Here is a 117,699-nt window from a genome sequence, read left to right as displayed (position 1 = left end):
GAAGTGCACAGAGCTAGTGGCACGTCAACAAAACAGCATCACACAAGCAGTGAGTGGAGACGTCCAACAAGGCCAAAAGATAACTGTAGATAGTGCTTGGTTCCTGGTTTTAAAAGTTACAGTCAATAGGTGATGCACTGAGCGATGATGTTGGTGCTTGCTTGCAAAAAAGTCTTGAGATTTTGGTGGCGTTTTTGCTTGAAAGTGCCGGTGACTCAGGCTGGCGTTAGGAAAGCATTTCCTCTGAAGTATCTTGAGGAAACTTGGCTTTCATCTGAGGAGTCATTTCAGATTCAATCACACTTGATCAACTTGGACGGTGTCCTGCGATATTTATAGAAAGTTAAACGTTATGCGGTTATAAAGCCTGGCCGCCGCCCAACAATATGCTTTCATTTCTGCCTCTGCACCAAAGCTCCCAGTTTGCCCTCAAATCACGCCCAGCTGGAAAATGTTGATTATCTGACAAAAAGACTTCTTGTTTTTCCAGCCATCCAGATAAATTGAGACCATTGTCATGGTCTGTTCTGGACCATCTCAGTCCTGTGCTGCATCATCTTCTTTCATTACCTATTTACTTCTCTACTTCTTCTTTTGTGCTGCTGAGAAGAGTACTCATCATCCTTTGGAGAGCTCCATTTCACACCGAGAGAGAGATAACTCCAATTGTCAACCATCAGATTCCTGAACTATGAACCTCTTCTTCCTCTTGTTACAACCCCTCTCCCCCTCCACTCATTGATGTCATTGAGTGTGACAGTAAAAGCTTTGGCTCCTGTGGTGGTGACTGTGGTGACACATTTACATCCACACAGAATTCCAGTTTCTTTAAGTCGAGATGCGTTTGCATGCAGAAGCAATAAGACTATTCCCATTCATATGTTAATCTTTACGTTTTTCAGATACTGGTAGAAAAATACAGTAAAGCCTGGGTGCCTGGTTGTATTTTCAGTTTCAGTTTATGCAAACATTTTGCCTCGGTTTGCATACACTTCCCTGTTAGCGTACAATATGGCACGCGTCTTGTGCACTGCATGACTCCAATTGTGTTCATAATGTATTTTTACCACAAAACGTCCCTGTTGGCAGCATGTTAGCATGGAAACCGCAACTGGAGGTCATTGCGCCCCAGCTATGACATCATCAACAGCTGACTATGTAGTTCTTTGCTAACTAACACAGTTACGCCACAAGTCTCTGCTTTTCTTGTTGATCACGGCTACAATATAAGCCACAGTGGAGCCAAAAAAAGGTGCAAGGGCCAGCATTTTGATAAAGAAGGTGAGAAACACTATTCAATTCAGGAAATAACTCATAGCAAAACACCAAGGTGGTGTCCTGTTGATCTCTGCTTGTCCCTTCTGCCTTTGTCAACAGTCATGTCTTCAGTTAAGACGTTAAGACATTAAATGTTCATCTCTCACTTTCATTCGTCATTCATATGCATTAATATGCATTTTGAATCTGGATGTAAAACAAAAATGAATTGGAAAACTATAACAAAGTGTTTTGTGTTAACATTTTGTTTGATTTGGACGTTCTAGAACAGATTAATGACGCTAACCGAGGTTCCACTGTATTCGTGTCTGTCGATACACTCTATAATATTAAAGTCTTTAAGGATATCTTTTAGGGGTGTCTTAGAATAGCCGACTATTCGGCAATTTGATTAGGAGGAGTCTGATTCAACTATCAATCTCGCTGTCTAATAATGTAAAAATAACATGTGATCAAGATTGCTGCTGAGTAGGGCTGTCTTCGACTAAGGATTTTAATAGTCAAATCTGATATGTTTGATTTTGTCCATAGTCGACCACTAGTCGTTTGTTATTTTTTAAGAGCACCGCAAATGACGATCCCTACAAATAAGCAGATCTCATTTGTGACTTTTTTCCACCTCAGGTAAAACACTTAGATGAACAAATAAACATGGTAGGTGTGCAGCAACACTACCTTTTATTTTTAGGCATAGAAAATGGATGGATGGATAGTGACACAGAGACCAGTTAGATACACAGTCCTCTGTTCTGTCAGTCCGAAGTGTGTGGTGGTCGGATAGCTCAATAGCATTGTCTGGTACTCCGCTGTTTCGTCATGTCTCAGTGAAAACGCCGCTTGCAGGCACTTCGGCCCGCCTGGGTGGGATGTGCACCGTTGGTACTGCAAAATCCAATATGCAGAACCTCTTGTCGAGTGTAAGATGTTAAACCAGACCCGATAGGAGCAAAATAATACCACAAAAACGTAGCATACACACAGTACAGAAGAGTGTGGCCTCGTGAGGAGCGATGCAAAGTGATGTCGTAGAAATTAAATTAGTAGACTGTAATATATTGTTATACATTTTTTCATTGTACTTTTCTTAAAAGTAATGTCAAAGTCATGTCTCGTCTCGTTTTCGGCGACCCGATCTCGTGCATTGTCTCATCCCGTGAACTAAGTGTCTCGTGACACCCCTTCTCAGCAGCAGCTGTGGGTGTGTGTGAGTCAGAATGGTACACTCTTCATCACATGACATTTTGATATGATTTGACTGCGAGATTGATAGTCTAATTAGACTCAGGCGAATCGAATCGTCGAATAGTCGACTATTCTACCCCTACTGCTGAGTAGGGATGGGTACTTTGACATTTGAACCTATACAGTACCGATACCTGGTACCTGGGAATCAATACCGGTACACAACGGTATGAATTTTCTGTACTTCTGTTTACCGTTTATGTGGTAATAAATGCTAATTTGCAAATTTGATTCGTTTTTTTTAAGATATTTATTTCTCGATATATAAACTTTAATAAATATATCAAAACAACATTCAGCTGTTTATATTGTAACATTGCAGTTGTTTCAGAAATGTCTTCAACATGAAACCCTGAACTGTGTTCAGATCTACTACTTCTGTTCCTTCCCTTTCTACTCTTGTCACCCCATTGGAGATTGCAGGAGGCCATTACTCAATATAACAGTCTGACTCATGGTGTCATCTTCCAAAGAATGCTTAAAATCATCACACAGCAACTTAACACTCAAAAGGTAGCTAGTAAACATACAAGACAAGTACCAATACAAGTTCAAAATGACAAACAACAGCTATTTTAACTTCTACCTATCGTGCATTACTCCCAGCAGAGCAGTTCATTGATGAATCGAAGGATTTATGACCGATTCTTTTTTTCTTTTCATTCTTTATTCTTGATTTATGGCTGCGACCAATGCAGCCGCCTCTCTCGAATATCAAACCAGATATCCCGTCGCATCAGTTTATCGTTCACAACCTTACTTCAGAGCATAAACTTTTACAAGTAATGTATTTGTTTTTGTTATAAATAGCTTATTTTGATAGAAAAACAACACAGTTTGTGCTAATAAAGAATTGAAAATGATGTGGGTGTTTAACAGAAGACTTATACTTACCACGCATTAATAAATGCAAAAGAGCTGAGAGGTGAGTGCTAGCTTTGAACGTTAAGAAGACTGTGGACATTGATGGATTTCTTGGCTCATAATGGCTACTAAAAAAATCATACAAAGTGTGGAAGTATTTTGATTCCAAAAATTGAAGTGCAACTTGCATCAGCATCTTCTGACATATCACACGACAACAACCAACATCATTGGATCATGATTGAATATCATTTAAAACAGGTAAGGCTGCTATGCCAACTTCATTTTATATCCCCTCAATCAATTTTAATGCAAGAAATTAGGCCGTAAATTGAATTTTGTCAAATTGTTGTTTTTCAAGTTGTGTTGTTCTTATTCTGTGTGCACTTTTTCTGATGTGTGTCGACATCGACCATGTTTTTTTTTTTTTTGTCTTGCTTTCTGTTTCAGTAAATAAATGAAGGTACTGTTATTGTACACCTACAATGTTTCTTTGTTTAGCTCAGTTTTTTAGCCTTTTTCTTTGAGGCGGAAAAAGTTGCAAATGAGATCTGTTTCATTTGTCGGGATCCCCATTAGCTCTGCTCTTAAAAAAATAAAAATAAAAACATTTGACTATTAGTTGACTGTGGACCAAATCAATCAAATCGAATTCTACTATGAAAACCCTCAGTCGAAGTACAGGCTTAATATCGATTAATTACATCAGTTTCCTCCTCACCCCATAAATGTAAACCTTCCCCACACTATGCCATTTATTTACATCTAAATAATTTTTTTAGTGTAACACTTGTTGCGTGTTTGGGTTGTGTCCAGTCTATTTGACTAAGCTCAACAAAAGTGCACGGTGACGTCAATGAGGGCTCATGTGACATCCAGCTGGCTCAGTGTCAAAGAAACGCTACATTTCCTGTGAAATACATCCTGATCAGATTGGCCGGAAAAATCTCATCAGCACCAAAGTGGTGAGTCAGAGTGAAGTCGTCAGCCCCGCCCATTGCACCGCCTACAGCACGCATAGTCATTAATTAGTGTGATCATGGAGCACGCAACATGATGTTGCAGATCTGTACGACATGCAAACATGACTTTTATTATTTGGTGGTAAAACTGCAGCGCTACATGAGCAAATGTAATTAAAGCAAGGAGGCAATGTGCTGAGTGAAGACTGCATTGAGGAGCATTAAACTGATGCAGCCCGTCCACTCTGCGCACCATCCTCACACGCAACCATTTCAAACAGATTTTTATGGCTCACTATTACATTCATTTGTGTTTGGGTTTTGTAAGTTCAGTATGTAATTATTAGGGTTCTAATAACAACATTAACCACAAACAGTGGGGAAAATAGTAAAAAGTATTGATCCCCTGCTGAAGTTAATCACCATACAAAGATATGGATAGTCCAGATTTTCTATGGTAGGTTTATTGTAACAGAGAGACAGAATTTCTAAATTTCTCCTGGAGATTAATAAAGTATTTATCTAATGCAGGGGCGGCCACCGGTAGATCGCCAAGGTAGTTTGGGTCGATCGCGTAAACGTCACTTTGTAGTTATCATATGACATCAGTCAGCTGACATTAAGCGCCCCTCCTGATTCGCGCTTGCTCCCCCGCGGCGTTTCATGCTACACACGAAGATGCAACTTTCATCTTTATTAATGTGATTATGGATGAACTAACTCTGCGGTGAGACGTCTACATCTATAACGAAAGTTATCTGTTTGCTTGTAGCGGCTAGTTACGTAGAAAAAAGTGTATTGTTTACTGGCTTTGCTTGGCGTCATGAACTCTCCTACAGAAATCAGTGTTTTCTACACGTTCGCTTCTTAAACTATTATTTCATGATGAAATTAAAAATGTGCCCATTGGTGAAACCTTTTCAATATGTTGCCTTGACTTCGGCTGCATTGTCTTTTGCATCATCATTTTGACTTGTACTTGCATGCTGAGAAAGTGCGTGCACTCCTGATATACATGTACAATGTACATAAATACATACTCATATTTTTTTAAATAAATATAGTAAATATATATACTTTCTATATTTATAGTAGTAGGTAGATCTTTGGTCATTTTAAAAGTAGCTTGCAGGCTAAAAAAGTGTGAGCACCCCTGGTCTACAGTAATGTGACTGAGGGAAATACGTACTGGATCCCCCATTTGATTACCAACCAGCAAGCTGTCTGTCCCCATAACATATGTTCCCATGAAGCACACAAATTGTCCTGTGCTTTCAACAAGAAGCTTGGTCAGAAACAGACCACAATTGGTGCAGTAGTTCATCAATAGAAAAAATACAAGATAGCAGTCAATCGCCCTCGCTCTGGAAGATGCAAGATTTCATCTGGTGGGGTATGGAAGATTATGAGAAAGGTGAGGGACCAGTCCAGAATTACCATTGAGGATTTGCTTAATGATGCCAGGGGAGTTGGGAGCACAGTCTGAACGTTTGACAATCAACACGTGAATGACTCAGACAAGGCTTTGGGAGAATGTGATGTGGTCACATGAAACCACAGTTGAGCTCTGTGGCATCAAGTGGACTGCACGTGTTTGGAGGCAGAGAAATGGTGACTATGAGCCCAACAACACCGTCCCTACTTTCAAACATAGAGGTAAAAATATTCTGTTTTTCTGCCCCAAATCCCTCCTGAGATGTGTGCAACGCTGGTGAGCAAGTACAAGAAACGGCTGACTTCTGTTTTTGCCAACAAGGGTTCCTCCACCAACTTCTAAGTCACATTTTGCTTTGGGATCAAATACAGTGGAGCCTCAGCGTACACCCCGGTTAGCATGTTTTTTGGTTGACGTCAAAAATGTACGCTAAAATTTTGCCTTTGTTTGAATATAATATGCCGTACTTTTTGTTGATGTTATTATTACACTGCATGAATCCAACTGTGTTCTTAATGTATTTTTATTACATCTACTACATGGAAACAGCAACCAGAGGTCATCTCTGCCGCCCGTCTATAATGACATCAGTGGTTGACACTGTAGTTTTTTGCTAACTAACACAGTCACACCACAAGTCTCAACAATTTTAATACATTGTTGATTAATAACTTTTGTAAAAAAAAAAAAAAAAAATGTATATGCATTTGGAATTGTTTTCTGCTTATAAAACTCTAATTTTAAAACTATAAAAACATTTTGTGTTAACATTTTTGGCTTTCTGGAAAAGATCAATTGCATTTACATTATTTCTTATGGGAAGAAATTGATTCAGTTAGAGTATGCTTCGGTTTGAGTCAGACATTCTGAAACGGATTAATGACACCCAACAACAAGGTTCCACTGTGTTGTTGTGTCTAAAAAGAAAAAAGCCTAGCGGGGGTTTGGGGGGCTATGCTATAGCTAAAAACTTTAGAAGTGTTGTTTCAGCGAGTGTTCAGACATGATCATCATCGTGATGGATGCTGGTACTTGGGCCGTACTCACTGGCATCAGAATCCATGAATATGATGGATAGATTAGCTCTAATCACTGCTAGCATCATCGACCAACAGCCTCTCTTCCTTCACAGCTCAGTGTATCATTCAGTCACTTTTCATACTCAGATTACCATTTTATTTATATATTACTTTTGATAGGAGTGGCTCACAGGTCGCCACAAACACATTACAACAAAAATACATGGTAATGATGTGGCGGTTGGGAGGAGTAAAAACCTTTCCTGACGTTTTTTTGAGAACTTGTCACAATGACGTTACTTCTTGTGGACATCCACGCAAAGCTCCTCCTTTTGTGCGTTAGAGACGGGCAAAGTGACCATCTATCTAGCCTATGATGTTATTAAGTGCTCTTCAATGTATTTTGCACCAAAAAGCTTCTTCAGCCATTTGCAGCTGAAACGCTGCATAAGCGCTTTCATCAACAGCGAGGAAACTGGCCTCTGTTGCTTAACAGGATCTCCCACTTCACCTCTTGGCCTCCTCTGGCTCCAGTGACACTCGGCAGCAACAGTAGTCGCTTTCCTAGTAGATGGCTTTTAGTGACCTTGGCGGCAGGTGACACTGGTAGCCTGATTGCAGAATTAGTCTGATATTGCACAAGTAGGCTTTTTAATTCCCCAATAAATTGAGTGCAAATGCTGAGAAATAATGTTACAAAGTTGAAAGGGCAGCATACAATAGCAATCCCCCAATATCTATGCCCCTAGTGGCTGTGAACGGCATATGGATGAGCAATCTATTGGGACTTTCAATGCCACCATACCGAGTGTTGTTTCTAAATTCCAACTCACTGCATGAGTAAATGGCAGAAAATGGTCCTCCCTGTCCAGGATTTGGACATTGTTGTCCTCAAAGGAATGTCTCTTCTTTTCGAGATGCAAATGGACTGCTGACTTGGGGCCCAAAGAAACCACTCTCTGCTGTTGTGCCATGCATTTGTATAAGGGTTGTTTGCGTCTCTACAATGTAAAGGTCAATGCACTCCTCACTACTACTACATTTCACAACAACATTGCTGTGTTTGGTTCTTGGGATTTTGTGTTTGGGGTGAATCAGCTTTTGTCTGAGGATGTGACTGGGCTTGAAGTGCATTGGTATGTCATGTCTGGAGAAAATCCTTCTGAGTTTCTTTGACAAACCAGCCACATAAGGGACCACCACATTCCGTCTCCTGTTTCCTCAGGTGTAGTGACCCTTCTTCTCTTGGTGGATTTGACAAAGGCCCAGTTCGAATTCCCACAGTTAGAAAATGTGCGTCTGTTCTTCCATTGTCGATGAAAAGGACCTTCTCTGCTCTGTTCTTGAGGGTTCTGATAACCCCTAGCTTGTGTTCTAGTGGTTGATGAGAGTCAAAGAGCAGGTACTGGTCTGTGTGGGTAGGTCTGTCAACCTCAATATTGATGCTTCCGTACTTCCATGCCCACACTTTGACATTCAAAAGCAGCTCTGATGTCTTCCCAAGTGAAACAGATGTTTCTGTCTACAGAGTTGGTGGGTTTAGTAAACAAATCTACTTTGCAAGTTTTGATCTTAACCCATGTGTCGTCACCGTACCTGAACCAGTGGCTGGGCTTGGTTCCTCTCAAGGATTGCAGTTTTCTTTCCACTTCTTCCATGGACATGTCGACCACAGTGGGGGAGATCAGTGAGTCCGTGGCATAGCCATGCTTTTGCTTATGGAAACATTTGTTAAATTGAAGTAAATGGTGCAAAGGTAAAGTTGCAGTAGCTCTCATAACTGGTTTGGGGTGAGGTTGGTTCTGTCCTGCAGGCTGGAGTCTTGTTTCAGTCGTTCCCTGACCACATCGATGGCCGCAGTGGTGGGGATGTGAACAGGGAGGTGATGTCGAATAAGCGGAACTCCCGGAACGCAAAGCGGCTGTCTGAGGCGCGGCCACAAGGTCGTCCTTAGGAGGCTGCATGACCCAAGGCAAACAGTCGACCTAGTTGCCGTCCGAGAGCGCAGCACGCAACGCTACCTTAAGCGATCAGTGAAAGCGCTCACACAAGCCGTTAGCCTGAGGGTGGTAGGCTGTTGTGAACCTGTGCCCCCAAAGATGTCGCCAATGCTGACTAGAGCTACGACACGAACTGGGGCCCCCTGACTGAGGTGATATTGGACAGCGTGCCAAAACGTGCGACCCAGGCCGACAGAAATGCACGGGCCACGTCCGCAGCGGCAGTGGCAGACAAGGGAACCACCTCTGGCCATCAGGTGGTCCAATCCACCATTGTGAGCAGGTGTGTAAACCTTTGCAACGGAGGCAGAGGACCCACCAGGTCCACAAGCACGTGGTCAAACCACCTGGCAGGGATCAGGAATGGCTCGAGGGGCGTCTTTATGTGCCAGTGGACCTTGGCACGCTGACATGCCACACACGCAGCCGCCCAATCCCTGGCGTCCCTCCTAAGGCCAGGCCAGACAAACTTGGCCCCAACCAGCTTGACCGACGCCTGAACCCCTCGGTGCGAGAGGAAGTGAATGGAGTCAAAAAAACGAACCACAGGCTGGGGGCGGCCAGTGGAAACGCTGCAGAGGAGAGCGGGACCACCGTCTTGCATCACCATATCCTCAAGCTTCACTCTGCTGTTTTTCTCAATACCCGTCAACACTAGCGGAAGCTGTAATTATAAGGTAGGTAGGGAGCTGTAGATAAAAAAAAGAGGCCCGTGACTGAAATTCCACGTTTGATACCCACGATGCAGGACAGGGACATCAGCTCATGTTTGAAGTGCTCTTGGTCAGTGCGCTGTGTCAGTGATGGTGCTTGCCGTGTTGAAATAGTACAGCAAAGTCAGGTTCATGTGAGAGTGAAAGAGTGAAGTGCATGAATGGTGTCATAAATCAGAAGACTGGTTGGGGTCTTTCCCCCTTCGGTTTCCCGCCAGCTCTGCTTTGGCAGCAAGCGGCAGCTCAGACAGTCCAGTGTGTCTGAGAGCCGTCGCACAGTGACTCAGGCTGCTCTCCATTTGAAAAATTAAACGGGGGTGGGGGGGCATTTGGCAGATTTAAATGAGGCCCCCAAGAAGAAACATGCTGATCTCAGCACAGCTCCTACAATCTCAATCACAAAGGAGGAGGTTGGCGAGCTGATGTAATGGTCCGCCGCCGCCTCAGTGCTGCCACCGCCTTGGCACAGCACCATGTGCACACACACACACGCACACACATGCACACACCCTGCCCAAAACTTCAGCTCACTCCCTCCTTCCACTCATACTTCACATCCTGTAGCATTAATAGAATCAAACATTTCTACTCACCATATTTTTATATTTATTCTTTACATCACATTAGACAAATCATAGTGCGCCTTGTTTAGGTCATTTCGATGTAATACTTAGATTTTCCCCGTCTGATAATTATCTGGACATTTAGACACAGCGTTGATCAGTGTTTGCTCTGCTACAGAGAGCTCTCTTTTTGTTTTGTTTTGTGTAGACTTATAGATAGATAGATAGATAGATAGATAGATAGATAGATAGATAGATAGATAGATAGATAGATAGATACTTTATTGATCTCCAAGAGAAATTCACGTTTCCAGCGGCTTTGCAAAAATGTCATAATGAACTTAATCACTTAAATCACAAAATAAAATAAAACAACCAAGGCAAGACATGACAGACAGGAAAAATAAGAAATAGAATAAGAATAGAAAACAATAAATAAACCAATGAATATGGGACACATCGTGTGAAGTTTGTAGCGCAATAATGCATAATGAATAATAATGATCATAATAATAATACAACATAATATTAATACATCATCATTTAATGCTGTAAGTCCAGTCTTGTGTATGTTTTCACAGCTCCCCCTCTGTTGTGTTGAAAAGCCGCATGGCGTGGGGAAGGAATGATCTGTTTAGTCTTTCAGTGGAGCAGGGCAGTGATAGTAATCTGCCACTGAATCTGCTCTTCTGTCGGGTGATGATGATGCAGTGCATTGGATGATGCATTATATAATTTCATTAAAGCTCAGTCCAGTACGATGTTTATTAATCACTCTTTTCAAAGGGTTATGAGTTAGTTTTGCAGTTGTTTTTGTAAACGCGGAGGTTACATGGGTGTGAAATAGTGATGTGTCGGTCGTGAACGAATCGTCTGTAAGAGCCGGCTCTTTTAAATGAATGACAGGAGCCGGCTCGCGTCGTTGGGTTCCATGGGATCCGATTAGTTTTTTCCTTGTCTTTTTTTTCTGTTAAAGGTGAATGTCATTGGTCAAGATGTGTGGCGGTGTCTCTCTGGTCACACTGAGCAGGGGGAGGGGCGGGGTTAAACCCACGCTGTGGTGCTCCTAGAGCCAATTAATTTGTGAGAAATTTGCATGAAGACATCTGACCTATTTTGACTTAATTTGTCTATTGAGAGTGGTCTGTTTTTGTATTTTATTTATAATATAGCACTATAATATCTTTTTGTAGCTGTTCATTGAGGTTTAAATAAATCAATTTCAATTATAAACATAACAACATAATAAAAATAATAAAACATATCATTTATTTTTTAAATTAGTAATTCATTTTACACAATACACATAATTTGGTAATAAATTAATTTAAAACAAAAAAAAAAAATCCGAGGAGCCATTTGGGAGCCGAAAGAGCCGGCTCTTTTTTTGAGCCGAGCCAAAAGAACTGGCTATCTAAAAAGAGACGAAATTTCCAACACTAGTGTCAAACTCGTGCAATGGAGGGCCGAGACTGAACTGTTTAGCACAGTAGCTTCTCCTAATCAAGTGCTGCCGCCTAGTGGTCATTTAAAATAAACGAATAATGAGTCATTGTAATGGCGTTACTTTAATATTATAATAATCGCTATGCTCTAATGATGCGACCTATGTTGTAACTGTAATATATAACGTTCCACTTCGTATATAAAAACAAATTTAATCTCCAACGACCTGACCACCTCATCAATCGCTGATTTCAATTCGGAGATCGACTCTTTTTCCTGTGACAGCACGGCTAGGCTAAGAAATCGAACGAAGAGGCTGGCAAAGGCAGAGGCAGGTGACGCTACCTGGAGTAAATATGGTGAGTTTCAATGAAATGGTTTTAAGTTATATATCTTAAACATTGTGTGTCGTGTTTATGCGTGTAATAAGTCCGTTTGCAGCTTGTTGTTTGATAGTTAAGCCTTAAGAATCTGACGGATAGCTTGGTCATCTGCGGCTAATGCTAGCAAGCCTAGCTCCGACTGCACTGTGAGTAAGCAAAACAGCCTGACTGAAAGCTAACGTTAGCTAGCAATGATGCTGGTTCAAAAGTGGACTGGAAGGCTTTCCATGTTTACATGAATACAGCATAAAACTTATATACACACACAGTGACCTAAGCGTGATTGTGCATCATAACTTGCGCAGACAGAGAAAAGTTGAAAATGAAAAAAATCTAGGCAGCTAGCAGGAGCTAGCATAAAATTGTCATTGTGGCTCACTTTGCTTTCGTTTTCACCGCAAAGCAGCTTTCTCTGTCAACTTATTTAATTTATTGAAATCTTTACATTTGATGGTAAACTTGACAACGATACTTAGCATTTTTCTGCTGTAAGTTAACGTTAACGAAACGAAATTGTATTAACTTTAAGTTTACTGAACGCAACTCGCTCTAAATTACATTTTTTGATACCAAAAAATACAATAACACCACCGCCCACTAGCATATGTTATCAATTGACTTAAAATAACAGACTGTACAATTAGAATTGTCTATTTTTGACCACAATTACGAATTCAACTGCATTCAATTGCAATTATAACAATAGTCGTAGAGGAAAAGGCTTCTTGAGACGTCATCTGTACTTCTGTGTAGAAGGTGTCGGACGTTTCGTAGACTTTCGTTCGGCACCAATAAAAAAAACTGGCGATGTGGATGTCTGTCACTCATCACTGTTGATATTCACGTACATGTCCTTTAGCACGTGCACACATTATGATAGGTTATACATTCAGTGATAGCTACCATTAGTAGCTAAACGTTCCAAATTGTTATCCTTAGCTGACAACAAACATAACTAGTGTGTGTGTGTTTTACGTCAAAGCAGGAAGAGGTGGAATATAATGCTTGCATATGTTGGAATGTTATTGTCCTCTTGGCGGCTGGGGAACCATGCTGCATACAATCCATGTAATGGGAATAAAACTTTAATTATTTAGAGTCTAAACCCAGAAGTGTAAACATCTTTTACAAATAATAACACTCATACTAGTTTAGAGTGCATCTCCAGTGTTACTCCAGCTTACTATTATCAATTATTTAGTCACTTTGGAACTCAAGCCTTTCTTCTAGAACAGTGTAGCGGTAGCGTCGTTTCTGTGAGCTACAGTTAGTGTGACTTGAGGATAATGGCGATGCAAGACAACTATGTAAGCCTCTCTGTAGCATCATTTGAATCATCTATTAGTCCAAGTGTGTCCAAATGTTTTGTTTTTATCTGCAGTTTCGCAATCAGTATGACAACGATGTGACCGTATGGAGCCCACAGGTGAGGCCGAAATGTTGATTTCAGTGGTGTCAGAGTGGGAACTGACGGGTAAAATGTCTCCATGTTCGCATTCAGGGTCGTATTCATCAAATAGAGTACGCCATGGAGGCTGTGAAACAAGGCTCTGCTACTGTTGGACTCAAATCCAGAACACAAGCAGTCCTTGTTGCGCTAAAGGTAAGATTACCTGCCCCTATATTTGCCTTGTTACTTGTTACTTGAAATTTGAACTTGCTACAATGTCCAAGTGAAAGTGACTAATTTAAGATAATCTCCTTGTCAGGGCATGTGCCTTATTACAACTTTTAATAAGGTTTATTCTCTTGTCATGCATTTTATTAGGCTGTTTATTAGGTATTTAATGTTTAGTGTAGGAGACAGGTTATAAGTTTGTGTTTTTAGGCTGCACAGGCATAGAGGGGTGTGTTCACGTGGGCACTGGTGGGTAAATGGAAGCCGCAAATGGCGTGTACTTGCTTGTGCCGGGAGAGAGGAAAGGCTGGGAAGCTGTCATTTTTGTTCACCCTTTTCTTACGCATTTTTCATTCGCATTGTCACATTTTCCTCACACTGCTGCACGCCATCTGCCATCATTCTCATATGCTAAGTATTTGTTTGCCATCTCGGTTCGATCTGATCACTATCGAAGCTACGTGTTATAATAAACCCACCACACCAGGGGAATTTGTTCAGCGTCTCTTTTAAGCGCGTCATCAAGCACTGAGGACCCATTCCAACCCTCTCAGCGGCAAAAATGTACAAGGAGGCCGCAATATTTAGTATACATGTGTGGTACAAAAATACTGTAAACACTGCGACGCCACGTCAGGGGTCTCCAACCACGGTACTGGTCCATGGATGAGACTGAACTGAGCTGCAGAAAACTTTCACTAACAATGATTTTAAAAAATATAATCGATACAAATTTTGGAAGGTACAATTTTGGAAATATGGGTGCATATTTTATTTGAAATATAATATATAAACATTTACTTACAAACATTTATTTTACACTGACGTCACATTGGGTCAAAGTTGGGTGCTTGCAATCACTACAGGCAGATGCGAAAATGGAACTAAATTAACACGCTTTCTCAATGGGAAGGCTGACAAAACGTCTGACTACTGGTGGTCCTCGCTTAAAATATGTCCAAACAGTTCAGATTTTATGACATGAAGTTTTTATGACATCTCTACCAGCAGTATGTTGCGTCAACAGTGACGTTTCCCCCACTTTGTCCCGTGAGCTGAGGTCTGGTCAGTTTTTGGTGTTGAAGAAAGTAATTCTGGCTAGTTGGTGGGGGACACGAAAGTAAAGCGTTTTGCTTCTTAAAACAATATGCATTCAAAAGAGTAATACATTTGCGACCGCTGCGAGAGAGCTAAAGTGAGAGCGCTGTGAAACACACACACACACACACACACACACACACACACACACGCACAATAGTGGACAGGTGGACAGCAAGGTTTTATGGCTTTATCTACATGCTGTGACCATGTACTAACAGGCCCATTCATGATAACAAGTAATACTTCAAAGTATTTTGCCGTATTTTGGTCATTGTAAGCATTACCGGAACTTCCTCCCTGGGCGCATTGATTTCACTTAGCAACCTAGACATGAACGCCTAGTTAACCTAGTGTTAACTTTTCCAAACTCAAAAACAAAAACACAGCAGCAGTGGCTGCAGTTCCAATGTGTACGTAACCTTTCGGTTGTGGCCTGAGGCATTGTGAATGCAGCGCTGACGCACTGCATGGGAGTGTGTGGTCAAGCTAGTCCCTAGCTGGCTAGTAGCTCGGAATGGAACTCGTTCATAACCCGAGTACCACCTGTACTGGGATGTGGTCGTGTTCTTTTCTACTCTGTGTGTGAGGAAGTCTATTGATTTTGTCCTAAAGCATGACAGAGAATTGAAAGATGTGGTGTAGTTTTTCTTCTTTTGTGTACCATCATCATATGTCCAGCTCATAGCCAAGCACTTGTCTCTGATCCCACTTGGAAGAGGCCAGGCAATGAAGGAGGTCTATACAGAGTCCGGCAGTCTGCTCTGTCTTGCTGCACTCACAAGCTGCGCTGTCTGCCAAGCCCCACTTCTTCATTGATGATTTGAAGCTGTGTATGCCAGTACGGGGACCATTCCTGCTTCCAGAAAGTCTCCAGCCATGCACTTGTAGACAGGTCTTCAGGGATGGAACCATGCAGGATGTGCCCGTCTTGTTTCTGGGCTTTCCTTGCCAGCATGAGGGTAGCAGCCCCTTGTAGGAGGATGGCTGGGGTAATTCCTGTTAGTACTGGCAGAACACTGGGGTGGGCTTCAGACAACCAGTTATGGTCTGGAGTGTGTTAATAACAGGATCAACCATATGTTGCGCAGTGAATTACAGACTGAGATCACATGATTGTGTTTGTATTTGCAGAGAGCTCAGTCAGAGCTGGCCGCCCACCAGAAGAAGATTCTCCATGTTGACAACCACATTGGCATCTCCATCGCTGGACTGACTGCAGACGCCAGGCTGCTATGGTGGCTGACATCACTCTGCTTCATTAACGACATACAGCCGTGTGTTCAAATAAATAACGAAAGCAGCTTGTCTCTTCCAGTAACTTCATGCGTCAGGAGTGTTTGGACTCCAGGTTCGTCTTTGACCGCCCCCTCCCCACATCACGACTCGTCCATCTCGTTGGCAGCAGTATCCTTACAAGTCAAAGTCGCACAACTGTTCCTCCAACTTTTTTCTCACGCTTTGAACCCTGAGGCTTACTGTGATGCAGCTCATTTGTGGTTGCGTTGTGGTCTTGTGACATCTCGTGTGCTTTGGAACATTCACCTTGTGCTTCATCATCATTAGTGATATGCGATGCCATTGATTTCTTTTTTCCATTTGATGCTCAGTAAAATTCAGGCTGGCATCAGCGATACCAATCTGATACCGATATTTGTGCAAATACACTTAACTACTTAGCTCCTAAAGTAAAGAATATAAGACATCAGAGTAATTTGTTTATTTTAAACAACTGCATAACATTGAGACAAGGTCTCGCTAATTAAGTTACTTACCATTGTGTTCCCGTTTATGATATACATTATCTCAAATGACTTTATCAGTATTTTTGATTTGAGGATCGATTTTATAGTCTACAGATCTAGTATCGGAGGTATCGGTATTTCAGTATCAATCCGCACATCATTACTCCTCATGGAAAACGTTGACAGGTGCTTGTAATGCGGCTTGCAGGTGAAGGCCATCGATTGATCTAGCGGCTTTTACTCTGGTCTGTCGATGGATCTTGGCAGTGTGGAGCGGTGTCGCGAGGTCTGCTGTCGCCTGCGGGTTTCAGCGGGGCTGGTCTGCTGCATGCACAGCACAGGCTCGGGCTGATTTGCCTCGGTGCAGGGTGACGTGGGTAGCGACAACGAAAGGACGAGCGAAACCGGCGGCCTGTGTGCTGAAGGAATTGTGGGGCTGTTCCGTTCCACTCTTCGAAGAGGATGACTTTAGTGATTTTAGTTCCCAGGAGGAGGACGGGGGCAGTGATGAATGACATTTCTGGTAGGCTGCTGTTTAACCAGCCGAGTTATACTCACTGCTAAGCACTGTTTGGAAAAACATTTATTTAATTTAAAGTAAGAAAAAAAAAATCTGTGTAACATATTTCTGTGTACTAAATACTCCATGTTACGATGCGGACACCTGTGGCTTCTAGATGGGTACAGCCTATATGTGTACAAATACTGGTGCGTTTTATGGTCCGGAAATTATAGTACTACTTTTTTTCTTGTACAATTACAACTTTTTTCCCTTAATAATAAACTGTACCAAATGTTTGTTACCAAAAAATACAGGTACACCCCTACATTCCATAAATCTGAGCACCATTAAGCCAGCATAACCTGAGTTCAGATATTCAAACGTATGTCAAGCGTATGTCATTACTGTAAGAATTCTTCTAGAGAGACGTTCAATGTATGAATACCTGCCTTTTACCAAAACAACATTAGCATTCATCCTTGACTGAATCCCTGAAACCCAAATCCCAACACAGAGGTATGGAAGGCGGCCCTATGGCGTTGGACTCCTCATTGCTGGCTATGATGTAAGATGATCTTGAAATAGTAGAATATGTTTATGTAGTAACACAGCCTTTCTGTGACTGACTGTCTTTATGTTGTCTCAGGACATGGGTCCTCACATCTTCCAGACGTGTCCATCAGCCAACTACTTTGACTGCAAAGCCATGTCCATTGGCGCTCGCTCGCAGTCTGCTCGCACGTACCTGGAGAGATGCATGGACAAGTTCCCTGACTGTGAGCTTCACTCCATCGAGCCAACAAACTACTGGTAGTTGTTTGATTTAACTGGCGAGTAACAGCGTCTTTGTGGTGGTCAGGTAATCTGAATGAGCTGGTCCAGCACGGCCTCAGAGCCCTCAGAGAGACCCTCCCCACGGAGCAGGACCTCACCACCAAGGTACTGGGTAGCACAACCCCCTATTGGACGTGACATGCACAGCTGCACTCACTGAATCTGATTTATGTTGTAGAATGTTTCCATCGGCATTGTGGGTAAGGACATGGAGTTCACTATTTATGACGACGACGATGTGGCCCCCTTCCTGGAAGGCCTGGAGGAGAGGCCGCAGAGGAGGGTGATTATCCAACTTGTATGAAAATAAACTGCAGAAGCTGAATTGCTGAAGTCTGTACTGACCAAGCTTTTTGTGTCAGGTGGCCGCGCCCGCTGATGATGACGCCCCTGCAGGTGCCCCCGATGAGCCCATGGAGCACTGACATGTCCCCCTCGTCAGTCCACCCCAACCTGCCAAACATTGCCGCACTTCCTGTTTCAGAGAGATGTCTTTATGACGTGCCATCTGATGAAGAATTGTTAGCATCAGTCAGTGCGATGTTTGCTTTTGTATGGCTCACATGTCAAACCCTTCAACAAATAAACTCCCTTTTTTCCAATTGTCTGACTTTGAAACATTAATGAGGACTTTGCATCTAGTTGAGGTATTTCTTTATTAAAGCTCATCAAACACAAGGAAGATATGCTGAAAGTTACAAAACGTGACTGACATTATTTTGCTTAAACTCATTCAAAGATAACGCCACTTAGTCCAGTTACAGGATACAATATTAGTACCTTCGTACATTGAGAAAGACACGAATCATTTAAAAAGTAAACTGTGATGTCTGGGTGGAAACATCCATTTTGGAGGCACAGCAGCATATCATGCACTGTCGTGATTTGATGCATAACTACACCATAATCACGGTTTACAGTCATGGTTGAGTTCAAGCACTTCCCCTTAATGTATGTTGTTTGGGAACTCTGTAGGAGCACAACTACCATACATACTTTATGACGGGTATTGAGCAACATACTGGAGGTGGGCCTGATTTTTATCATGTTTATGTACAGTATTTAAATAAAGTAACGCATTACAGCAGTTCATCAGCTCTATAAAAAATGAGAAGTAGCATATCTCAGGGGTAAGCAGACAAGACAAGCAACCCCCTGGGCCTGATTTTTTTTATACTTACGTGAATTAATATTTATTCCTGGACTTAAAAATATAAGACTCTTATTACGGATATTTATTTTAAATTACAAATTGCAGCAGGTAAATAGCTAAATGAAAACAAATACATCCATCCATCCATTTTCCACTTATCCGGGTCCGAGTCACGGGGGCAGCAGTCTCAGTAGGGAAGCCCGTCCCGGTCCCCGGCCACCTCCTCCAGCTCCACCGGGAGGACACCAAGGCGTTCCCAGGCCAGCTGTGAGACATAATCCCTCCAGCGTGTCCCCGGGGCCTTCTCCCGGCTGGGCATGCCCGTAACACCTCACCAGGGAGGCGTCCGAGAAGCATCCGGACTAGATGCCCGAGCCACAACTGGCTCCTCTCGATGTGAAGGAGCAGCGGCTCGACTGTGAGCCCCTCCCGGGTGGCTGAGTTCCTCACCCTATATTTTAGGGTGAGTCCAGCCACCCTAGGGAGGAAACTCATTTCTTGTATCCGCGAACTCGTTCTTTCGGTCACAACCCAAAGCAACAGACCAGGCGAAGGTGGGTGAGGGACGGAACATAGATCGATCAGTAAATTGAGAGCTTTGCCTTCCGGCTCAGCTATCTCTTCACGACGACGGGGTGGTGCAAAAAAAAGAAATAATTATTTTTCATACATTAATATAATTATGACACACAACATGATTCAAATAAACGCATGCTTAAGTGGTCACGCACTGGAGTGCCTGTAGTGTGTACGGAGGGGAGGTGAAGGAGGGGCACCTAATCAGAGACGTGCCTCTGTTCATGGTCATATCATTTACACATGTCCAAACAGCTGTTAAATACAGAAACTGCCAATTCGGAATATTCCCCCTCCCATCACTTTGCCCCCCCCTTTAGAGTGGCTCCCCTATGCACCACATCTAGTCCACACCCACTTTGTGCACCACTGGAACTCTGCACACCTCCACACCATACTGAAAAGTCCAATATGAATACATGTACCACTCCACCTGTAGCCCCGACTATTCCAGCATCACTCCTGTACTCCTGTTCACCTCAAGACCCCGCCTCCCTCCATTTATCTTGCTGCTGTTCACATTTTACACATTATTGGTCTAAATCATTCCAATATTCCCCAAAAAACCTGTGAGGACCAGCTCGAGAGTGGAATGGATCTTTTCAGCCACACTTTGCTGGCCATAGTGAAGGAACAAATGATGTGGCAATCAAAGACTCATTGACGTAACGATAAAACAAAACCATTAAGGATGATTTAAAAACCTTCTAAAAAGATGCCACACAAGTCAGTAGGGGACATCACGTGAAACTGACCCTGATGTCTTTTTCTTTGCTATCAGGACGAGTCCAAGTCATAAAATTCATGCAGCATGTTGTCGTGTTGGTGAGAAGAAAGAAGAGCGACATGAGCAACATGTGGACGTTCTTCTTCTCCACCAGGTCACTGAGATTCTTTCTTTCTTCTTCTCCTTTTGTTCCGCCGTCTGACTGCGATGCCGCACGCGTCCATCTCACCGGGTGGGATTAGGTGATCCACCTTCTCCAGCTCCATGGCTGAGGTCATCTTCAAGGAAACTTCCAGCTCCTGCAGGACGCCGAGCAGCTCCTTATTTGGGACGTCCAGTTGGATCTGACCTGCTTCCTCCTCCTCTTCCTTGCACTCATTCATGTTCTGCTTCTGTTCTAGGTGACGCTCCTGCTCCGTCTCCAAGTCCTCGTCACCTCCTGGACTCTGAACTGCTTGCCCTCCGCTTGGAGCAGCTTCTGCAACGTTGTCCACCTGGCTGCTCCTGTCATCAGCTTCAGCCTCGTCCTGTGAGCCACAGCTCTGAGGAGCGCGTTGACAGCAGCAGTGGGGACGCTCCCACATCACGTCAGGCCCATCTTCATCATCTGAGGTAGAACATCACACAGACACATGATACACATCATTAGGTACCACTACTCTAGGTACCACTTTGCTGACCTTCCCATCTCTTCTGGTTGGTCTTCTGGTGTGGAGCCACAGACTCCACCAGGTGACCCTCCTGCATCACTCGAGTGATTTCTGTCAGCTGCTGGAGGAGACTCTCCTCCTGGTCCACCGTCACCCCCTTACACTCCCTGTAGCACACACATCCACACGCACACAGTACTGTTACTGTAGGTGATCGTGCAGGTGTATCTAATGTTGTGTCCCATATCATTTGGATTTGTTGCTATTAATCCTTAAAAACACCTTTTGCTTGCTGTTTGCTTGAGCCAAACCTTTTTCACCGAGGCACGCATTAAAATGTAATGGTGCCTCGGGTGTAAGGGTGAAAAAACAGACTACATCTCAGCTTTGCGATACAGGTGCCAAAGACCTTCTTGAAATTGTTCCTTTTTTCGTCATTATTATTATTATTATTTACTAGTACAATTAATTAATATTATTATGACTATTATTATTAATCTTTACTATTACCCCCCGGGTCGCACTTTGGACACCCCTGCACTCCACACTGACTAGCTATAACACACCTGTCAGGACTGTGCTGGGCGTTGGAAACAATGTTCTCCATCACCAGCTCCGTTTCCCTCAACTTCTCCTGCAGCTGAGCCAGCTCAAAGTCCGCTGGAGGGTTTTTATAAGACAAGTTAGTTGAGCTGGTCAGAGGTCAGTTAGCAGGTCACGTGAACAAACGACACTCACTGATCTTTCTCTTCATGTTCTCCGAGCGCGCTGACGACATCCTGCTCTCCGACGGCTGACTGCTGCCCTTTGACGTGATCTGACAACATGGACAAACGCTTACCCTCAAGTCTAAACACAAATTAAACAATTACAGTATATTTAAAAGAATGTATGTAGTATATATAATATCCATCCATCCATCCTCTATACCGCTGATCCTCACTAGGGTCGCTGGAGCTGGAGCCTATCCCAGCTGACTTCGGGCGAGAGGCAGGGTACACCCTGGACTGGTTGCCAGCCAATGGAAGGGCACATGTAGACAATCATTCACCCTCACATTCATGCAAGGGCTGTCAATCGATTAAAATATTTAATTGTGATTAATCGTATTTTTGTCAATAGTTAACTCATATTAATTACATTTAATTGCAGCTAGAAATAAGTTTTCATATCTATAATAATGCATTTTTAAATGTAAAACATTTGTATTCAGACTATTCACATAATAATTACACTATTAACATAAAATTATTAACATAATAAAACTATATTGTAACTTAATGATATACAGTATGTATATATTTAAATATATAATAACATTTTAAAAAATTGGATATTGTATGTAAACAAAATGTTTATATTATATGTCCATACTCTGGGGCCACCCTGTACAACATAAACTCCGTGCAAACACGCTCCCTAGTGTCTGTGAGCAGTTTGCAAGGGTGTGTCACCTTGAAGAGGATGTAAAGGATATACAGTAAAATCCCAAAGCCGTAGACCGGAATGATCTGTCCCGCCAGGTTGGACTTTCCCGCAGGTCCCGCCCCTGGCCCTGCTCCTTTGGCCCTGGCTATGGCCTCCGTGTTGTGGGCCCTGGAGAGGCTCGAACCCGTGGCCCTCTGACCTCGGCCCTCTGGGGCCATCTGACGGTGCACCATGGGGGGGAAGTGACCTCCTGCAGATATGGGACAGACAGAAGACAGTCAACTAATCATTATGATAAGTTTAGTTTGACCAACTCATCAAGACCTGCTCCACATTGGCTTTTTCCCTGTCAGGGGTCACCACAGTGAGTGAATTGCATGGTTTTGGTGTAGTTTTTACACTGGAAGCCTTCCTGACGCAAACCTGACTGGGAATCAAACACATGCCCTCTGCCATGAAAGTCAGGAGGGCCGACGTCGACGTAACCGTGACCTTAAAAGTTGTGGATGAGCCACTAAATAGTAGCGGTTTATGGTATACTGATCACTTGGAGGTCTTTGGCGGCCCCCTCAGGGAGGAAAGTGTAACTACATGTAACCATCGGTGCAGTTCGTACTCGCTTTTAACCTGAACGAAACGAAACTAAATTAACACAAAAGGAAAGGACGCAAAGGAGCAGAGACATTTATAAGCGTCAGGACGCACCTTCCGGTCGTTGGTCGGCATCCTTCCTGCCGCGGGAGAGCAACATTTTAGGAAGCAGCAGGGCCACGCACAGCACGAGGCATGTGGCCAGCGTCACCTTTTGGAACGTGGACATCACCATGGCAACACGTAAAGAGGCAAGAAGGACAAACCAACACCTTCGGTCACCGAAGGGACAGACTGGGGCTGGTGGTGATGATGGTGATGTTCGCGTCTCAGACAATCGATTGGATTTCCTTGTTAAACCGGAAATGCGCTGTGGTCGCAATTACATGCCATGACCACCAGATGACGCCAAAACGCAGGTTTAGTTACTTCCTCGTTCTCCCTCAGACAACTTTTATCGTGTGACGTCTAAATATTTTTTTTAGGAACAAACCATTACATTGTGCATGCAATAACTAATGATTTCTTTGTTTTTTTTATTTAAACTAAATGTGTCAATATTTTCATAATATTGTCTATTTATGAAGGTGCTGATCCAAATGGGATTATTCTGCCTAGTGTCATTCCAAACTTTTATATTAAATTCCTATCAACTCAAATGAATAGTTTTCTTATCTAAAACATGACTTCGGTTTATTGATCTCATCATTTTTCTCCACAAATAGAGTATTTTAGATGATTTAATCTTCAAACTCAGAAATTTGTATATTCAGGTGGTCCTCAGGTTATGAACAAGTCCTGTTCCTAGACCATGATGGAAGTCAAGTTTTAAGGACTTAGTCTGAACTTTTGCCTAATTTAGCTCCTAAATCACACACACTGTGCACAGATTACACAGGAAGGGCATAAAAAATACAGTAATAAAATGATAAAATACCAGAATTTAAATGAAATTGTATTAAAATGAGGACAACTTTTATACCTGTGGTTGTCTTAATTGCAGGGTTTTCTACCTTCTTAAATTATTGTCCCTGGGTAGTCTAGTCTGGAAGGGTAACCTCTTCTTGTCCTTCCAGATCTCCTTATAACAGTGCACAGAATCCATGACCCCTCTAGCATTCATTAGCATTCAATAATCTTGACTTTGCTTCCCATTGCTTTAACATATGAGTCAAGACAACGTCGATGGCGGTGCAGGAGCAGGAAGCGAGTTGACCATCCGGAGCTAATTCGGCTAGCAGGCCGAGCTACCAGTAGTTTGGTAGCCGTCTCAGGAAACTGGGGAAGATAAACAACTATCGTACAGATAGTACAAATTGTGGTTTTATATCAAAACTGCCTTATGGCAGATGTTACAATCGGTTGATGGCGCAAAACGAGACTTACACGCAAGGGCTCCACACACCGGCAGCCCACTGCGGATGATGGATGTACCGGCCAGAAGAAAACGACAGAAACTTACCGACACAGGCCCAGAACTGGGCTTGCTGAGGTGGATTGGCTCAGGTAAGTGACCCTTTCTCCTTGGTACTCTCGTTTTGCTTGGAAGCTGCAGGAGTTGGTGAGGAAGCGCTCAATGGCGGCTGCCATCCGGTACTCACGACAGTGAAAGAGACACGTTTACTTCTTTATCATTAAAAGTGCTAAAAAAACACACATCCATATAAAACCTGCCGTGCTTAAATCCAATGCTTTATTTCCTAGTATCGATGCAATGGATTGATTACCTTTTAAACGATGTCAGATCGATATCTGTCATCCGGAATGGCAACTTGCTGAACACAGATCGATGTAATTGGATCATAGGAACATAAATTGATACATCAATGTAGTGAATGAATCGTTACACCCCTATCAGAGACGCACAACAGGTACATTGTTCTCACTCACACAAGCTTAACTCTCACTTCTACACGAATGTTCACTTTCCAGACAGGCGCAGCAGCTGCTGCATAGAGACTCTGTGTACTTTCAATCTGGGTTCTTGCTCGAGCTTCCTCATTGATGATTGATGAGGAGTCCAGCGCTGTAACCAAATATATTACTCTTATTTTTTTAATACCGTTTGAAAACCTTTTAATTTGTGTCATCATTGACTACGTCTCCGATGGCAATGCGGTCCCAAGACACGCGGTAAACAGGGGGCCACCTGTACAAAGTTTCAGTCTTTAGAAAGTAAAGCCAATAACAGTTTCTTTCACGTTATCCCTCGAGGGCAAAAACAACGAGAGCTTTTCTTTGGCGCCGATGAAGAAGAAAGAGTAGATTGTCCTCAACCTCATTTTGTTTCGTCACCCCTTCCCTAACAGATGGGCGGAGTCAACAATGAAATATAGTTAGAGAAAAATTTTTTAAACGATTTATCAACGTCAGTCCAAGATCCATCCGTGAAGTGCTTGGACGTTTCCCGGAACTTCCTGGTGTTTCTGTTCCATCGGTTCACAAATGGCAGCTTTCAGCTCCACAAAGAAAGCTCAATAAGAAGCTGCTGCAAACTCGCAAAGAGACAAAGTCCAAGTGGTTATCCTTCCTGTCCACCTCTTCACCTGAGAGGAGAATACAGGAAGACAGTCAATATTTCAATGGAATCTCTTTTTATTAAATGTAGACATTTTTCCCTATTTGATGGCGCAAACAACATTTGAGTCTGGTTGAAAAATTCTGGTTATGAATACATGTACCTTTATACTTTATAGATGGACAGATAGACAGACGTCTGCCTAGGCTTGTGATTGACGTTACCTCTCAGTGCGTGCTGCCGTTAAGATGGCCGCCTTCGTAGTCCAGCTGGCACAGGATCATGTTGTTCTTCAGGAAGAATCGGTCTCCCACACAAAATCTGCAATACAGAAGAACCATCACAATATGGAATGCGCTGTCTCAGAGGTGTATTTGACATATCTCTAGCCGCTACGCTAACGGCAGCAACAAATCATCCGCGATCAGAGACTGATTAACGACCCCAGTGATGAACAGGCTTTTAACCACTCGAGGCTCATCAAGCCGGGATGTAAATCTCATCGCATTCCGATGACGGCACTCAGATCTCACAGATCTCACTCCCACGACGGTGATGTCTGGGCTAATTGCTGCGCTAATCTTACCTCTGGCGACACAGCTGACAGGCGAAGCAGTCTAAGTGGTAGACGTTGTCTCGCGCCCTCATTACCATTTCAAAGGCGGGAATCAGCTTCCTGCAGGCTGCACAGTTCCCTGTCACTCCAAAGAGCCTGGAGAGGAACACAACAACACTCACTCACTTCATTATGCATTAGCAACCACAAGGAAAAGCTTCACTTTTGGACCGGGGTGTCACGGTACATTAAGTAGTACCCTTTTCCGTCATGAAAGTCTCCTGTTTGGGAACACTAGGCCTTCCCGATGAAACAGTGGATAAGACGAAAGCAGTGTGCCACCACTGTTCAGTAGAGATGGGGAACCGAGCTATGAGCTGGGACTATCAATGCCGCACTTCAGACAATAAGGAACTTTACTTTCCTAAAAATAAAATAATCATTCATGCTCTTCAAACTCTTACTTGTTGCACTTGAATGCATCCTTGCCCTGTACTAAAAAAAACCTAGTAAGCCATATACGCTCAATTCAATGTCAATTAAGTTTTATTTATATAGTGCCAAATCACAACAAAAGTTATCACAAAACATTTACACAGGACGTAGATCTATGATTATGCTCCTCATAAATGAAAAGAGAAACTAACTGAACTCCAGATGAGCAATTAAGCACTCGGCGCTTCCCTCTGGGGGAGAAACCTTGAACAGAACCCAGGCTCTGTGGGGCGGCTCGGTCAGTCTCGACTGGTTGGGTTAGGATAGAACAAAATAGAGTAGAGGGATAGATGGTAGATCAAGTGAGAAAACAGGAGAGTCTTTATCTTAGGCCAAGGGACAAGGAGGTGTATCAGGAAAAAGGGGTTCGTCTAACTACATGCTTTAACAAAAAGGTGAGTTTTGAGTTTACTTTTGATTAGAGAGTGGGTGTCTGCCCCCCCAGATTGATAATAGTTCCATAACAAAGGAGCCTGATAACTAAAGGCTCTACCTGCCATTCTACTTCTAAAAATTCTAGGAGTTGCAAGTAGGTGTAAATTCTGGCAGGGCGGTGTTCTACTGGGTTGATAGGGCAGTAGAAGCTCTCTCTGGGTGAAATATGATCTATTCTTTTCTGTTCTGGTTAGGACTCGTGCGGCAGTGTTGTGAACCAACTAAAGGGTCTTTAAAGATTTATTAGGGCAACCTATTAACAGGGACTTAAAATAATCCAGCCTGGAGGTCACAAAATCATGAACAAACCTTTCAACATCTGGCAGTGGCAGGAAATTTGTGATTTTTTTTTTATGTTTCGTAGATTTAAAAAAAAATGCTGTTCTTGACCTGTGCTGTATTTGGGAACTAAAAGAAAGGTCCTGATCAAAGACGACGTCAAGGTTCCTGACTGTGCTGTCGGGGGTGATTGCAAGACCATCTAGGGCGGTTATCTCAGTTGCAACCTTGTCTCTGAGGTGCTGGGAACCAAGGACTATCATTTCAGTTTCATCTCAAATTAAGAGTTCCAATTTTTTTATCCAGCTCTTGATACCTTTAAGGCATGCCTGGAGTTTGGACAGCTGACTCTTTTTGTAAGGTTTCATTGATAGAGTTAAATGGTCTTTCACTTGTATAGCGCTTTTCCACCTCCAAGGCACTCAGAGCGCTTTGACACTGATAGCACATTTACCTACTGATGGCACAGCACCAGGAGTAACTGGGGGTTCAGTATCTTGGCAAAAGATACTTCAACACGATCACGGGACAGAGGATCAAGTTGAGTGTCTGCATAACAGTGGAAGTTGATGAAGTGTTTTCTAATGATACTGCCTAAGGGGGACAGACTGAACAGTACAGGTCCTGGCACGGAACCTTGCGGGATGCCACGACTGACCTTCACGTGTAGAGATTCTTTACTGTCAATGGATACAAACTGCAGGCGATCTGACAAGTAGGACTTTAACCGTTTTAATGCAGTTCCTTTAATGCCTGATCAAAATGTCAAGACCAGTTGAAAAATTGCAAGAATTGACATTTTGCACTGTTAAATCTTAAAGAGGTTCTACGTACGGATTCAAAATGCAGTGAGACAAAAACATTTTGAGGAAGCAATTTATTGCAAACAAGCATTAAATGGGCTGTTCATCGGCTGATCAAAAGTTTAAGAAAACAGCTTTCAAAAGCCGACCCCAATGAGGAGAAGCGGGATAGAAAATGGATGGATGGATGGATGAATGTGGTCAGATTGTTGAGCTGCATAAGCAAGGCCTCTCGCAGCGCGTCATTGCTGCCGAGGTTGGACGCAGTAAGACAGACATTTTGAACTTCTTCAAAGATCCTGAGGGTTATGGAACAAAACAGTCAAGTGGCCCTGAGTCGGAGGATCCGATTAGCTGTCTGTCAAGACAAAGGACGATCCTCGGCCCAAACGAAGGTGGTTACTGGCGCCAAGTGCAGTCCAATCAAACGGCATCTGTGAGAGAAGGGATTAAGAACAGAAACCATCTTCAAAGGCCTCGTCTCCTCCAACGCTACAAAGTTGCCCATTTGGAATTTGTATGAGAGCACCAAACATGGGACATTGAAAGTTGGAAAAAAAGTTTTATTCTCTAATGAGAAAAAAATTTAACCTTGACGGTCCTGATGGCTTCCAACGTTACTTGCATGACAAGGAGATCCCACCTGAGATGTCTTCCAACACGGCACAGTGGAGGGGGCGCCATCGTGATCTGGGGTGCTTTTTCCTTCAATGGAACAATCGAGTTTCAGGTTGTGCAGGGGCGTCAAATGGCATCTGGCTATGTGGAGATGTTGCAGGGGGCATCCCTAATGACTGAAGGCCCTCGTCTGTGTGGTCATGACTGGCTTGTTCAACAGGACAACGCTGCAGTTCAAACAATGCCCACCTGACAAAGGACTTCTCTTCAGAGCATGCGCACACCAATTTATGAGGTGATTAACAAGAATGGCGCAGCTACTCATTTTATTTCTATTTTGTCTCACTCCCATTTCTTCTTTTTGCATTTTGAAGGTCTACTTAGAACCTCCTGAAGATCCAACTGTGCACAATGTAAATTTTTGCAGTGTAGTAGTGCATGAACTTTACAAGATTAAAGTTGGAATATGAGAAAAAAAAAGGTAAATACATGAAAAAAGTAATTTTTAAAAACCCTTAATTTGAGAAAAAGTCATAACTTTATGAGAAATAAGTTGCAATTGTACAAAAAGAAAGTCGCAATTTTAGCAATTTGAGATAAAAAGTTCTCTGAGAAAACATTTTATGAGAAAGTTTATGAAATTTTTGGGGGGAATATTAGGAAATACAAGACGTATGAATATTTACAAATCAAAATTTTACAAGCAATTTTTGTAATTTTACAATATAAAAGTCATCATTATGAAAAAAAAATGGTTGTAATTTTACAAGAAAAAAGTTAGAAGAAAAAGTAATAATTTTCATGAGGTATGCTGCAAAAAAGAAAAATGATGGAAAATTAAGAATAAAAAATAATTTATTTAAAAAATGACAGTTGTCATAGTTGTCATATGAGAAAAAGTAGTATGAGAAATGCTGCAATTTCATAAGAAAAAAGTTGGACTATTAGGAAAAAAAGAATTTTCCAATTTTACAAGATGAAAGTGGTCATATTATGAGAAAAGTTGGAATTTTACTAGAAAAAAATTGCAATTGTAGATTGATAAAACTGTAATATGATGAGAGGTTGTGATGTCACTAGATTTTATTAATTGTCGAATTACTGGCAGCAGTTTGCAACGTTTTATGTTTCATTTTAAAAATCATTAAAGCTGACTACACAAAAGCTAAGCATGTATTTAGTTCCCTTACTGTACCCAAAAGGAACCTTAAAAAGTGACCGTAAAAAAAGTTAACGTTCCACCCCTCCGATTGGATTCTTCCTCTTACTGCATTCTGAGAGCACTCTGACCTTTCAACTGTGTCCCAAAGGCCCTGAGAAGAAAGCCATGGTTGTTTTAAATTGGACATGGTAGTGGCGTCACGTCTGTGAAGGCAAGGAGGAGAGGCCTCCTACAAGAAGATAAGCCTCCACTGCTGCTTGTTCCTTCCACTAAAAACCTAGTCCAGCTTTGGTCTCCTAATGGAGGACGTCATCAAGCGGGCGGCAAACAAAAGCCAGTCCTAATGACCACCATGTTCTCATCTAACGAGTGAGCACCTGGTGGGTTCTTTCCTCCTTTCCTTAATGAGCTCAATGCTAATTCTCCGCTAATGGTCCAATTAAAAGAAATCACATGCTTCTAATCCCGTGCTTCAAAGGCCGGCGCTGACGAGGAAAACAGGAGGCCATGGAGCCAATTGAACTGTCAGAAGGGCTTTGGGTCTGCTAATGAGAGACTTAGCCGCCAGCAAATCCATCTGGATCGTACATGAGACTAACACATGAGCTGGGCCATCAGGAGTTCTGCAGCTGACCCGGCCCGCCACAGCGCTACTTACTTACCAGGACATAAAATCAACACATGCTGCGTTTGGAAACACAGCCTCCAGGTTTTTCTTTCCAAGTTTCAAAGTCTTTGGTTTTAAGAGTGCGTCACGTTCACTGGCAGGAACCGTTCTCTTCGTCTTGGAGGCCAGAGAGACTACTTTTACTGTAAATAGAAACAACTAGACCACCAGGATCATTGCTAAATAAAGCTAGCCTAGCATAGTCCAAAACTTATTCAACCTATATTGAGTTCTTTCCAAGCTTAACAGCTTGGATAGTTTGTGTTCCCTAATAATTGACATAACAACCTTTACAATGGTTATTTAGACTTGAATGTAAGCTAGGCTAACTGCTCGCTGCCTCACAGCTACATGTTTAGCAAACTATTGACCAGGAAGACAACAAACAGGCTGATTGATTGCTAGTCATGATCGACAGGTTGTTCAGTTTGCTAGATTTGCATTCTGCATCGCTAACAGCTATAGTTTATGTATAATTTGATGTACTTTTGGCTAAAAGTAACATCGACGTCACGTTTTACTTTGTGCTTTAAGTTACATGATGAGGGATGTACAGTACCACAGACGACATTTGTGATGTTTTTTCGAAAATACTACTCATTCACTCATTACATACTACTCATTACATTGTTCATGCTTTTTACCACGAATGTACTTTGAATTGAAGCAAAGAGCATATATTAATTGAAAACCATTGAAACATCCATCCATTTTCTTCCGCTTATCCGAGGTCAGGTCGAGGGGGCAGCAGCCTAAGCGTGTAAGCCCAGACTTCCCTCTCGTGCTGCTTCTCCCGGTGGATCCCGAGGCCAGTTGAGAGACATAGGCTGAATCCCAATTCCACTCCTTACCCCTTTACCTTAGCCCTTACCCCTAGTTTCTGCGTGTTCACGAGAATCATGTGGTGTTCCACTTCTCCTTAAATCAAGGAGTAAGGGCCCTAGAAACCAAGAGTGGTCAGGGACCACACTCGAAACGTTGGGGTAGGAGGAGTTTCCTTGGATTCAGCGCTCACGCTGACAAGACGGCAGAGCAGAGACCGAAAGAAGCATATAAATGTAATTAATTAAGCATAATTAAGCATAATTCACTGCATTTCATAAATGATTAGATGATGATTAGATAGTGACCACATTAGCCTGTTAATTGTATTAGGAAGCTACATGACAGACCGCTCACGTTTTACATTAGCTATCTAATCACGTATGCAACGCGTCTGTTTGCTGTGAATTATAGCCACCCTCGTCCACCAACTATCCCATGGTGAGATATGTTTATCGTATCCAGCATACAGTATGGATGCTCAGGAAGTGAGCTAAATAAAACATGTAAACAACATATCATATGTGGACAACACACCAGGTTAAGTTTATTCAACTTTTGGAAGCTAACGCTGTCCCATCTATTTATTTTATTTTTTACTATCACTCTGTTTGTTTTCAACACACTATTACTATACTACTGTTACTGTTATTATTTTATTTACAATGAATTAATAGTTGAACCCCATCAATCATACATACTGTATGTGTCATTCCTGCAGGAGATGCTGAGCCAACTGAAGTCAGCCTTCTGCTACACCACACAGCACTCCAGGAGCATTCAAAAGCAGCAATCCCAGCATGGAAAAGTCAAATGCAACAAAATGTCATTCTGGGCTTTCTTACAAAATAATCTGGTTGGTAAGGTTTATACATTTGTTGATGTTCATAAAGGACGTGCCCTACACAACTCCCCAGGGAGGCGTCTGTGAGGCATCCTGACCAGACGCCCGAGCCACCTCATCTGGCTCCTTCCACGGCAGAGAAGCAGCGGCTCTACTCCGAGTTTCTCCCGGATGATAGTGCTTCTCACCCTGTCTCTAAGGGAGAGCCCGGCCACCCTACGGAGAAAAGTTATTTCGGCTGCTTGTACCTGCAATCTTGTCCTTTCGGTCACTACCCAAAGCTCATGACAGTAGCTCAGGGTAGGAATGTACATCGACTGGTGAATTGAGAGCTTTGTCTTTCGGCTTAGCTCCTCCTTCACCACAACAAACTGATGCAAAGTCCGCATTACTGTGGACACCGCACCAATCCGCCTGTCGATCTCGCGTTCCATCCTTCCCTCAGTCGTGAACAAGACCCCGAGGTACTTAAACTCCTCCACTTGGAGCAGGATCTCATCACCATCATTGAAAGAGTGACATTTATAGTGTATCTTTTTAGCATTTTAATTGTCATAAGTACGTCACTTTCCATAGCAATTTTTCCTAGCGATATTTTCCTACCTTGTTTGATATGAATTCACTGAAGAAATAGAGTAAGAACATCCATCCATCCATTTTCTATGCCGCTTATCCTCACTGGGGTCGCGTGTATGCTGGAGCCTATCCCAGCTGACTTTGGGGGAGAGGCGGGGTACACTGCAGGACGCATTCATACCTTTGGACAATTTACAGTTGCCAATTAACCTCACATGTATGTTTTTTGCAATGTGGAACCCGGAGAAAACACACGCATGCACGGGGAGAACATGCAAACTCCAAACAGAGAGATTCGAACCCAGATCTTCCAGATCTCCTGACTGTGTGGCCAACATGCTAACCACTCGGCCACCGTGCAGCTAGAGGAGGAACAGTTGAATTTTATTACAGTCAATCCCCGCCTGTTCGCAATTCTTCAGTATTTGCTCCCCAGCATATTTGTGGCTTGCTTTTCTCTGCTTTACATTGTGAATAATTCATTTTTTATGGTACTTGTGTTCCCCTGCTCTCCTGCTTTCCTCTTTTGAGGATGAGAATGTACATACAGTTGTCCCTCGTTTATCACTGTTAATTGGCTCCAGACCCGACTGTGATAAGTGAATTTCTGCGAATTAGGATCCCTTATTTATAAATTGAATATTTTCATAGTTAGAGAATAGAAAACCTGTTTAAGACATTAAACCTCATTGTTAGAGCCCTCTTGACATGAAATAACTCTCGTAGAGTCACTTTTAAACTTGTATTACCCAACGTAGTTGACATAATAGTAGAAAATAAACATAAGACCTGACATAGGCTCACACGTTAGCATTGACAGCATACTTGGTGGCTATTGTCTCATCAGTGTAATGTTCCTGACACCTGGCTAGCATTCTGTATGCAGTGAACATTCACACAGGAGCTGCTGTCAGCCACAACTCACGCCAGTCACTGGCACGCTTCACACTCCCAACCATGCTAACACTTAGAAACTCTACAGTAGGTAGCTTCTGTCACTTCCCAGGCCCCGCTTCTTAAAGGCACACACAACGTCACAGATTAATACACTACATATAATATCTTCTAAATGCCTTATATTTGTATTTTCGTTCATTTAGCAATTTTTATGATTGAAAATGCTTCATTTGGGGCAAGAATATGTACAATTTGCTTATATCTGCTTATGTTTTGACTAAAAATGTGCTGTATTCAACCATGAAACAGTGATCATTTTGTCAGGATTGTGTGCTGCGGTACTGCCTTCTACTGTTTCTCTGTTGCAGCACACTCCTGAGCACCCTGATGAGCTGATCATCTTCACCTGTGCCTGATTAGTTGTGCTATTTAAGCTGTGTGCAATGCTAGGTTCAGTGCCAGATTGTCCCTTTGCTACACCCTGTTCAGCTCCTTCCAGCTTGTTCTTGTGCATTGTGTTTTGGCTTTCTGACCCTCGCTCTGCTCACCTGTAAGTACCTACCTACCTGCCTGCTTGACGTCTTCAGCAGTAGCTGTATTCTTTGGTACTTCTGCTAGTTTTTTGTTAGCAGCTCTTTTTGTTCTTGGGTATTTTTCCCTGCTCAGCTCACCTTGCTAGCAGTGTTTTTTGTTACTGTTTCCCGCGACTAGGTCCGGATGTATTTTGGTTGTACTTTGTTTCTTGTGTGGTTTTTGGTACCTTTTTGTTATCCATTTTTGTATTAAAGACCTTTTCTGTTTTCACCTATTCGACTCTGCATTTTGGATTCCTGCATCACGGCCTTGGCCGTTCATAACACATTTGTTAATTAATTTTTGAAACACCACAATAGAGCAAGGGCACGATGTTTACACCGCAATGTCGAGAGGGACGACCGTATTCCGGACAGAGGTGTATTTGACAGGTAATTCTGTATGCCTGTAATTGTTTGTGAATGTGTAAAACTGAATTTAAAATGCATTTAATAATACTGAAAGGCATATTATAAGGTTTCGAGAATCAAAATAGGAATTTTTAGGGCTTTTTGTAGGTGCGTCGATTATTTGCGATTTTTCATTATTCGCAAGGGTCGGAAAATGGCTTTAAATTGAGCTCTAATGGTAAAAAATAAGTTTTTGGAAATGCGCTAGCTTACCTGACATGCTGCCATTTTGGGGAAACCATATCCTGTGAGTCACATGACTCTCACATGACAACCACCCCAAAAATGTTTCCTATACGTCACTTACGAACTTCATGAGTAGGAAATTTAAAGACATTTTCTCACGAGTGTGGAAGACATTGATTCTGAGTTGACTGTTCCAGTTTCAGACAATAAAACCAACAGAAAGTGCCCCATATCCACAAGAATGTGCAATAATGAAGTCTACGTCTCATTGTGACCCACTTTTACCTGAGGTAGTCTCGGCGGCAGAGGATAAGGTTAGCACGGGTGTACAGGCTGGAGCCCACCCGGCCCAGGCGGCAGTCGCAGCAGGCACACTTGAGACAGTCCTCGTGCCAAAAGCGGTCCAAGGCCTGCAGCATGAAGCGGTCCCTGATCCTCCCGTTGCAGCCGGCGCAGCCTTGCACCTTCTCTCTGGACTGGAGGGACACCAGGGACACGCCTGGGAAGCACCAGGACAGTTTGTGTGCATACAGAGGTAAGGTCACACATTGGTACACATCATTCAGTGTTTCCACTGGAAAGGCAAATTTACTGATCCAAACTGTACCTTGGTGATGGAGCATTTGCTGGAAACATGTTTTCTAATTGTCCTAGTTACATGCATGAGCAATTACATTATTATTTTTCATGTCAATTTAGCCATTTAGTCAGTTTACTGAGCAGCCAGGACAGAAATGTGGACCACTTTCCAGTTGGTGTAGCAGTGCAAATGTGTGTTGGTAAGGCTTACTCCCTAGAGTCTCGCTGGACACCAGGATGACAACTCGGGCTTTTAGCTCGATGCTTAGTGCTCTTGACTCTCATACTGTGAACTGTGTTTTGAGTCCCGGGCGTGCGCAGGGGTGGACCAGACGGGTGATAAGAGTGAGGTTTAGGGGGGTGAGTGTAATGGGTTCCAGCTGGTGCAGCTGTGCAAAAGTACGTTGGTAAACCTTACTCCCTGATGCCGTAAGAGTGGAACTGGACATGGAGGTGAGAGCTCGGGGTTTTTGCTCGATGCCTAGTGCTCTCGTCTCTCATTCAGTGGACAGTGGTTTGATCCCCAATGCTATGCAGGGGCGGACCAGACGGGTTACTTTGGCTTTAAAGTTCCAATTCCTGTTCTGTGGTTATCATCACACATTTGTTCTTTTTGTCATCACTGGTGTCATTCTGTGCTGACGTCATGTAACAGACGCCAGCTGCTGCAGCTTCTGCGAAAGTACCTTGGTAAACTTCACTCCCTGACACCTTAGGAGTTGCGATGGACATCATAGTGACAGCTCAGGCTTTTAGCTCGATGCCTAGCACTCTCCCTCTCATTTGGTAGATGAGTTATTTGTCATTTGGACCAGATGAGTTACATTTGCTTCAGTGTTCAATTTATTGTCTGGTTATCATCACATATTTTCTTTTTTGTCATCACTGGTTGCCTTCTGTGGTGACATCACAACAAACTCACCAAAAAAAAGCTATTCAGCTTTGGAGGTTCAACTGTCGCATGTTTCCAGCACAGGTTTTTTCACGATTGTGTTACTTTCACAATAAAATTCATAATATTTGATGCACATTAAACCTTTATGAATTTTTTGACCTTCTTTTTTAAGTATGACAATATCCATCCTTCCCAAAAATGCCAGTCAACCTCCAAATTGCACGACTGGCGTGGTGTGTTCTGATGTGCACGTCATGGAATGACATTTTCTATCAAATCACAGATTTACTGATGAATTTCTGTCACGTCGAGTTGGTCTAAGTTAAATATTAGGCAGAAAAAAAAGACACGCATACAAGTAAAGCAGTAAAGCAGCTCTTCATGGTTAACTTTCATGCAACTACTTTTAACACAGCAGTGCAAATTTTTTTCATTTCATTACTCTTCCTGCTTTTAATTGCCATGAAGAGAACTTGTCTACTCACTCTCCTCCTTGTCCAGCACCATCCTTCACTCAAAGCAGCGTCCAGCTAAACAAGACGCTCTTGTCTGTCCTGTTTGGAAGCAATGAGTCACAATCCGAACAAAAAACTAGAGAGTCTCCTGGTTTGAAGCAAAAAGCCGTGTCCACTTGGTTATCACCTCCGTTTGTTTGCAGGAGAAACCCCTTAACTGCCCCCAGGCCACCCCCCTCCAAATGTTGTCTTATCTGAGCTGATGTCAGAGCACAAGCATTCGTGCATGTGTGGAGGCTGCTTTGTGCTCAGCACTGCTGCATCCTTCCTCCACCCCCTCTAACTCTACCTCCCTCTCTCTCTAACTCTCTCTCTGTGCTAATTATATGAAGTCATTATGCTCAGCTCTGATAGTAAGCCCCCCCGCCCCTTCCCAATCAATTATTCAATATGCAGTCACACACGCGGCCTGAGGTGTTTTACAATGAGCTTATTCAACTCCAAGGACACCAATTATCTCCAGGGCGCCCTGCAGTCAACACCATCGCCTTTCACTCAGCCTTCCAGATGCTCTTTGTGCGCATACATATAGATGCACGTATACTACACGTATATCTACACTGGGGAAAATAAGTATTCGACCCCCTGTTGATTTTGCAAGTCTACCCCCTTACAAAGATATGAGCAGTACATAACTTTTGTGCTAGGATTACTGTTACAGAGAGTGTAAAACCCATGTGAAAAACGTGAAATAAAGGTGATTAAGCCATTTCTGTTTGATTAAGGAAAGCATTCCGACCTGCACAGACCGGTTATGTGTCCATGACGTACAAAAATGAGTCCTGTCCCTTTAAGAAAGTAGTCCTAATCTCAACTCACTATGCGCATAAAAGACACCTTAATCAGGGTAAATGAGATGGAAGAATCTCTCTGAATGTTCTGAACTCCTATTTCCATGCCAGTGTTGCATTGAGCAGACGTGGATGGAGGAGGTGTCATGGTGTGGACGTAGCTCCCATATAGCTGACGTCATGCTGTCCCTCTTTAAACAGCAAACCACCGTAGTTGAGAATGAATCAACAGTAGCTCTGCTGGTTGCAGCCAAGTAGTGCACTACGTCTTGCCCCGGTTGATTCAAGATTAGAAGGAATGTGCATTGCACAGTCACTTGCTGCTAGGCAGAATTCATAGGACAGTGCCCCCGAGCCCAATAAAGACCTAACACAATCAGGGAGATGCACAGTTTGGAAAGAACTACAGTGGTACCTTGGTTTTCATTATAAATTTGATCCAGAAGGTCTGACAAAATGTACGAAAACTGAAGCAATTTTTCCCAGAGGAACAGTAGTGATTGCTGACTTCAAGGCAAGCTAAACTTCCCCTTTAATAATTGGTCAAATATGCATTGTTAAACTTCATTTGTAGGCTTAAAACTGCATTAAAAGTGTGCTAGAATGAGCTAAATTGTTTGAGTATGTTGAGCATTCATTTGCTGATGAGTGAGATTGCTCTCTTCCCTCGGCATCATGGATGCTATGGTAACTCTTCATTGAAGCTCCAGCTTCAGCTCATGGAAACTGTCAGAGTAGACGTGAAATCTCTTCTGGGGTGAATTATTTCACATGTCACAATTCACAATTCTGCAACAATTTTCTCACATACAGCAGTACATTGTAAGTAAACTACATAATCCCAGCATCATTGACTTTTTGTTCTTCGTTGGTTCATTAAATCATATCACCGTTGTGGGAGGACTAGGTTGCCAGTTGGCCCAGCCACTATGGCGTTGTTAAAATCATATTACAGTCCCTCGTTTATTGCGGTTAATTGGTTCCAGACCAGGACGATAAGTGAATTTTCCGCGAAGTAGGATTCATTATTAATAAATGGAATATTTTCCTAGTTATGGCATAGAAAACCTGTTAATGATCTTCTAAATGCGTTTTTTAACATTATTAGAGACCTCTAGACATGAAATAACACCCATACAGTCACCTTTACATTTGTATTACACAAGATAGTAGATATAATTAGAGAAAATACGACTTGTTAGACATACGTAAATAAGATATAATAGACTCACACTTTAGCTGTTGCCTAGTGTTTTTTTCTGTACAGCGTACTTTCTGCAGGGGCTATCAATGTATTGTAATGGCGACTTTAAACAGCTTTACACTCGTATTAATACTGTAAACATAAATAAAGTAAACAAGCCATTTTAGACGTAACTCCTGCTCATGTGTGCCACAGTAAATGTGTTCCTTAGGGGACCTCAGTGGCGGGCAAACAGATGTGTAGAGGACAAGAAGTGACGTTGGAGGGTCAGAGTTGAGTTTTAGCTTGCCGAGGGTTATGGACCCAACAGTAGCTTGTGTTATTATTATGATTACTATGTTATTATTATTGTGCCTGTTGTGAGATAAGTTAAACCTGCAATTAATGCCTGTTCTGATGCTTGTCTCACCGAACAATCACTGACACTTAGAAGCCAATGTAGAATACTACATTCACAATTACAATGCTTCTTCTGCCTTGTATTTGTATTTTAGTTAATTTCGCCATTTTTATGCTTGAAAATGCTTAATTTAGGCCAATAATAAGTACAATTTGCTTAAATATGCTTTTTTTTTTTTTACTAATAGGCTGTATTCAACCACGAAACAGTGATCATTTATTAATTCATTCATTTTTGAAAAACCATGATAGAGGGAGGAAGTGATGTTCGAAATACAATGTTGCGAGGGACAACTGTAAATGTATGTCAGACCCCAATGAGCTTCCCCTATTTCAAAGACCAGTAGCCGCCATTGCAGAGGAAATCATGTAAGTCCCATGAATCCATTCGAGACACCCAAAACTATAAACAAAAAATACATTTTATACAGAATTATTATCATTTGACATGCAGAAAAAAATGCAAAATAATTATAAACGATAAATGGATGGAACTTATTGTTGATGCTGACTTCCCGTATAGCCTGGCGAGGGGAAACCAATAGTGTTTCTCACTTTCTTTATCCAGTTGCTGGCACTGGCAACTTTCTTTGGCCCCATGGTGGGTTATTTATAACAGTGAGACAGAAATGCATAGGGTGCTTTGTTGGGGCACTCTATTTCTCAGGATGAAGCACAGGGCAAACGGATTAGTTTATGTGCGTATGTACGTAAACAGATACAGTGTACGAAAACTGAGGTAAAACGTTTGGCAATCAAAAATTTAAGCAAAAAACAGAATCATAAGAAAACTGGGGCACCTGAAAACTCTATATCTTTTATAATATACAATATATTTAAAGAACACTAGGACTTCATTTTCTTCATCCGCTGAGGTCATTGTAAGTAGTTAATATTGAGCACATTATTTGAAATGATTGCTACATTACAAAGATTCTCATATGAGCACAAGTGTCTCTCAGTGGTGCTCATTAGATGCTGCGTCGTAAACAACATGGCCCTCGGATGAGGTCACACTAATTAAGCAGCACCATCGACCCTCCATTGTCTCATTATCCCGCCTCTCATCTGATCGCATGTGAGCCGTCAGCAGACTAATGAATCAGCTGATGAGGTGCAAGCTCTCCTTCTTCATTCACGGCCCACACGGGAGCTAATTAGCTCAATTATTAACGCGCCTAATTAAATAGTTGCTCCCAGTAATCACGCTCACGCTGACAAATGGATGGAGGCTGCATGGATGGCGCTTGTCGTTATTTTGACATGCATCAGCGCCAACGCGGCGGCCCCCGACTTAACATGGCAGCCCGTTCGCAGACACGGGGGCGCCATTAGGCTAATTGCGCTAAGAGCCGTCTGCAGCCAACATTAAAGGTGAGCTGAGGTTAGGGCGCTAATTAGCAGCCGGTGGAAATAGAAAAGCTTTTTGGACATCTGCTCACGCCCTCGTGTCCTCTGTGGGGACAAAGGGCACAGACAAATATAGACCATCTTTAGCCGACACATTACTTGGCACTGAAACATCACTGTGTGTGTGTGTGTGTGTGTGTGTGTGTGTGTGTGTGTGTGCGTAGACAGCTGTTTTTGTCAATGACACAAGCACACTATCAATCAGTGTCATCTTCATGCTCTTTTTTTTCAATCCTGGATTTTCAAGGCCACTTTCATTCATTTTGTACATTCACTGTAGGTCAATGTAATGTATGCTAAACTATCAAGCTACTCAATATTGTGGTTTTGGTGTCACACTCTGACACTGCGTGCCACTTGGTTTATTTTCACACTTATGCCTTAGTTCCGGTTTCCTGCTCTTACTTTGTTACACTTCCTGTGTTGCTCTGTCCTGTCCTCGGTGTGCTTTACGTTTCTCATTACACGCACCTGTTGCTAATTTGATTTATTATTATTTTGTTCAGTTGGTGGCGTGATAGTTTGTCGGAATATTGAATGTGTTTGGTTGGTCCCCGTTTGCCATTCGGCTGTGGTGTGCTTTGCTTTTGTTCTTCTGTTACACGTACCAGCTGCAAGCTTCCTGGTTTCTGCTCTTCGGCTGATAAAAATAGTTTTTAACTGCACTGGGTCGACTCTGCATTTTGAGGTCATCGCCAACAAATCACCATGCTACGACGTGACAATGCAAATTAGCGTAATTTCTAATAATATCTCTTTAACATTGAATTACTCTATTCTTAATTCTTAATATGCCGACGGCCAATAAAAAACGAGCTGAGGGCCGATAATGGTCCCCGGGTCGCACTTTGGACTCCCCGGACCTACAGTAAGTGAATACTGAAAACGTGGAGTTGTTCTCCTTGATTTTGTTCTCCTAAAAACACTGAAAGTGTTGCAAGTAGTACTTATCTTTACATCCATTAAGAACCTAACGCTCTGTCTCAATTGGCGCACTTCAGTACTATCTTCATCTATCTTCTATGCCACTTGTACTCACTCACAGCATGCTGGAGCCTATCCCAGCCGACTTCGGGCGAGAGGCGGGGTTCACCCTGGACTGGTCTCCAGCCAATCGCATATAGACAACCATTCACTCTCACATTCATACCTATGGACAAGTTAGAGTCGGTAGTTAACCTCACCTGCATGTTTTTGGTATGTGGGAGGAAACTGGAGTACCCGGAGAAAACCCACGCACACACGGGGAGAACATGCAAACTCCACACAGAAATGCTCAACAGAGATCTTCCCGATCTCCTGACTATGTGGCCAACATGCTAACCACTAGGCCACCGTGCGGCCCCACTTCAGTACTTACAGTACACTTAGTCTTTCTGGCTATTATGTAGCAGAATGGGAGGGACTACCAAACTAAAGGAAACTGTGCAATCTCTGCCTAATTTAATTTATTTAAAGTAAAAATCAATTTTTTGTTATTATTCGGTATATGAGGAAAAAAACTGGCAGATATTTTGTCAGGCGATCCAAATGTTGGCGATAATGCTGTTGTGTGGTTGCAATTCACCATTAAAAAGGAAAGACGAAGAAAACGTGGGTAAATGTTACAATCGTCATTTCCATTAAGTGCGCAATGACAGTCATGGATTTTGTACAGCACTATGCTGTCAAAATCTGAGCACTCACGAACAAAGTACACAGTGTACACGGTATACTTACTGAAGTGTAGTGACGGAAGTACTCTATTTGAGACAAGTAATTCCGCTCATCTATGCTGCTGTGGCTGTTGTTTAGCTGAAGTGTAAATCAGCTGTTTTGCTATGAATGCTATAGGCTTTTTGTTGTGTTGGAAGTGAAATTGGTTATTTAAAAACAGCCCAGGCAGTGTTTCAAATGGAATACTTCCTTCAGTACACTTAGTGCTTTCCCAAATCCGTCACCCTCGCTACATCGTGGTTCGAACATTGCTCCTTCACACTACTGCTTTTTTTTCAAACATTAATTAATAAATGGTTGCTGTTCTGTGTTTGACTATGGTTTATTATTAGTCAAAAACATTTAAAGACAAGTTACCTACTGTATATGTAGTATTCTGGTCACGGGGCATCAGTAATGTTCTCTTAATGGGACATTAACCTCAAATTACATTACCTTCACACTGCATGGAGTCAGCCATGGTATGTTCAATAACGAGTGAAAAAAAGTTATCCTCACATTACGTGTGGAAGTGGTAAATTTTTGACTCCTTACTTTGTCCTTCTTCCCCACTCCATTTGAAACACTTTCTTAAGTTTAGAATAAGCAAATTGGAGAAGCTAACTAGTTAGCTCGGTAGCTTGCTATGCGAGCAGCGGCCGTCTATTATGTCCCTGCAGTGATACCGTACAAAGAATAACAGGAGTGTAAAGGTGACTATAGAGGTGTTATTTCATATCTCCTTGGCTCTAATAATGTTAAAACTTGTATTTAAAATTCAAACAAATTTTCTATGCTCTACGAAAATATTTGGTTTACTAATATTAAATCCAACTTTGCGGTCGGGTCCTGAACCAATTAACCGCGATAAACAAGGGACGACTTGTACTGTCTTTGCACACTTACCGGAAATGACAATGGCAATATTTACCTGCTTCTTCTTCTGTTTGCTACTTTCCACCGGTACGGGTTGCTCCTCAGCGCCATTATTTCAAGTTAGTCCCTCCCCTTCTGCTACGTAGCGAGGATGGCGACTATCGAGGGTGGTAAGTGTCCAGCGGGTGTGCACTCGAGTCACGCGATTTGGACTCTAGTCAGATGTGAGTCACAATTTTAATGACCTTGGACTAGACTTAACAATATCACAACTTGCAACTCAACTTGGACTTTGACATCAATGACTCGAGACTTGAATGGGACTTTTATCTGATGACTTGTAAATACTCACGAATTTCAGTGAATGTGTAAAATGTGTCTCCATTCCAAATATTAAACTAATGTTATTGTTTTGTAATTTCCAGCAAACCAAGAGATTTTGCCACAGAATCTGCCTCATTGAATGCATCTGTTCACGTCCAATCGGGTTTAAGAACAAACAACAAATGTGTGGATTACATTTCTGTGCACCAACTAAATCCTGAATGCTATGTCAGCACTCTTTTTCTGTGCTTTGTCACACTGGCCTTATTTTATTTAGAACATAAAACAATTAAAAATGGATAGTTGCATTGTTAAAATTACTTTTAATTTGGGAAACAGTGCTTACGACGTCTGACTTGACTTGGACTTGCACATCTTTACTTGAGACTCGACTCAAGAGTTGCGATTAAAGACTTGAGACAAAAAGACAACACTGATTTGCTCCTTGGTGTCCAGCACTGCACACTCACCATTGTGAGCATTTTGAATGCAACATCCGCGTACTGACATTGCACTGTATTTGGCCGTACTTCTCAACGTGAACGCGCTTCTGCACTCAAAAGACTCAAAAGTGTAAGTATGTAAAATCACCAATTGAGATACATTTCAGAGTACATATGAATGGATGGTGTCCAACAGAGATGTTCTGTTTTGCGAAGAACACGGAAGAGCTGATGTGGAGAGATCCATTTCTATGGAGATTCACGCCTTTTGGAAGTCATCCAATATTCTGTCAGAGTTTGAGATTGGAGCAATGGAGGATGTGCTCACCAGCTGTGAGATTAAGGGGAACTGATCGATGGCCTTCCTGATTGGCTGGCGCCGCGTCCCGCTACCATCCAATCCCCCTCGGTCGGCGTGCTCGTCCTCAGCGGAGCCAAAACCAATTCTTCCTCTGCACGGGGGCCAAATAAGAGCACTGACCTGAAGCTTCAAGGCCACGCTTGAAGGCTCCGTCTCCATCTTGTCTTGGGGGGGAAAATACCCCCCCGAAGGGTGGAAACATGGAGGGAATCAAATTAAAAACACCAGCACACTTTTTTACAAGCATTACAGAGAAACAAGGCGGAAAAGGGGTGAAGGGGGTTTTAATTTAATGTCTTTTTGATGACATCTTATTTGTGCAGCAGCTTGTCTCAGAAATAACCTGTCAATCAAACAATGTGGGTGGCACTCTGATGTGTTTTTCCTTATTTTCTCTAGGTGGACTTCTATTGGTTTTCTTACTGCTTCCATCAAAATGTTTTTTACTTTATTATATGTGCAGTATTATATTATTTATCTTCTGTTGTTGTTGCTTAATTTGTTGGTATTTAGGTTTCTGTTGTTCTTATTCATTTTCTTGTGTTTTTCTTTCTTTTTTTGGGAGAATGAACAGAACAAGAATTTCATTGCATAGCAGAACTACCTGCTTTATTGTGTATATGACAATAAAACTCTTGAATCTTGAATGTATATTTAATATTGATTTCATATCGAATCTCGTTTAAAAATACATTTCCACCAGTTCCAGAGTCCAATTTAAGGACCTTACAGAGTAAATAAATATTGTAACGAACTGCTGTTGTTGTGTTGGTGATGTTCTGGATTCTGATGTTCATGAACGCTCCTTGCTGTTAATGTTATGGGTGGATTAGGTGGAAGTTGAGGTTTGCAATAAAACTTTAAGAATGGCAAATCGCTACAGTATGTTATGTGACTATAACATTCTCAAATACAAACAAAATGTAGTGTTATAATAAGAGAATAACTAAATTGAGAATAACTAAAATACACAATACGATGGTTTTTTTGCAACACAGTTTCAAGCAAGGGCATACGCAGTAACACAGGTGTCTACAAATGTATCTGATTTTACCCTTTGAGGCCACCATACTTCCTTGTCCACAGCACTCTCTTTTAATTTAAGTGTTGAGGTTTTCCACAGTTGAGAGGGCAAGTAAATGTTTTAGGTCATATATAATTACAACATTTTCTTTTAAAATTGAAACAATTTCATTCAGGAAAAAACGTTTGCAGCCGGGCATGATAGACTTCACGTGACCAGATCAAACTGATCTCAGAACAGCTAACGTGACATACCCAAAATCCTGTGCGGCATCATCCTGCATCCGTGCTTGTACAGGCTTAAGACGCCAGAAAGCGCCCCTGCACACACATTCGACATAATTTCTGAACTGCAGGAAGAACAAGCTGCTTTACTGTTGGGTCTTTTTAAAGTAAGTCTTTGCAATCAGCACATAGCTAACAAAAAGTGTCAAACAAACAATTGTGACCATAGCGACACCTACTGTTCATGTAAGGTATTACACTGGCACTAAATGGACCTTTCTGAGGTGTAAACTACAAAACTATTGATTACTAATTTTTACAGTAGCCACTGTGTTATTGATTGATTGACTAAGTGTCGTCAGAATGTTTAAGTCAGCTTATCTATGTCAGCATGGCTGCCATCTAGTGGCCACACTCGTTACATACAGAGCAGTTGCTTATAGGAATCCATGGTAGTTTGTGTGCAGTCACATTATTGTGTGGTTCGCATTTAAAATTGGCATTTTCACACAGGAAAGGCGCTCCCCTCGCTACTCAGTGTGAATTTTAGCTTTACTGCTATACCAAACATTTACTAAACTACTTAGCTTTTTTTTACTGTTTATTTTTTTAAATACGCTGAGGACCAGTAAAACACAAGATACTTGCCGAAAACGCAATATATGTACCGTACTGTACCGAAAAATCACATTACGAATACATGTACTGGAATTCAACCCGGATGACTTAGGTAATGTGTATAATGTAACTTTGTTTACATGAATTACAAGCCCCTGTGTGCTCTCCACCAAGGGAGTATCCTGCGAAAGTGTCTCAACAAACCCGGGCTTTGATGCAGCTCAACAAAACTTAAGTTCTCCAAACAAAGTTAAACGATACTGCAACTTACATTGTCGAGTCCTGTTCTCGGCTTTGTGCTCAGTGCACGTTCACATAAAATGGGCCGTTTGACGTCATATCATCCGATTTCCGTGCAAAACCAAAGTGATCCCAGCCAGTGTATTTTACACAACATGAGCAAGTAATAATTATGGCGCCTTATGAGGAGTTGGAAAAGATTATTTTCCAATAGAGCGAGGAAGGAACGCTGGCAGAATGATGCTGAGCATGTAAACTAGCAAGTTCACACTGATTATTATACTAACCACCTACTCGTCTAGCCATTCAGCAACGCTCAATATTGTGCAACTTTGGCATATTAACACTTATCCATTTAAAACATAAATAAATTGGAGCAACAACTGTCTTTTTTCGTCTTTGAAAGATGTCTATATTGTACTGCTCTGAATTATAAAACGCTGTACCTCATTGTGACCACTCGGTGACACTGTTGACGTGTTCATGACGACCTTTTTCCTTTGTGACAATTTTTTCCTTTTTGTTAGAATAAAGAAGTGTTTGGCTGCAGTTGATTGATGGCTCAGAGTGCTTATTCCTCCAGCAAATATTCTATTATTCTATTATTATTAAGAAGCCTAAGAGGCTGAGTACTCATGCAGGGACTGCTGGGACATATACGTTTGCAAACACTGGCCGAGTTAATATTTCATATTGCATTTTATTCCTGATGCACGGCTCAAAAAGTGACCAAATGTAGTGTATTTCCTGGGCTGAAAATTTATATCTCTTATATAGATTTTCAGCATGAAATGCTAGCAGATCAGTATAATCTAAAAGTAGCCACTCTCGTCGTCGCGCTGCGCAAATTATTCTTGCTCCCATGTCCACCGGGTTCTCAATAAATGGTGACGCCATCCCCGAATGAGTTACACAGTGAAACAGCGGCGCTTTCATAGCCGATTTTAAGATGATAGTCTGTACAGGTTATGAGTTTAGCCAAAGTTGCCATGGTGATATACTGTAGCTGCGTTAAAAGAGAGCTATCTGGCAAGCCCGGCTTTAAACACTCGAACACACCGTTCTAACCCAATAAACTCGCTTTGCAGCATACCCCCCAGGTGTTCAACATTAATATCAATGAAAAAGCATTAAATGTTATATATGGTGAATCACACCGCTCTTCAATCCTTCGCCTTTACTGCACAAAGATGGCTTTGTGTGTCCTGCATTGTTTGTATAGGAAGTCAAAATATGTTCAGTTCCATGAAGGCTTTCCTTGGCTTTATTCACCTCCTGGTTCGTGCTCCCTTTTTTTAAAAAATGCCTAAACTTGAGTTTGTGATCCATCACACGGACTTCCTCCTCTTTCCAAACATGTTGTTGATGAGCTTGGCCATTGACTTGGAGCCACTGTAGCGACGGCGGTCGGCGCGGTACTTCAGGTGCTCCATCACCTGGCGGATGAGCTGCGTGAACAGGCCGGTGATGTCCTGGTAGCTTTCGGCCGCCGACACCTCCTGGAAGTGGCAGCCATTGTCCTGGGCCAGGCGGCGACCCTCGTCCTCGCACACCTGCCGGGCGTGACACAGGTCCTGCTTGTTGCCCAGCAGACACACGGGAACACACAACGGCTCCCTGAAAAAGACAGCGTTAGGTGTATTGGTTAGCGTAAGCATTGGTGTGGAGGGAGACGTTTGACAACATCGTGAGGATCGTTTCTTTTTATCTACTGTACATGTTTATGAGAACATGGCCCAAGATGCTAATATTTACATAAGCTGGCCCTTTACGTTCATGAATACATATAGGCTCCAAAGTGATCTGGAGGGATTTCACTAAATGGAGATGCTGGGGATTGAACCCAGGACCTCATACATGCGAAGCATATGCTCTACCACTGAGCTACATCCCCACTTTCAGAGTAAAGGAACAGTATGCAACTGTTTCCCTGGCTGCCTAGAAGGACGCAACATATACTGTAAATGTTCTGCAAGCATACCACCCTCTTCCTGCTTTGTAAAAGTAAAGTACACCCAGCGCAACACACGCATGCACATTGGTTGCTAATGATAGTGGTTTAGCAAAGTTTAGCTTCTAACGATAGCTCATTGAATGTAGAATGTAAGAACAACATAAATGTAAATTGTGGCTTTTGTGTGTGTGTTTAAGCAGTAGGACATGTACGTGTATACCAACAGCCATGATCGCCAGTTATTTTATTCAGGCCGAACGGAACCTTACAACAATTTTTATGCACTTTATTTGGTCATTCTTAAAAATCTAAAAACAATTTTGTACAATCTGATCATTTAAAGAATGATAGGTAACATACGCTAGCCGGTGGTGGTGTTTTGGTTGAAATAAATAATTTGAAGCGATTTGCATTCAGTCCATTAAATATTGGGCCTGTTTATGTGTTTTCCTGTACAGTGGGCTGTTTTTCACCAGAGCTTCATGCACATCATGAATCAGTCGGCTGGGAATCCGAGCATTCCATCCAGCTGTCACGGCATGAGGATCCATGTGCACCTTCAAAGAAAGTAGGATGTTGCTTCCCCGTTTGTGCCACGTGAAGTTCCTCCTGGCTTATCTCCACACAATTTATAGCCGCGAGCGTGCATGCTTGGGTTTGTTATTGTACAAAACCATCGTATGGAGGTGAAGAATAGCACAGGATCGGTCAAAAGTTTGGACGTGCTTTTTCATGCTGTTGAATGAGAAGGTGCGCACACTTTTTACTTCCCAGTGTTTCCCCGACCGACCATTATGATAGGGGGGGTTTGGAGTCTTTCTACAGCCTTCTATTATGAAGGTTTGTGAAATGTAACTGCGGAGGAGCGATTGCATCGCAGTCGGCTATGCTGCGCAAGTGCATGTAAACTTGTGTTTGTATCGGTGGATCAGTTATCAGTCCAGACACACACAGATGCACCAAATGTAACTGTCGAGGCACGATCACATACATAACAGTCGGCGATGCTGCGTGCGTGCATGTGTACTTAGGGGAAACACTGCCTCCTGGAGTAAGGCTCTACCTAGCCCGAAGACAGGCATAACAGTACTTTGAAATATTCCCAGTGTGAGTGTGGAGCGTCTCACCCTTTGCAGTGGTTCACGCGGGCCTCGCCAATCTGCCGCAGGATGTTCTTGGCGTTGATGAAGGACGTGCGGTCGCTGATGTTGTAGACCACCACAAAGCCATCTGCCCACTCCACGGGCTCCTTCAGGATGCAACTGGCCTCCGAGCTCTGACAGGGAGAGCAAACGCAGTGTTTGATCATCCTGACACGTTGACACTCTATTGTTGCTTTACGTCACTCCCATGTCAGCCAGGAAGTAGTGACATACACACACGGTGTACTTGTTCCTGAGTGTGCCAATGCTCACAGTGTAGTGCTTTCACCAAGTCCATTACAGTCATGATGCACTTACTCCATTGACATATCACAATATTACCAATATTACCCCCTTCTTCTTCTTCTTTTCCTTATTCATCTCCTTCTTTTTCTTCTGCTCCCCCTTTAGCTTTGCTTGTCCTGCTTTTCTTCTCCTCCTTCACCTTCTTCTTCTCCTTTTCTTGTTCTTTGCCTTCTTTTTCTTCTTTACCTTCTTTCTTCTTCTCTTCTTCCACTCCTTGTCCTTCTTCCTCTTCTCGTTTTGCTTTCTTGTGCTTGTGCTTCTTCATCTCCTCCTCCTTCCTCTCCGTCTTCATCTTCTTCTCCTTTGTTTTCTTTGTCTTCTCCTTCTTTGCGTCTCCTCCTTCTTTTTCTTCCCCTTCTCCTTTTCATTCGTGTTCGTCTTCTTCATCTCGTCCTTCTTCTCCTTTTCCTTCTCCTTCTCCTCCATCTTCTTCTTTTCTTCATTTTCTTCTTCTCCTTTTTTCCTTCCTCTGCTTCTTCTTGTCTTCCTTCCTTATCTCCATCTCCATTTTCTTCTCCTTCTTTTTATTTGCCTTCTTCTCCTCCTCCCTTTTCTCCTTCTTTGTCCTCTTCATCTCCTCCTTCTTGTTCTCCTTTTCCTTCTTCTTCTCCTTCCCCTTCTTCCCCCTTTTTCTTCTCCTTTTTCCTTCTCCCTCTTCTCCTTATTCTTCTTCTCTCCTTTTTAATGGTGAATTGCAACCACTCAGTGGAGCATTATCGCCAACGTTTGGATCGTCTGGCGTATCGGCCAGCTTCCCCCCCCCCCGCTTCTTGATTGTACAATAATTAAAGCTGAATTTGTTATGACTTTTTCTGACTTGCGTGTATCCCCTACCGCAAATGAAGCTGCGATTACTCCGTCGCTTTTTGTTTGGTAATCCTATAAAACTCTTGAATCTTGAATCTTCTTCTGCTACGTAGCCAAGATGGCAACTATTGAGGACGGTAAGTATCCATCACTGTGCACTCACCATTTTGAGTGCAACATCCGGGTACTGACAGTGTACTGCATTTTTCCCTACTGCTCAGTGTAAGAAGTAGTAAGTGGAAGTACAGAAGTGCACCAGTTGGGACGCAGCAACCGTTTGTGCAACCTTGAAGGAAGGTCACGCCTGAGCCCTCGACCAGCAAATTAGAAGGACTGCAAAATTCCTCTGTCTCTATTGACTTGATAAGTGGACAATGTCTTTTTCAGCACAGCCTCAGGCCATTCAGTAATACACTGTGATTTCCAAAAATATATAGCGCATATACTGTATATATATATACATAGTTTTGTCTTCAAACAGGCTGCTCCTTGCCTCGGGACACTCACGTGAACAGCTTCAGATTCCCGACTTGATGAGGCTGGCGCACGTGTGTTCGTGTGGATGGATGCGGTCCATCCCAGGTCCACAGCCAGCAGGATCTGCACTGAAGTTGGAAGCACTTTGGAACTTTTAGCTTTTCTCGTTGGAAAACGTCCTGGGTCTCGTCCACTTGGCAGGTCTTTGCCCACATTTGTGGACATTTCACAAAATTAGCCCTACTTGAGGCTTGGCGTCCAACTGCAGGACAATCACCAGGGTGTAACCGTGCGATATTCTATTTCATGATGAAAATGCATCAGTCTCATCAGATGGAATGTTGCTGCTGTGTCTCTGGTCCATGTGAGGACGTACAAGGACAATGACGCGTTTCTGAGACGTGTTGTACCTGTGAGCATGGGTCAAACACCTCCAGATTCAGCTGTCTGCCGTCGATCGACAGCCTCTTTCGATACAGCGAACCTTTAGCGGCACAAACAAAAAATACCCAATATAGTAGAATGATGTCAGTTTCATATATCACAGCATATCACAGCAATACATGCACATTGCACCCTAGTGGCTGTGATTATTTGTGTTTCTATCGGGAAACATTGGAGATTAACACGGTAGTCCTTCAAGCCCATATAAGGGCATGTAAACAATGACAGGAAACTCACTGGTGTTGGAGGCATATTCTCCAATGAAGCGTCTGGTCAGGAAGCGCACGAGGACAGCTGGACAAATTGGAAAATGACAAAATGAAGCATGGCATCATTGCAGGTGCAGGCAGTGTGACCAGGGAGGTTTTGGTGGGCTGGGGTGGGGGGGTGCTCGTGCGAGTAATGAATGTGCAGACGATGCCAGCAGTCGCTGCAAGTGTGCGGGTGAAACCGAAGCCTCACATGGAAGAGGCGGCGGGACATTGCTGGAAGGCCCGTGAGCATTTTTTGGCAAGCCGATGGGATTTATTTCCACTTTACTTCTGGGCCAACTTTTCAACTGCAGACAATCACTTTCTATTAACCACTCAAGTGCTGAAGTCTGCTTGTGGCACGGGTCTTGCATTGTCCTCTGCGGGGGCTAATGTGGGCCGATACAAACATTCTGCATGTACAAAGATAATAATGCTGTCTTTTGATTGACACTGTCAGAGAGCTACTCATTTAACACAATGGTTCTCAATTATTCGTTCTCATACCCCCCCTTGGGGAGAGAATTTTTTTCTGACTTTGAGACGTGCAATGTGGCAGACCCGTGGCAGTCGGGCAGTGTTTCAATGTGGCAGTCGCTTGTTGAGCCGTGGGAATGTTTGCATGAAAGTACGATGTGCTTATTATGACACCATCTAAATCACTAATGCTAATTGCATATAAGGGATTTCCAATGTAAATTAGCATGGAGCTAGCGAATTTGTTTGTATTTTGTTTTCGTTAAATGTCACAGAGAAATGACTTGTGTCTTACGGAAGTCATAATTGACATGCTTTGTTTCTGCATGTTCAGTTTTCAAAGTAAAGGCTGTGAAATGGAACTCAACTGGAGTCCGCTGACCGAGCAAGTAGAGACCAAACGTTAACGGGGCACAGCAAAGTCCCCGTGAAAGTCCCCGTGTGCCACACTATTTAAGAAGCACTGTTTTAATATGAACGTGCTTAAGTTTATGTTCACAATGAGCCGCCGGCCACTGAAAATGAAGTTGCGGGCCACAAATGCTCCCGAGTTGTACTTTGGACACCAGTGACTTAAATATTGAAAGATGGAGTATTTGGTTATTATAACCAAAAAGGCCCCAAACTGCACTGATTATCTAACTTAGAAGTACAGTGGAACCTTGGTTTTTGTTATTAATTACAGTGGAACCTGGAGTAGTATCCGGTCCAGTTAGCATGTTTTGGTTAACGTTGAACATTTCTGCCACAATTTTGCCTCGGTTTGCGTTCATTATCCGATTAGCGTACAGTATGGTGCGCGTCTTGTCGTGTTTGTTAATACACTGCGTGAGTCCGACTGTGTTCTTTATTTTTTAATCGCAAAACATCCTTCCTTGTTAGCATCCTATTAGCTAGCTAAACAAAATGGCAACCGGATCCGGAAGTTAGGTCGCCCATCTATGATGTCATCAGTGTTTGACTCTCAAAAATGTTAACACAAAATACGGTTTTATAGTTTGACAATAATAACTTTACCTGAATGAAACAGATTGTAAATGTACAATAGTTCCAAAAGGTCCAACGAAAACAAAAGCATTTTTCTCCATTGGAAATAATGTAAATCCATCAATTTGTTCCAGAAATATAAACAAAAAAATACATTTTATGGAGAATAATTATAGTTTTACATACAGAAAACAATGGGAAATAATTATAAAAGATGAATGAATATTTAACATCATTTTTATCATTATTAAAGACTCATGTTGGCAAAGACGGCAAGGGTGTGTTCTTTTTTTAATTCAATAGTGTTTGTCGTGTTCTTGATCAAATTGCTGGCAATCGCAGCTATTTTTGCCCCCATGGTGGATTATTTAGCAATTGCACTCAATAGAAAATGCACGGACAGTGAATCAGCAACACGTAGTGTGCTTTGTTTGGTCATCAGATTCCGTGGAATGATACATTACAGGGCAAACTGGTGTGTTGCGTGCAAAATTGTGCAAAAACCGAGACAGTGCACAACATTTTTTGCCGAAAACCAAATCATACAAAAACTGGGGCTTTTAAAATCAAGGTTTTTCTTTATGTTGGTACTGATTTGTTATAATATCTACATTCGGCACTAAATTTGGTTCTTTTAGACAGAGTATGTCTGGTGGTTACATTGTGGGTGTGGATTTGTAGTTTATCATGCACCACAATAGTAGTGATAATAATCATGATATAAATACTGTATGTGTATGAGAGACACCCGTGAGTAGAGTTTAGGGAATGAAAAATATCTAACCTGACTTTCCAGCTCCTGGACTTCCCAGCAGAGCCAACTTGATGTCGTTCATGATTTTGTTTCCTGGATTCCTGTCTTTCCTGTCCCTCTTCTTCTTCTTCTTCTTCTTCTTCTCTTTCTTCAGAGCACTGTTCTTCCACGTTTTAAAGAAGCAGGAGGATGGAAAACAAGCCCTCCCTTCTCTGCTCTGTTTCTGACTTGATAAACCAAGTGCTGTTTCTCTGTGGAACAGCCCTTCCTTCTCTCTCGCTCCCCTCTTTTTCTCCTCCTCCTGTCTCCTCCCTGGAGAAGTCTTTCATGTCTTTGTGCCTGTGCTAACGCTCAACTACATTAAATGTGAACACGCCATGTCAGTCATTTGTGAAAGGCAGCAACAGCTAGTGAGAAAGTCCACTTCATTGCCTGTTTGCGTTGTGCTGAATGGGCCAGATAAGCATCAGTTACAGGAATAACAGGGATCTAGACGTGGGATCTGATTAGAGGACCTGAGGATGAGCAGCGGAGGAAAGGAGAGCGAGATGCAGCAACAGGCAACTTCATCTCCTGTTTGTGCAGTGCTGATTTACAGTAAATCAACATTAAGGCATTAATCAGCATTAATCCTCCCCTGCAAGCCTTCTTGTGTAGCGTGACGTGTACCCCAACAATCTAACGGACCGTAAAACCTGTGATTGGTCGGCTTTTTTACATTATTTCCTGTGTGTATATGACTTCTTCTGACGGTGTGCTCTCCACCTTTGTGAACGCCTTCTCCTCTGATTTTGGCTCAGCATTTGCAATAAGAGTAACACACTTCCTTTCTCGCGTTAATTACCTTTGTTCACTTGCGATGACAGAAGCTAGCAAGCTAAATAGTTGACGAGAATTGTGGTCGCTCACGTGAGCTGAGCTATAAAAGCAGCAGCGTCCAAAGGGCTGCCCTGAGGCCATTTGTGGCTCGCGGCGAGTTTTTTATTGGCCCGCTGCACATTGTAGAAATAAAATGAAACAAAAAAAACAGCAAAAATGGTAATACGTAGAGCAAAAAGGCACAATCTAACGAGAAAAAGTTGAAATGTTGATACTAATAACTACGGGTGTCACAAGACAGACGATTGAATGATGAAACCAATGCACAGAGTGAATCCTCTTCCTGCCTGTTTGGAGGCGAGAAACGAGGAACACAGAACACATGCACATCACATATTGAGACCGGCAAAATTATCAAGTTCATTTTCATTTATTGTGTGATTAATTTATGTATTTATTATCGTCTCAGGCCTAGTGACTACTAGGCATTTTTTTTCTGAATGAGAAATTTTGTCACCTTTTAATCTCTCGCGATCTTGACACACCCTTACTAATAACTACCGGTAATAAGAACACAATTAAATGACTTTACAGTCAAACCTCGGTTTTCATACGCCCCAGTTATTGTATTTTTTTTTTCAAAAATGTTCTCTAACATTTTGTGTACCGTCTCAGTTTTTGTACAAAATTGCACGTAATAAAGTTGGCCATTTGTACTGTATCGTTCCGCAAAATCAAGTGCCTAAACAGAGCACCCTACGTGCTGCTAACTCACTGTCCGTGCATTTTTTATTAAGTGTGACCGTTAAATAACCTGCTATGGGGCCAAAGAAAGTTGCAAGTGCCAGCAATTTGATAAAGAAGGTGAAAAACACTATTGAGTGCGATCTTGCCAGGCTGTACGGGAAGTCAGCCAGTAAATCAGTCAATAAATTTCATCCATTCGTCATTTATAATCATTTCAAATTGTTTTCTCCATGTAAAACTATGACTTTTTCTCTCTTTTTGAGTGTCTGCAATGGATTAATTGGATTTACATGATTTCATATAGGAAAAATAGCCTCGGTTTTTGTTTTTGGAACAAATTAATAATTAAAACCGAGGTTTCAATGTTTGTTTTTTGGTTCAATTCCAAGTACAGTCATGGAAAAAATGATGAGACCACCCTTGTTTCTCTCGTTTCTTGTTCATTTTAATGCCTGATACAACTAAATGTACCTTTGTTTGGACAAATATAACAATGACAACAAAAACAGCTCATAAGAGTTACATTTTTTTGGCAGTACATTGCTATAGCTATTCATGTAAGAACTTAAGTGGTTTTGGTTATTATCAAGAAAACCATGGAAGTTGCTAGATATCAGCTCTTAAATTCAACTCTTATGAGCTATATTTGTTATCATCATTACACAAATGTACCTTTATTTGTACCAGGCATTACAATGGATCAATAAACTGATGAAACAAGCGTGGGCTAATCATTTTTTCCATGGCTGTATGTTTGTGGTATTAAGCAGAAAAATTGAATTTTTTTCCAATAAGGAATAGATTTACCATAAACAATGTAACATTTACTGTCTATAACATTACACTTTTCTGGAATAAATAAGTAAAAAAAAAGAAGAAGCTTTCTCTGTTGTATGTCCCCCATCATTTTAAGCACAGACGGATCTGGCTTCTTATTACTGGAAGAGAAAACTTTGGATCGTACTTTTGTTTATGCTGTTTCCCGTCATCCTGAACCAACTTTGATTTTTTTTTTTTTTTTTAATGACAGCAGTGGGCCTTCTAAATGAGTCCAAATCAAGAAATCTTTATTCTTCCAGGTTGTATACTTTAGTTCCTGCTGGGAACAGCTTCATACTCAGTCCAGAATGAATAAAACTCTCATCCAAGGAAAGTAGTTTTATTGAACTAGTATATTTGTGAAGAAAAGGCAGTGACACTATGGGGAAAAAATGTAGATGTCTTTGTTTGGGGCGCTTTATCAGCACTAGAGTCGCTAAAGGTCATAGCGTGACGGAGGCTTTAGATGTCAACACTGATGGCAGCATCACCTCCAGCATATGCATTCATTGGCACCAAATGTCAGCCAGTAGAATTTATATTCTCGTGAGTAAAAACACATTTTTCTTCCCGCCGGACCCCCTTGTACACTCACTCCTGGCACTTTGGACTCATTTCCAAGTCGTCTTATTGGAACTGAAAAGAAAGCTTTCAATAAAACAACACAGTGAGGAACTGATTGTGTTTCCCAAAAGCAGTGAAAACCAAACGACGTCTAGCTGTTCAAATGGTTTTGTGTCTTTGTACTTGCAGCAACAGTGAGGCCCAGGCATTGGGACATTGGGAGCGTGTTGTAGATTATTCCAAGCATCAGGAATCCTGTCAGTCAATTACACAGTCAAGCAAATGTTTGCAAGTTCCCCTTTTTTGGACTTTCTTTCCTATGTGTTGACTTTATGGGATTACTATTGAACGTTCGGATGGCGTGAATCAAAAGATGATATGAAATGTTTACGGGATGATGTTCTCTTGCTGCTCTGCTGTTTACATATCACATGCACGCTCGCTCCAGACGCACTAATTAGTCCCAGAGAGCGCTGTAGTTTTTCACATCAGGACCTCATTTGATTGAAAATAAAATGAGATATTTTATATTACTGTATTAGCACCAGCCACACTTTTTCATATGAAACAAATCATATGTGCGGTAAGAACATGCTCGCTATTCTTCTTTGGCTTGTGCTGTCCCCCCACAGCAGAGAAAGGACAGGGAAAGCCGTGGAAAGCTAGTGGACGTTCCTGCTCCAGTCGGAATGCAGCGGTCCTACTTAAAAGGTGAGCACATGATCGCACAGCCCCGTTCACATGGAACAGCATCATGTGCAACACATGCACACACACACATTAAACACACAGGCGGCATGGTTATATAACGTCTGCAGACAGGAATCTGTCTGGAAGTTTTCTGTTTATTTTGCGCAAAGGGTTAAACTGCCAAGTGTGACTTCAAGACCAGAAGAAAATATACCAAGTTGAAGTTTATGGAGCAACAAATGTTTTTTTTGGAGTAGAGTCTGATGTTGGTGTTGGTTTACTATATTTGATTAGTATGTTTTCCTTTGTAAAGTCGTTGTTTCCTTAAAGACACACAGTAACTAAGTACATGCCTTTGTAACATTGTCATCAGATGGCCTTTAAAATCTGGAGGAGGGTTGGGCGATACTTCAAATTTTGGTTTGGACTCCATGGCACTTTTTCGATAACTTATTATGCATATTGCAGGATGTCTTATTTTGCACAAATTGTGGTTATTTGTAATGCATCCAGTGGCACCACAGTAAAATAAGCAGCATTCATTACAAGAGATGTGACCTGACATTAGTTTGAGGGAAGAGCTGCTGCCAATATCGGTTGATATCTGCATTGGTAATGAAGTGACAATATAAAATAAACATAGAAGAGAGCTGAAAAAATCGATCTAATCACACTAGTATCGATCCGATACTGATACTACCCTTGGTCTCAATATTATCAATATTCGGATCAATTCGCCCATCCCTGATCTGTAGGGTTCTTGATTTTAGGCCAGTAGAAATCTTTGGAAGTTGGAAGAAGATCCATTTAGAAAAGTTCATCACCCAAATATGGGCATTGGGATAATTTGAAGTATTGAAATAATTGATGGGGCATATTTTGAGGTCTTTAAAAGCATGTACAAGGACTTTTATTTAGATGTCAAGTGGAGCTAGGAGACAGGCGGAGGCGGTCTAAAAAAGAGACATGTTGTACTGGGAATTCTTCTTATTCAAGCATCATGTGAACACAAAAAAGTGCAAAGCATCCACTGCAGCATCCAAAGTAAACATCCCGTTCATTTGAAGACGTCCACCTCTTAATGCCGCATCTTATCCGCACCGCCAGGGAGGAAATGAGCGGGAATGACCTCAAATGACACGAGTAGTAGCAGATCCAGCGGCAATGGAAAACATCAGGTGGCTGATCACAGCAAATGCTGGAAGTAAACATCACATGGAGGTCTTCTAATTCTTCTTCCTCCATCGTCCATTCATGTGACTCACTCATAGCGTTTGATGTCCTAAAGGCAAACATCTGCACGTTCCAGGTCAGCAAGGAGAAACACGTGAGGCCGGAATAAAATGACTTGAGGGACTCGAGCCTTCTTTGATAAAAATCTCACACTCAATTTCCTCAGATTTATCTGAACATGAGCCACGAGAACGCTGACCCCCTAAAAGCTCCCCCAACCAACCCCCACAACCTCTTCTACTTCTATGATCTAAGACATCCAGCCTTTATGACCATGCTGCAGATTTCTCTTATCAGCAGACTTTGTCTGTGTCTTTTTATGGCAGAAGCAGCTTTTTCCTGACAGATGATCTTGTACATGAGTGTCTTTGCTTGAGAAGAGGCCAAATGTGGAGGCTGGAGAAGGTGAACGGACCGAGGCAGCAAGACAAGCAACATTGAGGCATAGATTATACAGTGGTGTGAAAAAGTGTTTGCCCCCTTCATGATGTCTTATTTTTTGCATGTTTGTCACACTTAAATGTGTCAGATCATCAAACAAATTTTAATAAACACAAAACACTGAACACAAAATGCAGTTTTTAAATGAAACCTTTTATTTTTAAGGGAGAAAAAAATCCAAACCTCCATGGCCCTGTGTGAAAAAGTCACCCCCCCCCCCTCCCCCAACAACATAATAGAGCTTAATTGAGATCTATCAGTCTGGAAAAGGTTATAAAGCCTTTTTTGAAGCTTTTGGACACCAGCGAACCACAGTGAGAGCCATTATACACAAATGGCGAAAACATGGAACAGTAGCGAACCTTCCCAGGAGTTGCTGGCCAACCAGTGCTGCAACGACTCATCCAAGAGGTCACAAAAGACCCCACAACGACATCCAAAGAACTGCAGACATCACTTGCCTCAGTTGAGTTCCAAGACAAAAACCACTGCTGAACAAAAATAACATTAGGCTCATCTCAATTTTGACAGAAAACATCTTGATGATGACCTTTAAGAAAATACTCTGTGGTCTGACGGGACAAAAGCTGAACTTTTTGGAATGTGTGGGTCCCATTACAGCTGGCGTAAAAGTAACACCACATTTCAGAAAAAGAACATCATACCAGCAGTAAAATATGGTGGTGGTAGTGTGATGGTCTGAGGCTGTTTTGCTGTTTCAGGACCTGGAAGATTTGCTGTGATAAATGGAACCATGAATTCTCCTGAAGGAGAATGTCCGGCCATCTGTTCATGACCTCAAGCTGAAACAAATTTGGGTTCTGCAGCAGGACAATGATCCAAAACACACCAGCAAGTCCACCTAAAAAAAAAAACAAAATGAAGACTTTGGAGTGGCCTAGTCAAAGTCCTGACCTGAAACCTATTGAGATGCTGTGGCATGACCTTAAAAAGGCAGTTCATGCTGAAAAACCCTCCAATGTGGCTGAATTACAACAATTCTGCAAAGATGAGTGGGCCAAAATTCCTCCACAGCGCTGCAAGACACTCATTGCAAGTTATCACAAACGCTTGATTAGAGTTGTTGCTGCTAAGGGTGGCCCAACAAGTTATTAGGTGTACGGGGCAACCTCTCTTTCACACAGGGCCTTGTACTGTAGGTTTGGATTTTTTTTCTCAGTTTCATTTAAAAAATGCATTTTGTGTTCAGTTGTGTTGTCATTGACTAATATTTAAATTTGTTGATGATCTGAAACATTTAAGTGTGGCAAATGTGAAAAAAAAAAACAAATCAGGAAGTGGGCAAACACTTTTTCACACCACTGTAGATTATTTTGGAAAGAACACATGGTTAGCATGTCTGCACTGTACTTTTACTGGTCACCCAACATCAGAACCAAGAACGTTTAGAGTAGAAAGTATTTTCTCCTTCCACTCCTCACACATCTCTTCCGTCTGCTGGCCTCCTTCCTCCTCCTGCTGCGCCACTGCAGGCGGGCGCGCTCCATTCTGTCCCGGCTGGCCGACGGGAACATCCTGTCGGGAAAAATCTCCCTCAGCTTGCGCAAAAAAAACACCTCCAGGTTCCGACCGGCCCGGGCCACCTCCGAGTCGGGCTGCGGTGAGGAGAGTGCTGGGGTCAGAGAGCCTGCTGCATTTGTGTGACTTCAACATCACACCGCTAATGAGGCCCTAATTAGTTTACTCTTAAAACACTCACACTCAAGTCCTCTAATCACACCTGATGCTTGTCCTTAAAAGCTCAGGCTACAATGCAATTACAATAAGATAGCATATTAGACTTAAAATGTGATACTACAGTATATAATTTATCAGAAGTGTGGACTCGAGTCACAATTTTTTGACTTTGCACTCGACTTGGACTTTGACATCAATGACTCGGGACTTTAGTCGGATGACTTGAAAGTATTTGAGATTTTCAGTGAGTGTGTTGAGTAAAATGTGTCCCAATTCTAAGTATTCAGCCAACGTGATTGTTTTTATGTCATTTCCAGCAAGACAACATATTTTCCCTTTGAATCTGCCTCATTGAATGCATCTATTCACGTCCAATCGGGTTTACGGGCAAACCACGAATGCGTGGATTACATTTCTCCGCACTGACTAAAACCTGAGTGCTATGTCAGCACTCTTTTTCTGTGACTAAAAAAAAAAACTATTCAAAATGCATCCGTTGTATTTGTCACATTTTACAGATTGTTACATTGTTAAAATGCATTCGACCGTGTTTACGACTTGTAAGGACTGGAAAATTTCAACCCTAAGATTGCTTTGACTTGTCCTGACTTGGGACTTGACTTGGACTTGCACTTCTTTACTTGAGATTTGACTCGATACTTGAGATTAAAGACTTGAGACTTACTTGATACTTGCAAAACACTGAATTTTATTTACTTGTCCGTTAAGTAATTTATTTTTTTTTAACATAGTGTGTGCTGTGTTTACAGATCCCCAACACATAAATGATTATTCACTGTTGGACCCTGCTGTCATAACAGGAGATGTTTTTCTAAAAGCTCTACTTCAAAAGATGTTCTTGATGGTCCTCATCAAACTTCATTAGTTTTTCCTTCAAGTCTCAAGTCATCCAAACAGCCAATCAGTGAGTCCTTTGACCTGAGCCTCTGGAATGTAATCCACCAGGAGACCATCTACTGCTAAACTGTTAGCATTACAAGATGCGGACAGGACAAGGCGGACACATGCAACTTCCTGCTACATCAGGAAATAATCATTCCGTAAGACGTACTGCAAAGGAAACCTACGTAGTTGAAGGTAGCACAGTTGCTGAGCATCAGAAGGACATCGTGGACAAACTGGTCAGCTGTGAAGTAGTGCAGAGTGTTGCTCTTGTCCAGTTTCCTGCGGATCAGCGACAGGTCCATGGGCCTCCTGATGACCTGGTAGTAGTTCCTCGCCTGAGGCACAGTCACCACTTCATGAACATTGTATATACAGTACTATATCAACTACTCTTTGCTGTACCGTAGATCATGTTGGTGTACTTGCTACGCAGAATGCATTATTGTAGTCATGACAACCAGTCTCCTGCTTACAAGATTGTTGATTCTCATCCTTCAACATTTCAAGGGCTTGATATTAAATATTATCAGGACGTCTGTGTTCCAAACCAAATTTTCTGTTCCCACAAATCTGATTCACAATTTGTATACCATTGCACCCCTATTAAAGCTACAGCAGTGGGGTTACCGACCAGGCGGCTCACGGGCTCGTGGAAAGGAGCGCTCAGTGTGTTGACGTACAGCAGTAACGTCAGCTTCTCGCATCTCTGCAAGATAGAAGACAAGAGGCTCAACATCCTCCAACAACATGAACGTTAACCAATTGATGTTCACCATCTGGTCACGATGGGACAGAGCGTACGAGGCGCTGACCCCCTCACTGGCAATTGGGTTGTGATCCGTTGTGCACAGCGAACACACCCAGTCTCCCCTGCAGGACATTCAGTGGAAATGCTGTTTCAGTGTTGTGGACAGTGAATGTTTGCATTATGACACATGGCTTCATCAGAAGACAATGAGACCAGAGTCAGCACGTACATTGGGATGCTGAGGAGTGAAGGAATATGACAGGCCAAGTGGTAAACTTTAGGGCAAAGGTCACAGCACAGAAGATCTCCTCCATTCAGACACACGGCACAGTAGTCTTCACTCTCCATTTCACTTTGGACCACTTCCTGGGACGAGGAGTCCTCACAAGGATTTACACATTTGGACTCTGGAGCCTCTTCGCATCCCGAATCTTCGGGCTCGAGCTCAAGCACCATGATGAGCTCCCGGTCAGGATCCAAGTAGAAGATGTCTGAGTCGGTCCTCCCATGCTGGTGAACCACAATGTAAGATAGATCTGGATCGGTTTCCTGTTCTGGTGCCGGTGCAGGGGAGCTGTCAGGACAGAGTGGTTCAGTCCAGGATGATCCTGTTTTTGTTGTTACTGAGGGTGCATTCACACTTGCCATTTTTTGACCGGTTAAAATGAACTCTAATCTCTTTTCTGGTCAAGTGTGAATGTGGGCCGGACCAAACAGACTAGTGTCTCGGACTGCCTGCAAGTGGACTGTATTGTGAGGAACGCAGACTGCATCAACACACCAAAAACAGCAATTATGGTGTCACGGAATACGAGTGAAAACAGGAGATGGTTAGGCAAAGTGAACTCATCGTGTTGCCCATTACACTACGCAAAGGTTCGCAGACACACTGTCACCTTGGAGCACATCCCCAGGAACCTTTCTAATGCCTTTATGCAATTTACATCCTTTTTGTTACATCTCAGCTAGTAAAAATTTGCCCACAGAAAAACAGACCTACGATCGTATGTAACATCATGTTGTTTTGAAATCATGACTTTTGTCGGACAAGATATACGTCCCATACGAGGCACCTTTTTAAACATACGATTAAGCAGCATTACAGGTGGTCCTTTTTTAAAAAAATGTTTTATCACTGTTTTTCATGTGTTCTGTGTACAGTGTCTTAAAAGTTAATTTAGTTATGACTTAGGCATAAGACCAAAACTCCACGTACATCACAGTCTCGGAAAAGAACGTGTACATAACCCAAGGACCTCCTGTATTTGGTCCCCTGACAAAAATACAAGTGTGAACGCTAACCGAACTGCACTCCAAAGTACTGTACACACAAAACAGTTTTTTTTTTGGTCCAGACCAGCGTACCAGACTACAAGTGTGAACGCACCCAGAGAGACTCAAGTAAAGTTTGGACCTGGGTCTTTTCTCCTCGATCTCCACCACATCTGATCCATTTGGATTCATTTCATTCTGAGACAATAAAGAGGGAAAAAAGCAATTCAAGCGTTGTTCTGTACCCGCAAAGGACGATCCAAACATCATGACAATCGTACCGGAGTCCCCACAGGCTCCAGAGAAGCGCCGAACAAAGTGTGGAGGTCCAGACGCTCCAGTCTCACTACGGCTTTGCGAGAATTACACAGAACCCTCTGGACATCTGTGCTTGTTACCTTTGGAGTCTCAGAGGACTCAGCCTCTATTGCCATATTACAGTATTTGATAGCCTGTCCACTGGGGAGGTTGCCATGGCATCTGTAGGGAAGATCTGCCATCTCTATGAGCTTGGGCCTCTGGAGGGCCTGAAGAAAACACATAAGACACAAGACAAGTAAAATGTCTGATGTTGATGCTGGAATGAAGTCTCACTTACTGTACATAAAACGACTAAAGAGCAAGTGAATCACCTTCTCTGGGTAATTATCTCAAGAAAGAAAGCGCATTAATACATGCCAAATGAAAGGTAGTAATCAGGAAAACACGAAGAATAGCAACAAAACACAGTCGTGTATAAAAGACTGAACCTTACCTAATTATGATTACAATAATGAGGGGATGCGCCTTTGACAGGCTGATGAATGACTCTTCAGGCCGGATGAGAGATGAGGATGAGAGCAGTGATGCAACTCGCTCACTGAGTCTCTGCAAGTGAGCGTCCCCTGTAAACGATGTCCTCAGTGATCGTCCAGGGACACAAACAACAGCAATGACACAGCAATGAAGCATGCAATCACACCTGAAGTGTCTGTTTTGACAATGAAAGTAGTGCTTCCAACCTTACTGTGTTGTTGTGACAACACATGAAGTAGCTTGATTACATATAATATGAATTAGAATAATACCAGGGCATTTTAGTTTTAGGCAGCTTTTAGGCCACTGTATTTAAAAAGCAGCAATAAATAAATAGAAAACATAAAAAACATTATAGTAACATAATATTTAATAGTACATCGTCAGAAGTAGTATTAGGAAGCTTGAGAGTTTCAAAAACACAATGCCATAAACAAATAATAGTTGAAATATGCTTATCTGAACTTTGGACTATGAACACACAACAACAAGTATTTGCCTCATCCAAAATAACAGATTATTATATTTGATGTCAAATTCTGTACATAGGCTCGAGCATACACGCAACCCTAGTGAGGGTAAGAGGTAGGGAAAATGGATGGATATATTTGATTTTTGCCGTAACAATTTCTTTCATAAGCCAAACATTTCTCAAACGCTAGAGGGAGGTCGAGTTTATTTATTTCCGGTAGCCAAAGCTCACAGAAAACCGCGTGATTTCCAAGTCTCGCTCCTCTTTCAACTAGCCTCCAAGATGGTAGGTGTTATCGTGTACATCACTATGGTCTGGAAGCCATATAAATCTATGTCCATCCTTGATTTTATTTATTTACAGCTACTATCGGACGGCTCAAAGTGTTTCACATACCCCAAAGTTACATTAGTAGCGGCTATTGTGATCCTTTTGTTAGATTCACAGGGATTATCTTGTCGCTTCTCAGTGAGGGCTGCTAGGCCTGACTGACTGAGGCATTCTAACACTGATGTCTCCTAATTTTGAGCCCCACTGGTTGTCTTCGTGCATGTGTGGTTTTACTTCGATAAATTGCTACCACATTAATAGCTGCAGTTTAGCAAAGTTACTTGAGGCTGTTGTCGTTCAAAGCAGAAAATATCGGTGTTGGCTAACGCAGCATGCTAGTGCTTGACGTGAGTGAGCTAGTAATAAAATGGCCTTATCGATATACAGTATTACTGGATGGTTGTATTGTATGTGTGCATGTGTTCACCCTTAAATACGTTCGATGTTAACCCTTCAATAAGGTAGCGTGTGCCTTAAAGCTAGTCGGCTATGAAGCTAACTATATGATTGACCCGGACCATGTTGGTTATCTAGTTGGCTAATTTGTCTAAATGATCTTTCAACCTTCGATAGCCTAATAAGAAAACCAAGACCAGGAAGCTCCGAGGTCATGTCAGCCACGGACATGGTCGTATTGGTAAGAATACATCATCTATATAAGGTTTCTGTATTGTTTACTGTCAGTGCACTATCAAATGCATCCGTGTTGTCTTTTGACAGGCAAGCACAGGAAGCATCCTGGAGGTCGTGGTAATGCTGGTGGTATGCATCACCACAGAATCAACTTTGATAAATAGTAAGTGCCGCATGATCTCTAAACAGTTCGTACTTTTTAGTAGAGGTGGGTGACTAAAAATGTTGATTCAGTACCAAATACAGGAAGAACTTAGCAAGCTCAAGATAGTGTTTCATGTCTTTTGTGCGCTTTTGCCAGCACAGATGTGAAATGGCATTTAAATTGTATTCATTGTATTTATAAAGTTTTAAATTTGACTTGTAGAAACCTGCAGAGACTGAAGTACAGTGGTGCCTTGGAAAGATCACTAATTCGTTCAAGAAGGTCTGACTCTAACAAAGCAAATTTTCCCCTAGAAAATGTAAATCCAATTAATCTGTACCAGACAGCCAAAAATGTGAACACAAAACATTTTGTAGACAATAATTATAGTTTTACATTTGGAAAATAATGCAAACATAATTATAAATGACAAATGAGTGGACAACTGAACATTTAACATCACTTTTACCTAGTTTTTTTTTTTTTAGCAGAAAATCTGATAGAAACAAACGCTGTTGCTCTAAAATGGTGCCCATGGTCCACAATGCATTGCGCGATCACTTTGCAAGTATCACGAGATTTTGTCTTTGGTGTGTGATCCAAGATGACCGGACGGTATTTTGGACGCTCAACAAGCTGGCGAATGCAAGCGAAGGCAAAATTTTGAATGTTAAACGAAAAACACGCTAACCGCGGCGGATGACTGCAGTATCACTGTAGTATTTGAGGATCACAGGTTCAGTTTCAGTCATGAGCTGGCTAGTGAACTGCTGAGCAGACTTTGACAATCGTTAAATGCTCCGGTGTGTTGTGAAAAAAGTTTTATATCTGTGTTCACCATTTTAAATATGTACGACACGCTTGTTTTCTGTCATGTAAAGTTGTCTTGTAGAGACTAGAGTCTCATCTTGACAGTAACCATTGTCTTGATGTGCTAGATTCCTCTTAGAAAAAAGAGTTGCTATTCACTGGCTGGCTTTCTTTTCGGCCAGTCAGCCACATGTGCAATCACAAGAAAACATGACAATAATCTTGCTTAGCTGACATGCTGTCGACGTTTACACTGTATAAAGCATGTTAATCTATGTTACCAAGGTTTAACTCTAGTTGTCACTTGGTAGCATATGGAGGAAGGCAATTTGCTACAAATGTGTATTTTTTACCATGGCTATTTATTGCATCTCATTAAGTTGTGTAGCTGTACGTAATTAAGTTGTTGGTTTGCCAGTGGTGGTGTTCATTGCTGTGTGCTTTCAGCCATCCCGGGTACTTTGGTAAGGTGGGTATGAGACATTACCACTTGAAGAGGAACACCACCCACTGTCCCACCATTAACCTGGACAAGCTGTGGACGCTGGTGAGCGAGCAGACCAGGTTGAACCACAGCAAGAAGCCCGATGGACCCGCCCCCATCATTGATGCTGTGCGCGCTGTAAGTTGAGCAGTCTTCCTCACTGGCTTGTTTTCAACTTTCAACACCTCACAAGTTTGTCATCAAGTTGTTGTTTGCACTGTTGTTTTGTTTCTTTTTTATCTTTGTTAAAAAATATATTATTTCAGGGCTACTACAAAGTTTTGGGCAAAGGCAAGCTGCCCAAGCAGCCCGTGATCGTCAAGGCCAAGTTCTTCAGCCGACGGGCAGAGGAAAAGATCAAGTCAGTGGGCGGAGCCTGCGTACTGATGGCGTAATGCTTTCAGTGCGTTTTTGCAAAAATAAATTGTACAAAAAGGAAACATGTCATGTGTGATCATTACTGCGCTGAGCTACACAATGTTATCTTCTAATTCAAGAGTGAATCTTAAAATGACATTTTATGTAAAGATGCATATCAAATTAAAGTCTTTGAAAAGTTATTTTAGTTCCAGTGAACCCATTCTATAGATTCCACTACACACAGTCAAGTACTGTATTTCAACAATGTATTTTTGACTTTTGACTATAGCTTAAAACTAATACAAGTACCAAATTCTGTATTTCAAAATTGTTAAAGATATTGGGAACTACTGGTTAACGCTCAGATCTAACCTCCAAAAACATCCTGAGCCTCTTGGTCTCCTAGTCTTGCTTAGTTTTAAATTCCTGAAATCAAGTAACTTGCACAATGTAAGTTGAGATGCAACTATATTTCTAGTTAAAAACCCAAATGTTGCCTATCTTTGGGGCTTATTTATGCACTTCAACTTTTGCCTTGTGTCTGCTGACACTTGACGAATGTGGCCATTATGTTCATAAAAAATAAAAACTTTAGGATAGAGAACTCGTTCAAGGTGAGCTTTTTCATGTTATTTAGCCTTTAATATTTGAGGGTGTAGTCTAACGCGCGCCCCTTCCTGTGTTTATTTCCGGAGGGCGTGGTTTAAAAAGCGAGGGAATTCCTGGTCCTGTCGTGCGAAGAGTGTAATTTTTGTGAGGAGAGAAGAAATGTCTCAGTAGACGTGGACGACGTGACGAGTCAAAGCGAGGTAATGTGGCGAATATTTGACAAGTTGTGTGCGAGCGCGTACGTTTAAAATGATTCATTCGACGTCGTCGCCCGCAGTAAGCGCATTAGCTCGCGCGAGACTTGTTGGCCGTGCTTGCTTGTTGACGTAATGACGTCACTGCTGGCCAAACTTGACAAGTCCAACTGCATTTACTTTTTATTCCTAAACGATGTTTTAATGTGCTAAACAAGTTAAACCGACGAGCGAATGTTTAAGGAGGACAATAAGTCATCAGTAAGCTAGCATCCATTGTCAACCATCTGTTGTTCATGATTGTAATCAACAAGAAAAGTTTAATAATTCAATTTTTTGGGGGGGGTTATTGAAACCATTTAAGGCGCATACAAATAATACAAATAATACAAATGATTTGAGGTGAACTTAATTTGACCTCTAAACGTTTGAATGCCCAACTGATCAGCGTTTCAGTACTTTTTTCACAATTTGCTGTTTCCTGAGCTGAAGGAGCTGAACTGCACAATGAACAGGTGTGTGATCCATGACTCGACCAATACATGCAGTCTCTCATGCAGTTATTTTCTGGAGTATGGGTGTATTTTTGGCATTTGCAGCATTTTCCTGTTACATTACTTTTATGGTGTTTGTGTGTTTTTGCTTTTGGATCATTTCTGTGTTTGGAACATTTGGATTTTGCTGTGAGATTGCCCCAGTTGGCCACCAAATGCTAGCAGTCTATGGCTGTTTTTTTGTGTTGGCCTTGGGCACAATCTAAGAATACAATTTAAAAAAAAAAAAAAAACACCAAAAATGGAAAAAGTAATTTTACGAGTATATTTGGAGAAGAAAGGAAATAATCTCATATTAACAGAAAAAGTTTTATGAGGAAAAGTTTTGTGCAATTTTCTTAGAATAAAGTGGTAATATTGGGGGCGAGGGTCATTACAAATGTCAAGCATAAAGTAGAAATATTAAATAAATAATACTTTAAAAGGTATTATAAGAAACAAAACAAAGAATATGTTGCAGTTTTTACGAGAGAAAAACTGAAGTGTTTGTACAAAAAAAAGGCTAAAATGGGAAGGAAGCAGTACCGTAATTTAATGTGAATATTAGGACAAAAAAGAATTATGTCACAATATTAACAGAAAAAAGTCAGAATCTTAGACAAAATTAATAACTTTACGAGAATAAAGTGGTAATATGAGGGGGAAAATGTAATTTTAGAAGTTTAAATATTGAAGAAATATATATTTTTTTTAAGTTGTCATAATATGAAAAAGCAAACAAAAAGTAAAGTCTCAATTTTGGTTTGGTTTAATTTATTTCAAACACGCATATGTCCGAAAAGGAGTAGGAAGAAGCAGAGCTTATTTAATCCTACCCCCCTTCGTAGCACATCAATTGCTAATACATACGTGTGTACATACAAACACACGCATACATATATACAGACCCTTTCCAAAAAAATTGATCATGGAAAAGTTGTTTAATTTCCATAATTCCATTCAAAAAGTTAAATTTTCAAAGATTAGATTCAGGGCCCACAATTTAAACAATTTCAAGTGTTTGTTTATTTTTACGTAATTTGGGCTTCCAGCTCATAAAACCCACGAAAACAGGAATTCAAAAAATTTGAATACTGTGAAGAAATCACCATTTACTTCAGTTTTTGCAGAAAAAAAAAGAAAGAAATTAGGATCGCATCAAATCAATCAAAATATGGTACTTTCAAAACGATATGTCAATCTTCAATACTTGGTTGGGAATCCCTTTGCCTTAATCACTGCCTCGATGCGACGTGGCATTGAAGCAATCAGCCTGTGGCATTGCCTGGGAGTTATGGAAGCCCAGATTTCCTTGATGCTTGCTGTCAGCTCTTCTTTGTTGTTGGGTCTGGTGCCCCTCATTTTCCTCTTGAGAATACCCCATAGATTCTCAATGGGGTTTAGGTCCGGTGAGTTGGCTGGCCAGTCAAGCACTGTGATGGCATGGGCATCAAACCAGGTTTTGGTGCTTCTGGCGGTATGGGCAGGGGCCAGGTCCTGCTGGAAGATGAAATCTGCATCTCCATACAGATCCTCAGCAGAAGGAATCATGAAGTCCTCTAAAACATTCTGGTAGACTGTTGCGCTGACCTTGGATTTAAGAAAGCAGAGTTTACCAACACCTGCACCGGACATTGCACCCCAAATCATGACAGACTGTGGATATTTCACACTGGACCTCAGGTAGCTTGGGTTCTGTTCCTCACCAGTCTTCCTCCAAACCCTTGGACCTTGATTCCCAAATTAAAGGCACACTTTACTTTCATCGGAAAAGAGGACCTTGGACCACTGGCCAACAGTCCAGTCCTCCTTCTCCTTGGCCCAGAGGAGACGCTTCCTATCTTGGCTCAGGTTCAGAAGTGGCTTGACCCGAGGAACCCGACAGTTGTAGCCCATCTCCCGGATGCGTCTGAATGTGGTGGTTTTTGAAGCTGTGACTCCCGCCTCATTCCACTCTTTCTGGATCTCTGCCAGATTCTTGAATCTTCCCTGTTTGATAATCCGCTGAAGCCCACGGTCATCTCTTTTGCTGGTGCATCTTCTCCTGCCACATTTTGCCCTTCCTCTAGACTTTCCATTGATATGCTTGGACACAGCACTCTGTGAACAACCAGCCTCCTTAGCTATGAACTTTTGTGGCTTACCCATCCTATGGAGGGTATCAATGATGGTCTTCTGGCCAGTTGTCATGTCTGCCGTCTTCCCCATATTGAACCCAACTGAGACAATTGAACCAAACTGAAGCAATTTAATGACACCTGGGGAAGCCTGTGCAGGTGATTTGAGTTTAGTAGATGATTAGTGTGTGACACTCAGTTTAAAACATTCATGCCCTGAAAAATTTGGGCTGATTTCTTCACAGTATTCTAATTTTTTGAATTCCTGTTTTTGTGGGTTTAATGAGCTGGAAGCCCAAATTATGTAAAAATAAACAAATAAATACTTGAAATCGTTTAAATTGTGGGCCCTGAATCTATAATCTATGAAAGTTTAACTTTTTGAATGGAATTATGGAAATTAAACAACTTTTCCATGACAAAATATTATGAGAAAAATATTTACGACAGGAAAGTTTCAATATTTGTACAATAAAAAACAGCAGGAATGTCATTTTATGAGAATATTAGGAGCACAAAGGAAAATCATAATCAAAGGGAAGTCATAATATTAACAGAAAAAAGTTGGAATCTTGTGAGGAAAAATGGTGTAGCTTAACAAGAATAAAGTGGTAATATTATGAGGGGAAAAATGTCATTTTAGAACAATAAAGTAGAATTAGTAGTCATCTTTATCTTTATAATCTTTAATGTTAAAGATATTTTTTGTAAAAAGAATAGAGAAAACAAAGAATAAAGTTGCAGTTTTTTTGGTTAGGTTGGAGAATAAAGTTATAATATGACAATAAATTCCAAATAGAAGAAACATTTATATGAGAATGTTTAAATATTTATTTTAAAAACCAGCAAACATGGAAATATCGAGCAAAAAAGTGTCATGTAAAAAGAAAAGGTTTGTACCAATGATACGTTTTGTCACCTATAACAAACACAAAGCTGAGATGCAAACTGTCTTTTCTTTAAATATATACTGTAACTTCTTAGCATAGCGACAGGTATTGGTTTCCAACATGTGAGGTCACCTGGGATAGGCTCCAGCTCCCCTTCACCCTGAACAGGATAAGCGGTAGAAAATGGATGGATTTTAAAGGTGTTGGTCTTCTCCTCCTCAGGCGTGACCAGGCCTTGTTGATGTCGACGCTAGTCTGGCTGGAGTCTACCCTGCAGCGCTCTGCCCGCCTGGGCCTAGAGGTGCTGGAGCGAGCCTCCAAACGGAAGATGGTCTTGATGACTCCTCCAGAGACCTACACTACTGACACGTCTGAAGATGAAGCAGTACAAAGCAGTACAAATGTGAGTCTGTCTTCTTCGTGACGCGCTTTATGTGACCACCATCTCTCAGTCTTTTATGTTGTTGTTCAGAAAGGCTTGACAGACCTGGAGGAGGCCTTTGCCACCATCGCAGAGTTTATGGCGCGGACCAGCTATCATTGCAAAGTCAGTGGCCTTCCTGTCTGCACTCCAGCGCTGTTTGCAGCAGGCACTAAATCAGTGTCGCCGCTTGTTGACTGTTTGTGTTGCAGAAGTTCTACCAGGCGGCAGGATGCACGGGCAAATCCAACATAGAGAAGAAACATGTGGCTCGCTTCCATAAGCATATGAATGCTGCTTCACCTCCACTCGGGAAACACGTGAGTACAACACTTGCACTTTGACGTGAGATGATGAAATAAACTAAAATATATGTCTCGACCGCGACACAAGGGGTGTCAAGATAGGCTAGGTTATAACAATTTTAAGACCAGTTGAAAAATTGCAAGAATTTACATTTTGCACTGTTTGATCTTAAGAGGTTCTAAGTAGAGTTTCAAAATTCAAAAATAAGTAACAGGAGTGAGACAAAAACAAATTTTGAGTAAGCAATTGAATGCAAGCAAGCATTAAAGTGAAGTAGGCTGTTTATCAGCTTAAGACCACAGCTTTTAAAACCCCAAATCTTGGCATAAATGTGGATTCAATGTCATTTTCTGTCAGGTATTCACACTGTCACGATCTCTTGATGACAAAGGCAAAACTTTCTCCCATTTGAACACGGTGAGATTGTTGAGCTCCATAAGCAAGGCCTCTCACAGTGCGCCATTGCTGCTGAGCTTAGACGCACTAAGACAGTCATTTTAAACCTATTAAAAGACTCTGAGTGTTATGGAACAAAAAAAAATAAGTGGTAGACCTAAAAAGAAATGGGCCGGAGGATCCCATTGGCTGTCCGTCGAGACAAAGCGCGATCCTCGGCCCAAATAAACCTTGTTACTAATGCCGAGTGCTGTCCAATAATCATCAGACTGCATCTGCAAGAGAAGGGTTTTAAGAACAAAAAACGTTTTCAAAGGTCTTGTCTTCTTCAACGCCACAAAATTTGGAATTTGCACAAGAGCACCAAAATGAATGGACATTGAAAGGTGGAAGAAAGCTTTATTCTTTGATGAGAAAAAATGTAACCATGATGGTCCTGATGGTTTCCAACATTACTGGCATGACAAGGAGAGCCCAACTGAGTTGTTTTCCACACTGTACAGTGGAGGGGGCACCATCATGATCTGGGGTGCTTTTTCCTTCAATGGAACAATGGCGCTTCAGGTTGTGCAGGGGCGTCAAACGGCAGAAGGCTATGTGGAGATGTTGCAGGGGGCATCCCTCATGACTGAGGGCCATCGTCTGTGTGGTAATGGCTGGCTAGTTCAACAGGACAACATTGCAGTTCACAATGCCTGCCTGACAAAAAACATCTTCCAGAGAAAGAACTTCACTCTTTTGGACCATGGCGTGTTCCCCTGATCTAAATCCAATTGAAAACATTTGGGGGTGGATTGCAAGGACAGTTTTACAAAAATGGACATCAGCTCCAGACAGTGGATGCCCTCTATGAAGCCATCTTCACCACCTGGAGCAACGTTCCCACTAACCTCCTGGAAACACTGGCATCAAGCATTCCAAAACCAATTTGTGAGGTGATTAACAAGAACGGCAAAGCCACTCATTATTGTGGTTTTTTTTTAACATTTTATTTCTATTTTAGGGTGGTTTTCTGTTGTTTTTTTAGCTATGGTCTTAAACGTTTGATCACCTGATGAACAGCCTATTTCACTTTAATGCTTGTTTGCAATAAATTGCTTACTAAAAATTTTTATTTTTGTCATGCTCCCATTTCTTCCTTTTGCATTTTGAAGCTCTATGTAGAACCTCCTCAAGATCCAACCGTGCAAAATGTAAATTCTTGCAATTATTCAACCGGTCCTAAAATTTTGATCAAGAGTCCTGTATGTTTAAAAAGAAAAAACACGTTGTAGGTATTATAGGTGACAAAGCGTATAATAACATTTCACCTTACGTTCCTGATTTGCTCGTTTTTAATATTAATTTTAATATTTTTACTTTTTTAATATTAATACAAATATTTCAATTTTCTTCTTGCTAATTTTTTTTTTCTCTGAATATTTTGACTTAATTCTTATAATAAAATTAGAATAATGATTTTTTTCCCCAAAATGTTTGTTGTAATATTACACCTTTCAAAAATAAGGTTTTTAACTTTATACTTCGAAAATAAAATTTACCACTTTATTCTCGTAACATGACACTTTTTGGATCGTAAGAAGCAAACTTTTTTCTGTTAATACTATGACTTAATATCTCATTTATTACTGCTCATTTTTCATGTTTGCTTGGTTTTTTTTTCAGGGTCCATTTTGAAAATATTTATTTTGTAAACGAGGTAAACCAAAACCATGTAGATGCTAATAAGTTGTACATTCAGGTGCATGTCAATAAATTTGAATATGGTGTATAAATTAATTGATTTCAGGATTTTTTTCACAAGACTTCTTGACCATTTTTCACATTTTATGAGATACTGAATTTGTGTTTTATTTACTAGCCATAAGCAGTAGTCATCAAAATGACTAAGAAATATATTATTGAAATATTTCAGACTGTGTAGTGAAGCTCTAGAATTGAAGACTTTCACCTTTTGAATTGAACTACTGAAATAAATGAGCTTTTCAAAGATATCCGTTAAATTCTCAGTACATTAAAATATCTTTGAAAAGATCATTTATTGAGATGCGCTCGTGTGTCAAGAAAAAACAGCTTGCATGTCAGCTTTTGCGTTAGACGACCAAGTCTAACGTCCTGTCTGTGTATATTCTTCTAATGTTTTGATTGGAAGAAGCGTCGCTAAAAAGCCAAAGAAAGGCTTTGATGTTCGCTGAGTTGAAGTGTTGGGTGACGTCATGCTTACAGTATTAACTTATCTTCAGGGTAAAAGGTCGAGAGCAGCGGAGGATTTCTACATTGAGGTTGCTCCTGGAGCGTACTCTGTCAGCGCCAGCCTTCCGGGCTCACGGCAGCAAACTAAGATGGTCGACCTCAACGCTGGCGAGACGGTCAGCCTCACGTTTAAGCTCTGACCTGGCCACAGCAAGACTGTCACCAGTGATGCAATGGTTTACACTTATTTTTATGTCCAAGTGCTGTCTCAGTGTTTTAATCCACACAAAATCATGCAACAGTGTCAAAATAAAGTGTCTTTTTTTAATAAGAGAATGTGATGTCTAACATCTTGTGGAGGCAGCTCTCGAATTACTGCTGGATTGACATCCTCGTCTATGACCTGATGTTTGACGTTTAAATGAAGTCACTCCAAAAGCGGGGCCGATGTTTGCCATTCTTCCCCTAGAACCAGACATGGACTGAGACACAGGGCTGTGATTGGGCATAGAACCAGGAAGTGACTGAAACTGAGAGCTGTGATTGGGCGAGGCGCTGCTCTGCGGAATAGGGACGTTGGATCTTGCCGACGATGACGACGATGACGACGATGCCGCCCTCACTGGCGAGAAACACAAACATGATCGCACATCATGCTATTTCAATATTAGGGTGTCCAAACTTTACCAGCCAAAACGTTGACGAATGCAGTGGGAGCCACTTTGCTACATTTTGTGCATTAAAGATACTAAAGGCAATTCAATGTACTGTATGTGTGTATGTAGGTCAGTATATGCTAAGATATCAGAACAAAACATCCACACCTTAGCTTTGTGTTATAGGTGACAAAACAAATGTAATATCAATTATTATTTTTAAAATATGCCCAGGGCCAATAGAAAATGAGCTGCAGGCCAAATATGCCCCCCAGGGCTGCATTTTGGACACCCCAAAAACTGGTATTGTTAACAAGGGCCAGGGATGTCCAAAGTGTGGCCTGGGGACCATTTGCTATCAAAAATCCCAGAAAAAATGTGGATAATAGAGCCAAGAGCCACAATGTAAGAGACAAAGCTGAAAATGCTTTTTAATAACTAATGTTCTAATATGTTTTCTTAGCCTGTTCACAAATTTTAAAAAATACATAAAAATATCAAAATGGTCCCCAACATCGTCTCATTTTTTAGCATACGGCCCTCGTTGGACTTGAGTTGAACAAGAGTTATTACAAACGGATATAGATTTTTATAAGCCTCTTGTTTGAGCATATTTTAACACAGAAAATTCCCTTTCATCGCTAGTGAATGTCATTCTTCACCCTGGGGAAAAAAAACATTAAAACTTAGTTTATACACATTGAGAAAGAATTTAATTTTCATTACTGGACTACAAAATTATTTTTGTGGACACCCTGTTTCTGCATATTTCCAGTGAATAATGCATATTAATAATAAAATTCATACATATAAATGATGATCCAATTTAGTATGGTGGCACTTTGCTGAGTGCTCATGTCATTTTGAACAGGATGTGTCAGTGTGGTGTATCCAAACCTCGTTGTGTGCATTGCGGTTCGGGACCTGTTCTTCTCCAGTACCTCCACGGAAGACGTTGCTGGGTTCCACGTCTTTTAACGGCAGGAAGAAGCGCACCCTCATCGTCAGAGGAGGATGATAGTGCCACATTAGTGTCATCCTCCATTACATCATCAGTCTGTGTCGTGTCACATCCATTTATTCTTTCCAGGCTGGACCCAACGTTCCATCTGTTGTATGCAGAGCAGGACCAACACTTTGTGGAGGGGTGCAAGCAGCATGCAGACACACACCATGAGCTGCAAGAACCATGGAGAGATGACGTCTGTTTGTGGAGCTCCAGCACTATTCTACTATAATGAGGGGCTGAAATAGGCTGAACCAGACTGGCTGGGACCAGAGAGATGCACACGTGCCACATTTGCACCTGAAGCATGCTTTGGACCTCTCCTGAAGGACAAAAAGGATAAGTAAATGGTTTATTTTCTTATAAACACACTCATCACTAATACACATATCAGCAACTACAGGGTCAGGCAAAATGATCTGACTCATTTGTAGGGTAAGTAAAAGGCAAATAAAGTAAAGAAACAAGAAAGTGCTTTTATTTTCAAAAAGTACATATAATGCCATTCTGTTTCATTATGTTTTCAAAATTAAATCTGTCAAATGGGATCCATTATTGTCCACACACTCAATGCAGAGCCAGCAGCTCTGAAGTTGGTAACCCATAACAAGATGGTGTTTCCAGCTGGTACGGGATCACGTCTACCAAGATTGACGTGCAAACGGAACGCTCGTTGTGTTGCAGTTACAGATTTGTTTGTTTTGATAAACGTTTCCACAATGAAAGCGCGATGCTCACCAGTCCAATTCATGGCAGCAACTGAAAACAAAAAACAATGGCATTATAAAGAAACAAAGCAAAATGGCATTATATGAAAAAAATGGCATTATATGTACTTTTCGAAAATAAAAACACTTTTTTGTTTCTTTACTTTATTTGCCTTTTATTTAACCTACAAATGTGTCAGATCATTTTGCCTGACCCTGTAGTTGGAAAATGTCACCTGACCTCCACAAGTGTCTCCATGCACCCTTACAGCTGTCACTCTTCCAGGGCCGTATCTACGCAGGTGTGGTTCCCATGGTGACAGGACAGCATCTCCACAGTGCAGGGAAGCTGGGCTTGTCTCACAGTGTTTGACCATGTCGGGGGAGCAAACCAGCTGCTGCTGCTGCCGCCGCCAGGGGAAGTCAGCACCCAAAATGACACTTCCTGAACAGTCAAACTCCACTACCCACACTCCCCTGTGACCCTGTTTGAACAGAAAAGCATGTACTTACTGCATTTAAACACAAAATTATGGAGGCCCGTTTCCACAACTGAAAGAAAAAAAAATTCCAATGGTAAGTCAGAATTATGAGATCGAAAAATCTAAATAATGAAATAAAAGGTCATAATTTTGAGATTAAAAGTTAAAATTACGAGATGAAAAGTCATAATTACGAGATAAAAAGTTGAAATTACAAGATGAAAAGTCATAATTATGAGATAAAAATTCAAAATTATGAGATACATGGTCGCATGGCACTTGGCAGTTTGTGTCTCATAATTTAAATTTTTTATCATAATTTTATCTCATATTTGATCTCTTCCATATTATTTTGACTTACCATTTGGGATATTTTTTTAACAGTGGCAGAACGGGGCTACCATACAAAATGGTAATAACGACAAAGACATTTCCTTCCACTGCGTGGTGCTAATTTAACATGTGATGAGTTGAAGTTGATGAGAGCAGGACAACGTTTTCAGTGTCTATGTTCACCTGCACTTGCTGTATGACAGTAGCAAGGTAATAAAAAGCATCTATCTCCTTCCTGGCCAGCACCCGACAACCTGGAAAGAACTCAGAACTGGACAATGTTCTGGCTGGAAGCTCGCAGGAAGTAGCTGGATGGAGTAGGTGACCCCTGGAGGCCAAAAGGAAGTCAACAAAGAGCTGAAGTTGCCGTTTGCTGTGCTGTTTATTCATGTCAGTTTGCAGACAGTACAAGATGATATTGTTTGTTTTTTGGATGGTTTGGATGCTGTTCCCATGGAGACCAACCTGAACAGCAGTGTGGATGTTCTTCCCTGTGCTGGAAGGCAGGCAGAGATGGGTGGACAGCAACACTGGACTGCACAGGTATTTTCTGCACAGTGAAGCGGGACTGGCTGAGCACAAAAATACAAGCATATTTTAGTCCTGACACTCATGCAACCTCGGAAAAAAAACTTTGGACCTGTTTAGGGCCCCATCACATATTGGCTGTCTACAGCCATGCAGATTTTCATTTCAAAGTAATAGGGGTGTAAAGGTTAGGTGTGTCCCAATCCACATTTTTTGGCTTCCGATCCCATTTTTTTAAAAATAGTCTTGCCGATTCTCTCCGGTACCAATCCCTTTAAAAAAAAAAAAATAAAAAAATTGTAACATTCATGTTACAAACAAGAATATGTGGAATTTATTATGGTTATGAAAATAGCTCTTCAAAGCATTAAAAATAATGCAACCAAAGTATTGCTGAATGTACTTTATTATACAGCATGGCCAACAATATTGTTTGGCTTTTGTAACTCATCCAAGCTCATCCAATAAAAGTCCATCCAATAAATAAAATTTGAAAAAATGGACGTGCAAATACTTTTAAGGTAGGACTAATCATTTGACACGGTTATAGATCAATTTGTGGTGTGAGTTAGAATATATGACATTTTTTAACAAACTCTCTTCAACTTTATTGACCGTCATTAGTATAAACAACCAGCGGTTAGAGCAGCACTTCCCCTGCAAGCGCACTGCAGCATGACAGCAGTCAGGGCACAGTGAGGGGGAACTACCGCTGGAGCTACGGAGCCCAATATCCAACATCCAACGTGAAACAAACTTCACCACGGTCCACCGCGGACATGTCTGCATGGCGCTGCTGCGTTTTCTTCTTGTTGCGGATGTCAGGAGTCGAGTGGCAACCAGCTTTGGGGTGGCGTAGAGTTACGAACATTATATGGCAACCGAATCGGCCCGATCTCGTGGCGGAAGCCGATATTATCCGATCTTCAAAATACAGCGGATCGATTGATCCTGAAGATCGGATTGGGATATCCCCAGTAACGGTACATGTATTCACAATCAGTTTGGTACGACCGGAGACAAAAAGCGTGTGAAAACATGAAAAGCATGACAAATATGTTGACAACGACAAATGAACATTTTCTGTCGCTTCTTTGTCATTTTTGGTAATGTCACAGACGAGACTGAGTGCTTTGACGTGGGGGATGGGCCCACAGCAGCGCCCGCTGGTTGTTGAGAAGAGCGATACGTACTTTCATGTCAGAGTCTCTGTTAGAAAGCCCACAATTTTTTTACCTCATTTTTTGATAATGTTTTTTGTCAAGCATCAAGATTTCTCACTTTGTTGGGCGATCCATAGCACCACGGTATCGTGCTATGAAATGCATGTGCCACCTCACCTGTACATAACTTTCACAGCTTTATGAATCCACCAACTAGAAGATAAACTGCCGTGTTCTTTAACTTGAACACACACATCAACACCTTTGCCAGTACAATCCCAAGAGACATCTGGCTTTTGAGAGCCTCCTCTGTTTAAGTCTCCGATTTGTCACTAGTTGCTTGTTAGAAAAAGAGTATATGGAGGGGTCTGATTACTCGCTAAATATAGTGAGCGACACTGATCCCTCCTGCTACATCTTCCTATTCTCTGGCAGGCCACTTTGTGGCCACGGGAATGACTATCGCCCTATAGCACTCACTCCTATTGTTATGAAGTGCTTTGAAAGAATAGTCATGACCCACATCAAAAAGAGCATCCCGGCGGCAACTGTGGACCCTCTACAGTTTGCATATCGCCAGAACCGGTCCACGGATGATGCAGTCAACACTGCCATCCACACAGCCCTTTCTCACCTACAGGGCCAGGACACATACGTCAGAATGCTATTTATAGACTATAGCTCTGCTTTTAATACAGTCTGCCCCCACAAACTCACAAATAAGCTCCTCACACTTGGCCTGTCTCCCTCCCTCTGTAACTGGGTGTTTAACTTTCTCACAGGCAGGCCCCAGTCAGTCAGAGTCCACAATCGCACATCCAGCTCAAGAATTGTGAGCACTGGGACCCCACAGGGGTGGGTGCTGAGTCCACTCCTCTACACGCTCTTCACCTACGATTGCGTGGCCTCCCAGAACAACACCAGCATCATTAAATTTGCAGATGACACTACAGTCATCGGACTGATCACTGGTGGTGTTGAAACATCATACAGAAGAGAGGTGGCGGACCTCATAGCTTGGTGTCGTGATAACAATCTCCTTCTCAATACAGATAAGACTAAAGAGATGATCATCGACCCAAGAACAAGGGAAAAGGAGCCGCATAGACCCCTGTTTATTGATGAGACTGAGGTGGAGAGGGTGAAAACCTGCAAGTTCCTTGGCACACACATCAGCGAGGACCTCGCCTGGTCTCACAACACCCAACAAATTCTGAAGAAGTCCCAAAGGAGACTGTACTTCCTGAGAAGACTGAGGAAATTTGGCATGTCCACTAAAATCCTGAGTTGCTTCTACAGATGCACTATGGAAAGTGTCCTTACCGCCTCCATCACTGTTTGGTACGGTAACTGTACAACACGTGATAGGAAGGCACTCCAGCGGGTGATCAAGACCTCACAGAACATTGTTGGGGCAGCCCTCCCCTCATTGCAAGACATTTATAAAACTAGAATCCTATGAAGAACACACAACCTCATCAAGGACAGCACACATCCACAACACTCATTATTCACACTCCTACCGTCAGGCAGACGCTCCAGGAGTTTGAAGTCCAGGACCACAAGGCTGGCAAACAGCTTTTACCCACAGGCCATCAGGCTCCTCAACGAAGCACTCGCACACGCCGCACGCAACACACGCACACACTCATAGCACTTTATTTATTTGTATTATTTACTTGTATTAATGTCTCTTCTGTTGTTGTTGCTTAATTTATTGGTATATATGTTTATGTTTCTTATGTTCTTATTCTTTCATTTGTTTTCTTTCTTTTCTTGGGAGAATGAACAGAATAAGATTTTCATTGCATGGTATAACCATGCACATGACAATAAAACTCTCTTGAATCTTGAATCTTTGAGTGAGGATGAACAGGAAGTGCCAAATCTATTTGTGGCAGGCTGGATGGTAAACACCGAAGTACCTGGTCCAGGTCACCGCAGTGATTGACAGGAATCACATAACAGCTCCCTCCTGTGGCGCAAGTCAGACCGTGCAGGTAGTTTCTTGTGTGGACATCCAGTTGACGTCCCTCGTCCAACAGGTAAAACATGTTGACGGGCCTCCCAGCCACTAAGTCGGGCAGCACCCTCAGGGCGGCAGCCGCCTGGTCAGGCAGGGAGGTGCTGAGCAGCTGGACCACCTGGCATGATGGGTCTGCAAGGGCCAGAGTCAGGGCAGACAGGAAGTCCTTTCCTGGGCCACAGGTGATGGAGCGAATCCAGGACAGGGCTGTGTACACGGAGTGGGCGGTGCAGGGGCGCATGTAGGGGGACCAGCAGTTTACCTGTCATGGGGGGCGGGCAAAATCAGACCCCCACAAAACACTTTGGAACGACACCTTCATCCTTACCTTTCCTGAGAAGGACACCATGTTGAAGAGCGAGTCCCTGCGGGAAGCTTTGCTCACAAGAGTCTGAACCAGAAGCTCCTTCACAGACTCCAGACCAGCTTGCATGTCGGCTGAACAGTCCAACACAAACGTGGTGTTACCGCCTGGCTGACCCAGGGCCAGTGGGACCAGTGGAGCCAGTGTCGACTGCCTGGACGCCATTCTTGACCAAAAGCATATACAGTAAACCATACAGACATTGTGCCGTTACAAACGTAACGCTCAAACGCAACATCATACTAGGAGACCTCGCTCATATTTTGTAAGTAAATCGGGAGTACACTGTATACGCAGATAAATAGTAGGGCTGCACGAATCGCGGTTTTCTTGCTGGAATGATTTTTCATACACGTACACCAAATTCGTGTCCATGTGCATGCGTGATCTTTCTGTCGTTCTTCATAGGAGGTCCCAGAAGGACAGTGGACGGGGTTTTTGAAGTGAATAGAAAGACAGAAAATAATCCATCAAGTCAAAAACATCTCACCCTGGCTCACTTCACAATAGTCGTGCACTTAATAAAGACATGTAAAAAAAAAAGTCAATTCATGAATGCGATCGCCCTTCTAGGGTAGGGTAGAACCGGGGCAACGGAGCCAACACACCCTGGCCGGCGAGGCTCACTGGGGAGGAAGTGTTGGCCGTCATGCTAACAGTGCAGCATGAGTGACAGCATTTGTTTGTGATGCAGCTCGTTAAGTTGAATTTTAGGTCGCATTTATTTGTGCAGCCCTTATAGAAAGATACTTTACTGATCCTTTGCAAGAAACTACTTTGCTACAGCATCCACTTTTATAGACAGTTCAGTACAAATAATACAAATGAATAAGACTAGTCAAAAAATAAACAACCTCCTATTTATGTATTACCGATACTTGTGTGTAAGTACTGTGCAATCACAGCATAAATAAGCAGAGTTTATATAGGTTATATCAGGAGCGTCTACAGTGCAGCCCAGGGGCCATTTGTGGCCCGCGCCTATTTTTTTATTGTCCTGTGGCACAGTCTAAAAAGAAAGAAAGAAAAAGCAGTAATATTGAAAGAACAAAGTCCAAATGTTATAAAGTTATCATCTAAATGAGAAAAAGTAATAATTTTACGAGTGTAATGCTATATTCTGAGGAAAAATCATAAAGCATAAAGCAAAAGGAAAGCATAACGTTTATTATGAAATATAAATATTATGAATGTGAGCGTGAATGATTGTTTGTCTACATGTGCCTTGCAATTGGCTGGCGACCAATCCCTGGTGTACCCCGCCTCTCATCCGAAGTCAGCTAGGATAGGCTCCAGCATACCCCCACGACCCTAATGTAAATAAACGGCAGAGAAAATTGATGGATGGAAGTTCAAATATTAAGGAAAAAAATCCATCCATCCATATTCTTGTAATATTATGAAAAACGAATATAACAAAATTGAGTTGAAGCTTTTGTAAAATTAGGATGGGGAAAAGTGAAAATATTATGGGAATAAAGACATAATATTACATTAAAATATTTTACAAAAAGAAAGTTAAAATAGTTGAAAAAAACCAGCAGATATGTAAAAAAGAAAAGCGCTGTAATTTCACAAGAATGGACTCAAAATATTAAGAGGAAAAACTCGTAATACAGTATCATGAAAAAAAATAATAGTAGCATAGGGATGAAAAATGTTAGTTTTTAAAAGTCGTAATATTATGAGAAACAAAGAAAACAAAATAAAGCTGTAATTGTTGTAAAATTAGGTTGGGGAAAAAGTTTAAATATGGGGGGTAAAGTCAGAATATTACAAGAAGAAAATTGATGAAGATTATTTAAGAAAAAAGTCAAAATATTTGAAAAATTCAAAAAACAGCGACAATGGGAAAAAAGAGCAAAGGGCAAAGATGACACTAATAATACCCATATGGAAAAGAAATAGAAAAACCTTTTTTTTTTATGTAAACTTTCAGTCACAATGTTTCATCTATTGTGCATCATATGATTTACTCTTAAAAGTGGCCACTTTTGCATTTTTTACATACAAGATAATAAAATACATTTCATAAGAATCATGTGAAAACTATGTATGTGGTATATAAGGAAATTACACGTCAACATACCATACCATATATGGTTCATATTATTTTTAAATTATAGTTACTATAGTTATAGATTACTATTTTAAAAATATATACAACATGTACGGAACATACCATTGTTATGAACGGCCAAGGCCGTGATACAGGAATCCAAAATGCAGAGTCGAATAAGTGAAACAGAAAAGGTCTCTAATACAAAAATGGATAACAAAAAGGTACCAAAAACAACAAAAGAAACAAAGTACAACCAAAATACATCCGGACCTAGTCGCGGGAAACAGTAACAAAAAACACTGCTAGCAAGGTGAGCTGAGCAGGGAAAAATACAGACAAGAAACAAAAAGAGCTGCTAACAAAAAACTAGCAGAAGTACCAAAGAATACAGCTACTGCTGAAGACATCAAGCAGGCAGGTAGGTAGGTACTTACAGGTGAGCAGAGCGAGGGTCAGAAAGCCAAAACACAATGCACAAGAACAAGCTGGAAGGAGCTGAACAGGGTGTAGCAAAGGGACAATCTGACACTGGATATGAGTAAGCACACAGCTTAAATAGAACGACTAATCAGGCACAGGTGAAGATGATCAGCAATCAGGGTGCTCAGGAGTGTGCTGCAACAGAGAAGCAGTAGAAGGCAGTACCGCAGCACACAATCCTGACAACCATACCATATATGGTTCATATTATTTTTAAATTATAGTTACTATAGTTCTAGATTACTATTTTAAAAATATATGCAACATGTATGGAACATATGTTGACGTGTGATTTCCTTATATACCACATTATTATCTTTCCAGAGTAAATCATATAAGCGTTATATGATGCACAATATATGAAACAAACTGAAGGTGACTGAAAGTTTACATTTTTAAAATAAATGTTTTCTATTTCTTTTCCATATGGGCACGCCTTTTTGCATATATCACAAAGCTGTGATGCAGTTTTGTCTTGAAATATATATAACTAGTATATATAGAGTGGCTTTGCAAAATATCCAAGTGGCCCTTGCATCCTTTCATTTTTCACTATGTGGTCCTTGCAGGAAAAGGTTTGGACACCCTTGGGTTGAAGTGCAGTATAGTATAGTAAGAGTATGAGGTATTTATGATGTCCTAAATGAAATGAGGGTTTGTCGGCCATTAAGAGTGAAGTGCGTGAGGTAAAACAAAGTGAATATTTTCCTACCTAATAAGTTTCTTCTCTCAGTCAGCTGCTGGTGATGACAAGCCTCTCCTTCCTTGTCTTGTTGACCGTTTTCCATGGAGACGCCACTCAAGTCTTTTCCAAGGTCACTCACTCCAAGTGCTGTTGACGAGCATTTCTCATCACCACGGTAACGTCAGGTCAGTCGGTCATGCCTGTCTGGGACAGACCCTGAGCGTCTCAGCTCTCATTAGCATGAAATTAAGTCAGCCTGGCCCACTTTCACGGTAAACCAGAATAGCACAGACACGAGTTCAACACTTTTATTTCATAGTCATTGCTGAACTCTGCTACATTCCAGTATCACATGTAGAGCTCGTAAAAAGCAGCATCCTCAATGCAAATACGCACTAAAAATGACATTATAAAATACAGTAAACTTGTGCTAGATTGTTGGAGAGCTTGTGCTAAGCTAATCACCGATACATAACACTTTGCCTTAATACAGGGGTGTCCAAACGTTTTCCACACAGGGCCGCATACTGAAAAATCAGAGGCGTGTTGATATTTTTCATTTTCTACAAACAGCTCAAACCAATCCAAGGTATTTTTGCAGAGCACTGCAGCTATGAATCCAGCAGTGGGTGCTGTCTCACAAATCAACTCACTCAAGATTTTCCAGCAGGAAGATGCTTTGACAGGTCGTGATGTTGTGTAAGTACTGCATACTGTATACTGCATGCCCATAATTGTTTATGGTGTAAACCCGAATTTAAAATGTATTTAATAACTTAAAGTATTAAAAATAGGCATGTTAGGTGTGTGATTTCATCACGATGGCTCTTCTCACAACTAATTGATGACAGCCATCGCCTTCCACGGTACAAATAATCAAAACAACCCCAAATACAACTGGAAACAATCCACAAAATCAGAGAAATTTCAGTAAAACTATAGAATGTGTACTTTAATTAATGTGATTGCTCCTCCCACAAATAATTAGTCAAAAAAACTTCAAATACAACTGGAAATAATCCACAAAAGTCAGAGAAATCTCAGTAACGCTATACAACGTATAATTTAATTAATACAATCATTCCTCCCACAAATAATTAATGACAGCCATAGCATTTCATCCATCCATCCATCTTCTATGCCACTTATCCTCATTAGGATGGCGGGTATGCTGGAGCCCATCCCAGTTGACTTTGCGCGAGAGGCGGGGTACACCCTGGACTGGTCACCAGCCAATCACAAGGCACATACAAACAATCCTTCACACTCACAGTCATACCTACGAAGAATTTAGAGTCGCCAATTAACCTAACATCCATGTTTTTGGAATGTAGGAGGAAACCGGAGCGCCCGGAAAAAAATCCACGCACGCACGGGGAGAAAATGCAAACTCCACACAGAGATGCCCAACGGAGATTCGAACCCAGATCTTCCCGATCTCCTGACTGTGTGGCCAAAATGCTAACCACTCGGTCACCATGCGGCCCCCGCCACATTTCATGGTAGAAATAATCAAAACGACTTCAAATATGACTGGAAATAACCCAAAGTCAAGAGAAATTTCAATAAAACTATAGAATGGGTAATTTTATTATTAATTTATTGATGTGATTGCTTCTCTCATAAATACAGGTAGTTGATGCAGGCCGCAGCCTTTCACGGTAGAAATAATAAAAATGACTCCAAATATGTCTGGAAATAATCCATAACGTCATTTCATTGATGCGCTCGCTCCAGATAATTAATGACAGCAGCCAACTTGCAAAAAAACAATGATCAGAACGAATCCAAATAAGATTCCACTAAGAAATCCACCAAGTGAAGGAAATTGCAGTAGTACAGCAGAATATAAGTGATGGGACAAGCAAAAAGGCTGCACTTTGGACACCCCTGTCCTACTTAAAGTTTACGGCACAGCTAATGCTTAAAAAATCCCACTGTATTACATTTTTGTGTATACAGTGTGCCTGCTCCACCAAAACAAATGATCTTCTTCAAGAGAAGCTCTCTAATGCCAAAGCAGCGACACTTGTACTTAACTGCTTACAATGCTACATGTGAAGAACATTATGAAGTGCATTTTTAATATCACCATCAATCTAGAACTGCGACAAGAATGCTGATGATTTTAGTGGCGTGTCAAGCATCCGATGTGCTACAGAGGCTTCGGGTTGTGCGAGGAAACGATTCTATTGCTGTTGATGGCTGTGCTGGCGTTGTTTTACACATTTCTGCAGAGAGAAAAACAAAACCACATAGCCCATCATCAGCTTTTAGTCTTTGTAGGTATGACTTGTCTGATCTCTGAAAAGAATAAAATGTGAATTGTCATACTTAGTAGGGCTGTACTATTCTGGGAAAAAATGGGAATTACCATTTCCTTGCTTAGAACTGACATTGCGAATCTCTGGGATTACTTTTTTTTCGCACGCACATACACACACACACACACCACGTTCACCATGCATCTAATAACGCACACTGTTCTTTTATAATTATCATTATTATTATTATCATTAGACTCCTCATTGTCTTGGTATAAAGACACATCCAGTGGGCTATCTGTCGTTCTTCGTGGTAGGTCCTGGAAGGACAGCTGACGGGGACTTTCTTAATAGAAAAGAATAGAAAGTCTGAAAATAATCACATCAAAAATATGGCATGCTGGCTCACTCTACAGTACGTTCATTAGACCACATGTTAGTCTGAATCAAGATTGCAGTTTTTTTAGTGCAGCCCTAATACATATCCTAATACAGTTCTAAAACGACATCTTACCTTTCTGTCTTTTTCACAAAGTGAACTTGCTCCCTGGTGGTTCTCCCAAAGGTGAAGGTCTGACCCTCAGTGTCGATGACACACTGTAAAAATCATCATCTTTTGTTGTTGATATCAGTCTTTAAATGCTTGACTTTTCATTTGTCCCCAAACCAAACACATACGACATGACTACACTCATATATCTTGTCAGTGAATGCTGAAGAGCACACAACCACAATTCTTCTGTTATTCTTATTTCATGCAATTTTACTACTCCAGTTCGCCACTTGGTGGTTCAAATTTCACGGCTGAAACAGGAACACACATTTGTTTCTCTTTTCTGAGCACTTAAAAGAGAGAAAAACAATTAGCATGAGAGAGTATTTAGATTGGGCCGCACGGTGGTCTAGTGGTTAGCATGTTGGCCAACACAGTAACAGTCTGGAGATCGGGAAGACCTGGGTTCTGTGTGGAGTTTGCATGTTCTCCCCGTGCGTGCGTGCGTGGGTTTTCTCCGGGTACTCCGGTTTCCTCCCACATTCCAAAAACATGCATGTTAGGTTAATTGGATACTCTACTATAAAACCCTCTAAAAAAAAACACCAGTGTTTTAGCGTTTTTTTATAGATGCAGTGACCAGATGCATTCACGATATCATGTGATACTAGTATTTTGCCTGTTTTGATCATTTTAAACATTACTGGAACTTCTTGCCTGGGCGCACTGATTTCACAGAGCCCAAAGATAGGAGCGAGTGCTCCTTCTGTCAACAACAGCAGCATAGAAAGCAGGTGTTTGTTTGCTATTACTAATCATGGCAGACTTTCTGAGAGCCGCAGATGAAGACTAATTTTGGACAAATGGGGATCCAGAACCTAATTTTTTTTAGCCTGACTATACGGAGGATGAGTTACAGGTGTTTTAGAAGCTGAGTGGGCAAGAAGCGACAGTTAAGGAGAGGGGGGGACAGAGTCAGGACCCGCATGGCTTGGTGGTGTAAATGTGGAGTTTGCCAAACCATGCCGATAGAAATCGAGTGTTTTTGCTGCACTGAGTGGCACACAGTGTTGCCATCAATGAAAAGGAAACTGTTCATCAAGTAAGTCACCATGGTATTGTTGCTGATACATGGAGTACATAGTGTTTGATATCATAGCTATATACACAGTCCATCTAGCCGTGTACAAACAAAACATGGAATGTGGGCCGATACTCTACAAATATTTTGGTTGTCTGTTTGTAGTTGTTCATAGGCTTGTTCTTGTTTCCCAATCAGTACAGATTGGTGTCCTTTTGCATTGCTTTGGAGAGGGCCCGCTACCTCTCAGTAGTGGCGTGAGGCGCTGCATCACTACACCAGAAATATAGTTCTTCGTGTTAGCTGTATATGACAATAACAATGTCGCTGTATCTTGGTTTACAGTATATATAGGTCAGTTATGTAAATACAACATTGTTGCCGTTTTTTGGAGAGGTTTTTTCAGGGCATTACCCCGTTACGTGCATTGTTACCTCCCACATGCTAGCTGTTTTTCTTTCTTTAGAACACCCACAAAAGAGAAGGATGTGTGTGGTTATGTTTCACGTAAGGATTGTGGATGATGGGCAATTTTTTTTTTTTAAAAGTGCAGTTTTCCTTTAAGAACTTAGTACTTCCACATTTCTCAATTGATTCAAACCATTCCCACAACAAACTAGTCAACTCGTGCAAAACATTCAGGCTATCTTTCTATTTTTGGCATTCCAAAAAATGACTGGAATTCCACATTTTCTGGCCAAGACATTCCAACATGAAAACGTTCAGGCTCACAATTTTCCACATTCAAAAAAGTCCCACTTTTCCTGTAATTCCACATTTCCCGTACAGCATTTCAGCTCAGCGTCAGCTCTTCAGCATTCACGTGCAATTTCTACAAAAATGTCCTTCTGCAGTTAGATATTGTTTGTAAGTTAGCATTACATACAGTACATAGTAAATCACCTTGTGTGACTTTAATGTCTTGCTGCCCAGACACATCAGTGGCTTGTTACTTTCTGCAAAAAAAGATGCATGCCGTATTAGTGAGGAACAACTCTGCGTTTTCTTCACTTTTCAACTTCCTGTTGGTGCAGTGACCATGTGGCCAAATACTTTTGTCAACAGGATGTGCCTAAAGCCTGGACTTATAATATACACATAAATTATACATATATTATAAAAAAAGAACGGTTTCTAATCATTAATAAATTATTAATCATACATTAACAAAGTTGTTATTCAAAAAAATTCCAGTTAAAACATTTAAAATGTTTAAAAAAATCTAAGAAATGAAAATAATTACACAGTATCTAAAAATATAAATAAAAATAGGTTAAATATGTAAAAATTATAAATGAAATAATGCATTATACTACTTTGAATCATATAAATAAAAATATTAAATTAAATTAAATGTAAGAAAATGTTTATTTACATCATATTATTTATTTATATTATATAATTACAAACATAAATATATACTTTTTATAATTGTATAATGTGTATATTTTTGCCTGTATGTTCATACTTTAGGGACACCCTGTTTATGGTGCATACTGTAGTAGTGAACTTCACATGTCCCCACACAACACAGGTCTGACAGAACTGTTCTAATTACTGGTCCTCACCCACGACAGCAAAGGAGCAGTTGATTTTCATTTGGCCAATGGTGATGCTGAGCTCCTGGATGGAAGCATCCATGTGAAGTTTACGCTGGAACGGGAAAGCGTCCGTCTCCAGTTTGTTCTCCTCCATCAGTCCCTTCACACTTGAACAGCAGAGACGAAAAGAGACTGAGTGAATTAGTAGAAGTCCGCTTTCCTTCAGATAAAAATAACTTTATGTGAGGACAGAAAGTGACTCTCACCCTAATCTGTCCACAGTTGCTGAGGACATCAGATTCATTTTGCAGCCTGTGTCAATCAACACATGGACTTCCTGCCCTAAACACTGGATGGACACACACACACACACACACACACACACACAGAGCAGGTAAAATGGCTTAATGATGTCTGCACGAAAACTCCCCACCAGTCACCTTGCAGGCCACATAGATGAAGTCATCCTCGTCAGGATCATCCTTGTCTAGCGACTTGGAGTGATTGCGCTTCAGCTGGAGGAAGTTGTTGTTGCCTGGTGACAGCCCGCACACGCCCATCCTTCCCCGGGACGACAGCTTGGCCTCCAGCAGCCGCTTCTGGAGGATGTGATGCGGCTGCTACAAGGACAGCAAGAGCTTTCAAATCATTCATCCATCATAGGACAACTATTGAAAATGACATCATGTTGACTACGAGGACAATAAAAGACAAATTAATGCAGCGTGAAGTCATCAACTATCAACGAGAGCAACACGAAAATAATAACATAGATTATGCAAATTTCAACAATATCAATTCCTATATTTCATTCATTGATCATTACCAAGGTATTGCTTAAACTCTATCCAGTGTTTACTCATGAATTATGTTTCAATCCAACTTATTTATCTATACAGCTATCTTGAAAGTATTTACTTATTTTATGTATTATTACCTCTATTTATTCCTATTTATATTACTCTTATTACACTTTATTATCTTTACTGTAGACTTGAGTTCTTCTTACACTGCACAAGTGCACAAGTTACCGTCAGTTTCCTCCTCCTATTTGCGTTTTTAAATTTCCTTCATCACTGCTTAATCTACATCAACAAATGTATTTATAAATTTGCATGTATAAAAATGCATTTCTGTGTTTACACGACAGTGAAATATAAAGCGTCCTCACTCCTTGCTTGGATGTTCCGAGCTTTTTGAGTCCATCCAAAGGCAGCAGGTCCGCCGAGTCTTTGTGAAGGAATTGGACCGCCTGCTTCAGCCTCCTCTGCTGCCTGAGCCTCGCAGCGTCCAGGATGCCAGACTCCCCGCGGTTCTCCGGCCGCATCCCACTAAACATGTCGTCGGACAGCTGAGACGGCCGACGTGTGTGTGTTCTGTTTGTACGGCGCTATGACACCTGGTCTGCGGAGGAATCCGTTAAGGATGTCTTAAGTTAATGCAAGTTAATGTCAGTGAGGACGAGGACATCACGTATCGTCAAGTATGGATGTGCGAAGCACAACTTCCGGTAGTGGCGTGTTGATTCTACATTCTAAAGCATTACTGTAGATACGCCACTGTCAACCAACGTGTTCACTTTTTAAGTTTAAAATATTCTTAGTCGTTGTGCACTTAGGGATAACCAAAAAAATCGATCTTTGTATATGGGATTTTATTTTGACAGGTTCGTCGCAAAACATCCTGTTCGCGTCTGTTTAGCTTCAAGTATGACAAGAAATTACGTCATTAATACGTCGTCATTCCTCTGACTCAATTAAACTCAAATCAGTTTTTATAGAGGCGAATCCATTTCCAGTCGTTTACTTCCAATACACTGGAAAATGTCATTTTATTGGAAAATTTAAAAAAACAGCATCAGCGTATTTCAATGAATAGAAGTAAAATGTTTAGCTTTAATTTTTTCTTGAGGTAATGTTAACTTTTTGTCGTTTGAAAACGAAATAAAGCACAAGCATAATTCATTTGCATCTAAATAGACCATTGTGACTCGTTTTATTTTCAAAATTATACTGTCATTTGGCTTATACTGTATGATTTATTAGTGTTTGCATTTACTTTAGTACAGTATCGTTTGACAAAGCAGGAAGACATAAACGACCATATGTATGTGGTGTAGAACTACATAGCATCATACTAGTTGAAAAACATCTAAGCAGATTAGACAGCATAAATTAAAAAATGATTTAATATCTTTGTGCAGCCATTTTGTATGTTTATAATGCAGGTGTGCCTAATGTTTTGTCCTGTCATGTGACATTCCACTTACGTTGAGTCTGTTAAATGTAAATGTTCTACATGTCTTTAGAAATTGAGCCGTTTAAGAAAGTATTTGCTTCACGTCGCGATGATGTGTTAGTCGTGTCAGACTGCATTGCCCACACTGCCCTTGTTTTTTTTACCCACACGGCCCTGTTTCCAACATGGACGCCCAAACAGCTCCCCGCTCGTACGGGGTTTGAACAGGCAGACTAAAAGCCACATTCCCAAGACAAGCGTGCCGTCTTCGTGTCCCGGTTCACCATCGACGGCTGTCGTGCCTTTCACGTGTATTGTAGGGCAACATTAAAGTCGAAAAGTCACCGACAATACGAAACGCGACGCGGAATGGCGCCTGTCAGTGGCCCGCGAACATGTATGGCAGCAATACTTCCGACCCTGGGTAGGATAGACGTTTGGCATAGCCAATAAGAGACGTATATGCCAGCGTTTGCTAATCAGAATGTGCAAAGGAAGAGAAGGCGGGCCCTCTTGCAATGAGGCCAATGCTGTCATACACGGTCCCGGTGGGAGTGTTTCCTGCACTGGTGCATGGTGGTCGAACAGGAGGAATTGTTGGAAATTTTTCCGAGGTTAGTATATAAATTGGTTTTTACCCAGTGTGCAGTGTTCCTACAGCCGTCACCCGGGCAGAGGGTGTGGCTGGCCGCGATCGGGAGCTGTTCTCATAAACGAGGAATGTCTTATAGCGGCGTTTAAAATGTTTGACAGTATGGTGGTGAAAATGCTTATGTTGTCATTAATTAGCTTCTTGTTGCTGCTGTGATAGAATTCGCGTGGAAGCTTCATGGCCGCTGTTAGCTTGACTTTTAGCACTTTAGCCTAAACAACTGAGCCACGGGACACGGATTTGTACACACCTTAGTAATAATATGGTCGACTTGTTCCACATTAACGTCAACTTGTTTGTCAGGCACGTCTTCAAAGTCGCCACAGCACTTAGCTGCCGCAGTTAGCATGGAGGCTAACTCGTCAATTTGCTTTAGCTGTTGAAGAAAACAAAAGTTCTTAAGGTTTTAATGGGACGGGTTTTATGATTATGGATATCTAACACTAAAAACGTAGCAGAAAATGTGTGGTTCACATATAAAATGGAGGTTTCAAACATGAATATAGCACAATTTTAACTGTTACTGTATCATAGAGCATATTATAGATATCCAATTTACAAACAGCTTTTTAGTGTACTGAAATACAGCATTTAACACTACTTGCAAGAGGTAGGCGATACTGCAAATGATGGTGTCGATCCGCTTCCAAGTAAATATAAGGCCAGTATTGCCAATACTGATATACAGAATTTTTTCAAGATCGTTGGATGACTTTGTGATTTTGCCTTGTTTCTTTATCATGGTTATACGGTGGCCGACGTGGGCAAATGCCATCATCCAAACGCTTCAAATAGAATTGATCCAAAAACACACAAACACCATCAAACAAATACAGCGGGAAAATACTGCAGTGACATAAACGGTGCAGGATCAAAAACAAATGCAAAAGAAAAATGCTGCAAATGCCAAACGCACACACAAACTCCCAAAACAACTCCATGAGGGAAATGCTGCAAGTTCAGTACCAAAACAGGAAGTTAGCCAGTTACCAGGAGTGCTACACATGAGGGATATTGGTCTTTAAACACTTAAGACCTAATATCTTACAGTATTTGAGAACAACCAATTTTTAAGAGTTTAACAAATGTACCTTTTGGTACCATTGGGTCTTCATATGTGGAAGGTTCATTGGAAGGTCCCAAACATCACAATAGCAGTAAAACATGTATGTACATCTTGTGTTTGTGTGTGTGTATGTATATGTATATATATATATAAATATATATATATATATATATATATATATATAAATATCGTATGTGTGTGCTTGCAGCAGCTGAAGCATGCTCTTGGCCCAGATAAACCGGGACTCCCAGGGAATGACGGAGTTTCACGATGCTGACGGGCAGCCGGTCACGCTGTGTCTGACCGAGGCGGTGGCAGTGGCGGGTGAGCTTCCCCTTTTTGATGTCACCACCGTTTGCAACGACAACGGGGGTATTCTGTGAAGCGAGTTTAGTGGGTTAGCGACCTGTGTTGAGTGGAAAGCCAGACTTGCGTGTTCAGCAACGGTCTTTTAAAGCAGCTCTATCACCATGGTAATTTAGGCCTAGCTCATAGCCTGGTTGGGACCAGGTTATGTCCAGGCTTTCAGCTTAAAATGGGCTATAAAAGTCCCACTGTTTCCCTGTTTAACTAATTTGGAGATGGCATAACCATTTATTTACGAGGTTCCCGAGGGGACATGGAACTTTTTTTTTTTTTTAAAAGAGCATTCGCTGATGATATCCATTTATAAATGAGATGATTTTCAGCGGAGGGAATACGCTAGATATGCTCAAGCAAGCACCAGAAATAAAATGCAATATGAAATAATAATGTTAGCAAATGAAATTCTCCCCCATAGACCTTGCGTGAGTACTCGGCCCGCTATTCTTCTGATATTACAATATTTGCTGGAGGAATAAACACTCTGAGGCATCAATCAACTGCATTAAAACACTTTTATTCTAAAAAGGAAAACAATAAAAAAAAAAGTCGCTACAAAACACGTCACACGCGCAACACTGTCATCTAGTGGTCACTACGAGATACAGCAGATAAAAAAAATTACATGAAACTGTAACGTCAAAAACGAAAGTTGTTGCTTCACTGTATTTGTTTTTTAAATGGATAAGTGTTAATCTGTCAAAGTTGTGCATTGTTGAGCGTTGAGAAATGAAAAGACTAGTGGGGTATAGTTTTTATTATGATGAGTGTTAACTTGCACATTCACACGCTTAATGCTGGCATGCCAGCAGTCCTCCCTTGCTGTATTGGCGGCGACAATGTTGCTTTTAGCAGTCCTAATCTTTTGGAAACTCCTCATAACGCTCAATCCTCATTTTTTGTAAAATACCCTGGGTGGTATTACTTCACTTTTCAGCAGAAGTAGAATAATATGACATCAAATGCCCCCTTTCATGTGAATGCGCATTTGGGATTAAGCGGAAAACCGTACTTGACAAAGTAAGTTGATAAACGCTGTCGCGTGACCAATTAAGTGTGATTGCGGATGTTAGGTTTTGTCAAGTTGCATCTTACGTACAAAGCCTGGGTTTGTGGAGCCACTTTTGCCGTATACCCCCAACATGTATTCCCTTGTTGCATTTTGTCTCCCACACACTCTTGGTGCTGTGCCATGTACAGTGTAGCCATGTAGCAGTAGCAACACTTGGTAGAGAGCACAGACCTCCTCCAAGGCTCATCTTAATACTGTATGGAAAAGAAACAGCAGGAGGCGGAGTCATTTGTAAACAGTAAAAAAAAAAACACAAAGCGCTGGTTGGCCTCCAGCTTGTTGGGATTATTGTGGAATCTGTTCCAGGGGCAAGTTGTCCCTGTCATTAAACGCTTTATCAGTTGTACAGGCAATGCTTTATCCCATCACAAGCCAGATCCATTAGTGCTTAAAGTAAAAATGATGCACCACAGACCACAAGGAACACAGAAGACATTTATGATGGGGTTTTTTTTGGAAAATACTCATTAGTGGCCAGTTAAACATCTCATTTCCTTCCCCAGATGGTGATCAGATGGATACCATGGACACAGTGAGCCTGCAGGCGGTCACTCTGGCGGATGGCTCCACCGCCTACATCCAACACGACTCCAAGCCGGCCTTCTCCGACGCGCAGATTATGGATGGCCAGGTGATCCAACTGGAGGACGGCTCGGCCGCCTACGTCCAGCATGTGTCCATGCCCAAAACAGGTGAAATGCCCGTCACCAATGAGCTCATTAGGTATATCCCTGCAAGTCAACGTTGAGGTCCTAAGAAAAAAACTTGTTTGGACGTTGAAGGGGGGGAGAGTTTACAGCTGGAAGATGGACAAGCAGTTCAGCTGGAAGATGGAACAACAGCCTTCATTCACACACCCAAAGGTATGAAAAAACTGTTTGCGTGTTAATTGTTCAAGTCATACTTTATATATGACTTGAGGTGTACTTTATTATATTGCACTGTGCTGGATTTCAAATTGCTGTCTCTAAATAGTAAAGTTGTCTTTTCAGAAACTTACGACCAAGGCAGCCTGCAGGAGGTGCAGCTGGAGGACGGCAGCACAGCCTACATCCAGCACACAGTGCACATGCCTCAGCCCAACACCATCCTGGCCATCCAGGCTGACGGCACCATCGCCGACCTACAGGCCGAGGCCGCTGCCATCGACCCCGAGACTATTAGTGTGCTGGAGCAGTATACCACCAAAGTAAAAAGGACATCCTTCACACTGTCTCTCATACAGTATAATAGAAGAAATAGAGTATTTATTTAACTGCGATAATATTTGTGTAATATGTTGTTACTATGCAGTGTTTCCCCTACCATTGTATTAATTTCTACAGCGTGGTCCATAAGTTTCCATGCATAGGAACAAATAATCATTCATGTTGGACTATCATTTTTATCTATAAAATGTGCTCCATATGATGACCATTTTTTCCAAAACACATATCACATGTTTTTGACTGTTGATGAGCTTGCATTAGCACAGTTGAAGTTATGCTTGTAATGGCTTGGTGATATGTTCCTTGACATGATCTATGTCTCGTATCTTGACCTATTCCACCATGGCCCTCAAGTGCCCCAAAAGATAGAAATCAAGAGGGGAGAACTCTGCGGATCTGTCTGAAACATAAAGAAATATACATTTTCCTATGTATGGAAACTTGTCTAACACAGTGTCTATAGCTCCAGGTCACAACAGAAGTAATTAAAAAATACCTTTCCCATAGAACAGGTCTATACTTTGTTCTTTGATTAAAAGATAGGCAAAACACTGAGAGAGCTGAGCTATTTGTCCAATCACAGCTCAGAGAAGATGTGTCCTTTGTCCTCAGGTGGAGAACATTGAGAACCCGTTGGTTCCCTTTGGCAGAGTGGAAGCAGACAACGGTGTGCACATGCGGGTAAAACACACACCACCTGTTCCATTCAACACTTCCTCCTCTTGTCTGGTTGCCATGTTGTAGTCATGCTGGTGTTCCTTGCCTGTCAGATTGTATTACAGGGTCAGGAGAACAGGACAGCCAGGGTTGCTAATGTCGGCGAGAAGTCGTTCCGCTGTGAACATGACGGCTGTGGAAAGTTGTATACCACTGCCCATCATCTCAAGGTCAGCGCAGGGTTTTATCGTCTGTCAAACTGACTTTGACACAGCCAAGAAAATTCATTCATGTGTGTTGGCACAGGTACACGAGCGTTCCCACACTGGAGACAAACCATACGTGTGTGACTATCCAGGATGTGGCAAGAAGTTTGCAACGGGTATGTTGTTAGGAATGTAATGTGATAGACGATTTGATTCAAATCTAGTTACAGAAGTTATGGTGCAATTTAAAAACCATATATTTTAAAAACAGAATGATCCAATACAGTGTATAAACAATAAGATTCCATACGATTTGATTTGATGCGATTCAACGATTACATTTGTTGATATAGACATTAATCTTACATTTCAAAATAAAGACACCAATTCTATAAAAGTGTCATTCTTACAGTAATTTCAAATGTGTAAAAGAGCACATTATATATCCGAGCATGCTGCAAGGTAGGGGGTCCCCAAACTTTCAAGTGTAATGATTAAAAAAAATAATAATAATAATTGTAAATAGCTACATCAAATTTTATGTAAATTCATATACATTTTGAAAATATGGGCGTTTTTGTGTGGAGTTTGCATGTTCTCCCTGTGCGTGCGTGGGTTTTCTCCGGGTACTCCGGTTTCCTCCCACATTCCAAAAACATGCATGTTAGGTTAATTGAAGACTGTAAATTGTCCATAGGTATGAATGTGAGTGTGAATGGTTGTTTGTCTGCATGTGCCCTGCGATTGGCTGGCGACCAGTCCAGGGTGTACCCCGCCTGTCGCCTGAAGTCAGCTGGGATAGGCTCCAGCATGCCCCCGCGACCCTAATGAGGAGAAGCGGCATAGAAGATGAAAGATGGGCCATTGTTTCAATCACAAAATGAGTTGGAAATTAAAAATTCTATTTAGAAATTGCACAGTTTTGCATATGTTGCGAGCGGCGTGCCCCACTTTGTTCGACGGTCCTTAAACACACCATCTAACTTTTACCGACGCTGCACAGACTACAATACTGTATTCTTGTTTTTCTTTCACCTCAAATTTGGAACCAAATGCAGATACTATGTGGGACTGCCTAAACGTAAGATTTGATGACATTATTGAGTGCTAATGTAAATATTTATTAGTTGGATTTGTGCACAACCTCAAGTTAATTCATGCTAGCAAACAGCAACGTATCATCTTCTCTCTGCAAAACAAAGTCCAGACTTGAACTGGTGGATGGTGGCGCTGTATTCATTTAGTGCTTTTAATTTGATGTTGTCCCTGTCTCAGTTTTACATAATTCTTGACAAATCACATCGCTGTAATGTGTGCATTACTATTATTTATATCCATTCTTGTCTTCAGTCATGGTAAATGGTGAATGCACGACAATCGTTTAGCCCAGAGACGGACTGTCAACCGGTTGCTCGTCTTGAGAATACCCAGTGCTTGTCTACAATTGGTAATCTCAGGATTTCTGGCTAATTCTTATCAATGCAAGCGTATCTCTCGCTTGTCAAATCGGATATCCGGTCGCATCGGTTTATTGTTTACAACCCTAGTTGTTGTTACTATATTCATTCATACTTCACATGTTAAGATAAGAATAATAACGTGAATATGAATTGTTTGCAGGGTATGGACTAAAGAGTCATTCGCGCACACACACTGGGGAGAAGCCTTACAGATGTCAGGAGATCAACTGCTGCAAGTCCTTCAAAACCTCTGGAGACCTTCAGAAGCACACGCGCACACACACAGGTATAAAAGCATCTATACAGAATTACAACCATAACTTGGGCTGTGTCTCAGCGTACACTTAGTCTTTTGATTGCATTAAGTGTGTTCATACTGAGGCCGTGTCCACGTGGAAACCTTCCTGGGATTTTTTTTTTCTCTCTCCTTTGGTGGGTTGAAAGAAAATTTGTGTCCACATTGTGCCGGATTATCAAATAGTTGCATCCAGTCGGGAACAGGTCATTGAGTGAAAACAATGTACACAAAGCACACCTACGTGTGGCGCTGTAAGCAGACGCACAGACGGAATCCATGTGACACACCAAACTATAGAAGAAAAAAGAACGCACGTGCACAAGTCCGTCATCTTCTGCTTTTCAAGACTCGTGTAGATTTACCACGAAGTGGAATTACTCCTGCAAGTCATCACAAAATGTCAAGAGAATGTAGACTGGGGTGAGTCATGCCAGTCGAAATGTTGGCTTGAAGAGTTTGATGCTGTGTAAACATTGCAATCGTCATTTTCCAGTAAGTGTGCAATGACTTCAATGTTTTTGGGACACTGTTCTGTCAAAATTGGCGCACTCAAGAACAAAGTACGCAACATCAGTATTCCATTTGAGACACGGCTTATACACACACACCTAAATATCTTGAGTTAAACCTTGTGTCACAGATTTATTGTGTGGCTGTGTGGTGTTGCAGGAGAAAAGCCGTTCAAGTGTCCGGTAGAAGGATGCGGCAGGTCCTTCACCACCTCCAATATCCGCAAAGTTCACATCCGCACGCACACGGGAGAGCGGCCATACTACTGCTCTGAGCCTAGCTGTGGGCGCTCCTTCGCCAGCGCCACAAACTACAAGAACCATATGAGGATCCACACAGGTAGCTTCTCTTGACTGGAAACACTATTCACCAGCACAGACGTGAACAATGTTCTGTTTCGGACTACAAGGAAGAGGTGTTTTTATGTCTTGCTTTGTTTCCTTCTGCAGGGGAGAAACCGTACGTGTGTACTGTGCCTGGCTGTGAAAAGCGCTTCACAGAATACTCCAGCCTTTACAAACACCATGTGGTCCACACACCATGCAAGCCTTACAACTGTAACCACTGCGGGAAGACCTACAAGCAGATCTCCACCCTGGCCATGCACAAGCGGACGGCGCACAACGATACGGAGCCTATCGAAGAGGAGCAGGAAGCCTACTTTGAACCGCCCACAGGTCAGTGGAAGTGGAGAAAATAGTGCACTGACACTCAAGATGATTTGTTTTATTTAAAAGTCTTCTGCTAATCTCAGATGCCATTGATGACCCCAATGTGAGCTACACCACAACTGTGGTCGAGGGAGAGGACTCCGGCTCCGAGCAGGTTCCAGTGGAGAACTCAGATGTGGTTGGTCAGCAGCATGTTGCCTTGGTAACACAGGCGGATGGAACGCAACAGCAGGTATAGTGTTATAGGTGTATTTATTTAAAGTCACGTTGTGTTGGTGTCCTCAACTCTTGGCGCTCTCTTTCATCAGGTCAGTATCTCTGAAGCTGACTTACAAGCCATGGGGGGCACAATCACCATGGTAACCCAAGAAGGCACCACCATAACTATCCCAACCCACGAACTGACAACGCAAGGTGCTCAGGTACACAAAAAATGTTTGGTTTAAATCTAAAATCATTGTGATGTATTTTGCTATCTGGTGGCTAACTTGCATGGAAATGTTACAAACGAGCAACTGTTTGCTTCCTCAGAGGGCAGGTGTGTTCAAAGTGTGGCCATTTTTTAATTTAATAATAAGATGTATTATTACATAATACACTAATAACAATTTGCTTTGTCAAATACAACAAAAAGCTAAGAATGTCAATGTTTTCTTCAAATAGCTTTGCATATATTGATGTACACTGGATTGCTTTTAGCTTAGCAAAGAATGTCAGTACGACCCCCACGTCCGTCAATTTTTCTTAATGCTACCTAGGTGGAAAAAGTTTGGGACACCCACCCAGGGGAAAATGTTAAAAATGATGGGAATCATACAGAAGATTAATTTAGAGCACATTTCAGTGAGAGAATATTTGTATTTACGTTGTTATCGCAATTAGTGTTCTTAATTTTTTAATGGTGATGCTACCCCTGACCCCACTGCATCTCCTTGATGTAATTTCTCTTATGTCACATGTGTCAAACTCGTGCCCTGGAGGGCCGAGACGCTGCAGGTTTTCTCTCCAACCAGTTTCTTCAGCAGGTGATTTAATTGATGAGCTCCTTCCCTCAAACTGAAGGTGTTGATCATTAAAATCACCTGCTTTAGTGACTGGCTGGAAAGAAAACCTGCAGTGTCTCGGCCCTCCATGGCACGAGTTTGACACCCCTGTCTTATGTCATGTTTGTCGCCCTCAGGTGGCCATCATGACACCCGGCATGACTTCGTTTGAAACCGTGGAGGAGGCTGCCTACAGCCAAGACACTGAAGACCTCCACCCCGTCACCTTGTTGGCCACCTCCAATGGCACTCACATCGCTGTGCAGGTTAGTAGATCCGTATTGAGGACTAGTTCTTTTTCTGGTTGTTCACCTTATATTTTATACTTTAAGAATTTAACAAACCTCCAGTCTATTTGTTATGCAAATGTATTTTATTTATTTATTTGTTTTTTATCCCTTTTTGTTTTTGGGATTCACATTCATTCATGTTCTGTCGTCTTTATGTACCCCAGTGGAGTGTGGTCAGTCATGATGAAAAATACAAAAACTAAATACATAAAATAAATAATAATATTTGTCCATTGGACCGTATTCTAAATGTATTTTCTGTATGATTTCAATCATTTTTAACATTTTCTTAAATACAAAATGAACTGAATTTGCCAATTTCCTGAAGAATTACAGGGAAGAAACCTAAGGTGAGGCCACCATGAGCATGACTTCTCAGCAGTTTCTGTTTGTCAGCATGTGGACGATAGATAGATAGACGATAGATAGATAGATACTTTATTGATCTCCAAGAGAAATTCACAATATAATTAATAATATAATGTTGCAAGAACATTTATCATATACCGTGACTTTCGACAGCCTGTGTAATGTCTTTAATGTAAGTGTGATGTCATTATTCTTGCTAATCAGACAAAAAAATACTGTACAGTCATGCCTCTCTGTATCGCAATTCAAATATCGCTCTGCCGCTATATTGCGTTCCTCCCACCCCTCAAAGAAAGTCATAAATTATCGTTGCTTTGTGGTTGACTGTGGCCTATTAGTCAAAAAATATTGAAAACAAGTTGTATGTAGTATTCTGGTATTCAGTAATGTTATGAGACATGACGTTAGATTACATTACCGGTACCTTTCACACTGCATGGAGACTGGATACTGAACCAGCAGAGCCGAGCCCACATACCATGACTGAGACAGACATGCCATGGCTGTGATTGAGTGGAAAAAAATGTTGTACTCTTATTCCGTGGGGAACTGCTAAGTTTATGGCTTCTTTGTCCTTCTTTCCCACTCCGTTTCAAAACTTTCTTAAGTTTAACTTGTAACTAGGAAAGGCTAAGTAATTAGCTAGCTAGCTTGCTATGCTAGTGGCAGCCGTCTCTTATGTACTGTACCTGCAGTGATCCCGTAGCCTGCGCAATGTGATGTAAGCAAAGGATAATAGGACTATAAAAGTGACTATCGGGGTGTTATTTATGTTGTCAGGGCTCTAATAAGGTTAAAAGCCGTGTTTAGAAAGTCATACAGGTTTTCTATGCTCTAACTACGAAAATATTCTGTATTAATATTGAATCCTAGGTTGCGGAAATTCACTTATCACAGTCGGTCTGAAACCAATTAACCACAATAAATGAGGGTCGAATGTATGTAGAAATGTCATAAGTGAGGCTCCAGCATACCCCCGCGACCCTAGTGAGGATAAGAGGCATAGAAGATGCATGGATGGACAGAGACACATGCAGTACCGCTGCATCCTGAAGGGGTGGGGGCGTGCGTGAGGTGGTGCTTCTTGTCACTGATGACCTTTCACAGAGGAAAAGCCAGAGTTTTATTTTTTCATCAGAAAATCAAATGCATTCAAAAACACAAATGTTTTGTCCGTTTACAAAAAATAATAATAAATGGGTCTAAGGAATATCTGAAAACATTTTTAACCAGTGATTTATTCTCTTACTTTGTTGTCCTTTTAATGAGCAACCTCTGTTAACATAAATTTAAAAAAAAAATCCAAATGAGTCAGTGACTTACCAGCCGTGAACTTCAACGCAAGTCACTGTGATACTCAGTGGAGTTTCTGTCAAGACCAGAGATCTGTTTGTGTTACATGTTTACTATAACGTCTCGGCAGGCGGGGTCCAGTTCAGGAGGTGTCAGTGCTGGTGAATTTGATGAGGGATCAAACTGAACCGAAACCACAAGACGTGTCTTGCATGTCATCCTAAACTAGTTTCCCGTGTGCACTACTGCTGTTGTAATAGATCTAATCACTGCCATGTCATACTATATTTTGTGTATTGCCTTAAAATACATTAACTATGATCTACAAAGACAACATTCAGTAAGATGACTGCAGAAAGGGCAATAAGAATATAGCGTTATATTATCCGAATGTCTTGAGGGCTGCAATCACATCAAAACTCGCCGGTTTTTCGGTCACCCTTTGTTTACCCTGAAAACCATTACCATTTACTTTCTGCTCCTTCTGTTATGCTAATTGCAAAGCAAACACCATGATGCACCTTCATGGTCATCAATGGGAATTGATGCATTTAACTCCACTTATTTTTTTCCTCTAAGCTTACAGATTTAATCGAATTGTTTAAATCATTTCAGTGCGTGTTTGTGTCGTTTTCATCCGCACAGCTCAGTGATCAGCCTTCGTTGGAGGAAGCCATCAGGATAGCTTCAAGAATCCAGCAAGGAGAGTCGCCTGGCCTGGATGATTGACGAGACACATCTCGGATCATGACTTAAATCAACTAAAGAGAACTTACAAAGTCTTCCTTCTCTGCAAAAGAACTTCTGTTTTTAAGTGTACATAGGATTTTGATAACTGGACTATTTTGTCTTTCAACCAAACAGATGGGATGAGGGGACAAATGCTTTCTCATGATCATGCACAGTGCAGGGTACAGCTAATGATATTTCTAATAAAAAAAAATAACAATCATGCGACATTCTTGGTTTTGGACAGTACTTCATTTTGGAACTTTGCTCATATATTAACTGTTCTACTTCATTGCTGCTATATAATATTTTTGGTATAAATTATGTCCTGTTTGTGACAACAAATTTCTACACTAACATGGGAAGTATGGACGTTTATATATCGCTAATTAGCAAGTTCGTGTGTTTTCTGTTCAAGGCGTCGTGGGTGATGACGTCACCACTTACGTCACTGTCATTTCTAGCACGCCCACTTTTCAGATTTCCGAGGCGTCGTTTGATTGGCTGTGCAGACCACGTGACTAACGGTCGCGGGAAGTACGTTAAGCTAGCGCGTGACGAGAAGAAGCTACTTGAAAGTCTTCGTTTTAGAACAACACTTTTTCTTCTTGTTACGTCTTATGGCGTGATCCGTGTGTGCCTGGACCGAGTAGGTGCTGCCGGACTTCCGATACCCGCCTGGAACGGGTAGTTTAGCGTTTTCCTTTAACTCGAACCAACTTGTGGTCGAGTTGGTCACTTGGTGGCTTCTCAGCGCGTGCTGGAGTTGGCAAACAATTTCGCCATTTTGGGGATTAGCTCACTCAGCCAAGACCCCTCACGGCAATTTTTGTCGTTTAGGGACTCGAATACTTTCAAAGTTGACTTTTTGGTTTTCGATAAAACCATCAGCGATAGTGGTTGTTTTTCAAAGACAACGTTACAAACGTTAAAAATATGTCGAGCTACAACCGCCATTGGGAAGACTCGCCGTCGCCCAAAGCTCGGCCAGTCCGGCAGAAGCTAAATTTCACAGCCAGCGACGGAGAGGATGAGCCCGTTGACGACGTCAACGAGTCAGGCTTTACAGAAATGGACTCCCCGACGCCGATGAGAGCCAGCGCCTTCGAAAAACTGTTGGACGGCGACAGCAGCCCCATGAAGCGCTCCAGCGAGGACGACCCGGTGGAACTTTGGTCCGAGGAGGGTTTCGGCTCCCCGTCCCACTTGTTGTCGCCGACTTCAGCTCTCTTCGCCGCCTGCACACCCTCGCCGAGGAAAGCTTCCCGGCTACACCCGACCTCACCAGAGCGGTCGTACGACCAGATTGACGAAGACGGATCTAGCTCCCCGATCCCCGCCTGCCCCGACACACCTCCACACAAAACCCTAAGGAAACTGAGACTTTTTGACACGCCGCACACACCAAAGGTAAGTAGTTGCCATTAAATAGCCTAATTTTCCGTTACAGCAGAGATTTATGAGCGTTGTTGTCAGTTATTATTGTAGCGTTTGAAGGTAAACCTATTTGCCGTTTCAGTTAGCGACCCAGTGACCCACTTTACAGCCGTATTGCATAATGCAGTACTGTTACTGTACTCTGTACTGTTGCACACTGGCGTTCATGTCTGAACATGTTTTGCTTACTGATGACCACACATTGCTGCCACATACAATTAATGCATTGATTCACAGCCTTATTTTGGCCAATGACGTGTTAATTACGCTACTCAAGTCTTCACTGGCTCCATGGCTTCATCGCGTCTTTTTTTCTTAAGAGACCATTTTGTTGTAGAGTGCACAACATTAACGGGATAGTTTGACATTAAGTTATTTGACATCCCCATCAACAGTGTAGTGCGTCAACAGTGACATACCCCCCACTTGGTCTCGTGATATGTGTTAGACGAGGGGCTGGTACATTTTTGCATACAGAAGTCAATTCATCCATGCTAACCAAATTTACAGTCAACAATATATGGAAAATATGCAATATGATACTACCAGAATTTAGTTTCCAGTAAGGGGGGGGGGGGGTCAAATCCAAATTTATGATGTAAAACAACTTGAAGTTGTGTCCAAAGTGGTAACGTGAACGTTCTTGATGTTTGCATGTACAAGGAGATGAATTCGATCTGATACTGGCAACACTTAAGATTTATGCACTAGAGTTGGGTGATTAGTTTTTACATAAATTTGGTAGACATTTTTCTTCTGATAAAAAAAAAAAATACTTGTATCGGCATAAATGATCATTCTAAACCAAAAAAAGAGTTAATTACGTGATTTTCCTGCGACTGTGCGCCTTGGCGTACTGTATTGACGTATTGGTGCCTCACGTGTACCACAACATGGTCCAACAGTGGCAAAAGAGAGAAAATGAGCATGGCTGAAGGTGAAGGAGAAACGAAGACTATAGACGACAATACTGTTGCTAAACAAGGAGGTACCTCTGTAATATGGAAGTGGTTTGGTTCCGATAGAGCAGATGTGGATACAGAGACCATAATATGCAAAGTTTGCAAAGCAACGGTGACGGCAAAAGGTAGGAACATGACAGATTTGTTCTAAACACAGACTTGAGTACGAAGAGTCATGAAGCTTGAGACCAGCGAGCATGTTAACTCTTACCCAGTCAATAGTACAAGGAACGTGAACGATTGCATGAACTGACTGATGCAGTGTCATATTATGTAGTCAAGGACATGATGCCTTCATACTCAGCTGAAAAGGACAATATGGAGCTTTATTACTGTTTTGCAATTTGCAGCTGCTACTAAACTGTATACACTAAGTCCCCTACTAACGAACATCCGACGTGCGAACTGTCGGAGATACGAACACAAGCCGACTAGTCTATATTTTCATGTGTTTTGCCTTACACAGTAAGTCCATATTTATACTGCTACATGCTTGACCAGCAGATGGCACTGTGACACTACTAATGGGACCAACAACGGGAGAACAAGAGGAGGAGGAGGGGAGGAGAGAGAAAGCTACATTGTAGCTGTATGATACAGCCCGACAGAGTGTGTGATTAAAGTTTATGAAGAGTTAATAGGCCTGCTTAATTCTACACCACCCACAGAACACTACCTCTTTTAGAAGAGTCTAACGACGACGACAATTTGTCAATGTATGCTCGACCACTCCTCTTCAAAAGGTAAATAACATTTATCATTACGTATTATATCATTTTTATTATTTTTTTCATTAATTATCCTGGTTTAATATTACTACTGCATCCAAACTCATATTTACATACATACGCATATACTGTATATGTATACACGTACATGTAATACCTATATCATTTGTAATATTACCTTTTCCCCTACTTAAGAACAATTCGACATAAGAACGGTCATCTGGAACCAATTGTGGTCGTTAGTTGGGGACTTGGTGTACTTGAATTCTGAATACTTTGCACTGGTTTAGTTTGGTAGACACTAAATGCACTTGCTGTATTGCACAGTTTTTGTTATCAATAAATGTGCTTTACAATTTCAGACAAGTGTGTTTTAGTTATATGGATTAAGGTTTGGAGCTTTTTATACAAGGCTCCGCTGAATTGAATTATATTGTCATATCGTGATACATCCCAGACATATCGTGATACATGCTAAGGTCCATAAGGCCCAACCCTACAAATGTATATTGTGTGTTTTACACTGTCTTAGTGTTCTTACTTTGTCACACTTGAGTGCTGTACATGCGTGCAAAGTCTCCCTCAAGGACCCAAACGTGCAAAACTAGTAATGTATTGCCTTATATCTTATAGATGTACTGCCTGGCCAAAAAATGGGTCAAATATCTAAGGAGATGGCTAAAATGACAAACGGGGTTAAGAATTGTTGGGCGCATTACTAAACAGTGGAAGGACAGTCAGGAAACACGCACGCCAATACAAGATGTTGGCCATAAAATGAACACCAGTCTGTACAGATGAAATATAAATGATGTGACATTGCAAGAGTTTGTTGAAACGATGCCAAAGTGAATGCATGCTGTTGTCAAAGGTAAAGGCAGTCCAACCAAATACACTCCTGATCAAAATCTTAAGACTGGTTGAAAAATTGCTAGAATTTGCATTTGACACATTTGGATCTTAATGAAGTTTTAAGTAGAGCAACAATATGCAAAAACAAGAAGGGGGAGTGACACAAAAGGCATTTTGAAAAAGTACTTTATTGCAAACAACAATTAAATTGAAATAGGCTGTTTATCAGGTGATCACAGGCTATAAAGGCCAAAATCTGCTCAAAATGTTTATTTTCTGTCAGGCATTCGCACTGTAATGCCCTCTCGATGGCTAAAGCTAAGAAGCTTTCTCTTTTTGAACGTGGTCAGATTGTTGAGCTGCATAAGCAAGGCCTCTCGCAGCGTGCCATTGCTGCTGAGGTTGGGTGCAGTAAATCAGTCATTCTACATTTTTTGAAAAATCCTGAGCATTATGGAACAAAAAAGTCAAGTGGTAGACCCAAAAAAATCACATCTGCGCCGAGCCGGAGGATCCGATTGGCTGTCCATCAAGACACAGGGCGGTCTTCCACCCACATTAAGGCCCTTACTGGTGCCGACTGCAGCGCAATAACCATCCGATGGCATCTGCGGGAAAAGGGTTTTTTTTAAAACGAATTCAAAGACCCCATCTCTTTCAACGCCACAAAACTGCCGTTTAGACTTTGCCAGGGAGCATCAAACATGGGACATTGAAAGGTGGAAAAAAAGTTTTATTCTCTGATGAGAAAAAATGTAACCTTGACAGTCCAGATGGCTTCCAACGTTACTGGCATGACAAGGAGATCCCACCTGAGATGTTTTCTACCCGGCACAGTGGAGGGGGGTCCATCATGATCTGGGGTGCTTTTTCATTCAGTGGAACACTGGAGCTTCAGGTGGTGCGGGGTCGTCAAATGGTGGCTGCTTACGTTGCAGATGATGCAGCGGGCATCCCTCATGACTGAGGGCCCTCGTCTGTGTGGTAACAGCTGGGTTTTTCAACAGGACAACGCTGCAGTTCACAAAGCTCGCTTGACCAAGGACTTCTTCAGGGAGAATAACGTCACTCTTTTGGACCATCCTGCATGTTCCCCGCATTTAAATCTCATAGAGAACATTTGGGAATGGATGTCAAGGGAAGTTTAGAAAAATGGCCATCAGTTCCAGACAGTTGATGCCCTTCGTGAAGCCGTCTTCACCACTTGGAGCAATGTTCCCACTAACCTCCTGGTAACACTCGCATCAAGCATGCCTGAACCAATTTTTGAAGTGATTAAGAACGGTGGAGATACTCATTACTGAGTCCTACTGAGAACATTTTTTTGTTCGACTTTTTTTTAAATTATTTTTTGAGCGATGGTTTTAAACTTTCGATCAGCTGATACAGCCTATTTCAGTTTAATTGTTGTTTTTAATAAATTACTTTTTCAAAATGCTTTTTGTCTCACTCCTTCTTGTTTTTGCAGATTGTAGCTCTACTTAAACTTAAAACCTCATTAAGATCCAAATGTGCAAAATGCAAATTCTAGAATTTTTCAACTGGTCCGAAGATTTCGATCAGGAGTGTATTAAAGAACATAAAAAAAAATACAAGTTAAATGTGTGCTTTGTATGTCTGCACTAAACCTCCAGTGTGTGTGTGTGTGTGTGTGTGTGTGTGTGTGTGTGTGTGTTTACACAGAGCCTTCTCTCCCGCGTGAGGGGCTCGTCCGGCATGAGGGGGTCTCTCTTCAAGAATGTGGAGCCTGCAGCAAAGTCCCTCAGAGACGGTGTCACCAGGAGACAGCCCACGCCCCTGGTCAATTTTAACCCCTTCACCCCTGACTCCCTGCTCATCCAGTCAGCCACACAGCAGCGCAACAACAGGAAGCGAGCGCACTGGAACGTGTACGTTTTCTCTTTTACCTTGTTTGCGCCGTCATTTCAGTTCATAACTTGAACAGAGTTAAGATGTTAATTACACAGCACCTTGTTCCTCTTCAAATCAACCCAAAAACATGATCTTTAAAGCCGTTGGCGTCAGATCAACACCACGATGCCCCTTGCGGGACAGAAGGCTAAATATACCCTCTTGTCCTCTTCACAGCTCCGGCGGTGAAGACATGGAGACCAGTGATGCTGAGGGAGATGAGGAAATATTGCCACCGTCCAAGGTAACTACCTTAGCATTTGTTTCTCTCACAGTGTTCATGCTAGATGCAAGCTTCTCCTTAACTTTCTCTTTCCTCTCCCTCAGAGGATCACCATGATGAAGAGCAACATGATGATGTCTCGTTACGCCTCTGAGTTTCTGGAGCTGGAGAAGATTGGCTGCGGTCAGTTTGGTGCTGTGTTCAAGTGCGTGAAGAGACTGGATGGCTGCATTTATGCCATCAAGCGCTCCAAGAAGCCTCTGGCCGGATCTGTGGATGAGTAAGTTTGCCAATACGTCACACGTTACCATGTTGACTGTGGAATGGCTTGTCCTAACTGTGGTAGAAAACGTGCTTACTACGTTTACATGCTCTAAAACACAATACATTCATACAGTATATACAAGGTAGTATGTAAAGAGAAAAAAAGTAGCTTGCTACACAGATAACCAAGCTGAAATGACAAGGAGATGCCCTAGCAGTTGGGAGGCACACATTGTTTGTCCATTAAGGAGAGTACATGTAAGATGGAACTTCACACAGAAGTGTGAAAAATCCAGCCACACAACTATTTGAAAATGTGACGAGATCATGTGGCACCCCTAAAGGCATAGATAGAAGTGTGCATTTAGGACCACCAACTGTACTATTTACTAAGGGTCTCCCGATACAACGTTTTCACTTTTGAGATCAGCACAGATCATACATAGTTTTTTTTTTATTGGCATGGAATGTTTTGAAAAGGTTTGATCAAGTGATATGACTCGAACAGAACAATAGGCAGCAACAGTAGCTATGGGAAACACTTGGCCCATTTACTTCTTGATGCACGCATGATGTATAGCTTCTATTCATCCATCCATTTTCTATACCGCTTCTCCTCTTGAGGGTCGCGGGGGTATGCTGGAGCCTATCCCAGCTGACTTCAGGCGACAGGTGGGGTACACCCTGGACTGGTTGCCAGCCAATCGCAAGGCACATATAGACAAACAACCATTCACACTCACATTCATACCTATGAACAATTTAGAGTCTCCAATTAACCTAACATGCATGTTTTTGGAATGTGGGAGGAAACCGGAGTACCCGGAGAAAACCCACACATGCACGGGGAGAACATTCAAACTCCACACAGAGATGCCCAGGGGAGAATCGAATCGATGTATAGCTTGCTCGACAATAATGTAGCGAGGCTCAACGTGCCCAATGAAGCCTTTAAAATTGACACTCACTACCGACAGGGGGTGCCCAATGGAGTCAATGACTTTTTGCTGTCCTGTGGAAGTTTCCTTTTGTTTGCAGATGTTTCAAACAGAGGTGGATGTTTCAGGAAACTGTGGTGTTGTGAAAATCCTTCAAATGCGCGACGAGTTTGGTCATATTAAACTTTGCCGGTTCTATGCCAACATGGGAAACGTCATGACAAGTCTTGTACTCAGCTGCAATGTCTTGTTTTTGGTGAATGAAAAACACAGGCACACGGCTGACATCACTCAGTCTTCATGCTAAATACAGTCGCTTAAGCTAGCACATGCTGTTGTCACTTTGGTTCTGCATGATGTACAGAGGTGCTGCAGTTGGATGAAACTGTTGGTGTGGCGTCTGGAATGGACTGCTTATATCGGATTTTATATGCAGGCTGATATAATCCAATACTGTTTTTTGGGCTGAAATCAGACAGGGCTACTATTTATCTAAAATACTTTCTTCTTATCTTCTTCCTCCTCAGACAGAACGCCCTGCGCGAGGTGTACGCCCATGCTGTGTTGGGCCAGCACCCCCACGTGGTGCGCTACTACTCCGCATGGGCCGAAGATGACCACATGCTCATTCAAAACGAGTACTGCAATGGCGGCACGCTGTCCGACGTCATCACCTACAACGTCAAGCGCCTCTGCCACCTGACAGAGCTCGAACTCAAGGACATCCTGCTGCAGGTCGCCCGTGGCCTCAAGTACATCCACTCCATGTCTCTGGTGCACATGGACATCAAGCCAAGTGGGGCTCTTATTGTGAAAGTTGTCTGGTAGGAAGTGTGTGGCGGTAAAACTAACGAGGTTGTTTTGGTTGCCCAGGCAACATCTTCATCTGTCGCAGGTCTGTCAGCAGCTGTGATGATGATGATGACGATGATGACCGGAACTCCAGCATTGTCTACAAAATAGGTTTGTTTTATTCTTTTATGCGCTTTTTTATAAATACTGCTATTTTTTATGAGATCTATTACACATGCCATCTCGCAGGGGATCTGGGTCATGTGACACGAGCCAACAATCGTCAGGCGGAGGAAGGCGACAGTCGATATTTGGCCAATGAAGTTCTCCAAGAGGTTTGTGGTCTTTGAACTACGAACAAGCTCCTCCCACAACACCAATCCCACTAACGCCCCCTTCCTGACGTTTCTCTCAGGACTACACTGACCTGGCCAAGGCGGACATCTTTGCCCTCGCTCTCACGGTCATTAGTGCTTCAGGGGCAGAGCCTCTGCCCACCAACGGAGATGCATGGCATGAAATCCGCCAGGGCAAACTACCCACCATCCCGCAAGTCCTCTCACCGGAGTTTGTCAGCCTGCTCAAGGTGACCTTTTACGACCTATGACCACCTTAGCTAGCGTGAAATGGTGTCTTTTATCTTGCCAAATGGCAACATATTTTACCTATCAAGGCTTTTAAAATATTTACTTACCTTTTTTTTTTTCATATTCTTGACTTTGTTCTTGTAACATTGTAATATTTTCTTGTAAAATTACTTTTTCTATGACATTTTTTCCTCATATTCCAACATTAATCTTGTAAACTGATCCCAAAAAAACACATCCGGTGTATATAATGGTTAACAAGGTGTCTCTTTACGAAAGTGCAGTGATGCAGATGTGTACAACAATAAGAGTGTGAATGATTATTTCATCTTATCCACTTGTCTTTTGTCTGTTTACGTATTTCACCGCACTGGATTAGTTTAGTGTGAGCTGTCGCACGCTTTTGATGTGTACCTTGTGAGAATTGGGTACACTGCTGTACCGTACCGAAAAATCCAATTCCGAATATATGGCTGTATGCTAATGATGTCCTCTCTTCACTGAGACAAAGTGTCTTTTCAATGTTGCAGCTGATGATAGACCCTGACCCCGCCAGACGACCTTCCAGCTCTGACCTCATCCGTCACCCGGTGCTCCTCACGGCGGCCAGAATGAGTGCCGAGCAGCTCCGAGTCGAGCTCAACGCTGTCAAGTTCAAGAATGCTCTCTTGCAGAAGTAAGCTCATGTTCAGTTTCTGCATGAACATACTTTTTCCAAGTATTCGCCTCTAAAAACCCACAACACACCACTAGGGGGTGTAATTACCTTTTTTAATACAGCGTGTACAGTCAAGTATTTTTTGCATGGGAATTTTTTCAGTCCAGACAGTATAAAGTAGAATGCCTCACTTGATGTTTTCATGAGTACTTTGAAGGACCTTCGGCATCACACGCTCAATTGCTCGTAAGATGAGCCACAGTGATGAACTTTGGTGTTTTCCTTGTCATCAGGGAGCTTCAGAAGGCTCAGCTAGCCAAAACCGCCTCCGAGGAGACCACCAGCACACGGACCCGCTCCACCAGAACCTGCAGACTCATCGGGAAGATGATGAACCGCTCCGTCAGCCTCAACATCTTTTGAAAGTTCACTTTTCTTGTACATAGTCCAAAAAAAGACACTTGATTTTGCCATTTGCTACTTGCCAACTTGTACATAGTTATTTAATAAATTCCTTTATCTACACACTGCCTATTGACTCACTCATGATCAGGTGAATCTACATACACATTTAGCATAGGTTGTTAGCGGGACTATTTGTAGCATCTTTCAGCACTAAAAGTACATGTCAAAAATTAGAATATCATCCATCCACTTATCCAGATCATAACAAAAAGGGACTAAGTCACTTTGTTCTAGACCAGGGGTCCTCAAACTTTTTTTTTAGCCTGCGAGCTACTTTTAAAATGACCAAGTCCCAAAGATCTACCTACTACTATAAATATAGAAAGTATATATATTTACTATATTAAAAAAAAATGAATAGGCATTTATGTATGTTGTACACGTATATCAGGAGTGCACACACTTTCTCAGCATGCAAGTACAAGTCAAAATGATCTACCTCTTTCCATAAAACATAACATATACAAAATGTAACCAGTAAACTCTGAAATTCTATTGTAAATATTAATGATTAGTATTTCGCATTCACATTTTCAAAGTTTACAGGTAAAGTAGTTGCTATCATAATTCACTTCAACATGGAAATAAAGATAATTCCACATAACTCCTAAATAGTTGTGTACATAACCTGAGTACTGGTAATATGTCAGTCAAATTAGCCATGTAACGTTCATTAGGGCACACAGTTCATGTATTACATCCAGTTAGCATTTGCTATCAAACATTACCCATATACAAGAATTTAAAATGATGATGCAAAAGACAATGCAGCCGAAGTCAAGGCAACATATTGAAAAGGTTTCACCAATGGGCACATTTTTAATTTCATCATGAAATAATAGTTTAAGAAGCGAACGTGTAGAAAACACTGATTTCTGTAGGAGAGTTCATGACGCCAAGCAAAGCCAGTAAACAATACACTTTTTTCTACGTAACTAGTCGCTACAAGCCAACAGATAACTTTCGTTATAGATGTAGACGTCTTACCGCAGAGTTAGTTCATCCATAATCACATTAATAATAATGAAAGTTGCATCTTCGTGTGTAGCTTGAAACGCCGCGGGGGAGCAAGCGCGAATCAGGAGGGGCGCTTAATGTCAGCTGACTGATGTCATATGACAACTACAAAGTGACGTTTACGCGATCGACCCAAACTACCTTGGCGATCTACCGGTAGCTCGCGACCGACGTAACGGCCACCCCTGTTCTAGACGGTTCTTTTCTACAGAACACAGTTGGCTCGTTTTTCATACCTGACAGTTTCGACTGCTCACTTTGGATATCACATGACCGCTCTGAAGAAGACTGCAAGTGAGCAGTCGAAACTGTCAGCTAAGAAAAACGAGCCAACTGTGTTCTGTAGGAAAGAACCGTCTAGGACAAAGTGACTTAGTCCCTTTTTGTTTTGCTCTTAGCCCTGCTATTGGCTGGCGATCAGTCCAGGGTGTACCCTGCCGCTCGCCCAAAGTCAGCTGGGATAGGTTCCAGCATACCCCTGTGACTCTAGTGAGGACAAGCGGCATAGAAAATGGATGGATGGATCCTCTTAATGAGCAACCTGTATTAACATTTTAAAAAAAAAAATCCAAAGCAGCTGGTGCCTCACCAACCATGACCCTCACTGCACTGTCACTGGTAAAATGTCCTTGAAGATGTCTGCATTGACTGTACACTTGAGCCCTGTGGACCAACCCCAGTAGGGTGGTGACATGCCAGCCCAAATTATTACTGACTGCTGAAACTTCACGCTGGACCTCAAGAAACGTGGATTCTGTCTGGCGGACAGGAAGTGACGTAGGGGGTTCAGAGTTGAGTTTTAACTTAGGGTTGGTTACGGCCGCACCAATAGCCCAGGTATTGTGCTTTTGAGAGCATTCAAACCTGAGAGCATTGAAATGCCTGTTGTTGGGGCGCTCATGTCTACAGTAACATTAATCAAAAATTTATACTCCATATCATCACAGCTTTGAATGCCTCTTCTGAATGCCTTATATTTATATCTTGGGTCATTTAGTCATTTTTAAGCTTGAAAATGCTTCATTTAGGCAAAAAATAGTCAGTCACAAAAGTGAATACACATCTCAAATGTCAACAAACATTTTATAACAGTTTTATCTTTGCAATAAACGATACTATTGAAATGAATCTTGCTATACAAGCTGTGCAATGACTACTCAAAAGTATGTACAAGATTCATTTCAAGAGTAATGTCCCTTGAGAAGATGTGGGGGGAGTACTGTACTCACTTTTGTGACTGACGGAACTGCATGCATGTACTGTTGTTGTTTTTCATCTCAATATCTAACAGTTAACTGATTTAGTTTGTCAGTCATTGGCACAGCCTGAAATTTTTCTTTGGGGTGGCCAAGGTGAGACCATAACTCACATTGGGGTGG

The 117,699-nt window shown here is 41.8% G+C and overlaps 10 protein-coding genes and 2 non-coding genes across 25 annotated transcripts; 6 read left to right on the top strand and 6 right to left on the bottom strand.

Annotated features, from left to right (window-relative positions):
• The first annotated feature begins 11,677 nt into the window (after window positions 1-11,677).
• On the top strand, window positions 11,678-18,304 carry psma1 (proteasome 20S subunit alpha 1). Its single transcript, XM_054777506.1, has 10 exons — window positions 11,678-11,881; window positions 13,287-13,331; window positions 13,407-13,508; window positions 15,756-15,859; window positions 15,940-16,028; window positions 17,363-17,433; window positions 17,515-17,644; window positions 17,728-17,807; window positions 17,881-17,985; window positions 18,065-18,304. The coding sequence occupies exons 1-10, from the start codon at window positions 11,879-11,881 to the stop codon at window positions 18,125-18,127; spliced, it is 792 nt and encodes a 263-aa protein (XP_054633481.1). The 5' UTR covers window positions 11,678-11,878; the 3' UTR covers window positions 18,128-18,304.
• Window positions 18,305-18,357: 53 nt separating this feature from the next.
• Window positions 18,358-23,173, bottom strand: LOC129181837 (protein RIC-3-like). Its single transcript, XM_054777505.1, has 6 exons — window positions 22,942-23,173; window positions 22,263-22,486; window positions 21,547-21,625; window positions 21,375-21,468; window positions 20,839-20,975; window positions 18,358-20,765 (listed from the first exon to the last, which is right to left on the bottom strand). The coding sequence occupies exons 1-6, from the start codon at window positions 23,060-23,062 to the stop codon at window positions 20,314-20,316; spliced, it is 1,107 nt and encodes a 368-aa protein (XP_054633480.1). The 5' UTR covers window positions 23,063-23,173; the 3' UTR covers window positions 18,358-20,313.
• A 1,338-nt stretch (window positions 23,174-24,511) lies between these two features.
• Window positions 24,512-36,862, bottom strand: LOC129181982 (rhombotin-1-like). 2 transcript variants are annotated; one of them, XR_008570533.1, is made up of 5 exons: window positions 36,628-36,862; window positions 34,954-35,167; window positions 25,932-26,057; window positions 25,509-25,666; window positions 24,512-25,373 (listed from the first exon to the last, which is right to left on the bottom strand). XR_008570533.1 is itself a non-coding variant. In XM_054777819.1 (5 exons), exons 1-4 carry the CDS (start codon window positions 36,647-36,649, stop codon window positions 25,573-25,575), a joined length of 456 nt encoding a protein of 151 aa, XP_054633794.1. In that variant the 5' UTR covers window positions 36,650-36,862; the 3' UTR covers window positions 24,512-25,373; window positions 25,570-25,572. The 2 variants fall into 2 exon arrangements, 1 of the variants encoding a protein (XP_054633794.1); XM_054777819.1 differs by having other exon boundaries at window positions 25,570-25,666.
• A 6,920-nt stretch (window positions 36,863-43,782) lies between these two features.
• rerglb (RERG/RAS-like b) lies at window positions 43,783-54,279 on the bottom strand. 4 transcript variants are annotated; one of them, XR_008570541.1, is made up of 6 exons: window positions 53,896-54,272; window positions 51,634-51,690; window positions 51,363-51,436; window positions 49,348-49,496; window positions 45,439-47,883; window positions 43,783-44,324 (listed from the first exon to the last, which is right to left on the bottom strand). XR_008570541.1 is itself a non-coding variant. In XM_054777840.1 (5 exons), the coding sequence occupies exons 1-5, from the start codon at window positions 53,945-53,947 to the stop codon at window positions 47,595-47,597; spliced, it is 621 nt and encodes a 206-aa protein (XP_054633815.1). In that variant the 5' UTR covers window positions 53,948-54,272; the 3' UTR covers window positions 44,700-47,594. The 4 variants fall into 4 exon arrangements, 2 of the variants coding, with proteins under 2 accessions (XP_054633815.1, XP_054633816.1); XR_008570542.1 differs by having other exon boundaries at window positions 46,298-47,883; XM_054777840.1 differs by lacking the exon at window positions 43,783-44,324 and having other exon boundaries at window positions 44,700-47,883.
• trnaa-cgc (transfer RNA alanine (anticodon CGC)) lies at window positions 48,089-48,160 on the bottom strand. Its single transcript has one exon. It is a non-coding gene; the product is annotated as a tRNA-Ala (tRNA).
• A 10,880-nt stretch (window positions 54,280-65,159) lies between the features above and the next one.
• Window positions 65,160-67,911, top strand: rpl27a (ribosomal protein L27a). Its single transcript, XM_054776580.1, has 5 exons — window positions 65,160-65,354; window positions 65,973-66,036; window positions 66,120-66,195; window positions 67,435-67,609; window positions 67,738-67,911. The coding sequence occupies exons 1-5, from the start codon at window positions 65,196-65,198 to the stop codon at window positions 67,864-67,866; spliced, it is 603 nt and encodes a 200-aa protein (XP_054632555.1). The 5' UTR covers window positions 65,160-65,195; the 3' UTR covers window positions 67,867-67,911.
• LOC129182040 (small nucleolar RNA SNORA3/SNORA45 family) lies at window positions 67,066-67,193 on the top strand. Its single transcript, XR_008570568.1, has one exon. It is a non-coding gene; the product is annotated as a small nucleolar RNA SNORA3/SNORA45 family (small nucleolar RNA).
• A 617-nt stretch (window positions 67,912-68,528) lies between the features above and the next one.
• On the top strand, window positions 68,529-81,321 carry akip1 (A kinase (PRKA) interacting protein 1). 7 transcript variants are annotated; one of them, XR_008570544.1, is made up of 8 exons: window positions 68,663-69,149; window positions 72,397-72,577; window positions 72,647-72,721; window positions 72,808-72,915; window positions 75,541-75,666; window positions 75,960-77,495; window positions 78,146-79,217; window positions 81,148-81,321. XR_008570544.1 is itself a non-coding variant. In XM_054777870.1 (5 exons), exons 1-5 carry the CDS (start codon window positions 69,142-69,144, stop codon window positions 75,688-75,690), a joined length of 522 nt encoding a protein of 173 aa, XP_054633845.1. In that variant the 5' UTR covers window positions 68,667-69,141; the 3' UTR covers window positions 75,691-75,946. The 7 variants fall into 7 exon arrangements, 1 of the variants encoding a protein (XP_054633845.1); XR_008570546.1 differs by lacking the exon at window positions 81,148-81,321 and having other exon boundaries at window positions 78,146-78,281; window positions 78,918-79,535; XR_008570545.1 differs by lacking the exon at window positions 81,148-81,321 and having other exon boundaries at window positions 78,146-78,435; window positions 78,918-79,535.
• Window positions 75,631-86,073, bottom strand: c5h11orf16 (chromosome 5 C11orf16 homolog). 2 transcript variants are annotated; one of them, XM_054777867.1, is made up of 7 exons: window positions 86,010-86,073; window positions 82,291-82,921; window positions 79,140-79,246; window positions 78,858-79,002; window positions 78,101-78,344; window positions 77,044-77,475; window positions 75,631-76,112 (listed from the first exon to the last, which is right to left on the bottom strand). In XM_054777867.1, exons 2-7 carry the CDS (start codon window positions 82,630-82,632, stop codon window positions 75,835-75,837), a joined length of 1,548 nt encoding a protein of 515 aa, XP_054633842.1. In that variant the 5' UTR covers window positions 82,633-82,921; window positions 86,010-86,073; the 3' UTR covers window positions 75,631-75,834. The 2 variants fall into 2 exon arrangements, with proteins under 2 accessions (XP_054633842.1, XP_054633843.1); XM_054777868.1 differs by lacking the exon at window positions 75,631-76,112 and adding an exon at window positions 76,193-76,809.
• Window positions 86,074-86,285: 212 nt separating this feature from the next.
• LOC129181858 (nuclear receptor-interacting protein 3-like) lies at window positions 86,286-94,616 on the bottom strand. Its single transcript, XM_054777550.1, has 8 exons — window positions 94,502-94,616; window positions 92,533-92,765; window positions 91,802-91,981; window positions 91,628-91,710; window positions 91,389-91,528; window positions 90,724-90,776; window positions 88,761-88,843; window positions 86,286-88,213 (listed from the first exon to the last, which is right to left on the bottom strand). Exons 2-8 carry the CDS (start codon window positions 92,698-92,700, stop codon window positions 88,204-88,206), a joined length of 717 nt encoding a protein of 238 aa, XP_054633525.1. The 5' UTR covers window positions 92,701-92,765; window positions 94,502-94,616; the 3' UTR covers window positions 86,286-88,203.
• On the top strand, window positions 93,794-105,707 carry znf143b (zinc finger protein 143b). 3 transcript variants are annotated; one of them, XM_054777549.1, is made up of 15 exons: window positions 93,794-94,213; window positions 95,529-95,641; window positions 97,256-97,444; window positions 97,535-97,615; window positions 97,745-97,941; window positions 98,573-98,641; window positions 98,731-98,847; window positions 98,924-98,999; window positions 100,444-100,569; window positions 101,251-101,430; window positions 101,541-101,768; window positions 101,846-101,994; window positions 102,071-102,184; window positions 102,943-103,071; window positions 105,403-105,707. In XM_054777549.1, exons 2-15 carry the CDS (start codon window positions 95,536-95,538, stop codon window positions 105,484-105,486), a joined length of 1,845 nt encoding a protein of 614 aa, XP_054633524.1. In that variant the 5' UTR covers window positions 93,794-94,213; window positions 95,529-95,535; the 3' UTR covers window positions 105,487-105,707. The 3 variants fall into 3 exon arrangements, with proteins under 3 accessions (XP_054633524.1, XP_054633522.1, XP_054633523.1); XM_054777547.1 differs by having other exon boundaries at window positions 93,795-94,213; window positions 95,526-95,641; XM_054777548.1 differs by lacking the exon at window positions 93,794-94,213 and adding an exon at window positions 94,253-95,417 and having other exon boundaries at window positions 95,526-95,641.
• A 308-nt stretch (window positions 105,708-106,015) lies between these two features.
• On the top strand, window positions 106,016-115,356 carry wee1 (WEE1 G2 checkpoint kinase). Its single transcript, XM_054777761.1, has 10 exons — window positions 106,016-106,896; window positions 111,149-111,354; window positions 111,554-111,620; window positions 111,704-111,879; window positions 113,329-113,597; window positions 113,675-113,764; window positions 113,843-113,928; window positions 114,009-114,179; window positions 114,711-114,856; window positions 115,132-115,356. The coding sequence occupies exons 1-10, from the start codon at window positions 106,423-106,425 to the stop codon at window positions 115,259-115,261; spliced, it is 1,815 nt and encodes a 604-aa protein (XP_054633736.1). The 5' UTR covers window positions 106,016-106,422; the 3' UTR covers window positions 115,262-115,356.
• The last annotated feature ends 2,343 nt before the right edge of the window (window positions 115,357-117,699 follow it).

The sequence above is a fragment of the Dunckerocampus dactyliophorus genome, chromosome 5 (genome assembly GCF_027744805.1).
Source record: "Dunckerocampus dactyliophorus isolate RoL2022-P2 chromosome 5, RoL_Ddac_1.1, whole genome shotgun sequence".
NCBI lineage: Eukaryota > Metazoa > Chordata > Actinopteri > Syngnathiformes > Syngnathidae > Dunckerocampus > Dunckerocampus dactyliophorus.
The sequence above is the reverse complement of the archived record's forward strand: the minus strand, read 5'-3'. Positions and strand labels throughout refer to the sequence as shown.

Excerpts from the sequence above, each read along its gene's own strand:
- psma1 (XM_054777506.1), top strand. Across the intron at positions 13,332-13,406 it reads TGACCGTATGGAGCCCACAG|GGTCGTATTCATCAAATAGA; the intron begins GTGAGGCCGAAA and ends GTTCGCATTCAG. Across the intron at positions 17,986-18,064 it reads AGGAGAGGCCGCAGAGGAGG|GTGGCCGCGCCCGCTGATGA; the intron begins GTGATTATCCAA and ends TTTTTGTGTCAG.
- LOC129181837 (XM_054777505.1), bottom strand. The coding sequence starts at position 23,062 with ATGGTGATGTCCACGTTCCAAAAGGTGACGCTGGCCACATGCCTCGTG. Across the intron at positions 21,469-21,546 it reads GAACATGAAGAGAAAGATCA|CGGACTTTGAGCTGGCTCAG; the intron begins GTGAGTGTCGTT and ends AAAACCCTCCAG. Across the intron at positions 20,976-21,374 it reads GCCCAGCACAGTCCTGACAG|GGAGTGTAAGGGGGTGACGG; the intron begins GTGTGTTATAGC and ends TGTGTGCTACAG.
- LOC129181982 (XM_054777819.1), bottom strand. The coding sequence starts at position 36,649 with ATGGTGCTGGACAAGGAGGAGA. Across the intron at positions 26,058-34,953 it reads TGCCGCCGAGACTACCTCAG|GCTCTTTGGAGTGACAGGGA; the intron begins GTAAAAGTGGGT and ends GTTCCTCTCCAG. Across the intron at positions 25,667-25,931 it reads TGTCAGCTGTGTCGCCAGAG|ATTTTGTGTGGGAGACCGAT; the intron begins GTAAGATTAGCG and ends TCTGTATTGCAG.
- rerglb (XM_054777840.1), bottom strand. The coding sequence starts at position 53,947 with ATGAACGACATCAAGTTGGCTCTGCTGGGAAGTCCAGGAGCTGGAAAG. Across the intron at positions 51,691-53,895 it reads TCCAGGAGCTGGAAAGTCAG|CTGTCCTCGTGCGCTTCCTG; the intron begins GTTAGATATTTT and ends CAATTTGTCCAG. Across the intron at positions 51,437-51,633 it reads AGAATATGCCTCCAACACCA|GTTCGCTGTATCGAAAGAGG; the intron begins GTGAGTTTCCTG and ends GTGCCGCTAAAG.
- rpl27a (XM_054776580.1), top strand. The coding sequence starts at position 65,196 with ATGGATATATTTGATTTTTGCCGTAACAATTTCTTTCATAAGCCAAAC. Across the intron at positions 65,355-65,972 it reads TTCAACTAGCCTCCAAGATG|CCTAATAAGAAAACCAAGAC; the intron begins GTAGGTGTTATC and ends AACCTTCGATAG. Across the intron at positions 66,196-67,434 it reads AGAATCAACTTTGATAAATA|CCATCCCGGGTACTTTGGTA; the intron begins GTAAGTGCCGCA and ends GTGTGCTTTCAG.
- akip1 (XM_054777870.1), top strand. Across the intron at positions 72,578-72,646 it reads CAGTACAAAGCAGTACAAAT|AAAGGCTTGACAGACCTGGA; the intron begins GTGAGTCTGTCT and ends GTTGTTGTTCAG. Across the intron at positions 72,722-72,807 it reads GGACCAGCTATCATTGCAAA|AAGTTCTACCAGGCGGCAGG; the intron begins GTCAGTGGCCTT and ends TTTGTGTTGCAG.
- c5h11orf16 (XM_054777867.1), bottom strand. The coding sequence starts at position 82,632 with ATGCGCCCCTGCACCGCCCACTCCGTGTACACAGCCCTGTCCTGGATT. Across the intron at positions 79,247-82,290 it reads ACTGCGGTGACCTGGACCAG|CCAGTCCCGCTTCACTGTGC; the intron begins GTACTTCGGTGT and ends TTTTGTGCTCAG. Across the intron at positions 78,345-78,857 it reads CTGTCATACAGCAAGTGCAG|GGTCACAGGGGAGTGTGGGT; the intron begins GTGAACATAGAC and ends CTGTTCAAACAG.
- LOC129181858 (XM_054777550.1), bottom strand. The coding sequence starts at position 92,700 with ATGTTTAGTGGGATGCGGCCGGAGAACCGCGGGGAGTCTGGCATCCTG. Across the intron at positions 91,982-92,532 it reads TCGGAACATCCAAGCAAGGA|CAGCCGCATCACATCCTCCA; the intron begins GTGAGGACGCTT and ends CTGTCCTTGTAG. Across the intron at positions 91,711-91,801 it reads TCATCTATGTGGCCTGCAAG|TGTTTAGGGCAGGAAGTCCA; the intron begins GTGACTGGTGGG and ends GTGTCCATCCAG.
- znf143b (XM_054777549.1), top strand. The coding sequence starts at position 95,536 with ATGCTCTTGGCCCAGATAAACCGGGACTCCCAGGGAATGACGGAGTTT. Across the intron at positions 97,445-97,534 it reads TGTGTCCATGCCCAAAACAG|GGGGGGAGAGTTTACAGCTG; the intron begins GTGAAATGCCCG and ends TGGACGTTGAAG. Across the intron at positions 103,072-105,402 it reads GCACTCACATCGCTGTGCAG|CTCAGTGATCAGCCTTCGTT; the intron begins GTTAGTAGATCC and ends TCATCCGCACAG.
- wee1 (XM_054777761.1), top strand. The coding sequence starts at position 106,423 with ATGTCGAGCTACAACCGCCATTGGGAAGACTCGCCGTCGCCCAAAGCT. Across the intron at positions 111,621-111,703 it reads AAATATTGCCACCGTCCAAG|AGGATCACCATGATGAAGAG; the intron begins GTAACTACCTTA and ends CCTCTCCCTCAG. Across the intron at positions 113,929-114,008 it reads CCAATGAAGTTCTCCAAGAG|GACTACACTGACCTGGCCAA; the intron begins GTTTGTGGTCTT and ends CGTTTCTCTCAG.